The sequence below is a fragment of the Argiope bruennichi genome, chromosome 11 (assembly GCF_947563725.1).
Source record: "Argiope bruennichi chromosome 11, qqArgBrue1.1, whole genome shotgun sequence".
Classification (NCBI taxonomy): domain Eukaryota; kingdom Metazoa; phylum Arthropoda; class Arachnida; order Araneae; family Araneidae; genus Argiope; species Argiope bruennichi.
Window position 1 is genome coordinate 36,091,924 of NC_079161.1, and position 144,179 is coordinate 36,236,102.

The window sequence follows — 144,179 nt, forward strand, 5'->3', positions numbered from 1 at the left end:
ACACATACCAAAAGGCTGAAGGCGAGAGCAGCGTGCAAATCAATACTAGCTTTATTCAACATTCTTCAAATTCGCATTATTCCATGAGAGATTGATCACGGTTCAGCGTTTCTGGACTGTACTATTCTTCCCCGACCCGGCAGCAAATGCATCTTTCTTCTTTCCAGCCCAAAGATAGTTCACCGCCCTCTGCTACTAACATCCAACAAACGTTCCGCAAGAAATGAAGACAGCGGTGATTACAGCCAATCAGAAGAAGGATTTTTCCGAGATATAGCAATCTGGATTACCTCTTTACTCGAGTTTAGTGGCAATGATGTGGTTAGATTAAAGCCGGCGATCCTCAGAGGTTTTCTTATTATTGCTGATAGGTATTCTGAATATATATAAAGAAAAAGATGGAAAGAACATATAAAATTTTGGAATAGTGAGGTTCTGAGTTTGTATCTCATTGTTTTAGAATGTATTGTATTGCTCTAGAACTGAAAATTCCGAAAAAAATATTACTAGAAAGAATTCAGCATAAGTAGCTTTTCAAATAAATAAAGAATTTGTATTTTTTCTAACAGGAACTTATCATGAACGATCCATATATTATTTCCCATATATATATAGATATAGATATATTTCGAACTGAGCAAAATTAAATATCTTCAAACTATTTAAACTTCAATACCATAATTTTCAATAATGAAGAAATTAAATAGAGAAATGCATTGATCCAAGACGATAATTCATTTTTTTTCTTCTATTTTATAGATTAATATTGAATACATTTTATTAAAAATTGTACCAGATTTCTATAAAGTACACTTTTTTTAGTTTTTTTTTCAAGTTGAAATTATTATTTATTGATTTCAAGGGGGCTTCATTTAATTTTTTTCCTTTATAAAAACATAAATGTTTGCTTTCATAAAGCGCAAGAGAAATCATTTGCAATCAGTTTCCTATTAAATTGTGTTAAGGACAGACAGCGGTGTATCACTTGTGTGACAGTAGTTAAAAATTTTACATTTTATCAAATTTAAATGAGTTTAAAATATTAATTAATATACCAAACAGTTCCACTTATTTAGTTACTTCAATTCTACATTATATTACATGGTGAATGGTTTTGGTGCTCTTCTTATAGTTCATTCTTCTTGAATGAGGTTACATATTTAATATTGTTACGAATCTGTAATGCTGCTTCCCAGCATAGTTGGTTCCATCATTAGAAAGACCGTTTTAAAGTCATCTGCATTGGACGGAGTCCGGGTGTCGCGTCGGAGGTCCCAGAGCTTGGCTACAGACTTGGCGACCATTAGGCGACTTGGCGACGAATTTGGCTACTTTGGCGACAAAATAGATTATACAAGAAACATCGAGAATTTTCCTGATCCGTCCATTAGGAACCGAGATACGCCTCGAACGTTCCTGATTGGTTGCGAGGCTTCTAGCCCCGCCTCCTGATACCTATAAAAGGAAGCAGTCTACAGCTGCGAGAGTAGAGTAGTCGGAATCGACGGTAAAGAGCAAGTCTTCCAGATATTAGCAGAGCAGCGACGTGTTCAAGCGAGTGCTGAACTAAGCTGTGCGCTACTGTCTGCAGTAGAGTCTTGTTGTGTGCTGCTGTGTGCACGTGTCGCGGCTGAAGATAATTGTCTTCTCTGTGCTGTATATAGTTGTCGTCTTTGTGCTGTCCTGTGTGTCTTCGTGTAAATAAACGTCGTTGTTTCTTTTTCTACTGCCGCCTGCTGATTGAGCGTTCTCCACACCATATAACTTCCACTATCCAAACGAACCCGGAAATTTCGTAACAATATTTATGAATATGCATTGTTTTATTTATGTATATTATTTACGGTTAATATTATATACATAATTTATCTTTATTTTAAAATATATTGACAGCTTTATTTTACTTTTTTTGTGTATTTCTCATTCAAAATGAATGTAATATGAATGATTTCGATAATACACCAAGATGCATACATTTTCATATTCTTACCAGATTTCTTGGATACTACAGCCTCTTTAAGAACAGATGTGTCGATAATATTAAAATTTATATCGGCAATATTATTAAAAGTATTTAATTTTATAAAATATTCAACATATTTTCTGAAACACAAAGTATTGATATGCTCTTTAGTATTTTTAAAATGAAATGTTTCCAACCTTTATATTCTTAAAGTGTTTTTAAAATGCTTTAAAATCTATTCTATTCTTAATTTGTTTTACTGGGGTGTAATTTTTAAAGTTTTTAAAGTAGATTATAATTAACATTTAAATTTCTCTAAGGATTTTAACGTTTGTAAGCGTGAATTCTTAATGTTTGTAATGTTTTTAATCGTATTAAAATTCATAGTTTATAATTTTTAAATTCTTTACTCACTTTTTCCAGATTTTTAGATTAAATGATTACACATAATACATTTCTAATATGTATATATGTATGTTAATATTATATAGTTTATTGTAATTTTTATTTTTATTTTCTTTAATGCTCGTTTAGTAATTCATTCAGCAACTGAAATTATTTTGCAATGTTCTTTTTTTGTTTTGTTTTGTTTTTTCTGTAATGCTCACGCACTTCTCATTTGTGGGAAGATAAAAATAAAAATCAGAACACTTATGGTATTCAAGGGCATAGCTCAAAATTCTCAATTTCATACGGGGGGGGGGGTAATAACACCTTTATTAAATAATGTACGAAAAGTTTTTGGAGAGACTGTTCATATTGGATTGGACAGATGAACTTTAAGCTTAAATTAACTCAAAAAAGTTTAGTATCCAGTGCAAAAACGAATTATCCCGCATTGAATCAACACACATATTAAAAGAAAAAAAACCGAAGTTAATAAAGAAGTGACTCGATAAACATTGATTACTTGTATTTTTTGAAAATGTAAATTTAAAGTTGAATCTGCAAACAATAAAAATTTGAAAGTTGAAAGGAAAATTGCATTAATGGATCCATGTTTTTTTTTTTTTTTTTTTTGAAAAGAATTTTTTTTTTTACTTAAAAAGTTAAAATTTTAAAAATTCAGCTGAAATCTCATAGAGATTTCGCATGCTGCATTATATTAAAAAAAGTGAGAAGCCGTCGTTTCTTTTAAAAGTTTTATTTTTTTATGAAAATGCTTTTATTTTGAATAATTTATAATTTTAGCTTGGCAATAGTTTATTTCAAATGAAAAAAAAAATAATTATCTAACATTAATATTATTTATAAAAATAATATAAATTATTTTCAGACTAACAAAAAATCGTATAAAATTTCATGAAAATAAAACTCAAGTTAGTGAAATATTTCCGTTATCATTGTTAAAAATCCTGAATTGAGAAAGCTAACTGGAAACTAGAAGTTAAAAACTGTATTTGACATTAATATCTTGTGCTATAATAATTACATAGAATGTTAAACAGACTCAAATTCTGGAAAATATTATTATATTTTATATATATATATAAAATATATATAAATATATATAAAATATATATATATAATATATATAAATATATATAAAATATATATATATAATATATATAAATATATATAAAATATTAAGTAAGAAATATATATAAAAAAATATTAAGTACATTAAAATAAAAAATAGACCAAAGAGAGCAGATCGTATACAGTACAATATATTGAAAAAGGAAAATTTTCTGAGATCAGTCTGATACATATATGAATGTCTTTACTTTTACTTATTTAATCTGTATTTTTATAAATAAAAATATCAATATTCATTTTAGAAAATCTCCATACATTTCGCTATAAAATAAAGGAAATTAAAATCAGATAACAATTCTTTTTTACAAACGCATCAATTTAACTTAATGTATTCCAATTTAATATTCCTACCTACTTAATTTTTTTTTAAAAATACACCTTTCTTTATTTCATTTTCCCATTCACGAAGTTATTTCTTATTTCGCTCAATGGGCAGTCAGTCTTCTGTAGATGAAGCCCTTCTTTGGCGTCGAATCTTGAACCCAGCTGATAGAAAATAATAGTAAATTTTTTACTATTAGTAAAATTTTAGAGACAATATAAATACAGTTGATTCTTTTTAATTCATTAACTGTCTAATATATTGTTACGAATCTGTAATGCTGCTTCCCAGCATAGTGGGTTCCACCATCGGAAAGAATATTTTACAGTCATCTGTACTGGACAGAGTCCGGTGTCGCGTCTAGGTTCCGGAGCTTGGCGACGAATTTGGCGACTTTGGCGCCAAAATAGATTATACCCGAAACATCGAGAATTTTCTCGATCCGTCCAGTAGGAACCGAGATACGCCTCGAACTTTCCTGATTGGTTGAGAGGCTTCTAGCCCCGGCTCCTGAGACTTATGAAAGGAGGCGGCTGCAGCTGCTAGGGCAGAGTAGTCGGAATCGACAGTAAAAAAACTGGCCTTCCAGAAATAAGCGGAGCAGCGACGGAGTGAAGCTAATGCTGAACTAAGCTGTGCGCTACTGTCTGTCAGTCTTGTTATATGCTGCTGTGTATGCTGTTGTTGCTGCACGTCTCGGCTGACGATAATCGTCTTCTGTGCTGTATATAGTTTTCGTCTTTGTGCTGTCCTGTGTGCCTTCGTGTAAATAAACGTCGTTGTTTTATTTTCTACTGCCGCCTGGTGATTGAGCGTTCTTCACACCATATAACATCCACTATCCAAACGAACCCCGGAAATTTAATAACAATATTTTTAAAGTTCTGTCAGATTTAAAAAATATAATTTGATAAACTTCTCAACAAGGCGAGTTTTGCTTTATAACACTTTCAAGCCACCCCTTCCCGCTTTTTCGAATTTTTGCCAAACATCTTTGGTTTTAACTGGTATATTTTGATTTCACAGAAGATTTTTTTTAATCGTTCTAAGAAAATAATTCTAAAATATAACTATTTTACAGCGTTTTTCAAAAATTCATCTCGAACGCAGTCACATACTTTAATAAGAATAAAAGATCTATTATCTATCTTATCCTCCATGGCACACAGGTGGAGAAATAAATAATCGTTTCCCACCACCAACTCTTGAAAAATGAATTTAATTTCCTTAAGAACTCTACCTAGAAGAGCGAAGATTCTAGAAAGTGGAAGGGCTTATTCTTCTGATTAATCGTGAGTGTCTTGAATGCAATGATGGAGTCGAGTGATAACGATCTCTCACGAAACCCAAGACATCTCTGAATAGTCTATCGAGAGTGAAATGGGAAGGAAAAGACCTCGAAAAGAAGTCAATCTTTTTTTCTTCCTACTGTCACTGAAGGTAATTAATGTCCCTCTTCTCTTTTAGGGTTCTGGATCCATTCTGAAAATCCACTTCCAATATTCTGTACATTGTTCTGAGGCTCGTATTGCAAACTGTGAAGGATTTCACAAGCAATGAGAATAACGGAAAATTTATCTTTTCAAATAACAGTCATGTAAATAAAAGCTTATTTATTTTGTATTAATCCTTACATTCAATATTTCATTTTTTTTATTTCAATTAATTTTCTTCTATTCTTGACTTTTTCTCTTACTATAGCATTTCAGCGAAAATATGTATATTATTGTATAAGGATAAAATCTCTTCTTTACTTCTAACAATTTTATTACGTAGCATTTAATGTACATAAATGGAAATTGTGGTTCTATCAAAATATTTAAACAATAATTATTATCTAGTATGAAATTCATTAGACAAATATTCTATTTTATTTTTAACGAAATCTGTTTGTAGGGAATTCATTCTTCCGTGAATGCATATAAGAATGCGCAAGCTTAAAAACCCAATATCCGAAATTAATGAATTTTTTCGTATGTGTTATTAAATAGAATTGGGACATCAAAAATAGATTGACCGTTTCGCTTTATATACTTTGGTATGGAAGTATATTGTTTCAAGAACAGCAGTAGGAGAAAATGTGCATCGTGGATAATGAAATTCTATATCAAATTTCGGATTTAGTGAGTCTACGGGAAGAGTTCGGAAATGTATGCTGAATTAAAGTATATAAAATCCCTTTATATACTTTGGTATGGGAGTATATTGTTTCAAGAACAGCAGTAGGAAAAAATTTGCTTTGGGGATAATGAAATTCTATATCAAATTACGGATTTAGTGTTTCTCCCGGAAGAGTTCGGAAATGTATGCTAAATTAAAGTATATAAAATCGCATTATATACTTTGGTATGGGAGTATATTGTTTCAAGAGCAGCAGTAGAAGAAAATTTGCTATGTGGATAATGAAATTCTATATAAAATTTCGGATTTAGTCAGTCTACGGGAAGAGTTTGAAAATGTATGCTGAATTAAAGTATATAAAATCGCATTATATACTTTGGTATGGGAGTATATTGTTTCAAGAGCAGCAGTGGGAGAAAATTTGCTATGTGGATAATGAAATTCTATATCAAATTTCGGATTTAATGAGTCTAGAGGAAGAGTTGGAATATGTATGCTGAATTCGCCTTATATAAGCATTAGCAAACAGTTTAATACTGTCTACTTCTTGCTAATACTTGCATACTACTAAGGATTCCATGATTTCATTTTTAAATGTTTCGGCAATAACAATGAAGACATTATGCTTCCTATTTTGCTACAACAAAAATATTTATGTTAGATATGGATTGAATTTCTTCTGAATATTTAACTTCAGCCTGCAAAAAACAAAATTTATTAAACTTAAAAAACGCATTTTGTTTTCTTTCTTTCGTAAGCGTCTGGAAGATAAATTCCTTTCTCTTTTTGTTTCTATAATATTCCTTTCTCTTATTGTTTCTATAATAATCCTTTCTCTTATTCTTTTTATAATATTCCTTTCTCTTATTGTTAATATAATACTTAACAACATGGATACGATACATTTTAAGTCACCGGAAAAAAAGGTAAAATATAACCAGATTCATTTGCATGATATATGGATAATGAAATTATGTGAAAAATCAATGTTGTTGATTTTGCCAAATCCAATAACGAAATAACACATTTCTGGGAAACACACACCACTCACAAAGGAAAGATTTATATTTGTATTTCAAAGATAAACTCAATAGGGGAAGAACAGAAGGATAAAAAAAAATGTTACAGAATAAGATTTTATTGAATTTGAAAAGAAATTATATAAAATTGTCAATTTCCATACTTAACTACATTACTGCTTATAATTTTCAATCAAATCGAAATTTTCTATTCCAAAGAAAATAATTTATTAATTCCTGAATTTTAAGCGCGATATAAAGCTAAAAAATATTAAATTAACTCAGAATTTTTTGCGAGAAGACTAATTGGAAACAAAGTAAAATTACATAAATAATATCTACTTCTTCAATTTATTATATATGCAGCTAGACAAAACTTCTTCTTTCCTAGTCTGATATTTCGACATCTGTACATAAATATTTAAATCAATGTATACATTTCCAAAAGGGGTTCTTCAGATAGATTCTTTTTCAGGCAGTCACCGTTGAATTTCGAATGGTATATTTTTATTACCTCTTTTTTACGCTGAGAGTATTTTCTTTATGTAAAAATTTCTTTATTTTTTTAGATCAAAATTCATATTTCTACATTAATTTCAATACTTTCTATAAATGTGCTAAATGTTACGCATTTTTTTAACTGCTTATAGCTCAGGTTGATTTAAAATTTTATTTAAACATAATTTTATAAATTTCAATGTAAAATTTACCTAGATTTTGATTGCGTTGTTTTGGTTTATTGGGTCAATAGACCAAATATTATTAATTATTTTTTTAATATTATTTTTTATTTCAATATACCCACATTTTTACTTTCCCGTACAGGATGTATAAAAAAAGAAGTATTACAATAATCGAAAAAATTCGAACTTGAGATTTCGATTAATCCTTTTCAATGAGTCTGAATTATATCAATGAGTTTAAAAACCACAGTTTTGGAATTATGTCTATTTATCTCTGAACATAATAACTCAAAAAGGCTTTTCACTAGACGAATGAAATTTAGTTTAAGAACACTAAATTGTAGATTACTGTCAAATTTTGAAGAAAATATATTCAAAGGAAACCTGTCTGTCCAAGTGCAAAGTAACACGATAGATACCAAATGTAGGGAGTTAAATTTTGCATCTAAAATGTTGAAATTTAGAATCAAATTCATCTAGAAATTGAATGCTTCTACTTTTAGTTGAATAAAAGCGCAATAATTGAAACACAAAATGACTTAAATAAATGCAATTTTGTGTATAATATTGTCACTACACTCGTAATTCTATGGTTTATTTTCAGGTATCATTAATATATTTTAAATCTCTTAATTACACTAGAACTACATTCAAGTAATTAAGTATTTAAATAAAATTAATCAATAAAAAACACAATAAAAATGACGTGCATCTAAAAAATGTTATTAGTATTCATCTATTCGTTTTCTAGTTACAATTTATTGTCATTGTTTACTACGATATATATATATAGTTTTTTATTAAAATTTGTTTATAGATACAATGAAAAAATTCTTAACAATTATAAACATTTTTAAATTCTTATATTCATTTCTTTTTATTGAAGCTATTTATTGTGTATTTGTTTTTATATTATTTTATAAATATTGAAATCGTACTTTTAATAATATTAAATGATAATGAATAGTTCATAAAAAATTTTTACTCATGATCATACATAAAACCAATTTTTATAATTCAAATTTTTAGATAAGTGAAAGTCAAAATTTTAATAATATTTAATATTAATATAAAATATTTATTTTATTTTCCAGTTATAATTATTTTTAAACCCAATTTTTCTTCATTTGAATTTTTGCAGGAATCTAATTGTATTCATAGTCCTATTAGATTCGAATTAATTCTGTTGACATTTTTTCTGTTTTATTTTTGACAAAGAAACTTGTCAAATGAAGAATTGATCAAATACCGTGCATTGTTACGAATTATAAGGGGTTTTTTTATATATATAATTTAAGATTTCATCACAATTATAAATTCTACCTCATTTCATTTTGATAATTCTTAGATGCGAAACCAATTGTTTGTTCTTTACTTCGTAAGAGCAAATCGTTTTTCTTTTTTTACTAATGTTATGTAAGAGTAGCCTTTAATTAAGAGCTGATTATACAAAAATTTTGAAAATATTTAGTTTGAATTAAATATCTCATGCATGACTTTGAGATCACTATTCCTGTAACAAAGCCTGAGAGCATGATAGGGAATAATACACTGTATTTCAAACCGCCTAACACTTGTTTGACATATTATATAGATCACTATTCCGGTAACAAAGCATGAGAGCATGATAGGGAATAATACACTGTATTTCAAACCGGCTGTTTGACATATTATATAGATCACTATTCCCATAACAAAGCATGAGATTTTCAGCATGAGAGCATGATAGGGAATAATACACTGTATTTCAAACCGCCTAATACCTGTTTGACATATTATATAGATCACTATTCCCGTAACAAAGCATGAGACTTTTAGCATAAGAGCATGATAGGGAATAACGAAGTGTTATTTCAAACCGCCTAACATCAGTTTGACATATTATATAACTGAATCTTTCTAATGATTATGGAAATCCTGTACCGTAACAGATGCCAGTTATCTTTCAACGGAACGTTGATTTTCGGTGTATTGTATTTACATAACTATTACATGAGATCTCCCTTATAGCATTGTGGCGGATTGGAATGCGCAGGGATTGAACCTGGGACCTTGTGGTTCGCAGTCCAGTAACATTACCACAATACAAAAGCAATTGCTCGTGTAGCGTAGCAGTTAGCGGTGAGTGGTTGCTGATGCTGTGTCAGGTGAGTCTGAAGACTTTGGGTTGCTGCTGCCTTTTTGTGTTGCTGAGTCAAATGAATCAGACGACTTTGGTTTGATGTGGCTAGATGGCGCCACATCAGTTGTACGAAGGTTAAAGGATCATCTTCCGAGGTCACCAATGTGGCGGATTGGAATGCGCGGAGATAGAACCTGGGACCTTGGGGTTCGCAGCCCAGTAGCATGACCACAATACAAAAGCAATTGCTCGTGTAGTGCGGCTGTTAACTGGCTTATAAGCTATTCACTACAGCATACTCAATGATCGATAGTTCACAGCAATACTGGAAGATTCACAATCCAACTTCTGGAACGCCTCCCCCCCGGTGAGTTATTATAATATTCCTTCTTTTCATTTCTCATATAAACTGTACAATTAACAGACAGGATATTCTTCTTTTTCATCTCTCTGAAGCATTCTTGAATCATCAAAACATTTTGTGATCCACAATAGCTATGCAAAATCACAATTTTCCTTAATTATTTTAAACTGTACAGTAACTGACAAAGCAAAGTATCATTCTTATTCAGATAAAAAATAATAGATCTAGAGGAAATCTTTCTGAATCTTCCGATACATGGTGCATTGAATTTTTATTTCACTACATTATATCAGCTCAATTCTTTTGAATAGTATATTTATATTTTAGGCATGAAGGCTTGCGTTCGTGCTAAAGATAAAAACACCAACGTCTAAAAATAGAGATATATTATGACGGAATATAACACCGTTTATAACAGGTTGAAGTTAGAAAAGAAATATGTATAAATATATTTCATAATGAACTGCATCGGAAAAATATTTTTTTACCTATAACAGCTGAGAAAATTATATAAGTCGAAATTGCTTTAGAAAAAAATGTAAAATATAAATAAATTAGATCTTATCAATACAACATCAAAAAAAACTTTCCTTCTATTACAAATATGAATTGAAAGAAAGAATTTAATTTTTTATTTTACCATTTTTTTATATTACCATATAATTTAACCATATAACCATATAGTTACCATATAATAACCATATACCATATAATTACCATATAATTTTTTCAAATAGTTGAATTCTTTTAAATAGGATGATTTAAATTAAATATAACACATTTCTTTTCAAAGGCATTTTATTCTACTGCAGTACATACAACACCAAATAATTTCAAAACTTCTTGAAAATGCTGCTTTTTATGGTTTTCCAAAAACACAATACCAAACAAATACTTTGCATCGGTTGGCCTTTTATTTAAATTCAGAATTCTAATCCATAATATTTCCCATATAAAAAATAAAAACGAAAACAATTTAAGAAATATTTCCGGATTTACCTTCTGCAACTGAAAAGGGTGGTCTATAAAATGCTTGATTTATACTTTAATATGACCTTATCGAAATATTATTTATAGCATTTTTCTCAATATCGAACAAAGGAAACTTCTCACAATAAGCCAAAACTTTTTCTGAAGTTTTATAAGAAACTGGAAAAAAAGTAAGTTACAGAACTATTTTCTTCCTTTGTTGGCATGTCTGTAAAGCCTTGCAGAGTATTTAATCCAATAGCGTTGAAAACAACAAAATCAACAAAAAGAAAAATTAGCATTCCAAATTCATATAAAGAGTGTAAATTGTTGAGAAAGGGAAAATAAAAACAATAAATAAGAAAACTAAAAAGATTAGGAATAAAAATCTTCCCGTCAATCTGAAGACTACATAAAGAACTCTTTTTCTCCTGAATCTGAAGGAGTCGAAGAAAGAAGAGGCTTGGAAAATAAAGTTGCGGGACCTCGACAGAAAATCGAATTTGTTGCCACGTTGTCTGCCAAATTATTGTTTCCACTGCCTGCATCAGGGGTTGGAAAAAAGAAATTCGGATGTGCGTGATGTCGATTTGGAAGGTGAGACAACTAAATTTTTTTTGGAATGTAATGAGGCAGTTCTTCCGTCAGATTTATTTGTCTATTCCTTGTTCAAGTTTCCTCCGTAACGGGAACACGTTGTTATATCTATATATTGACTGTATTTTTTTCCCTTTGTTCTATATATTCAAAGGTAGGTAAATAGAATTTATTTGTTTCTGGCACTTTTTTTGAAGAAGAAGAAGAAGCTTTACAGCCTAACTCAGAAGAAAAGTTTGTATTTGTGATATTGAAATGCATTAGTCTTAATAGATTTGATCTTTGGTAGCAGTGAAATGTACAATTTCACATTTACTGCTTTTGTTAAACTTAGAATTTGTTTGTAACAGGCAATTAAAAATTTTATATTTTAGTATTCTTAAGTTGTCTATGATACAAAAGTGGTCTTTATTACGTGAGTGAAATTTGGAATATGTTTTATATAATGTTCACTATCCTTTCAATTAATTAGATTCAGTTAAGTAGATTGTCTCTATTTAAAGTTTAATTTCTTCCTAATTATGAGGTTCTACTTAGAATACAGATATTTTTATGTCGAAAAATAGATTTCTTTTCAAGATTTATTTTCATAAAATCTATTAATAAAATAGATTCTTTTGTTTCCATTTTATTGAAATTTCTTGTGCAGAAGAGTTTTTTACCATATCAGTTAAGCTGCTTGATGTTAGCAAATTGTTTCTTGAATCAGATGATTGTTCTCGGATGTTACTTTGCACTTAAAACAAATAAGCATATTCTATCTTCATGGCTTAGAATTATTCTTCAGATACATAAGATTAATGTCCATCTAAATAATTGAATCATGATGATGTTAGCAAACTGTTTCTTGAATCAGATGATTGTTCTCGGATGTTACTTTGCACTTAAAACAAATAAGCATATTCTATCTTCATGGCTTAGAATTATTCTTCAGATACATAAGATTAATGTCCATCTAAATAATTGAATCATGATGATGTTAGCAAACTGTTTCTTGAATCATATGATTGTTCTCGGATGTTACTTTGCACTTAAAACAAATAAGCATATTCTGTCTTCATGGATTAGAATTAAGCTTAAGATACTTAAGATTAATGCCTATCTAAAATAATTGAATCATATATCGAGTTATTTATAAGTGAATATAAACACTGATGAATTCTTTCATTCATACAATCAGTTTTCTACAATATGTTTCACAATCTCCTTGTTTGCTCAAATTCTTCATTAATTTGGCTTATTTTATTAGATATTATCTCGTTTTGCTGCATATTTATAAAACAAAAAATTAGTAAAATATTGCAATTTAAATATATTTTTCGGATATGAGGTAATAGAAATTGTAGAGTTCAGTTACATAATGTCCAAATAAAAAAATAGAATTAATAAAACAGGAAAAGATTCCCAAATATAAAAGCTTATCGGGTATTGCTAAAAGAGAACAGCATTACGAAAAAAATTACAAAATGAATTTTAAACAAAAACAAACAAAAAAACAGTTGTTGGTAGAGAAACGTAAGATGTTAATAAATATATTAGAAATGTAATATAGTTATTTATTCAATCTAAAAATTTGAAAAAAATAAAGAACATAAAAATTCGAAATTGTGAATTTGAACAAATTTAAAAACAGCATATAATCGGTATAGAATCAGAATAAATTCTCTCATATAAAAAGAAAACCCTTTTAAGAATTTAAATCTTAATTATAATGGAATTTAAGAAAATACGAATATAGGCACTCTTAAAAATCTTAAAAACATATTAGTAACTTAAAAGTTGTAGGCTTTAATGCCCCTTTATAAGTTTATTTCTAAAATACCAAAGGGTACATCAAATTCGGTATATTATTCGGAAAAAAACAATTGAATATTTTATAAAATTAAACATTTTTAATAATATTGGAAGAGTAAATTTTAATAATATTGGCAAACACATTCTTGAATAATTTGTGGATTCTAGACATTCTGACAAGCATATGAAAAAGTATGTCTCTTAGCGTATCATCCGAATCATTTATATTGCACTCATCTTGACTGGAAATAAACATATGGAAAATAAACATAAATACTGAAATAAACTAAGTCAATATAACTTAAAACAGATGTAAGATAAGTAAAGCATTATCTAGAAATAATGTACTTTAATAAAATATTACATATAATAAATAATATGCATAAGTACCAAATATGTAACCTCATTCAAGAGCAGTCAGTAATAAGTGCATATAAGACCATTCAAAACTTTAATATAATGTAAAATTGAAATAAGTAAATAGATTTATTTATTTTGTATATTAATTGCTGTGATAATTCTATAGTATATACAATTATTTATTTTAATTTTTTGAAATTTAAAATTTTCTCCTTCTTATATTGACATATCATTCACAAACCTCAGCTAAATTCTGTAGGAAAATCATTGCAAAAATTTTAAAATTTCGATTTTTCTATTTTAAAATAATGATTTATTTGTTTAAAATGCAAAGAATAAAATGAAAAAAAAATCCCATTTGAAATTAAAAAACAAAAAAAAAATTACAATATTTTAAGAAAATTAGATGAAACACTTCTTGTCTCAAATATAGTATAATCTTTAATAAAATATAACTCATATTTATCTAGAAATTTTTTTAAAAATGTGTCACCTACGTAATTTTGAGGCAGCGAACTTTACTATTTAATTTCTATTTTAAAAAAATTCTGTTAACGAAATTCATTTTCATCAGTTCGGTTAAAGAAGATATTTAATTTTTTTTTTTTTTTTTTTTTTGTATAAGAATGCATATGCAAATAATTTATATGCCATTCTTTAGAATTTTCTGTTTGTAAAATTTCAAATTCTTCTTCTACATGAAACACGCGTTATGCTAAACTCTTTTTAGTCATTTTTTATTAAAATTTTCCTTTCAATTCCATAGCGATCAAATATATTACAATAAGAAAAGAAACAAATTCAAGTCCCTACTCCTCTGAAATTTTTTCTTTTCTTACAATTTTTTTTCTTTATACACCCAGAATGCTTATCAGCGATGTTAGGAAGCTCTCAGAGGATCGCCGGCCGTAATCTAACCACATCATTGCCACTAAACCAAAGAGGGAATCCAGACTGCTATTTCACGGAAAAATCCTTCCTCTGATTGGCTATAATCACCTCTATCTTCTTTTCTTGTGGGGCGTCTGTTGGATGTTTTGTAGCTGAGGGCAGTAAACCATTTTTGGGCAAGAAAGAACAATGGTGGATTCGCTTCCGGGTCGGGAGAGAATCGTACAGTCCAGAAACGCTGGTAAATCTCTCATGGAATAATATGATTTAGAAGAATGTAAAATAAAGCTAATATTGATCTGCATACAGCTGTCGCCTTTAGCCTTTTGGCATGTGTTGTGGATAATGAAGGTAAATTAAAGTCTCCGTTCTGCAGCTAAGCTAGGGAGATGGAATCAGCTAAAGATGTATTAATTATATATTCATTGGACAAATATACTCAAATTTAATGTATTTTACTGATACTAATTCATTACTTAATTAACTTCGAATTCGAAGATAAAGCATGGTGAAATTTACTGTCTTAAAATAAATGGAATAGTTTATACATAATATATAGTTAGATGGAAAGTGCTTAAAAAATAAATATTTGTTCATAAAATCTAAATTAATATTTTTGAATATTTGTGCAAAATGTTCGTACAGCTGAAACAAATAATTAAGCAGAACAGTTTTCTGGGGGGGAAAGAATTTAAAAATATTATTATTCTGTTTAAAAAGTGAAATAATCAGTTTTGCAAGAAGTATCTATAAATATGAGGAGTTGAGTTTACCAACTATTTTCACTCCACTCTTTGATTTGACTGAAATTACTGCTACTCAAATATTATAAAATAAACGAGTAAATTATTTAAAAAATTGCAATTAATATTAAAAAAACTAATTTCACTTGAAATGATATTTATAATGCATTAGGGAAATTCTTTCAATAAAGTTGATTTTCTTAAAATAATTAGAGTTCGAAAAAAATTAGCAGCTGAAAATCATCACGATCTAATTTTGGTGGATAAATTTTGAGGTGGGAAAAAAGATTTTAAAAATTTAATAGCAAGTTCCATTTAAGTTTAAAAGTACTTATTGTAAAGAAATGTAATTTTAGACTTTCAAATTCAAGCTTTAAAATTCAGGAATATGGTTTATTCTAATTTGAAAATCTTTTTTGATTATTATTTTCAAAAACGACTGAGAAAAACTTCTGCTGCTAAACTCCTTTTACACGTAATATAAAAATATGTTCATTTCTTAGGAAAACACATTTGAAAATAATCTTCAATGATAAAATATAACTAAACATGTACATTAGACTCGAATACAAAGCAGAAACAATCGTTTTTCGAATCCTATTTTATAGCTGGAAATACAATATCACATATTCATTTTAGTATGATTTACAACTGCAAATATATACAAGAAGAAAATAAAAAATTATTTTCTATAAACAATATTTCATGTACAGTTTTTCCAACTAAAAAAATCCTAAATTTGCATTTCACCTTAAATTTCTGATTTTTATTTAGGAAAAAATGAGAAAATACAGATGCATTTTAAATTCTATAATAAAAATACATAAAGAGATGAATCGAGTCGTATTTATTTCATATCTACTGTGTATAACTGGAACTGATAAGTCATAGACTTTATACTATTTGCTAATATTGAAGAATGGTTTTAATTTTTTTGTCATAATATTGAGTATAATATTATATATTGAGTACTTTTTATAATCATAATATTGAGGAAATAATTGTTGAAAAAATATTTATATATCACTGTATAGTTCATAAAATTGTTAAAATAATAGTTGAAGGAATTGGAATCGATATGAATTGGTTAAAAAAAGGCCTAATCTTTACTTCTCTGAGATATGAGAATCATGAGGTATTTTCCTTGCCGTTTAATTCATTTTTTTCAACAACAGGTCATAATACATTCTTCTGAAGAATGAGAAACAAATGTGCCTTATGGGATATAATCATAAAACTGCGACTTATTCTATTTTGATATTCTCCAGATGTCACAGAAAGAACTTTCTATTACTCATCACAAATGATTTTAAACATTCTACTCTATCCCGGTTGCGATGCTCCGGAATTTTGGGGCATTTGACAGGTTTGACATGCCCTGTACTAGCCATAAAGAGTCAGACGCCAGTCACCCTTTTCTATAAAAGACGGCTGTCATGAGTGAACATCATAAAATGGAATCGGTGAAACTCTTTATCGAAGACAGTCAAGAGATGGTAAGAATATTAAAAAGGGCAAACGTTAGAAGGAAAGATCACTGGATTCAGACTAGTGAATTTTAGATAATCACTTTATGTACAGTTTTATATTGCATAAAGTCAATTTAAATTTGTCAAATTTTACATTCCAAGTGTTCACTCTTTATTGAACAATATGCTCTTTTAGCTATCAGTTGATTTTCCAGTTAGTATTGGTTATGAATATTTTTAATGAACCTTTTTCTTCTAACTTATTGCTCAAGATTTCTTCAACATAGAATTTTTAAGTATAAATTTCAGATAAAAATTAATCATTATTTCAGTATCCTTACACTTGTTATTTTTTTTGAATATATGATGCGTCAAAAGGAATTTAAGAACCTTTGTGCTATAATATCGTTAAACGTTTAACTCCAAGTAATATAACTTCTAATGGACTGTTGTCTTTCTTAACACTTAACTTCATTTTCTCATTCTTCCTGTAAACTGAGTAGGTAATAAGCAGAATTTTTCTTATTTAGCTTAAAAAATGTAATAACATTTATATATAACATTTTAACAATTAATTTATATATAACAATTTAACAATTAATTTATATATAACAATTTAACAATTAATTTATATATAACAATTTAACAATTAATTTATATATAACAATTTAACAATTAATTTATATATAACAATATAACAATTAAAAATACAAACATAAAATAAAAGCATCTAAATTTAAATCAGCAAAATAAACACGTATTAAAAATTTAAATTGATGCAAAAATCCTTTTTGTGTAGTAACATTTTCGGAAATTATCTTGGAAAGCACCAAAAATTTTAAAACTTTCAAAACTATTTTAAAATTAGCAGACACACATCTTTTGAAGAATATTTGTGACAAATAGTTCTTTAGATCAAAAATCTGTCCAAAATATAGCCAATAAAGATAATTTTTTTAATTTATTATCCGTCCTTGGTAGAGATAAGAAAATCAATTAATCTATCAAAATAATTTAACTAGCATTAAAATAATAAAAAGCAATGATTATTTATTTATTCCATAATCTTATTAAAACAGAAAATTCTTTTTCCTAGTTGCAGAACTGGCCTTCATGAAGTTCAATGCAATTGAATTCTGTTTTAAGGCTTTTGTTGCAGGACATGAAAAATTATTGCGATGAGGAATGGTAAATTATACCTTTTAGGCATTATTGTCTAGAACCGTTTTACTACATGACACATATTACCTACTTATTTTGGGAATACATTAAATGAGAGATTTCTATTTGATATTTTTTTTGTGAAGATATTCTCATCTTAATGACTGGAAACTTACTACATCGTTTCTCTGCATTAAGAATTGTTTTGCAAGAATACCAAAGTCTGCTTTGCGATGACTGCCGGCAAGTAATTTAAATTCGGCATTAACAATATAAAAAATTTTGAAATATATAGCATAGACTATGAGTTTTCTTGCGAACATGACTTATCTTTATGATGGAGATCTTATCTTTATGACGGACATATGCCTGAGTCCGCTAGTTTTGAAATGAGTTCCAGTAACCCATTTAAAGTTCTATCTAATAGTGCAATTTCAAGTCACAAGTTTTTCTGTGAATATAGAATGTCCTTATATTTCTTATGCGAAAGTTATTTGAAGTCATTTACTATTTTATTTATAGAGTCATTTATTATTTTATTTATGGCTATATAGAAGGTATAACAATCATATTAATCTTTAGATCCATGCATAAACTGCATGAATTCAATTATGCATGTTTTAAAATATTACATACTAAAATTTCTTTTAAATTTTAATTTCCGATTTAGATTCAATGAACACATGTATTTTCAATTCGTACAAAATATCAGATATCTTCCAAATTTTGATGAGTTCTTCATTTTAGATGAAATAGAATTTGAGAATGGCTCCTTCAATTGTTTTGTTTATGTGATTTTCAATAATAATAAATAAAATTTTTAAAAATGAAAGGATCCATTATATGTAAACTTATGAAGGAATTCATTTCATTTAAGCATATGAAAGGATTCATTTCATTCTGCTTGTTTTGTTATATACATATATCATTTCAAACCCTACATTTTCATGCAATTTCCTGTTGCCTGCTTGAGCTCTTTATTTTCAAATAAGTTTTTATGCTTTTATACATGTCATACCAGACATTGCCTGTATTCAACCATCTGAAATTCTTATGATAAAAATTTGAATGTAAATGAATTACAGATTAACACAATAAATTGTTCACATTATATTGCTTTAATATGAAGTATTAAAATAAACTAGCTTTGTTAGTCTTATGGATTTAAAATAGAAGTTCGTATAATATTATCATAAAATATGAAGTCATGTGTTGAAAGAGGTATCTTACACATTGTCATGGAGAAAATAATAATTTAAATTATAAAATATAAATTATAAAATTATTTTTGTCTAAAAATTAGGATTATATAGTATATTTTTTAAATGAAGTTTTATTAGATATATATTTGCTGATTGAATTTTTCTCTTTCAATTAACGAAACTATTCTAAGGTAGCAATCGCGACTTGAGAATCATAAGGATTTCTTTGAATATTAATTCTATCAAAACACAAAATGTTTCATGTTCATGATTTTTTTCTCTTCACGGAAATTTCTACTTCAAGAAGTTTGGATCTTCAAATATCACGTATAAAATAAATCAATAATTAATTTAGTGACTATTTTAAATAATCTTACATCTAAAATAAAGATTTCATGGTACTTGACAGTTCAATTAAAATTCATTTTTTCCGATAATCAAGCATATTCTTCATCTTAAGATTAATTTTTTAGGAATGTTCTCTTCAAAGAACTGAATTTATTTCTTACAAGAATGCTTCAACTTTTGGATTTGAGCAAAAATTTCGGCAGATTATTGACGAATTTCTTCTTAAATTTTTTCTTGGAAAAAAAAAGTTAATTTTGTGCTTATTTGAGATAAGATATTAAAAATATACACAGTAAATCACAAAGATAATATCATTGATTTTTATTTTCGAAAATCAAGTATTTAAAAATTAATTGTGAATATTTATTCGCTTTTTAAAAAGAAAAATTGAAATTGTCTATTTCTAAATAGCAAAATTCAAAAGTATTTCAACGTGCAAATGCTTTTTGAAGTAAATTACTGGCAGTACCAAATTTTGTAACTGTGTCCTTGTATAACGTTATTAGAAGCATAAAGAAAATAATCGTTTATTATTTAAATGCGTTTTTACCATTATTATTTTTTTTTTGGTTTGCAGGCAATTTCTCTAATATGTAATTTCTTGATGTAAAATAAAAATACTAATTTATTCATCCAATAAAAATAGAGAGTTAAAATATGGAAACGTAACTGTTTATTGCGTTATTAGCATTTAAATTATTTCATTTGATGTTGTTCAGCAAATGCGTTCGGATATCGCATTCCGGAAATGGCAAAAAATGTGTAGAACTAAACTGAAAAAATTGTTTAGATATGTACTAATAATGTTAAACAAGCACCTGATTGCCTTTTTTTGCAATAGTAATATTATATCGAGCATTTGTTTAGAAGCGAATTGTTTTTTTTTTCACTTAAAAATGGTGTCATGAATGACGATTTCTTTTTTTTTTTCGAGTAAGAAACACATTTATGATGTTTAGAGAAAAGCTATTAAGTATACTTATTCTAAGGAACTAACAGGATGTTGCTTGTAAGTATTATCAATCTGACAGAGTAATTTTTTAAAATCACTATTTAGATGCGATGTTTGCAAATAATTTCAAATATTTTTTGAAAGAAAGTTAAATGATACTTTATGTTACACGATAATAATATAATATAATAAGAACCTGTGATCGTAAAAATACTCTAAACTGCGAAAAACGTGGGATACAACAGAAAATGTACTGATTGCCAACCCGCGGAAGTCGCAGGATACATTCTTTTCTTTCCAGCAAGAGATTTTTCCTTCATAAGCAAAGTTAAAAATAAAGCCTAACGAATATGTTTGAAATGGGTCTTTGTTAATTATGAGACATCATAAAATATGTATTTTTAATTATTTCTTTGACCTTGTTATAAAAATATGATATTCTGAAGCATTGTTTTCATTGCACGCGTTCTAGATTACTTAAAGAAAAATTATTTTTTTCTAATTATTGATTGCAAGTATTACCTTAAATTCTTAATTGATGCTTCTAATCTTATTGTAAACAATAGCATTAATTTATTTATATATATGTGTCTGTGTGTGTGTGTGTGTGTGTGTGTGTGTGTGTGTGTGTGTGTGTGTGTGTGTGTGTGTGTGTGTGTGTGTGTGTGTGTGTGTGTGTGTGTGTGTGTGTGTGTGGTACAAACGTAAGTCAGTAAGTACCCAGTTGATAGTGAAAGAAATTTTAAATATAAAGGACACAGAAGCAAATGCAAAGAAAAATGGTTGAAACAAGAAATTACACAAATACAAATAATAAAAAAGCCAAATTGCTCACATACTAACGGAAACATACAATAAATGATTTTATACAATAGGAGAAGCATGGTCAAATTAAAATAAGAAGTTCAAAATACAAATACAAAAAGTATACAAGTATATATACAAAATACATGTAGACAAACACGCAGAAATAAAGTCTGGATAATACGGGGGAAATATTATTTATATATGTACAAAAAGAAATGGAAGATGATTTCTTCTGCCCAAAGATAGATAAATGAGGAGGTCAAGCTATATTATTCTTCTGAAAGAAATTCCTAAAAAACAGATTCCTTAAGTTCTTTTATGTAAATCTGCATCTTTATTAGAGCTGTCTCAATTCAGATGTTGCACTTAGTAAAATTCCTAATACAATTATAAACTCAGTATTTTTTTGTTTTCTCTATTTTAATTTTTCAAAATTAGAGAATAAATTGGGATAAACCATAATAGAGACATTTTAACTGCTTTCATTAAATGAATATGAAAGAAGTTGTGTGGTTTTGTCGGTATCAAATTAGACTGAAAGTATCAAAACGCATTACTTTATTTTACAGCTGTTGCCAACTGCGCAACAGAAATATTTTATATAATCTCGTTTCCTAAAATTCCCTGGTTCGTTCCTGGATTTCGGCACCAAAATGTGTGGTTTTGTCGGTATCAAATTAGACAGACAGTATCGAAACAGAAGTGATAGATATTTTGAATCCAATTCTCTAAAAGATTCGATTTCTAAAGCTATAATTTTTTTTAAATCATTATCTCATTGAAGGCGTCTATATTTTTTCTTATCATCCGAGTTCAATTATCTAGCTTAAGGTTTGATTCTTTTGATACATCCAGGTTTGAAGGTTTGATCCATTCTGGAGCAGAGACCTTCTTCATTGAAATGTATTTCCTTCAAAATGATGGAATCGTTTAGCTCAGTTAAATTAAAATGTAATTAGACTTTATTGAAAATCATGGCATTTATTCATATATATTTAATAAATACATGTTTCATCTGTCCTTATTTACAGAAATATATGTTTCGTCTGCCCTAACCTTTATTTAACCTTTATATAACCTTCGTCTGTCCTTGCTAATGTTGCCTTAATTCAGAAACAATGATACAGCTCAGCTATACGATTATTTAACGTCATCTCTAATTTGTTTGTAATAGTGTGATTTTTCAGGATTAGAATACAAACTCGTGAATATGTACTAGTAATAGCTGAATGTTTTACTAGTGATTCATAACCAAGACTCTTCATAATTTTTATCGCAATGAGTATGTAAGCAAAAAAAAGCTGTTATTTTAAAAACCAATTATTAAATTAATCTTTTTCTAAAACGACAATTTTTTAAATATCATTATCCACCGTCGAAAATAACCATCAGATTTTTCATACATCTAAAGTAAAAGTCTCTGGTCGGAGAATGTCGTTTAAAATTTGTCATATTACAGTGGCGTCCTCCATTCAATGGAATAACCTTGAATTTGGGATTTTTTTTATTTTCAGAGTTTAAAGCAGACAAAAGTATGATGCATATTGATAAAAGAATCCTTTATATAACTTCCTTTATATATTTTTTTATTTACTAGGGCATTTTGTAACAAAATACAATAAAGCCTTTTAACTCTTCTCCATAATTTATAGTTAAATTACAATACTTTACAAACCCACTATTGATTTATAATATATGCAGCAAAAGAACATAATATGTTCCATAAAATTCACTAAAATTATGAGAATTCATGGAAATAAGGTATCACTCATGCAAAATGTATTGCATAAAATATATTGCATGAGTGAAAAGTATATAATAGTGTTTACATTCACATATAAATGTATTTGAAAATGATTCATTTATAGTAAATGAATATTATTCTTATATATTTTAAACATGTAGGCATATTTTTTTATTCACGGATAATAAATATGCTTATGTGGTACGAGCGTAATAAATAACAGAGATTCATTATCTCATTCATGAAAAAATTTTCGACATTAAGCCTCTTAAATGATATGATAAAATCTTTGACATTAAGCCTCTTAAATGATGTGATAAAATCTTCGACATTAAGCCTCTTAAATGATGTGATAAAATCTTCGACATTAAGCCTCTTAAATGATGTGATAAAATCTTCGACATTAAGCCTCTTAAATGATGTGATAAAATCTTCGACATTAAGCCTCTTAAATGATGTGATAAAATCTTCGATATTAAGCCTCTTAAATGATGTGATAAAATCTTCGACATTAAGCCTCTTAAATGATATGATAAAATCTTCGACATTAAGCCTCTTAAATGATATAATAAACGCTTCACCGCATTAGAAAATTAAATAAATTTTAAACGAGAGATTCTATTCTATTAAAAGTTTTTACAAAAATTATTAAAATGAAACTTATTTTCTCAACGTAGCAATATATGCATTATCAAAAAAACCTCATTATTAGAAAAAAAATCTAAAGTTTTATTAAGGAATTTTTTTTTCTTTAACAAACTAAAAGTAGAATGAACTTTACATTAAAAAACACACCAAATAAAAAACTTCTTTGTATCATAAACTACTAAAAAATTATGAAATTTTAAAAAAATCAATTGCTTGTTGTAAATAACACTGAAGTTGAAATCTATTAAGGTAAATGCATTTCAATCTCACAAATGTTTACTTTCTTATAAGTAAGCTTTAAACCTTTTTAAGAAGTTTTAAAAAATCATAACTTTTGTTAATAGAAACAGAGGAAAAATTATTGAACCTCCTGTGGACAGAAAAAATTCTACTATGCAAAAAATACAGTCAATATTTCTATTTACATATTTATAACAACAGGTTCCCGTTACGGTGGAACACTTGAACAAGGAATAGACAAATAAAATAAATGTGAAGAGAGAACTGCCTCATTACATTCCAAAAAGAATTTAGTTGTCTCACCTTCCAAATCGTTTTCACAAACATCCGAATTTCTTTTTTCTACTATCTCATGTAGGCAGTGGAAACAATAATTTGGCAGACAACGTGGCAACAAATTCGATTTTCTGTCGAGGTCCCGCAACTTTATTTTCCAAACCTCCTTCTTTCTACGACTCCTTCAGATTCAGGAGAAAAAGAATTTTTTATGTAGTCTTCAGATTGACGGGGAAGATTTTTTTTCCACTTCTTTTTAGTTCTCCTATTTATTGTTTTTATTTTCATTTTCAAGCAATTCGCTTCTTATATGTATTTGAAATGCTTATTTTTCTTTTTGTTGCTTTCAACACTATTGCATTAAAAACTCTGCAAGGCTTTAGAGACACACAAAGAAAGAAAATTGTTCTGGAATTTGTTTTTGTTTTCGACTTCTTTTTAAAACTTGAGGTAAAGATTTGGTTTGTTGGGCCAGTTTTCATCTTTAATATTGCGGGAAAAAGTTGTAAAGAATATTTCGATAAGATTAGAAGATAAAATGTCAAGCGTTCTATGAGCTTTTCTTTTTATTAAAAAAGAATAACCCAAAAAACGATGCCTAAATTGCCTTTTTTTTAGTGATATAGAAAAATGTAATACATCAAAGAATACTGAATTTAAATGATGTCTTTATCTATGCGAAATATGTATTTTATCCCATATTTTGGGAAAACTAGAAACAACGAGATTTGGAAGAATTTGTGGTGAATATCATATAAGCCAGTTAACAACTACGCTACACGAGCATATGCTTTTGTATCGTGGTTAAGGTCCCAGGTTCTATCCTCGCTAATCCCCTAAATTGGTGACCTCGGACGATGAACTTTCAACCTTCGTACAGCTGTTGTGGCGCCATCTACCCACAGCAAACCAAAGTCATCAGACTCACTTGACGCAACAATCCAAAATCGTCTGTTCTGAATTTCTTTTGTGATGTAAGCAGTTACAGCTGAATTAAAGGCCTTCAAAACAGAATGTGTTATGTTTAACTTAAATCAACCTATTAAAAGAACACAATGTTTAAAAACTTCAAAAGTAAAATTTGAAAATTTAAAAAAAGATTCTACATTTTATTTGTTAGTTTACTGAATTATAAAATTAAAATGTACAATTCAGTATTTTATTCCATTTATTATTCATAATAGTAGGAAAGGTTCTTTTTAAAGATTGTATTAATAAGATCTAATTTATTTCTACTTTTGTTTTTTCTTCTAACAGAGTTTCGCACTATATAGTATTCTAAATGGATATTAGAGAAAAGAAATAACATTTTTCTGGCGAAGTTCCTATGAAATACAGTTATGAAATAATACATCATTTCAAATATTCAAAAATGATCATAATAGAAATTTCCCTTTCCATTCTCATGTACTTGATGATTTTATCATTAATTCATGTACAAACCTATACACATAAAATGAAAAAAAATTATTCTATGAATGAAATTAATATAACCTATTGAAATAAGGATTCAATATTCCATGTGTCTCACAACTTGGAAAGAGTTTCTCTGATACTATTCTTTTAGTTGAATCTGCTTAACATTTCACCTCTAATATTGGTACTATTTCTCAATGACTTTGAATGATGCTTTTCAAAGTCATTGAAAAGCATCAAAGTCATTGTCATTTAATACACGGTTTAAAATAATTAAAGAAAATAAGATTTTGTCTAGATATTTTAGCGACCAAATATTTTGTCAGTTCATATATGGAGAACTACTAGAAACAAATTCAGATATTGATGAAAAGAAAATCATTCTATTTAAGGCGTATGTTAGAAAAGAAGAAAAAAAATATAATTTAAAAATCTCTCACTTCTTAAATTTTTCACATCATTTCATTCAATGCACTTCCTCCCTCGATTCTTCTGTAGTGCCGTATGAATTTCTCCTTGTTCGAAGAAGCGCTTGAAATCCTTCACTGAAAATCTTTTCAGGAATCCTTCACTATTGTTTTCATTGAATCAACAGATTCAAAATCTATCTATCATGATTGATGAATTAGATCGGAATATAAGTCAACAGCTCCGATTTGGCTCCCAGTGACTATTTCCTTTTCCCGGCATTGAAAAAAAACTTATCGGAAACAAGGTTTATATCAGACGGTGATGTTTAGAAAGGTGCCGAGAACTGGCTCAATAGCCAGGGATCTGATTATTACCAAGACGGATTAAACAAATTGGTCCAGCGAAGTGGTAAATGCCTCAACAGGTTTGGTGATTATGTACAGAAGTGACCACCACATATGTCTCTTAACTATCATTGCCTATCGTTGATAAAGTGGTTTTCCTTTGCCTTGTAAAATTTTGTTGGATCATCCCACGTAGATAAAGGAATTTCCTTGGTAAAAAATAACCATGATTTCGTCTCCTCAGAAATGAAATCTTAGTATTTGTACCCATTCACACAGTACTTGTGTTATTTTGGATGACTTTTCACCAGTAGAATGACACACAGTATTTCTGATATTGGAAAAAAACTTGTGGAATTTGCTCAAGAATGATACGGCTCATCATTAATTTTTTTCAATTATCTTAAATTTTTTTAACCAATCGAAATCTTTTGTAAATGGCTACTCATTTCTGTACATTTGTTTCAACTGCGAATAAGATTTGTGTTTTTGCATATCTCCTTAATTTAAAGAGAAATTCATGGTAAAGCGATTCCTCCTGAACATTTAACTGTCAGGTTTTATTGATGAATTGTATACCAACATGTCATTTCTAACTAAATTTTCAGAAGAATGGTGCGATGCGAGGCAAAGCAAGCATAAACAAATGGTAAAGAAAAGGACACATAAATCTGCTGTGCGCAATTTCTTCTTGCCTTCTAGCTTAAATATTCCTTTTCATGTTTTAGCCACATATTGAATTGGAATTTCTTCCAGAATGGAGTGCAAAATTTCACAGTTAATGCATTTAAAGATATTGAACAGCATAAATTAATTCGAGCGAAAACGTTTTTCGAAGGGTGGAATAAACATATCGTTATCTAATGACAGTAAAGTTTCTGTATATTGTTACGGAAATTTTCCCGTTAACTCAATGGGTTCACTGTAATGAGAACATAGCGACATAGTTAACAGGCCTCTGTAGCAAATTATGACGTTTATTAACACGAAGACACAGACGACAAGTACACTGGCAAGACGTGCACAAGCAATAAATAGCAGCACTTTAAGCAAGTAGCACAACAATAATAAACAGCTATTAATAACAATAGTCTATTAACAGAGCTTTGTATCTCGTCTTGGAGACTGATAATTCCCAAATTTGGATCCTCACAGACAGAAAGAGCTCAATACAATACTTAACGTACTGGCCACACATTCTTGATAAATTGCTCCAAAGACATTATCTCCAAATTAACTACATTCGCATATAGTGGATCCCTTCTCATGTGGGCATCCACAGGAAGGAAATTGCAGAGGCTCTGGTCAAGGAAGGAAGCCTAAGTCCCAATCCTACCACTTTTAGACTGGGGCCCACAGAGATCCACGCCTTGTTTAAACAAAGAACTAAAACGAAACGGAAAATTCCCCCAGAGTATGATTCGTATGCCGGTAAGCGTCCTGGCTTGCGTCTGGCGTGCACCAGCCTAAGGAGTGTTCAAATGCTTTTATCCAGGCTAAGGTCTGGTCATATAAAAAGTCTTTTCTTCATCAGAGGCCAAAAGATGTATACCCCTTGCCACTGCTCGGCCCACGCTTATCCCCCTCATATTATTGACTGTATTGGTGCCTCCGTGAGGCATCTGGTAAATGATGAAGAGTCAGTCTTATCATGCGAATCGATCTCTTGGACTTGGTTTGAATTAGGTTTCAATCCAAGGGGAATAAGCAACAACAACACAGCTCGAAGAGCCCAGAGAGAAAACTCATTCAACTAATAACTTGAACTGAACTCAAATGACTCACTCCAGTTCACTCTCATTGCCTTTCATAGTTCCCGAGACACAGCAGAGAAGGTTCTCGAAATATTACTTTAAATTACTTTATAATGGACGTATCGCTAAAATTTTTAAACATTCTAGTATAATGTATTTCCTCAACAAAGTCGCCAAATGGTCGGCAAGTTTGTCGCCAAGACAGGGCGGGTTATTGATCCGACATATGATGAGCATCCAACAGAGCTGACGATCCAACAGCCCACGATGGATACGCAAACAAGCAATATTACGAATTCTTAACAATATAATCCTTTTCCATTGTTGGTTACTGCTATTTTTATTTCAAAATTAAGAGTTCGTCGCAAAATAACCCTATATTGCTTTAAAATGGGATTTTAATATAACTTATCTAATCTATTCTAACCTCACATTAAGTGAACAATTTAATAGGTAATCCATACTGAACCTGTGTCAAAAAGCACTAATGAACAATCCACGCATCACTAAATCATCAGACTGGGAAATGAAGGTCAACCAGAATAACTCTAGCTAATGCTATAATAATCTGGATCTTAAAACTAGCAAATAATTACGAGTAGAGTTCGCAGAATTCTATTCATACCAATTATATGGGTCATTTGTCATCGGCATGGGCTTTATTATCCCATATATAAGGTAATAAGCAAGCAGCTCCAAAGTAATCGTTAATATTTTATTAATAAAAGTGCATCTTTTACAAAAAATGAAGCTTCATTAATCAAAGGAAAGATTTTGGAAGGAATGTTACTTGCATAATAAACTAAGTTCAAAGCACTAGTACCAATAATGAATTTCTTTTTTCTTTCTTTTTTTTTTAGTGACCCTGGAATCTTTTGCTTAAAGAAATTTTTTCTGATTTATTTTTAAGCATTTCTTTATTCAAAGCATGAAGTGGGAGAAACCTACTGAAGAAACAAAGCTGTTTTATAATTCAATTTTAGTTGAAAATTGATGGTTTTAACTTCCTTAAGTGCGTGGAATTGTTTCCTCATAATAAACCCAATTACCAGCTTATCTGTGACATAATTTTTCACTTAAAAGCTTTTTCCGTAAAATTTAAGGTATATCTGGGAAAACATCCGGGAATTTTTAGGTCGGAGTAGGGGCTAATGTATTTTGAGCAAAACGGTATGCAACATTCCTTGAAAAATAAATGGAAGGTACTGTACCCCAAGATCATAAAAGGCATTTACTATTATATTGTAGTAAATTTTTAAATTAAATAAGTTCTTATTATATAAAATTATGAAACAGACGCTTTGCATTTAATACAAATATTGTAATTATTTATTTTAATACATTATTACATTATTTATTTTATTTTATACAAAATTTATTAGAATAAAATTTTGGATCTTGGATAAGGATGTAAAAGCTGCGATGACTTGGATTTTCCTTTTCCGACTCCACATATGAATTTTGTGCTTCATAACACTATTAAAGAAATAAAACGTAAAGTTTAGACTTTTTAATACATTGAAGCCAACTTTGATATATCATAGACAGACTACTCCTACCAGTCCAAAGACACACGGAAAAACTTGAATGACCAGACCGCAGCGACGGCAATACTGGCGGGAACAGTGGTTGAGTCCTAAGGAACATCACCGGTACACCCTATCCTTGAGAAGTACGATGGGAGGTAGCTACACCATCTTTCCGTATATCCACAGGGGCTGCGAACCAACCACCATGCCAGAAACTTCTCATCCTCAATTATGAAGTGACCTTCCTTGGGACGCCAAAATTTGATACAGAAATGCATTTTTAATAACAAATCTGAATACCAAATTTCATTTATTTCAGTCATCGCCTTCTTGAATTACGACGCTTATATGCCTACAAAAGTACAGATCAACACTATATGGCTTTGATTTAGATGCTAAATTTATACACTAATTTTTTTCCATCTAATTTTTTTAAGTATTTTAATGTTCACTTGAGAACAAGTAATAAAACAAATAAACTTTCTGTGAATGTATTTCATTCAATATGTGACAGAAATCAACATATTTGATGTTAAGGCGATATACCAAATTTCATCCTTTCAGCTCAAAATAGTCTTTAATTGCCATTTTCATTGACAGTCAGGTAGGCAAACGGATAGACAGGCCATTTGCCTACCAAATATACAATTTCTTTCGTACTATTGTAGATCTGAAACGTAGAGATTCGTTAAAATCAGTTCGTATTTCTTGATAATTACTTTCACTTTAAATATTTTGTATACGAGAAAGTATAAAAGAGTATGCTTTTTTTACGAGAAAGTATAAAGATTATGCATTTTTTTCGAGAAAGTATAAAAGAGTATGCTTTATTTACGAGAAAGTATAAAGGAATATGCATTTTTTACGAGAAAGTATAAAAGAATATGCATTTTTTACGAGAAAGTATAAAAGAATATGCATTTTTTACGGGAAAGTATAAAAAAGTATGCATTTTTTTTCCAATACATATGAAGACTTAAAATAATAAATTAAAACGCAGCATATAAAAAAAAAGTCTTCAGGTGAATTTGGAACAAAGATAAAGATAGAGAGAAAATTTAAATTAGGAAATAAGTGCATTCGGATGGGGAAAAAATAACAAAAAAAGTAAAATTTGCAATGCAAAATGCAAAATAAAAATTGGGGGAAAAAATGGCCTTTTAAAGTGCAATTTGCAGTATAGCCAACAAAAACAAATGGAAACTGCACTATAAAGTTTACATAAATATTTAAAAAATTAGCTCTGCACTATAATAAATATTCTAAAATGTCAAATTTTCTAAACCATAGCGTTTTTCCCAAGTAATAATTTTCCTGACAATTTGAATTTTCCTTACATTTTCATTGACTAATAAAACTACATACTCCATTACATGTATTACCTATCTATGCTCTCCTACACGAAATAATTAAGGCTTCATTATATTTACATATAATTGTGATAAAGTATTTCACTCTTATGATAAAAAACACACAATGATATTAACTGCTAGAACTAAAGGTACAGTAGAAATGTAATGAAATATTTGCTGAAAGGGCATTCTTTCCAAAAGCACATTTGGTATTCTTATAATGAAGACTTATAGCCGATCGGCGCTTACAATAATACCTTTTTGTCATAAACTGTTCTTTATACTCGGTATAGATGATAAGAATTCTACATTATGAGATAGTTTGTCTCGTCGAATCATAAAATATTAATATTCGGGCTTTTAGCCTGGATTTAAAATCTTCCAGAACTTAATTTCAAAATGGAGTGTGAAAAATAATTTCTATTAATCAAAATTATATCTGTAAATAGATAAATAATTAATAGAGCAGATAAAGCAAAAGTTGTATTTTGAAAAGAAAATATATAACACAGAAAATTCTATTTAGTAGCCTTAATCTTTTAAATAATTAGAATTTATGGATGTAAATTCCATTCAAATTTTGAGAAATGCTTTTTGAATTAATGGTGGGATAAAGGGTTTTACTTCTTTTACATCGTCAACTGGAAATAATTTTAAAAATTATTAGCATTTTAGCAGTTTGCCTTTCTACTACTTTGTTTATAATAAATCATTCATTTATTGCTTTAGGAAATTTATTCTGGTTTATATCTTCTTTCCCTATTATTCCTTCAAAATATTTACTCTTAAATTACTTATAATAATAATTTTAATCTATTATCTTATTTAATTTTCGGCAAAATAGATTTTCAAATGATATATTAAGTAAAATGAAGTGAAGTAGAAGGTTCAAATGACATATATATATATATGTGTGTGTGTGTGTGTGTGTGTGTGTGTGTGTGTGTGTGTGTGTGTAATGCGTTTCGAATCCTGTCGAATAAGTAATATATACTATATTTCGAATCCTGTCGGTTAAATAATATGTAACATATTTTTGGTTTAATTAGAATACAGGTTCGAAGCAGTGAAGATCCTTGGTATTTTTAATTCCGTTTTATTCTCTCTCGGGAAGTAAACATGATTATTTACAAGAAGGCGCAACGCGGCACAAAAGCGGAAGGAAAAAGGAACGAACAAATGATCACTAGTCTTATATAACATAGAATTTCTGGCCAAGTGCCAATTCAATGCACGTGGTGGTGACCTTTGACACCTTTTCAAGGGCAACCGAAGATATCACTTTCTCTTGATACGTAGTACGGATGGCGCATTATTTTTGAAGAGTAATTAATTAAACCGAAAGTGGAATTGGATCACGAAATAAGAGAATATTTTAGAATGAAGTTACAATGGGCTAAATTAAGATAAAATCTTGGAAATTAATTTGGATTAAATTAAAAGTGTAAAATATCATTACACACACACACTCACATACACACACATACACACGCATACAGTTTTATTTATTACCTGACTTTATTTTAATTTGCTAGAGTATCTATTTTTCTCTCATTTTACCTAATGAACTATAAATTTCAAATTTTATGAATTTGTGTTATTTACAATGATGCTATTCTATTGATTGGTTTATTAACATTTTCAAACAATGTTTGCAATAACTATTACTATAATAAATACGACGACTTTTAGTTTACAATTGTAGAACGTATTAAATTTTAAAATCTTAAAAACGCAGAATTAAGCGGATAATGTTTAGAATATTATCACCAAAAGCTATTATCCAGGATTAAAGATGTATTGGTAACCATAATCCAAAAAAAATGACAATTCGTCTCTTCCTTTATGAATTGAGAAGTTCCACTATAAACTAAATGTAATGAAGCAATAAAGCTTCCGCTATATTCCATTCACTTATGAGAGTATCGTGTCAAAATATCCATATGGATTAAGCTGAAACTAATGCATTCTTAAAGTCGAACATAGCAAACAAAACTGTTGAGATGGGAGGAAAACTGTTGCTGAATTGTTTTGATATATTCTTCGTTATACATTTTTATTTATTACTATTATCTTATTTGTATATTACAAACAAAAGATAGTTCTGTGAAAATATAACTTAGATAGTAGTTATTTTTAAGATAATAACTAAAATATTTCTTTCCTTTTGTAAACACTATCTACAATAAATAACATGCTTACACAATAAGAATATATTTATAAGGATCGTTTGATTTAATTTGAGAGACTTTTAAAAGGAAAGTATTTGAATATTTGATGTATGAGTTTATAAAAATAGTGGTGGAAAGAAAGTTATCAAAAATGCCACATGGTTTCTTTAAGTATAAATAATTTCAATAACATAATCATTCTGATAATGTCTATAATTTTACTTCGTAAACATCAAGTAAGTTTCAATGTGCAAGATAGTGGAAATTTCTTCTAAATAGAATATGTAGAATGTTTCTTAACTATTTTTCTAAAATCTTTCTTGCATAAAATATCCTAATTATTCTAAGTAAAATCTCTAATACTCTACTCATAAAAGAAGATGAGACGATTATGACCAACTGCTGCAATCTTATCCCTTTAGTTCAAACCGTATAATTTTTAGTAATTTGTAATATCTGGAAAAGATAAAAGTTTCTGATAATGAAGATAACATCACAAAGCAGCCAGATTAAAGGATTTTTCTTTGATCATGTCATATTTTTATTGCTAATAGATTTCGGGGAAGAAATCACAAAGAATTAAAATTGCGTGTTTTGCCGCGGTATACAGGAAAATATATTTCAGATTAGTGAAATGAATGCATAGATATAATTTATATTGTCACATGTTTTATGATCCTGGGGATCAAATGCATTTATAAACTGTATTCAAATAAATATATTTAGGTGAATGGAATTATTGCCTAAATTATGAATCTTTTAATGTTTTTTAATTCCAAATTTGATATTATTTTACTTTAAATCCAATCTTCTATGATTTAAAGTAAGATTTTTTTCTATTCAAGATAAATAAGAAATAAATGGAAAATAATAAAAATAGTTAATGACAAATGACCTTAAAATTAGATTAAAATCAGTTAAATGGAAAACTGGTTACCATTTGATTTAAATGTCCTTTTTAAATTCACTTTCTTTCGTTATGTCAAATCACAGTAGTTAATTTATTTTTGAACAGTCTTTTTAAGTAATGTAAAACAAAATAGGAAAGATAATATTTTAAATATGCATATAAAGTTTCATATGAATTCATATCCGATAAATTATTGTGCATTAAAAATTGAAAATTAAATTATGTATGTAAAGAAAGAAGGAGCAGTGGCAAAAAATTAAAATCTTATAAAATTTGACTTCATTTAAATTTGCTCTTTTATTATTCAGTAATATAAGCTAATTTAACATTTTTAAAAAGTGCAATTGTAACAGAAATTGTAGAAATCTTTATGATATAGCCCCACACATTTTTTTAAATTCCTGTTTAAGTCTCTGGTGCTTATTTTAAATATTTTTATTAATATTTCTTCTGAGTTACTTTCATTTGAATATTTTAAGTGAATCATTTTTAATGTACGAATTTACGAATCTGAAGTATTCCCTATCTACGTCAGGACAATAAAAATGATGTAAAACAGAATTTTGATCTATGGTATAATCTTTCTTTGGTAATGTCCCGAAAAATCACCATGAAGTCTTTTTAAAGTTAAAAACATATTTCATTTAAAAATATTTTAATAAAAAAATGGAGCCACTAAAATACGTTTTTGTCTTTTTGATATAATTTCATACCTTTTCTTCAAGCCATCAACCGGGGGAGGTACTTCAAATTTGGAAATTAGAAGCTTCCGGTATGGTGATTAGTTATCGCTGTTATGGTGGGTACAAAAATGATGTAAGGTCAGCTACCCCTACCTATGACGAGCTATGCCACCTATTGGATTGGTTCTATTGTGACCGGTGATGGTTCTTAAGACTCAATCATAATTTTCGCAATTGCTATCACGGCGTTCCGTTCATTCAGACTTTTCAGTGTGCTTCAGGGCAAGTTGGAGTATGTGTCATATTTTATTTCATTCTTTCTTAGGTAATGCCAAGGAAATTTTCCTGTTAGACATTTAATAAAAAGTTTAAATGTTTTATTAACTTTACGGCAGTATTTAGTTCATTTAATAATTATCTTTATTTGCGTTGGATTGATTGCAATAATGTAATAACACGAATCAAAACATTTAACCTTTTTATTAATATTGTTGCTTGTATTTAGATTCATATATTTTGGATTTTTTTTTAATATTACTAAAAATATTTTGAAAAAGTAAAAAGGCGTTTTAACATAAAATGATTTTTTTTGTGTGCATAGCAATTGTATTACAAATATATATATAAATGACAAAAAAAATCTAATTTTAGATTGATTATTTTTAATCCTAATATTCCTTGAAAAACAGTATTTATTAAAAAGGAAAAGAAAAGCAATACTAAAAATATTTTTAAATGAATTTTCGTATATATATTAACATGCCTGAATTGATGCTAATTTTGCTATCTGAAAATCGGATGTATTTTTCATTCTCATAAATACAGATCCAGTTTCCAGTATCATTTATTTTTTCTCCAGAAAAATAGGGATAAAAGTAATGAAAGTAATCGAAATTCTGTATTTATCTTTCGAGGGAATTTATCTATCATTCCTCTTCTTCTTTTCAATATTTATCAATAACTGAAGAACGATATTTTTTATGACCCCCGCCTATTTGGACACATGTCTTCTAACACAGTGATGACCTACACTTATTTTTTTTCCACGTCATCCTCTTCAACTTGATTGTCAGGATACAACGACACAAACCATTTCGCTATCACTCACATCCATAAACTGGACCACCTAACTGTCAGAAAAGACAGGACCGTCAATATCCCCTTTTTTGTCAAAGCAATCCTTCCATCCATTTCACAGCTACGGATCTTTGATATCGTGCGTTTATCACACAGATCCGGCAAAATGAACCATTAATGGTTTTCAGAATAAAATCACCTTACCCTAGATTTATTTTTTATATCATCGGTACAAGCATGGTCACGTGGTATATCTAGATAACGACAGTTGGCCATTTTTCCTATTAGTAAACTGATGTTGTAATGATTTTCTCTTGGATTATTTGATTTACTTTCGTGTGGCTAAAAGGAAAGAGGATAATGTCTGATGACGATATGAAGCAATCGAACGAGATTCTCGAATGATTACAATTTCTTCATCCTTTTTTGGTGAATGGAAAGACTTTTGACGAAAAAGAATTCTTTTAAATATGACCAATTGATGGAACAGAATGAAATACTTTTGCTTTTTTTAATATTTATTTAGTCTTTGTCTTGATACTGAATATTACTGTTATCATGCATTTCTTTAAAACCACTTTTTCAAAGATAATTTTATGAATAATGTTTAAATTTCTAATTAGGCGAATTTTTTTTATGCTCTGTTCAGTTATATCTTCAAAAATCACATTTTTTCGGATCATTAAACATGACTTATATTCTTTTTTTTCTTTCTTAAATATCCCATAATCGTTGCGATCAGAAAAATATTTCATTAAATTTTCAAACGGTTTCATTTATATATATATGCACACACGTGTGTGTGTGTGTGTGTGTGTGTGTGTGTGTGTGTGTGTGTGTGTGTGTGTGTGTGTGTGTGTGTGTGTGTGTGTGTGTACGATTGATAATCAATACACGTATGGCTAATACCCAGGTAATCGAAATTCAAATTTGGATGTCTTTTTTCAGACCAATTGAAACCAAAATTCGACACAGAATTAAAGTTGTAGTCAAGCGATGACATATCGAATTCATTGTATTTAAGATGTATTGCATTCATATTCATAGTGAAGTATAAACTTTTAGACTATCAACATTTTCATCGATTTACGCAAACTTAGCTTGTATTTATTTATTTATTTTTTAATTTTACATTTATATACTCGTACTCAAACAGCAAGATGGGCAGACTTCCTTTAAATGGATCCCACCCAACATTTGAAAAATATCTTCAAATTTGATCAGAAGTTCATCGACAGATGTTCATCCATCTTGCTCAAAGCGTTTTGCTGTTATCGCGTTCACAGACGGACAGACAGACATAATTTTAAAAATACCTTTCGAACACAGGGTGATCTCAAACACAAAGATTCGTCAAAATCTCGAGTTCGAATTTTTTTTGATGATTATAATACTCTCTTTATACGTCGTATGCTAGAAAATAAAAATGTCAAACACCTGTTGATCGATCCTCTTTTTTTTTGTTTTTTTTTTTTTTGTTCTTTATGTCTGTCTATTTACCCGTCGTCAGTCTGTAAATACCATAACTCAAAAACGGCCAGAGCTAGATGGATGAAATTTGGTATAGGTCTTTACACAACATCCGTAAGTTTTTATTAAATGTTGAGTAATCCAGTCTGATAAAGTCTACCTATCTTTCTGTCCGAATATAATTTAACAAGATAACAACAAAACAAAGATAGACAGATGACTAAAATTTGATACAAAGGCTTAACTTCTAAAATGTAGATACTCTCTCGTTTGAAATCCAATCCTTCCAGGGGTTGACGGTCTGTTATTCCATACTTTCGCAAACTTGTAAACATGTTGACTCTAAGACGTAATGATTTATATATATGAAATTTGATTTGTGATTTTGTAGCTACAATTAGATTTCTGAGAAAAATGTTGACTTCAATCTGTTGAAAGAAAAGCTTTTAAAATACAAAAGAGATTTTCATCTACTGTTTACCACGAACCAGGGATTAATCGCCAAAAAAAATTGCCACACAATAGATTCAGTAAACGGTAGATTCTCCCCAAAATTCGATATTTCTTAACATTTTTTTCGGCAAACAATGCAAGGGATTCATGGTTTTACACATGGTCCACAATTTTATGCGCGAGATCAAAAACATTTTCTTCTCTATCAGAAAATATGAGAGAAAATTTCGGAAACCACTTCTGTTGGTTATCTCTGTTACCAAAACAATAAAATCAAGCGTGTGAAATGGTATGGAAAATCCGAATTTACTGTTTCTCTTAGAAATCGACATAAAGATGTCCTTGAACATAAAGTAACGGTATAATATACCCTACGACTAAAAGAGTGTACTCTAGCAGTGGTTGGTTAAATTTATGTGCATTGTCTCTTGATATCACAAAGATAAAATATAGAGAAAATATTACTTCTCTATCTTTATCTTCTTACAGAAGAAATATCGAAGTAGTTGGAGAAAAATAAGATTCTTGAAATGTTATAAAAAGTATGGCAGCATAAACTTTTCAAAAAAATTTTAAAGAATAATCGTGTTTTTATAACATAATTCTAATCTAAAGTATAGAATCTGATTAAAATCCATTGAATGTGTTATTCAGCGCTTCAAAGGTATTGATTAAAGTAAACTTTCATAAAAAAACAATATTAAAAATGCCACAATGGATAGTTTTGAAAATTAAGGAATACCTGCTGATGATTGACAGATGATTCGATTAGCGTTAAATAACATTGAATTCGGTAAAATAGATTGCATACAGTTGAAAATTAAGGAATACCTGCTGATGATTGACAGATGATTCGATTAGCGTTAAATAACATTGAATTCGGTAAAATAGATTGCATACAGTTGAAAATTAAGGAATACCTGTTGTTGATTGACAGATGATTCGATTAGCGTTAAATAACTTTGAATTCGGTAAGATATATTGCATACAGTTGAAAATTAAGGAATACCTGCTGTTGATTGACAGATGATTCGATTAGCGTTAAATAACATTGAATTCGGTAAAATAGATTGCATACAGTTGAAAATTAAGGAATACCTGCTGTTGATTGACAGATAATTCGATTAGCGTTAAATAACATTGAATTCGGCAAAATAGATTGCATAGAGGAGTTGAAAATTAAGGAATACCTGCTGTTGATTGACAGATGATTCGATTAGCGTTAAATAACATTGAATTCGGTAAAATAGATTGCATAGAGTTGAAAATTAAGGAATACCTGCTGTTGATTGACAGATGATTCGATTAGCGTTAAATAACATTGAATTCGGCAAAATAGATTGTATAGAGAAATATCTCAGCATTATGATTTTTCAGAAATAGTTATAAGTAATAAAAAAAAGCTGAACTAAAAAAAAGCAAAATAAAAAATCCATGTAGAAATATTTCATGTATTTATATGTTAAATATATTGATTTTAAAAATGATTTCAAGCTTTTGCAGATGCACGTAAATTACAAAATCATTATTGTACAAGTACATTGAAACGATGCGAAATTGTTCATATGTTTGTACAGGCAATCGAAACAGAATTAGAAGACGACATATGTGGATACAAACTATACAAAATAGATGTCTTTGCTATAATGTGTATATACTTAGTCATTTTGCAAATATTCCCTTAACAGTCACAAGTATGTACTTAGTAATTTTGTAAGTATTCTCTTAACCGTCACATATATATACACTCATTTATTTTGTAAGTATTCCCTTAACCGTCACATATCTTTGGGATAGAGCAAACCACCAATGATCTAACCACATCTAACCATCAATGATGAATCCCAAAATCAAATACAAGGTAAATCTAAAATTTCGCCCAGTTGTATTAATTTAACTACACCAACAATTTTATAATAGTAAAAATATATAAATTAGATATCTATCATCCTTTGAATTTAATTTCAGCATCAGATCTATCTTTAGTGAGAGCATCTATTAAGAAGCAAGGCCTATTCTGCCTGAAATATAAATGACCATAAAATCACGATAGCATTTGTGGTAATGGTGGTTGAATCCAAAGTGGTGGTACAACAATTGGCTGTTGTACAATAGCAACTATAGTCGACACGTCCCAAATTCGGTAGGTAGTAACCGAAGATAAGGAGATAAGAATCTCTATAAAATTAAGCATTTCTGAATCTACACTTTTTAAAAGCATGAAATAAGTAATAACATAAATTAGTTTTATTTATTAAACTCACAAAATAGCAATACAATAGCACTTCGTAATGAGGATGAGATGCTTTCGTTATGGTGGTTGGATATCGCCACTCTGGTACATAAATAGGTGGGGGATCTGATTCCTCCCATCGATGACGGGACGTACTTCCTTCTTGAAAGGTTGTACCGTGGCCGGTGATGGCCCTTAGGATTCAACCACAATTCCGCCAATGTTGCTGCAGTGGAGGTCCGGTCATTCAGTATTCTTTATCTGTGTGCCTTCGGGCGGGTCGGAGAATCAGTGATATGACTTACTGACTATAGTATAATATGATACAATAGTATGATAACTATTATTTATCATACTATTGTATCTATCCGACTCAACACAAGACGACGAGCGAATAAGAACAGACTGGTCATAGAAAGACCTTTAATGAATATGACGAATTGTGTTTTTATTTTATAACCTTTTTTAGCTTATTTCTATTTAATAGCCGGACTCCAAATCTGTAAAATCTTTTATATTAATTAAATATCTACTCAATAATCTTGATTATTGCCATTCTCCACAAATATATTGTATAATTGAACTAATAATATTACAATTCATTAAAAATTCTCACCAATAATCAGTTTAAATCATTATCTAACTAAAATGTTTCTTTTTTTAATTGCTCAACACTTATCTAAAACTAAAATCAATAACGTATATCACATTTTATATAAAATGCTTTATATAAATGTTTTAATCTAATTAAAATTAATAATTTTTGTTGCAGCCTTCGCAAAACTACATTTATTTAAACAGAAAAGTAAATAAATTCCAGTAAAACTAAAGCTCAGGACTCCATATAAAATAATGGCAATTGATTTCCTCAATTTCACTGTCTGGTAAACTTCAAAGGAACTTTCGGAAACTCTGTTCTGTCAAATATTTACCGACTTTACAGTGTTGTATAATGCAAAAGTTTCACTGTGAGATTAAATAAAACTTTTTTTAAAAAAAGATAAACTCTTGTCATTTGTTTTAAAAGACAACTTTTCTCACAAATCAAACACTATTTCAAAAATCACAAAAATGACCAGATCATTCGGAATACACTTTTCTTTATACAAGAAACTTCCATGGAAAATAATGACATAAATTTTTTGAAGTGCATTAATAATGTATATGAAACCAGATTCCAAACATGTTCCAAAGAAAAACCTTGAACATATTTCATATATATATATTTTTTTTATTTCAACAGGTTTAACTTTCTGGAACTCAAATAAGAACCTTGGACTACCAAGAATATCTCTTTCTTCTTGGATAACTCTGTACATCATCTAAGGTTGCAAAAACTCCATAAGTCCCTCAATAACTTCAAAGAGAAAAGTTTTATCATTTATTTCACTAACTTTTGAAATTTGTCTCATTTCACTTAAGACCACATAGCGCATTGTAGTGATAGATTCGCCTGAGTAAAAGCTGTGCCATAAAACTATATTGCCTTTATCTGCAGATACAGTTCTAAAAATTAAAACTTCTAAATATGGCATAGAAATTGAATTACATCGACAATTTCTTTCTTGAGTCTTCGATTATTGAGTTATCTGAAATGTCAAATAGATATGAATCTTACAGTAAATGCAGATCTTGTAAAGTAAAGAAAAACATATAACATATATCTCTCAGGTTTATTAACGTAAATATTTGATCGTTTAATGTAAATATTAACGTAAATATTTGATCGTTTAATGTAAATACTAACGTAAATTTTTGATAACAGGTTTACTTAATACTCGGTAACAGGTTAATGTAATAATTGATACAGGTTAATATAAATACTTCATATTAACGTTTGATTCAATTACAACGTTTCGTATATGATTGAATAAATTAAAAATGAAATACGAAAATTATTGCACAGATGAGAACGATAGCATTTAAAAAACGAAAGATTAATTAAATATTAAATGGAATTTTTAAACCTTACTAACATGACAAATAATGAGGAAGTATTTTGTTTCAATTATTTTTAATCGCAAACTATGTAATCTAAGTTTAGACCAATGAATTAATCTGTTTTCAGAAAGATCAAAGAACTTAAGAGACCAATGAATTGGTCTCTTTTTAGAATGATCAACGAATAATAACAGACCAATGAATTGGTCTGTTCTTAGAATGTATTCAGATCTGTAGAAAAGATAATTTCTTTATTCTTTTTTGATCTTTTTATTATACATCTTTTATTTTTTATTAGCTTGAAAATAACCAGGCATTTCAAATGTATTTATCTTTTTTTTTTTTCATTTATTTTATTTTTTATTTGTTCATTCATTTATTTATTTATTTTCAATTTCCGCAGGTATATTTGATATATTGCCTTTCAATTTCGACTATATGTTACGAATTTCTATTCCTCCAGATGGCGCTGCTGAGCGTCGTCTTATATTTGATGTGAACCTTGCTTTACTTGTGTAACATAAGATTGGTAGACGCCGGAGTAGCCTAATAATTTACTCACAAAGCAAAATTGATGTGCATAATATATATAATTTCAAATAACTTTTAAAAATAAATTATTGAAAAAGCATTTTGAAATTCATATTCTATTGGATCACATATGCAATGCCATGCATCGTATACTCTCCAACTCATCATTTCAGTGAAAATTCGGTCACAATTATTAAATTATTGGTAATGCCCATCAAAGTTCAAAGGAAGTACAGGAATTTAAACCCTGTATTCTTGAACTTTAGCAGCATTTTTATGACCAATAACTCTATATAGTAACATTATTAACAATTTCGATGCTTCAAAAAATGCAATGCTAAATCAGATTTATGAAGCGTTCGCTGTCCTATCATAAAATACTATATGTCACAAATTTAAATTTAGTTTCAAATCATCGGTGCATTTAATTAAACATCCCGGCATTTTGTGCATGACGAAGTGCTGAATTATAAATACCTAGTATTGCAATTTTACTACTCGCGTTCAAATACACACCACAGTATGTAAAACAAAATTTTTACACATTTTTGTTGAACTTGATTGGTTGTACGTTCGTAACAATATCATGTTTTAATCGATGCCTCATTTCTAGAAATGTGTTATCGGAGGAAATAAGCCATTTTCATGTCATGGTTGTCAATTAATTGATTAACTCAACTTAAATTTTTATTCTTTTTGCGTGGTGCCATCTGGTATTCAATTTGTGAAAAATTTTATTTCAAAATTCCATAATATAGTAACGAATTATATACTAAATTCAAAAACATAAAATAATTAAAGTAAAACTTTTGGCCATCTAAACTACTCTAATAAAAATTTGCATATAGATTTTTTTTATTAAATTGTATGTTGCAATAAAACTCGGAGATTTGTCAAAATTCTTTATCAATTAATTGATTAAGTTGAGTTGTCAATTCATTAATTAACTCAACTTAATTTTTGATTCTTTTTGCGTGGTGCCATCTGGTATTGAATTTGTGAAAAATATTATTTCAAAATTCCATAATATAGTAACGAATTATATACTAAATTCAAAAACATAAAATAATTAAAGTAAAAACTTTTGGTCATCTAAACTACTCTAATGGAAATTTGCATATAGATTTTTTAATTAAATTTTATGTTGCAATAAATCTCGGAGATTTGCCAAAACTCTTTTGAGTTCCTTTTGGTCGATTACCTTATGAACACTATATATTTTTTTCGCATAAAGTGAGATAAAGAAATTTACTGAAAATCTTTCGTTTAGAAATCATAATGCAAGGCCAATAGAATTTTAAGGATGCGTCCCAATAAACCTTATGGCATTTGTTTTTCAATATTTTCGTCTCTTTTGTACGTTTATTTAAGCATTAGTAAATTTTTAAATGTTATAAGTGTTTCGAAATATATTTGATTTGCTTCCAAAATAGTAAATTTGTAGATTTATTTATTTGCATTCTAGCAACAACCTGATATTACTTTCCATCTAATGTAATGGAAACAATAAGATGCTAATCTTAATGTTTAACCAATAATTCCAATCGAAATAGCTTTCTAACTGATGTTGTAATACGTCACAAGAAACATGATCTGGATGAGAAAATGTTGAAAGGTGCTTTATTAGTCTAAAGCATCATTACCACTCCATTACCGATTATAAATATCAGTTAATACTGGCTTTCATGTTAAGTAATTGCGGCCATAACTATGTTTAACGATGTAACCTGCAACGGACCATTATCTAGCACCTTAAATATTATTTATAAAGATTGCTATCGTTCATTTTGTCCTTGTTAACTGGACACTAGGAGAATACTTTTAAACACTTGTGCCTTGTGAAAGTTTGGTAGGTGTTTCTTAATCCATCTTTGCTCGAAACAGTTGGACTTTAGTGACTTTTAATAAGAATTGACATATAAAAGGAAAGTTTGGCCATTAGTTTCGTGTGAAAGATCTCGTCAGAGATTAACATTTATAAGTGCTGCCTTTTTTAATCATATTTGATATTCCCATTGAATTTTTGATTTTATTATATGGGCTAGAACTTTAACATGCATCTTAAAATAAAATAACATTTAAAAATTTATACTGAACTAAAATGCGATTCAAATGTCATGTTTCCATGGATTTTTTTTAACATGTTTTAATATTTTACTCTTCAAATTGTTTCCATAATTTTTATTACTGGTTAAAAAATTTCCTACTAGTATAGTGAAAATCATTTTTCCAGTTTTTAGAAACTTATCATATAAAATCAAGTTAGCAGAAATTCATTTATAGAAAAACGTTCTTTTAACAGTTTTGTTTGATTTCTTATGGCTATACAAATTCCTGTAAAAAAAATAATTTATATCAATTGAAATATTGTTTAACATAATCAGAGAAAAAAAATTTCAAATATCAGTCTTCAGTTTATGAAGGATGACTGATAAAAATTATGACAATTTAATTAAAAGATCATGAGAATACATACACACACACACACACACACACACACACACACACACACACACACACACACACATATATATATATATATATATATATATATTAGCTTCACCTCTGCTCATTTTTCGGCTTTAAATTATTAAAAAAATCCTTCAAAGAAGCTCATTTTATGTGCATTTATAAGTATTCAAAGATGAGTAAAGAAATATGTATATAAATAAATATGTTCGAATACATTAATGCTCATTCCAGAAATAGTTTATAGTTACATACAATTCACATTACTCATTTTCACTTTGATTTCCCATTTTCATTTGTTAGTCTCACCTCTACTCAGCAACTCTTGGTATGCATTTTTATCCTCTTATTCTCACTGTAGTAGCTCTAATACATGGCATTAAGATGTGATTCTTCTAACCAACTGCAATAAGATTCAATAAAGTTTTTATTCTATGTGTTTATTATCACAAATTTCTCTAGCTCTCTGAAAAAAAAAATATTTCCTTTGGATGCTTTGGTTTTATGGTTTATTTGCTGAACGAAAGAAAAATATCATTCTGCAAGCATGTTCATTATCTAACTGTCTGTTCAATGTCGGGGTAAAATTCTTTAGTGAATGTGTTTGTTGTCTGAACGGAAGAATCCTCAGTAAATATTTTCATTCCCCGAACAACTGCTCGGTAACCAAACAAAAGAAAATTTTGCGAACGTATTCATTATGTGGAATAAAAATATTTTTTTCCGTCAACATGTTAGTTATCCGATTTGTTTTCTACCTAAAATGTTTGATAGTTTGACGGCATTTATATGTATTAGATGACTATGATATGTATTACTCTCTATAACTCAAATACGACATGTATACTCTCTATACTCTATCTCTCTTATCCTCAAATATGGATCTCGAGGCCAATGCATTTATAGTAAAGAAATGATTATGAAATGGAATCTTTTCAAACAGGGATCCATATTTCCCTTGTGTGATTTGATAAACAATGTAATTCGTTAATAAAACATTTAACTGAAAATAGATTCGGCAATTGAGATTCTCAGCCGATTTGGGTGATATTAATAATTAAATTGATAAAATTATAAAATAAATAATATTAATTGACAAAATGTCAATATGCAAATATGTTTATTAAAATTAAAGCCGAAATTCGTAAAGAAAGAAACTGTTATGGTAGGAAACGTTTACTTATGATAGCGAAATTTTCATAAAACTAAATACACTTGCTATATCTCAAACGGTATGACAATAAAATGTAAAGGACTACAGCTTATTGTTTAGATGAAGAAGTTTCAACCTTGTTAGTTTTAGCTTTTTTTGTTTGTTTGTTTGTTCATTAATCGCTTTAGGCGACCAGCTCATTCAACTTAAACTTTTTTTTTATATTTAATTTCGTAAATCGTTTGGATATTTCATATCATTGATTCCTTCAAATTGTCAGATATTAAAATAATGTTACTTTAGTTGTCATTCATATGCTCAGTTCTTTCTGTACATGCGTCATTTCAGCAGGGACGAGTTCCCATGACATCATAGTTCTATTAAAAGTTTAAATCCTCAGTTCATCTACCTTTTAAAGTTTCCGATATTAACAGTCTATCAATAGCGTTGGAACGATATATGTAGCACGAAAAACATCAGTGCTAGACAGACTAACTAGAAGAGTGAAAATAACCAATAACAGAATGGAAAAAACAGAAATAAAAACATTTTATTGTGTTTCACAAAATTTCTACTTGAACTACTTCACTCACAATGGTACTTTGCATGAATCAGATGGTGTCTATAACCAAAGCATATGCCATGCAAAAAAAGAATCTGTTGGATTTCACGTCTCTGTTAGGTTTACCAAAGTTGTTTTCTTTTTTCTTCTTACTGTACCTAGCGCTGGTGATTCTTGTGCTGCAGATACCGTTCCAACGCTAATTATTGTCTTTTTCTATGGAGAACACATTCCAATAAAAAAAAGCTGGCGTTGCCACTTGAAAATTTTGAAAATTTTTTACCATAACCATAACTGTTAGAGCTTAACCGTTCTTTTTCATGTGGTTCTTCACCGCATACCTTAAAATTTTGTTCTGATCCTGTGAACGGCATGATAATTATGGTTTCAGAAATCGGGATAGTTTTTTTATGATTACCCAATACATTACATTTTCTCTACCTTTTCAGATTTGAAATATACATATCTGCTTCTTATAATATCAGATTCTACATCAGCATCAGCTCATATATGAAATTTCAAAACTTATTGGAAAGATGCATGCTCACATGATACGAATCAAGATTGCATTTAAGAACCGGTATTCTTTATACAGTTAATTTAAAAATAAAGCTGAGCTATGGCTGAACTACATCATCGCGATATATCGTCCAAGAAAAATTCATATTTCTCGGTATATTGCGATTTTATTATTTATTTATTGCAGAAATAAATTATAAATAACATTTCTTAAAATGCATATTGACTTAACAGAACTTCTTTTAAAAAAGATGAATTTTCGATTACATTGTTAATTTTTATTCGTATGATGAAAATATTAGCGGTATATTGCGAAATTTCTAGGTATATTGCGATTTTATTATTTATTTGTTGCAGAAATAAATTATAAATAACATCTCTTAAAATACCTATTGATTTAAGCTTATTAGATAAATTTAATTTGATTAATTAATTAATTTGGTTAATTAATAATTAAGGTACAAATCAAAACACATCATTTTGTGTGAGATAAAGAACTGAAGAATTTAAGTTTCTGTCTTTCTAAAAAAATTTGTCAGAACTTATGCCAACCTACATAATTTCATACAAAGATTGATCAATTTGGTGGGAAGCATACCCCCCATGGCCTTAGAAAGGGTTAAAAAAGATGAATTTTCTTTACATTGTTAATTTTTATTCATATAATGAAAATATTAGCATTTTTTCCGCCAATAATTAGAATATAATGATATTAAAATCAATGCAATAGAGAGTGTTGCAATAACATTTCGTTTCAACTATATATGCATTTAACAATATATCATAATATTCCATATTATTATAATAAAGTAATTATTTTTGAAATGCTATCTTCTTAAATGCAAATGTAGAAAATGTCAGTCCCTTCCATCCTTCATACACAAACAAATATATTTTCTCTTTCACATGCTAAATTGAAAAGTTTTGATGAATCGTAATTTCGAAATCTGAAGTCCAATGCCATGACAAATAAATGTGGTATATGAATAACATAAACTTTTATTAAAAAGTATTTGTTGGAAATAATTTAAATATTCAACTATAATTTTAAGTAAGTTTATAAATAAAATGAATACAACCGAAGAAACTTCAATTTAATTTAAAATTTCAGAAATTAAAATTAGCAATTCCTAAATATCTATGAATAAAAATTATCAAATAATATAAACGAATCTAGGAAATAATATTGTAATATATTAGACGTTTTAGATAAGACTTTGGTTTTCTGATGCAATTAGAATGCATGGATAAATAAATACAATATTTCCATCTACATCATTCATATAAATTCATTAAAACCCTAACCAAGATCCAAACAAAAAGCTTCCGTTTCTGAATATTAATAACATTTTCAGTTATTCAATCAATATTTGAATGTATGCTACCTATAAACTACAGTCGATGAATTTTGAACTTTTCGGTTAGAAATTTGCTATCTATTGATCATTTTCTAGACGGATTTTCTTATTATAACACGCAAAATGACACGCAACACGTAAGTTCTGTAAAAAAGGGAAGATTTCGGACATCCGCCCGTGATAGGGTATGAGAAAAGCAAAGATCCTTAGGGTTAAATAACAAATTCTAATTAAGAAATTAAGAAATAAATGGATTGTCTTCTTTCCCATGAAAAATAGGAGTGGATTGAAAAGGAATTTTTTTTGTTCCTTAGGGAACACTGAGATTAAATTGGCCTTCTATGCCGAATGCTATTTTATCAATCTTTTCATCACTTTAAAAAATGTGAGAAATAGTGAATCAATATATATTTCTTAGGAAGGACATCTGGAGGCAGACTTAAAATGTTATTTATAGATACAAAAGAATATGTTTCAAAGTATTCATTAGAATCAATTTACAAAGTATTGATACCACTATTACTAAATATAAATAGTTAATTAAGTAGTAAATCCTGCAAATGTTTCATTCTATGATATGGCAGTAGTTAAGACTATACCTTTCCTATTCATACAACATTTAGAAACATGAATAATATTTTAAATATTTAATAAAATAAATTCATATGACTATCACTTAACAAACAAAATTGCTGATGATGATGCCGTGTCCGCGTTACCACGGGAAGGGGCTGCAGTAGCTTCTGAGGGTAAAGACCCCTGAGCACCCGATGGCAGAAGTCTGACTTCTAGCTCATATGAAGATGAAACTCACACATTCGCTTGCACAAACCCTTTTCACAGGGGGGGGCACATTCACACACCTCACAGATAGAGCACAGAAGAAGAACAACCCTGCCCGAACCCGCGACGCCCAGATTACGGGTACAAAGTTGTTAAACATAAAATAAAATCGTGCAATGGGCTTTTTCACTTTGTGCTTTAAGGCACATTTATTCAATAGATATTTTCTTCTTAATGTACCGCACAAGTTGGAATTTAATTCGCGAATAAACTTAGTCTTACGTACTAAAGGCTCCGCCTGATGTCTCTAAGAATATATGTTATGAGAGAGGGTAAAAGAGAAAATGGTTTCACTTAGAACACTTTTCAATGTACCTCCTGCATTATTATAATTTTCAGATCCCATTTTTATTATTAAAATGTGATGTTTATATAATGAAAATGCCTCACTATGCGAACAGAAACTGTCTTTAATATTTATAATTGTTGTCATAATAACGCACAAGAAATGACAGACACAATGCAATAATATAGAAAAGTAAATCACAAATAAATTTAAAGTTGTATAGAATATCTGCTTATTTATTATTTTTTCCTGAAACTCATATTCCAAAGATCATTATAGATATACTAAAACTAAAAATCTGGTTCTTTCAATTAATTGACAACAAAGTTTTTGAAAGCTTCTAAACAACAAAGTTTTTGAATAAAATTAATATCTACGTTTGTTTCAGAGTTTTTACTTTTCATATTTAATGTATTAGATAATTTCCATGTAATTTCAGCGTTTTCAAAGACATTTTTGCATCTTACATAATTATCCGTTGGAAGAAATAATTTTTCTCCTATAGCCAAATATAGATTTTTCATTCTGATTTTTTCACGTTTTTCTTTTTCTCAATATATTTTTAATGACATAATTTAAAATGTAATTATTTGTAATAAGAGAAAGTTTTCTGTCAAGAATTGATCTATATTTTATTCGACAAATATTTCCTGTATATTTTACAGAGTGTGGGGTATTTTTAAATTTTAAAAGTGCATTCAGTTACGTCTTATGAATATTTTTATTTAATTTAAAAGAATTTTATGAATAAGTCATTGTCTTTTCCATAATTTGTTTATTTCAACTCGTTTCTCAAAACTTTCTTTATCTTTGATATAAATCGTTCATTTTTATTCTAATCTATTTTGGAAAATTACTATTTTTCAAAAAAATTAATTACGATTATTTTATTATTAGCTTAAGTACTGTCTTGCCGCCAATCATAGATGAATTCATAATTAATATTAAAAAAAGAACTTCCAATAAAATAATTGAAGTTAACAGTCCTTTGTAGTGAATTATATAAGAAAAGTAATCTATACTTATAATAAAGCTTAATGTGTATGTGTGTTGGTACTCTTAAGGCCAGAATCTTCGACCTGCATCTATCCAAATTTGGCATGTGTATACCTTGGAAACCGGGAATGTGCACCTCGGAGTGTTGTTTTTTTTAGTTTTTAATTAGAATTTTAATTAATTAAAAATTAAGCGAAATTGTGGCGTTTTTCCGCTATAACTTCCGAAAATATTACAGTATAAAATTGATTTTTACATCGTATTGAAGTTCAAAAAACAATCCTTTCTATGGCACTAATGGTTTAACAAACAAATAAAATTTCTATTTTTAATGAATTTTTTAAACATAATTTAATCCTATTTTTCAACAATTTATTTCGTGCAAAATAAAAATAAAATTTGAGGTGCACGCGCATGTTAAAGGGAAAAAATTAACTTTTATCAAAGCGTTATATCATATGGACAAAAGCTCAAATTAAAAAAAATATATCATTGCGAATTAAGCTTTTAAAAAATGCGATTTTCGGCACATGTATATATAAAAGGAAATAAATATGACACATTATATTTTTTGAAAAATAAATGGAAGGAAACTTTTTCTATGATCTTTCACAATACCTATATTACTAATTCATTTAAACAGTTTTATTTAAAAACGAATATGGTTTCATATGTAAAAGCTATCTACTTCAATTCGAGCCCAACAGCTAATTTTAAATAAAAAGAGTTACACTCCAATCAACTAAATCACTAAATTTAACCGATTTATGAAAATTTCAACATCACTATCCTATAAAAACCGGTGATTATAGATCACCTCATCGATTCTTCTAAATAAGCCAAATCATCTCCCAGAGTTTCTCAAGAGTGATTGGCCTAGATTATGAAAATGTTGATTATTGTAACATTCAAAACTTAATCAATCGATCAGATTTGAACGCAGAAAATAGAAACGTTTATTTATTAATTTAAAAGTAAAAGAGTCAAGATTATTTTGCAAAATATGATTTCTTAGGACCAAAGGAGTGTTTAAGATTTAAACTTCATAATTTTTTGAAATATATTTATAAACAGAAAAAAAAAAAATATCATTATTGACAACGTTTATATCCTGTTAAAAATAAAACTAAAAACAGAATTTTTCATCGAATCCGTGAAATTTCTGTTGAATGATTATTTGAGATATTATAAATTATGGAAATTATTCTGTAGTGCGCAAAAAACTTCAATGCCGAACGATACTACTTTCAGTTCTCATATTTTTTTAAAGACTTGCTGGGATTCACTAAAATACGTCTTTATATTATTTGCAGTTTCATTACTTCCACTTTAATTCAAAATTGGATTTTACGGGCATTATATAAAATTAAAGAGAGACGCATAATACAACGAACAGAGGCTTAAGACCTACATAATAGCAAAAGCGAATAATATGATCATAAAAGTCTGAAGATTAAAACTATTTTGCTGAAAAATCTATTATTAAGAACAAGCTACATAAATTATTAATTCCAGCGGCGAGATGGTAGAATTATTTGAGCACCCGCCTTGCACAGCAAGGCTATCTCCATGGTCCTGGTTACGTACAAACCTGGCGTCGATTAATGCCCTTTACTTTGAGCATTACTGGTGATCCGACATTTTAGCGAGCATTAATACCGGCTATTCGCCAAAGGCGGCTGGTAGTTTCATAAAATGTAGTTTAAAGTATATAAAGTCTTTTTCGTCTTTAATTATTACCAGTATTTTTAATTTTTAATACTACATAAGAATGTGTGGATATAATGCTTTGCTGTTGGCAAGGTTTTATATTTGATAAATTGAGTTCTTGGGGAATGAAATTTCCTGGAACAGTTAATCAAAATAAAGAAAGAATATGTTGATTGGTAGGTGATTTATTCTCATTCAAATATGCAATAAGACGTATTCCGTTGCATCGAAGAATGTAGTCCTCCTGTATGGACAGGGTGGTAGTTATGACTTTAATACATTCGCAGTCCACCACCATTCCATTTTCAGCATATTTACATAGGAATATCAATCGTAGGCTCTTTAATGCTCTCAGAGAAAGTATTGTTAGTACATTGTTAATCCTCCATACACTGAGAACCTCCAAATAGAATTTAGAATAGAGATTCATCAACCCACAATCCAAAAAAAATTAGCAACAATAATCAATTTAGGATTCCTTCATTCTCAATAAATTATTCAACATTAAAAATATCTGATTTCGCATGTTTTAAACTAAATGAATTTTATGAAATGTAAAAATTTTGTGAGCTCTATTTTACATAGAAAATTCTGAAATTTACCTAGACGTAAAAAAAATGAGTGTTCTTTCTTTACTTTGTAATTGTTGAAAATTGATATTATGAGAATTTTCTGCTAAACAATACAATATTCATATGTAATTTTTAAACTTGGAATTTTCAATGGGTTTATTTTTCACAAATATTCGATTCAGGAATAAATAGGATCGAAACAATGTGCAATTAGCATTTAGGTTATAATTTCTTTGATCTTATTATCTTTGGTTAAATATTGTATTTATTCTTCAATTATTATTAATCAATGCAAGCAAATCGAATTCTATATTAATTTATATATGTTACCACAATTAATAACATATATATATTTCGAAATTTTAATGACGTTTAGTAGCGTGTTAAATCTAAATTAGTATTATGAAGACAACCAACTTTTAAAATCTTCTTCACTTTCCTAGGACAAAAGAATTAAAACATTTAAAAGTTATAACAAATAATATTTATTGTATAGTTCTTTATCCAAAATAAAAGTAATTTTTCCCACCCTACCAAGGTATATAGGGAAAATGAATAACATGACCACCATAATAGTATAGTCGTACTGTTATAAACACAAGATGGTCCCATTATGATGCTGCGTATACGTCCCCTAGGGCCGCGGTGGCCTGGTGGTAAGGTCTCGGCTTGTGAGCCGTAGGCTTTCAGGTTCGAGATCTGATTCCATCGAAGAACCGTCGTGTAAGAGGGCTTGTAGAGGCCATTTGAGTAGAGGTAGAGGCCATTTGCGTAGAGGTCATTTGCAATATTTGTTTTTCCATACATAATCTTATCCTGCGCCCTTCACGATTCAATAAAAATATGACAATTTTAAAAAGATAAAAACTGTTTTTTATATAATTCAAATTTTGAGTTAACGCTTTGTTATATCGTGTTACGCTCCATTTTTCCCAATCCTGAACTATCAGCTGTCAAATAGATTTTTAATAGGCTTAACCAAAACTTTATTGTACCTTTGGTGGCTAATTCAAATCTTGCGTAAATTTTGTGACAACTTTTAATTTAATATCAAAGGCATGCATAAAATCTTTTCCACGTAATTTATTGATTACCACTATTTGTAATATTTTTACAATATAAATAGACGTACATAATGTTAGTGCTATGTCGTAAAAGATGCATTTTCGCAATTAGTAGGTTCTTGAAAACGCATTTCAGGAATAGTGTGGTTAGAACTAAAGCAAAAGCACGTGTTGAATGATGTTTCAATTTACGTTGAAAGAGTATGGTATTGAGTTGTAACGACGATTGTAGCGTTCAGGAACAGGCTGATGGCTATCACTTTTAACTAAACTGGCAACACGATCACTCCACAACCATTTCATTTTCAACACATCCACTTAAGACAGCGTTTCTCAACCTTTCAGTATTTGCGGCCCAGTTTTACATCATAATTTTCATCGCGCCCCCCGCTTACAATAAAATGTATACAACAATAATGTATAATGAGTATTTTGGATTCTGTTTTCAAATTATTTTTAACTAACTGCCAAAACAAGAGTAAAAGCGAGCCAACGTTGGCGAGAAACTACATCTTGCATTTTGGACTAGCCTTCGGTAAACAGATGAAGCGAATGAAAGCGGGGAAAATTTAAATATTATATTTGAAATGAAAGTCAAACAGGGAGATAATGTTAAAAGAAAATAAAAATAAAAAAAATTCGTTAATGAAAGTTAACCTAGACGGAGTGAGCTAAATTTAGAAACTGGGAATACATTTTTTCGAATAATAAAAGAAATAAAACAGAAGCATGACTAAATAAAAGTGAAAAAATAAGCAATGTTTGTGGAAGGGAATCCACACGACCGATGCCGTCTCGAGCATGCGCGGAGCAAATTTTTTCTCATAGGAAGAAGGTAAATGTTTGATAACGCATTTTCAATTCCAGTCAGTCTCATTCGAGTCGATCCTTTTATCGCTATCGAATCTATAGTGAATGTGTATGTCATAATGTTTTCGTGTTAATTGCAATTCACCATTTTAAATATTCATAGCAGTAGATTTATGCAGACTCATGGATAAATTTTTAAGCGGAAGTAAGCAAGCATTAGACGACAGTCAAGCGTCAACAAGTACACCGACGAGCGTGGTTCCGAAAATAAAATCAAAAAAATATTCTAAAGAACACTTAAATTTTGGGTTTACCAGTGCTGAAGTAAACAAAGAAGACCAAATGTCAAAATCAAATGCTTTATCTTATGGAGTTCGCCATTTCTCCGTGTTGATATACACGTCTTACATGACTCACCCCTTGGCTTTTCAATTCTTTGAGAATTTCTTCTTCATCATCATTAAACATTTCTCCGCAGGAGAATTTAAAGAAACATGTGGAGAAACGGTGATTTCGATATCAGCAAATTCCTTCAAATTCATTATTTCGATTATGCGATTGTTTCCGGGATTCATTATGCGATTGTTTCCGGGACAGAACTTCCACTAGCAAGTCTCCATAACGAAATTTCTTGCATTTTATTTCTCCGATATTTCCAGTGATGCTTTTTTCAACTAAGAAAGGAGATACCGAATGAAAAGTCTCATTCGTTTTGGAAACTCTTTTCACGAGAAAAGAAGGTGGAAAGATAGCTGTCATTGAGTTGTTTGAAACAATTTGTTGCCCACCTAAGGGAACAGATTTCCATTTGCCCATACGACATTGGTACAAATTCAGGCCCGACGGCCCCGCCCACCACGGAGCCCAACAAGGAATGGCTGCCACTGGCTCTCGGCATTTCCAGCCTCAGTACTTACCATAGTGCTAATCGGTTATCTATACGCTCGGAGTTAACCCCGGGGACAGTGACCACCATTAACGCCAAGCCCAAGGAGTAACCCTTTCGCTTGATTCCTAGCAGGCAAGCCACTCAGGTGACTAGGTACCAACCGATGGATACACCAGGGACCACAGTGCACCACCCGTCTAATGGGTCGCCACGCATAGCAAACACGTGGGGGTATTTGCTGCCCATGAGAAGCAGGAAGCAAACAGAGCGGCGACAGCTTCTCAAGAGGGCTCCCTCGCTTACCCTCGAGGGAAGGAAGGATCAAGTAGACAGTAAAAGGCGTAGGGGAGAGTAAATATGAAGGGAGTAAAGATCCCTGGGTACCTCAGGATTGGGACACCCGCACTCACCTAAAGAAGGTGAGCCCCTGAGGGGTAAACGACATTTGGAAATGCTTCATAGTGAGTACGTCAACAAACCTAGAGAATTCTTCGAATTAAAATTAAAATCATATAAAAAGCAAAAATAAAATAAAAAAATAAAATAATATAATAAAATAAAATAAAAAGCAAGCATAAAAAAAAAAGAAATTTTGTCTATGAATAAAAAAGCCTTAATTGCATCTTACAAAGTTCATATAAAATAGCCAGATGTAAAAAACCTCACACCATTGGTGAAGAGCTTATTTTCTCAGCAACAGTTGAGATTGTAGAACCTATGTTTGGAGATAATTTTTCAGAACAATTGCAGCCCATACCTCTTTCAAATGATACTATTGCTCGTCGAATTCGCAATATAGCCGATGATGTACAGTGTCAGCTTTTCTCGAAGTTCCGTGACACTGAGAAGCTTTGGCTTCGAAAGCAATGAGTCCTTGTCTGAATATTGTGTTAACTACGGTTGTAACCGTAGTAATTTATATAAAAATGAGTAAATTATGTAAAATAAATGTAGTAAATTATATAAATATACTATCACGTGGGAAATTTTTTCTGCGTGTTTGTGAATAAAGAGAAGAAATCGCTAATTTCCTAGAAGAAGAAAACAGACTGGAGGCCGAGAATTTTCGCGATGGTTTATTTGCGATGGAATTGAGGTACTTGATCGACATATTCGAGAAATTAAATAACTTGAATTTTCAACTTCAAGGAGCAAATAGACATATGTTGGATACGAGTGATAAAGTTAATGCTTTTTGTAGAAAATTGGAATTGTAGAGCAGAAATTTAAAGCAAAAAACCTAACAATGTTTGCAAATGTGGATGATTGTACTAAAACTTACAAGGCTGAAGAAGAACATGTAAAAGTTGTTATGTGACCATTGAAAATCTTTTAGCCATGCTGGTAAAGAATTTTAAAAAGTATTTTCTTGCTGACGACAACTGATAGCAAGTTACGAGTGAATTAGGGATCCATTTCATGACTCCCGAAGGACTCTCAATTGATGAGGAAGAAAAATTCATAGACTTCACGATAAGTGGTGAAACTAAAAGACAATTTAGTAATAAATCGCTATTTGAATTTTGGACAGGAGTTTTTGAATTTTGGACAGGACATGATTTTTCTGCACTAAAAATAAGGGCATTTCACATTCTATTACCATTTTCAGCATCCAACTTTTGTGAAATTGGATTTTCTGCTGTGGCTTCTTTGAAGACAAAATATAGAAACAGAACTGAGAGTGACTATTTCTAATACTAAGCTTTCCTTCAAAAAATTTCGCTTTTCAAGATAGGCCCAAGAAAGTCACTAATAATTATTAAATTTGTTTTTAATTTAGTATGTTTTGATTAAGTAAGTTGTTTTACTTTAATAATATATTAAATATGTCGAAATGTATTTTGTTTTCTATGTGTATGTGTACTTTCCTTTCAGTCAGTTAATCAATTTTTTTAAATAATATTTTCTCTTGGATATTCTCGCGCCCCTCCTCTAGTGTGCTCGCGCCCCCCTAGGGGGGCGCGCCCCACAGGTTGAGAATCGCTGACTTAAGATGATTAATCTTCAGCCTTGTAATGCTCACAGAGAAAGTATTGTAAGTACAATGCAAATTCTCCATTTGATGAGAGCATTTCCAAATAGAATTTAGGATGGAGAATCATCTATATCCAATTTTAACCCTTTAAGTTTGTCAGAGAAGTATTTTTAGTACACTGCAAGCTGTCTATCACTGACAGCATATCCTTACAGAATTTAGGAGTGCGAATCATCTTCATCAAATTTTTTAAAAAAATTTAATCTTAACCACAATCAGTGTAGGATTCTTCCATTCTACTGCCAAACCGTAGTCGTCTTTCTTGTATTGCTTAATTCTGGAGCTCTGTTTCCATTTTCGATGTTATATCCCGCTATATTAACTATCTGTTCAGTTAATTATTCTACATTATAACTGTTAAATTTCACACGCATTAAACTGAATGAATTTTATGAAACGTAAAATATTTATGGGCTCTTTTTTCATACAGAAAAATCTTTAATTTACCAAGATGTAAAAAGTAAATCAGTGTTCTTTCTTTGTTTTGCAATTGTTGAAATTTTAAAATGATATTATAGTAATTTTTCTACTAAAAAATACATCATTCATTTGTACATTTTAAACTTATGCTTTTCGATGTGTTCATTTGCGCAAATATTCCATTCAGGAATAAATATGATCAAAATAATATGCAATCAGAGTAAGGTCATAATTTCTTTTATCTGAGCTTATGCTTAGTTTATGTATTATCTTCTATTAAATACTGTATTTATTCTTCAATTATGGTGTATCAATGCAAGCACATTCTCATCAGCAAAGAAACAGTGTGTGGTGTAGTTGTTCTGGGAGAAGTCAGTTGTAAAGATGGTATAAATTAGAAGGATAGAAGCGCTAAACCATTTCATTTCAGGCATTTAAATGAAGACGAAAAGTCATTTATTCACTTGTAAAAATCAAACAATTTTTTGTATTCTATTCGCAACTCTGTTTTCGATACGGACTACGGCGATACGCTTCTAAATTACGAAACTACAGAATTTTGCTCAATACAAAAGTGGAATGAACAGAAATTATAATAGGTTTTTCTTTTCTTCAAAAAAACACACACTTATTTTTGATCTAATCTGTAAAACAATGGCAAATTTTGTACTGTCCTTTTAATTCTGCACTTTTTGATGTTGTCATAGAATTGATTCTTTTTGTTTATAAAAGTAATCTAATCGTCATATATTTCTATAATTCCAACGTGAAAAAAAAATTTCATATTTTGTTCAATTATGCAAACATTGCCCTCAAAAAGATAATTAATTCAGCAAGATTTTGTATTAGATTCAGAATTTATATTTTGTATCAGAAATGTTTTGATTGAATATAAAAAAAATAATTAATAGAGCAAGATCAGTAAGAACAACATGACTTATCACCCAGACATAATAATAATTGATTAATTAAAATATATAAACATGCATTTAAATATCATGCACCAAAATGAAAGCATTACGTGTTGAGTTATCTTGCAAATTTGATCTTAAAAATTTTAAAATAATTTTATAAATTTGTAACAAAAGTCAATTGTTCAAAAAAGTTTTTGGCTAAATTCGATTGTCAATTAGATGAGTTCTTGGCTTTAAAAAATAACCATCAAAATTTAAAATTTAAAAGTCACTTACAATTTATTAAGTATTCTCTTCAAGAGATAGGTTTATAAAGGATCAATTTAAAAACAAATTGCATTCGAAATTTTGCGTACAGAATTTTCATAATTTCTTAAATATTTTTTTTAAGTATCGTATTTAAAAAGGTATTGTTATGATTTGGTCATGAAAGTCAACAGACGGTATTGATCGCCTCCATGCATATAATGGTACACTGAATGCAAGATAATGCATTGACACTATTCTAGAAGCAAAAATTATACTTTCCATCTAGGATCTTTTTTTCAACAAAGCATCATTTATTTTTCGGCTGGATTTTGCTCCTTGCCACATAGCGAAAATACCGAAAGAGTGGTTTAGTGCAAACAGCACGGAATTGGTATCATGGCCAGGAAACTTTCCTGGTCTCAATGCCGGTGAGAACTTGTGGCAATGTTTGAAATATCTTGTTTGAATAAGGCTCCCAACAAATAAAAGAGTACGAATTAAGGCTATAACTGTTTCCTAGAATCATGTAATAACGAAGGAAGAGCTTAAAACTCTCGTCAGCTCAATGTAACATATATTTGAGGCTGTAATAAAAAAAATGCTACCTTATTAAGTATTGATAAATGATTGTAATCATTAGTGTCTAATTTATTTCGATAAATTAACTTCGCTTAACTTATTTGTATTGGAACTATTCTAATTTTGTTTTTATGTATTTAAATCAGTTTCAAATTCTCATTAAAATGGTATATAAGAGTTTGAATTAGGTGAAACGAAAAATTTTCTATAAGCATAAGGGGTTAAAAACATAAACATTTTTAAGGGTATACAACTTGGACCCTCACAGTGTAAAATTATAAGTTTCTGATTAAATAGCTGTAAATATATTTTACACATGAAGTGAGTATTTCAAAGCCTTTAGGAAACAATGCATCAAATCTCATAACAAAAATATAGGAAACACAATATGAATGCCTTATTTTTCATAACTTAAATTCGGACATTCCTATCAGTTTTAAATAAAGACTTACAATACTGTATAAAAATATGTCTCTGAAAACATATAATTTAATAAAATTCTTTGTAAACTTTGTTCAATATACAGGGTGGTTATAATTACACTTATGGTTATAATCAAACGGATTTCAACCAAATTTAGTATATACACGATGCACGAGATGCGCTCACGTAATTTCGAAAGCAAAAATTTTAGTTCCAAAATGTCCACCAGAGGCCGTCTTTTTCGGAAAAACATTAATTTTAACACAATAAACGACCAAAACGGAATGCATAAACAATATTAACAGTAGTTCCTGATCACCTTGTCATCAAACCACATTAATTAAAGGTAAGGAAAAAATAACAGCATACTGTTTGAGAGGAAAAAAAACAGTTTAATTTGCAGAAACAAGAACAGATTAGGACGAAATTTCATAACAGGAGCAGTTGTTAATCGTGTCCAGAACGATGTAGGAAAAGGTGCTCCATGTGCCCACCCTCATTCACCTACAAAATTTCAAGTCGATGGACAGTGTGTTCAATAGGAGATCGTAACTGTTGTGATGCTTCGCACATGAAGTGTTAAGGAGTTCTTTAAGTCACTCAACGTCGCAAACAAGATACCGTTATCATTGCAGCCGGAAACACCGACATAAAACATGACAACGATTGTTAAGTTTCTTACCCTAACCTGTTTTGCGTAAAGCTTCCTCTTCTTCGCACGCATGCAAATCCCGCATTTTTTCCTGGAATTGACAGTTTTTCCCGGTTTTACCTTTTATTACTCATAATTTCCGTTCAGGATTGTTTATATTGTTACTATATTCCGCTTCGGTTGTTTATTGTGTTGAAATTAATGTTTTTCCAAAAGCGGCGCCCTCTAGTGGATATTTTGGAACTAATTCTTTTTTTTTTTTTTCGAAATTCCGTGTGCGCATCTCATGTATAGTCTATTTATCAAATTTCGTTGCAATCCATTCAACCATTTGCTTTGTATGATGCTGTTTATGAGGGATGTTTAATTATAACCACCCTGTATATTCATCTCTTAATGGGAATTTACTAAATGTGTTCAAATACATTACACAATGTCTAAAACAAAATTTTTTCACACTTTTGTTGAACTGGATTGCTTTTATGTTCGTAACAATGGCATATTCTAATCAATGTCTCAATAGTTTCGTGTTCTTGGAGGAAATAAACTATTTTGCCATTTTCATGTCATAGTTATCAATTAATTGGTTAATTTAACTTAATTTTTGATTTCAAGCGTGTGGTGCCATCTAGTATTGAGTTTGAGAAAAATATTATTTCAACATTCCATAATATAATAACGAATTATATACTAAATTCAAAAACATGAATTAATTAAAATAATAAACTTTTGTCCTTGGAACTATACGAATAATAATATGTATAAAACAATTTGTTTTAAATTTTATTTGGAAAGCATGTTGAATTAAAACTAACAGATTTATTAAAAAAATTTTGGTATGTTTGCTTTGAAATGTATGTTGCGTTGAAAATATATGTAAACTATATGTTTTCTTCGCATAAGACTGGGAAATGAAATTTACAAAAAAATCTTAATTTATTGACTTTTTTTTTTTTGGTCAGAATTCGCTTAGAAATCCTAATGCAAGGTTAATAGAATTTTATTATGAACGTCTCCTCAAAAACTTTTTCTGGCATTTATTTTTCAATATCTTTGTCTCTTTTGGGCGTTTATTTAAGAATTGAGAAACTTTTTTAAATGTTATAAGTGCTTCGAAATATATTCGATTTACTTCATAAATAAATATGTAGATTTATTTATTTGTATTGTCAAAACAACCTGATATTAATTTCCATCTAACACAGTGAGAAAAATACAAACTTAATAGCTTTCCAGAATTAAAGATAAATTTTACATTAGAATTAAATTACAAGTGCACTCAATAAAATTTGACTTAACAACGGCAAGATCACATCTTTACAAAAAAACACTCTTCGTTTTACTGTCGAATAACTTCATGAAATTTAAATTCAATTTACAGACAAAGATATGAGGAATAATCGCTCATACCTTTAAATAAATAACACGGTCTTTCATAATTTCACAATTTTTCTTATAAAACAACTGCTCTTTTCTTGTAAAAATATATCCAAGACCAAAAAGGTCTTAATTAACCCTAATATTTTTAACTATAATTCCATTAGAAATAGCTATCAAAATGATGTTGTAATTCGTCATAAGAAACACGATGTCTGAGTGGGAAACTGTTGAAAGATGCTTTATTAGTCTATCGCATCATTACCGCTCCATTATCGATTATAAATACCCCTTAATGTTGGCTTTCATGCCAAGTAATGCATCCATAAAAGCGTTTATCGATATAACCTGCAAAAGACCATTACCTAGCACCTTAAATATTATTTATAAAGATTGCTATCGTTCATTTTGTAGTTGTTAACTGGGTTCTAGGAGAACGCTTTTAAGCACTTGTGGCTTGAAAGTTTGGTAGATGTTTCGTAAACTGTCTTTACTTAAAATTGTTGGATTTAAATGTCTTTTAATAAAAGTTAACTTTATGAGTGGAAAGTTTGGCCATTAGAATAATGCAAAACATCTTGTCAGAAAGTGAAATTTATAAGTGCTGCATTTTTTTAATTATATTGGCGTACACTGGGAGATTTTGTTTTTTATTTTGTCCTGTAAAATCGTGTGTGATTTTTTTAGGAAATATTTAGATGCGAATCCCATACTTATTATACGTGAATATTTTTTCCATCTTACTTAATCTCTCATCCGTCATCACCATCTTACGAAGCTTTGACGTACCAGACGGTTACGTTAGGTAGGTCCTAAGGCAATAATACAAGTACCACAAACCTTTACGAGATGGCGCTATATGACATTGTGAGCGTGAGGACAGATAGAAAAAGGCCCTAATAGTTAGAGACAAAAAAAAGGGGGGGGTTGCATGTATGTGTGGTGAAAAGCTTATAAGCCAGTTAACAGCTAAGAAACACGAGCACTTGATTTTGTCTTCTGGTCTTGTTACTCGACTGCGCACCACAAGGTCCCAGGTTCTATCCTCGCTCAATGCAACTCGCCACATATGTAAAATAGCGTTTTTTTTCATACAAAATATTTAAATACAATTCAGATATTGATTACATACATAAGAATATTTTTAAATCTTACCTACATATAAACTGATCATTTAAATAAAAAAAATCATCAATGCGCTTGGTTTACTATGTTATTCGAAACATTCATTTAACAGTTTATCTATCATTACTTATATTTTTGAACTTGCACTCAGTGAAATCGGTCTTAGCCTAATACTTCCATACTATGGTGCGGGTATGTCGAGGATTTTCATTTGAAAGAAGTACTTTTAACGTAGTTGGTCGCTTAACTCTGGAAAATGCTACATACAACATGCCAAGCTTACAAATTGACTATCTTAAGTTCACACAAACGTATCCGAATTCGTATAATGCCATATGGCGCCATCTCACAAAATTTTCAGGTACTTATAATTTTTCATCCTATGGTAACAATGCAAGTGTCACAAAAATTTACGAGAAGCGTGTTATATGATATTATCAGACTGACCATGGATTGAAAAGGCTATAATTGTTGGTTATGCCTTTTTTGTGTAAAATCGCTTTTTTTAAAGGAAAGACTGCTATAAAGATAAACTCAAAAAGTAAATTTTAGATACCTTATCTAAACATAAAATTTGATCCAAATCGTTAGCCGTTTCCAAGATATACGAAATAAGTTTTTAGGTATACAAGAATTAATCGTATTCTGGTTGGATTTTTTGATTTTAATTTACATGACAGAACTTACACATACCATCATAAAATAAAATTTTATTAAATAAATTTTTAAATAAAATTTTTTTGAAAATTTAGAATTGAACTAAAAAGCTATTCAAATTTCCTGTTTCCTTTCATTTCTTTTTTTTATATATATTTTCCATTTCAAACTAATTGTTTCTATAATTATTTATTATTGTTTAACAAATATCCTACCAGTATAGTGCATTTTCTTACCAATTTTTAGAAACTTATCCCAAATCAGTTAGAAATTCAGAAATTCATTTATTGAAAAATATTATTTTAATAGTTTGATTTCTTTCAGCTAAACATTTTCAAAGAAATCAAAGTTTGATTTCTTACTGCTATAACCATTTCTGTAAGATTTTTTAAAAATTATAACTACTAAACAATTTATAAATATAATCAAAGAAGATTTTCAGATGTCAAACTTCAATTTATCAGAGATAATAAATTCAATTGATATCAATTATTGTTTTAATTTCAATTTAATTAATTTCCAAGATTTTATCTTAATTTAGCCCATAGTAACTTCCTTCTAAAAATATTCTCTTATTTCGTGATCCAATTCCACTTTCGGTTTAATTAATTCCTTTGTAAAAATGATGTGCCATCAGTACTACGTCTCAAATGAAAGTGATCCCTTTGGTACCCTTGAAAAGGTGTCACCATGTGTATTGAATTGGCGTGTGGCCGTAAATCCTATGTTATCTCTGCTCATTTTTTGAATTATAAACAGAATCTTCGTTAAAAGCTCATTTTACTCATTAAAAGTTTTTAATTATGGGAAAAGAAATATGCTTAAATAATTGTGTGAATGTATGTATTAAAGTTCATTCCTTAAATCAGTTGTAAATAAATACAATTCACATCACTCATTTTCAACTCAATTTGCGTTTTCATTTCTTAGCCTGGACTCCACTCAACAACCCTTGGTATGCGGTTTTTCTTATTTCCAGTGCGGCGACACTAATAGATGGCACTGAGATGTCTTTGTACTAACTTATTGCAATAAGATTCAATCAAGTTTTTATGTTAGGTATTTACTATCACAAACTGCGCCCGTTCTCTGGCAAAAAAAAGATCTCCTTTGAATGCTTTTGTTGTACGGTTTATTTTCTGAAGGAAAGAAAAAAATGTTGTTCCTGCAAGCGTGCTCATTATCTCAGTGTAGGGGTAAAATTCTTTAGTGTGTGAGGTTTTTGCTCGAACGGAAAAGTCTTTAGCAAATATTTTCATTTTCCCAACAACTGTCTTCAGTAACCAAGCAAAAGAAAAAGTTTGCAAATGTTTTCGTTGTCTGGGTAGAAAATATTTTTTCCATCAATATGTTAGTTGCCTGATTTGTTCGAAACCTAAAATGTTTGTTAATCAGCCATCATTTGTATTTATTAGATGTCTATGATGCTCTATACATCAAACATGGATTTTTATTAAAGCTTAATTATCAAATATGGAGATAAAATTTATTGTATTTATAATGAAGAAATAATTATGAAATGAAATTTTTCAAACAGGGATTTTTATTTCCTTTGAATAATTTGATAGATAATATAATTCGTTGATAAAACATTAACTGAAAATAGCTTTGTGGTTCTTAGATGAATTTGCCTTCACTTAAAATATTAAATGACAAAAATTCAAATTTGCAAGAAATTTTATTAATGTTGAAGCCGAAATTTGAATACAAACGAATTTGGAGATATTTACCTATGATAAGGAAATTTTCATAAAGCAATATATACTAGCTATACCCCATATGGTATGACAATAAAATGTAAAGGACCACCGTTTATTGTTTAGATGAAGAAAATTTAACTTGGTTAATGGTCACTTTTATTTATTTATTAATTACCTTAGGAGATCCAGCGATTCCAAAGATTTTGTGTATATTTAGTTTCGCAAATTGTTTAGGTATAAGTTCATATCACTGATTCCATCAAATTGTTTGATATTAAAGTCATGTTACTTTAGATGTCATTCATATGATCAGTTCTCTCTGCGCATGTATCTATCCTTTCATTAGGGACGAATCCCATGACATCATAGCATTATTAAAAATTCAAATGATCGTTTCATTTATTTTCTAAGTATTGTAATTTCGCTTTTATATTCATCTGGTAAATAAAACAAATCTGACAGAAAAATCTTCTTAATAATCATCTTAATCCCATCCATCTAAATAATCATCTAATATCAAAAAATAAATAAATCATCTAAATACATCTCCTAACATCATCATATCATTTTTTTAATAATGATGCCTGTTGTGTTTTTTAAATACTGTCCATTTCCAGATACGGAAATCTTCTCACTTTTGTGCATGTGCCAGTAAGTTTTGACGTAGCTAAAAATAAAGGTGAGATGACAGCTTATGTAGGGGATGTTCATATTTTACTGAAATTGAACATCAAACATTGTATAAGCATTATTCAAACAGTAGAATTAAAACATGCTAGAATGATAATAAAAAACTAAAATCAACAAGTGAAAAGCATAAGTGAAAGAAAAAGCATTTAACAAAGAATGATCAATCAATGTGGAGTAAAGACTTAGTGTGGGAATTTGAATGCAATAGTAGCTGGTGTTATTAATTTCTGTTTCTCTCCAATTTTAATCAAATCTCACTGTATTAAATCAAAAACAAATTTCGGGAGAAATGATAAGACTTTTTATCATCGCTTAGATTTTTTTTTACTCTGTTAATATGCATTGCAAAATGTTTGAATTATACATGAAATGATTTGTGCTTTCCATTAATCAAAAAACATGTTTATCTGATGGTTAATATTCTGATGTATTCTGGTGATGATTAGATATGTACCAAAAGATGCGTTACACCGGTAAAAGCTCATAAATAAAATAGAATTTAAATAGCTATCAAAGCACAAGCTATTCAAAAAAAATTTTTTCATAATCTTTTGTATTAGAAGCTAAAAACAGAAAAAGAAAAAAAAAACGGAACAAAAAAAAATGAAGCAGACATAAGAAGAAAAAGTGGAGAGGTCTAAATGGTCCACGTAGAAGAGCGTACATAATATTCCAACAGCATCATTGAAACATAATTCGTAAGTAATAAAATTTACTGAAGATAGGCAATTTAAATTTAGAAAACAGAAAAAAATAAAAAAAAGCAAAGAGAAAAATAAAAATAAAAAAAATACATAAGCAAAGAGAAAAATATAAATAAACAAAAAAGTATATAAGCAAACAGAAAAATATAAATAAACAAAAAATAAATAAACAAAAAAAAATACATAAGCAAAGAGAAAAATATAAATAAACAAATATAAAAAATAAAGAGAAAAATATAAATAAACAAATGAAAAAAATAAGTAAATAAATGAAAGAATAAATAAACAGAAAAATAAATATATACAATGGCTCAGTTTAAGGTAGAGTCCGTGATCAGGAACAAAAGGCCAGATAGAGTTCCTTTTGCATTTTTTTTTTCTTGTGATGGTCAATATATAGAACCCTCATTCCGCTGGTAACAAAGCTTCACTAGTAAAAAACGTCAGCTCATGCAGAAATTAGAAAAATTTTCATAGCTTTCTTTTTTTATCTTCATGTTTATTCTACATCGAACCTGATAATATGCCAATTGCTCATTGTTTCTATAAAAATGTCAAAATTCCATTGCAATCCACTAATAACAGTATTTTTTCTTGAGTTAGTCTTCGTTGTACATTTGCGCCAAATTTTGTTACATTCTGATTAATAAATAGCGCGTTAGAAATGTTTACATCTGTCCTGTCATTTTTTGTAACTCATAAATGTTATTTTAAGGTCTTGTTGGTAACTTAAAAAAAATTATTATTTAATTAGGATTTTTTCATCCTGAAATTATCTTGTGAGATACGAAATAATAAATCATAACTTTTGGAATTTTATATTATTTTTACATCTGAAATTGGCAGATATTAAATTCTCCAAAATTAATTTCTTCTCTTTCGTTACTGTAATTTTTTAAGGTTGGATAATGAGTTTAAAAAATTTAACTCATTTTACAAAGGTTGATATAAAAATAAGCGACAATTCGTGGAGAAAAATTAATCCATTTTTTTTATCAAATTAATTATTCTGTTTCTTTTTTACATCCATTGGATTTTATTAAAATTGCTTCTCTTTTTACCTTGTATTTCTGATGCTTCTATAATAAATTAAAACTAAAAGAGAGCAGCATCAATTTAATTAAAAATAATAATTTATAGTTCTAGAAGTTTATATATTGATTTTAATATTTTTAAATTACCATCGCTTTAAAGCAAACTATTCAGATTGATTGGATAAATATAATTTGTTTCGTTAAAAAATATTTCATCAAATTGGATTTTTTAAATAATTTAATTCTTTTTTGTCGTTGATGAAATTTTTTTTCATTTAAGGACATTTTAAGAACATTAAGGACATTTTAAGTATTTTTAATTTTCAAACTAGGTATAATAAAAAAGATACACTTCTAACTGAGAAATTAGATACCTGATTTAAGATTTAATTTTAATTAGAAAATTAGATGTACGGGTTTAAAATTTATTTTCGAATTGTAATATCTTTTATAAATGATCAAAACTATTTTAAAATGAAATTTATTAGGATAAAATTTAACTGTAAGAAAGTATTTTTATTGCTGTAGAGGTAAATGCAAATTTTCATCAATTTAAGCATTGATTTTAACTGTATAACATATAAAAAAATTCTACATATAAGAAAACAACCTAGAGGTTGATTTTAATGCATAAATAGCATTTCAGCTAAGTAATTAAAAAACCTTGAAAATAAATTTTTTGTAAACTGATGGTAAAATATGTAAAATAAAACAAAAGAAAGTTCTTTTAGACTAGGCTTTTTGAAAATATCTAGTTGTGTAAGCCATCTTGCTTAGTGAAACATTTAAAATAGAAACTCATGAAGTAATTTTGAAATCAAATAAATGTTTATTTGAAAAAAATCCTGAATTTTCTGCTAATCAAATATTTTAATTTCTTATTTACATTATATGAAACTATATTAACTTTATGAAATTTGTTAATACGTTACATAATGTATTATTTTTCTGTATATATAATTTTTTTGAATGTATGTTTTTGCTCCAGCACTTCTGTAGAAATTTTAGTCCAAATATACTATATTTGAAAGATAGTTAATGCCAATGTAGAAATCTACAAATATTTTTAATACCAATTTGTATACTTTAGAAGAATTATATAGATTTATGAATATTTCTTATACTTTCCATTGTTTTATTTGTCAACTTTATTATCAGACAATAACTACGCACTATGCCATAATATTTGATTATAGAAGTTCCTTTTGTATAGAAAAATGGTTTTTATACAGAAATTTAAAAAGAAAACTAATAATTACTTTTTCCGTTCTGCATTCTCGTCTACGAAGAATTTATACTTGCAAGAATTCTTTTTGAAGAGAAAAAATGGTTTTTATACAGAAATGTGATCTTTGGCGAATTTTTTGGCGATTAATCCCTCGTATGTTGTTAATAGTAGCCGAAAATCGAATATGTGTTTTAAATGTGTACTTCGAAACAAATTGAAACAGCAATTTGACAGAAATTAGAACTAGTAATCACAAAATTTCATACCATATTTGATATATTCAATTTACTGCATTTATGATTTACTGCTTTTACATGTTTTTGAAAATACAGAGCAGCAGACTATCACCCCTATTTGGATCTGGTACAAAATGTGCTAGATGTCTATAGTATAGATATTAAATCTGTGAACTGAATTTTACCCATCTAGCTCTCTTCGTATTGAAGTTACCGTGTTAACTTATAATCGAATAGCCGGACAGACAGACTTCCTCTGCGCAGATCTTGCCCAGAATTTGATAGAAATCTACAAATTTAGTATAAAATTTATATACTAAATTTCATTAATCCAGCTCAAAAGAATCTAATCTGTCACAGATAGATGTATTCAGATGGAAAAATGGAATTTTTGAATTCAGGTAGATCAAAAAAGTGGAGATGCGTCAAAATCTCGAGTTCGAATTTTTTCACGATTACTATACTTTTACTATACTGTGTATACGAGAGAGTAAAAGGTACGTATGTGAGAATGTAAACTGCTTTCTCCGACTGATTAAAGAAAAAAAAACTGCGTGCCTAATCAGAGAGGGTTCAGTACTCTGTACATGACCGAAAACCTATAGAAGAATTCCCTAAACAACTAGATATAGAAATAAAAAAAAAACAGCAATGAGTATAGTTTATATTATGTGGACCGTAAACGAAAAAAATTCTCCAGGCTAAATATTTTATTTTTGTTTTTTTCAATGTAAAAACATAAAAATAATAGATAAAAATATATTGATCCTTCTAATAACTTATATGAAAATAAGTTATAGCAAGATTTTTCAGAAACTTGTAATAACTTGAAAAACAAACGTAATGTAAAAATAATACTATGATTCCGAATGCAATATGATTTTTAAAAAATCACAGAAAAATGTACAAATTAACTTAAAAATAGAAAACAATAAAAGCCAATCCGTAATATATTTACAACAGATGAAAATCTTTTACCATTCTTCTAAAATAGCATTTCTTTCTCAATTTTATTCGCCCCTTACACGAATTCTTTCTCTAAAATCCAGAAACAAAGTTTTTATTTCATCTTGGTGAGACTCTGGAAGTTAGAAAAAAAAACAGAGGACTTTTTGTGAAAATTCATCTCGTTCCGCAAAACAAAAGATTAAAAAAAAAGAAAGAAAAAAAAAGAAAAACGAAATCTCAAACATTCGTTCCTGATAGAGTGCAAGAAAAGAAAGCGTTTTTCTATCCTTAGGACAAGTCCTCGGGGTTAAATAGCATATTCTGATTCTGCAATTGAACGAAACGGATTATATTCTTTTCTATGAAAGGCTGGCTCGAAAAAAAATTCCATTCCCAGTGGGACTTTAGGATTAAATTGGTTTTCTAAACCAAATGTTTTCTGTCATATTTTCATCTTGTTTGAAGAAGTGAAAAAAGAAAAATCAATACTTTTGGGGATAGTATGAATTGAATTGATACTGAGTAGGCTTTAATATATGGAAGGATTTTCATTAAGTATTTAATTGTAATATGTTTATTTTTAAGCCAACAATTGATTGTGGTTTTATAAATGTTTTGCTGAAGAAAGAATATATACTCTAGAGTTAATGAGAGGGTATGAATTTCATGCGGTTCATCTAATCAAAATGTGGTACAGAAATTCCAAAAGCCATGGAGTAAGTCATGTTTACGTGATATGCATCAATTGTTTTTTACTTTTTTAAATGTGAAATCTCCATGCTTCTTTTAAGATCATACTCTGAAACCAGCATCAATCCGTATATGAAATTGCAAAACTTGTTGGAAGAATTCATGTTCACTTGATATGCATCAAGACAGCGTTTAGGAAAAAAAATTATAAACTTAGGCCTGGTTGATACCCGAACAACGTTATCATGATATATCGTTTAAAAAATCGATATTTCTCGATGTATTGCAATTTTATCATTTATTTATCTAAAAAATAAACTATAAATAATGTCTGTTAACATATATACTGATTTATCAGAGCTTCTTCAAAAAGAAGAATTTTTCGATAACTTTGCTAATTCTCAGTAATATCACAAGAAAAATTCGTTTTTTTCTTCCATTAAAATAATTGAAATATAATGATATTAGCATGAATTCAGTAGAGAGTATTGCAATAGCATTTAATTCGAGGCTGAAATATTTGTAGAAGTAATGAATTGAATCGTTATAGAATTCAATTTCTTTAAATATTTTCAGAAATTTAATAGAAATTGCTAAAATTGCAAGGCAACAAAATTAGCATCATTAAAATGATAATATTTTTTAATTTGATGAAATATTTTTTAAAAATAATTTTGAAAATTACGGTGGGAAAGCTTCAAAATTTTAATTTATTTTTTACTGTTTAAAATTCTAATTAAAACTCCAAAAAATACTCTCCTATTATTCAAAGTATATCTATGCGAAATCAAGGAGTTTCAAATGTTAAGTTCTGTCCTGAGAGCGCCAACACACAGAGAAAAAAAAGCATTATTTTAATCTAAAAAGAGCCATTTTATTCTTTCCGTCCATTTTTCCTATAAAATAAAACTTTTATTTTCATTTTTAAAAAAATTGAGTGAAAGTTGAAAAACAGATGACGTTTCTCAAAAATTCATCTGCTCCTAGGAGGCAAAAGAATCAAACAAAAATGACAAATCCCAGACACCTCTCTATAATAGAGATTCGAGTTTTCAACTTCTCCGAACAGGTCCACAGGGTGAAATAACAAATTCTGATGTCGAAATTGAATGGAAGAGATTAGCGCATTCTTCCGTGAGCGACAGGTGCGAAAAAGAGACCTTTCGTCCCTGGTGGAATTTTTGGATTAAATTGAGACTCTACAGGGAATGTCGAGTGTTGAAACTTTTCATTATGTTGGCAGACATGAGATATAGGGAATAAATGGATTGCTTTATTGGAAAAGGCTATCAATAACGTATATTGTAAAGCAGATTTAGAAAGATGGAGGGATTTGTTTTAAGTCCTGAATTCAATTTAAATGCTTTTTTGAGGGGAAGGGAATTTATTAGGTATTTTCTTAACCCTTCAGCAAATACACCCAGTTTTTGAACATTGGCACATGCAAGTTATTTTGACCTGAGATTATCAAGTACCTACTCCTTATCTTGTTGGATATTTGTATAAAAATAAAATATGATCAGATTATGTGAAAATTTTTGCGTGCAAATATATTCTATTTCTTGTATAAAAGGAATTTTTAATAAGAAAAATTAAAATTGAATTTGGCCGTTTTTTCTATACCTTTTCTCATTTATTTTTTATTCTTCCTTTCCATTCATATAAAACATTATTTTTAAAGCAAATAGTTTTCTTCTGTATAAAAATATTGAAAGAGTAAGGAAATATATATGACGTATGGTTTACATTTTTTAGTTTTTAGAAAAAGAAGGTTAAACATATAACTTCGAAAATTCATAACTTATGTCTTCCATTTTTACACATTCATATTCAAAAAACAATTTTATTATTCCTCAATTAGAACGAAATGTTTTTTGATGTGAATTTCGGGACAATTTATTCATACTAAAAAGTATGCCCTTTGTAAAAAGATTTGCTTCCTTTTTCATTAGTCTGCAAACATTTTAATCAGATTTCCTATGCCATTCACAATTTGTTTTGTTCAGATTCTGTACCATCATAATTTTCCAAAATTTGATCACTATCAAACGAATATCAGCTATCATCATTTTTTCTATCAATAGGAGTATTTCTGAATCTATCGCCATAATGTAATCTATGAGACACAGAATACTAAAAAAGGCATTGACACTATTCTAGAACCAAAACTTTTACCTTCCATCAAGGAACTCTTTACGAACAATGCTTCATATATTTTTCAGCATGATTCTGCTCTTTACTACACTGCAAAACTTTTTGAAAGAGTGGCTTAGTACTAAGAGCAATGATTTATTGTCAATCGATTAGCAATAAATCAATAAGCAATTGATTTATTGAATTTGGTCAGGAAACATGAACAAACTGACCTCGATCCTATTGAGAAATTCCAGCACTTTTTGAAAACTCTTGTGTGAATGCCATGTCCCATTATATAAAAGAGAACTGAGGCTTGAGGCTATAATCTTTTCCGGGCATCATGCAATAACGAAAGAAGAGCTTAAAATTCTTGCAGCTCAATGAAATATTGATTGGAAGCGGTAATGAAAAATAATAGCTACTGAGATATTAGTACCTTGATATTAGTACCCACTGCAATCAATATACATACATTATCTCAACAAATTAATCCCGATTTACTTTTTCTGAATTTGAACTATTGGATTTTTTTTGTATTGAAATTAATATCAAATTCTCATGAAAATAGTATATATGAGTTTGCATTTGGTGAAACGTAACATTTTCTATAAGCATCCGAAGTTAAAAACATAAAAGTATTCAAGTATCCACAACTTGGGAAACCACAATATTAAGTTATAAGTTTCTGATTAAAAGGCTGTGAAAATATTGTTTATTCGAAGAGAGTAATAAATTAGTCTTGATGCAACGCGTTGAGAAAACAATCCATCAAATCTTATAACCGAAAATGCATGAAGCGCTATTTAAATGCATTATTTTCAGTAGTTTTAATTCAGAAATTCCTAACGATTTTGAAGTAGTACTATACTGTATAAAAATAAGTCCATGAAAACAAATAATTTCAAAAACGTTGCTCATTATTTTTTTAACAAAGGTAAATGTCTACCATTAAAAATTACATTTCAATCTGTGTTTTTAATTCGAAGAAAACCCGGTGAAAGTTGAAAAACAGATAACATTTCGCAAAACTACATCTTCTTCCGCGAGACAAATATATATATATATATATATATATATATATATAAAGTGCAAATCTTAGACATCCGTCCATGATAGGGTATGAGAAAGGTAAAGATTTTTCTGCCCCAGGGGTAAAACCTCAGGGTTAAATAACAAATTCTAATTCTGGAATTGAAAGAAACGGATTATCCACTTCTTTCCTGTGAAAGATAGGAATGTTGGGAAAAGGAATTTTGTTTGTTCCTCAGGCACAGCGGAGATAAAATCGGTTTTTTATACCAATTTGTTGTTTGACAATTTATTCACTTCTTTAAAAAATGTGTGAAATAGATCATGGATGGACATTTCTTAGAATGGACGTCTGTAGACTGACTTTAAACTTCCTTTAGAGATACAAAAGAATATTTTTCAAACTGTTTATTGGAATCAATTTATAAAGTCTTGATATTACTATTACTGATCAAATGTAAATAATTTCTTAAGCAGTTGAATATGTGGCCAATATTTCATTCTGTGCGGTGGCAGTACTTAAGTCTGTACCTTTCCCATTCATGCACCATATAGAAATATAAAATTATATTTTAAAATATTTAATGAGATAAATTTATATATCTATCACTTAACAAACACAATTGCTAAACATAACATAAATTCTTGCAAAGTACTTTTTCCATTTGTTCTTCAAAGCGCGTTTTTCCAATGCATGTGTTTTCCTCTTTATTCATACCACAGATTGGTCGCAAGAGGGGCGGGAGCACCTCGTAACTGGAGATGAGAAAACTCCGGTATGGTGGTTGCTTCTTGCCAACCCTGTGGTGGGGTGTCTAACTCCTCCCATCGATGGCGGGACGTACTTCCTTAGGGAAGGGTTGTACCAAGGTCCGTGATGATCCTTAGGATTGAACTACAGTTCCCGTCATTGTTCCTATAGCTGCGGTCCGATCATTCAAGTTCTTGTATATTAAACAGAGTGTGCAGTGTTTTTAAATTTTAAAGCCCATTGATTTATATTTTATGAAGATTTTTATTTAAGTTATAGGAGCTTTATGAATAAGTCTTTATCTTTTCCATATTTATTTCAAGTCCTTTCTCAAGATAATCTTTTTCTTTAGTATTAATTTGTCCTTTTGTACAGATCTATTTATTTCAAGTCCTTTCTCAAGATAATCTTTTTCTTTAGTATTAATTTGTCCTTTTGTACAGATCTATTTATTTCAAGTCCTTTCTCAAGATAATCTTTTTCTTTAGTATTAATTTGTCCTTTTTAAACAGATCTATTTTGACAAATTCCAATTTTTAAAAAAATAAGATTATTTTATTAGTTAATTAACAAGCATCTTGTCATCAATTATAGAATAATTGATAATTAATTTTTACAAAAATTCACATAAAATCATTGCAGTTATCAACTCTTTCTAGTGAATAATACAATAATGGTAATATTTTCATAAAATTGTAGTTAAACGTGCGTCTAATTTATTTTTCAATATCTTTTATAATTAAACTATTTCCAATTATTAATACTATTAATGAAAATGTAGAAATGGCCGACATTAAGACTTTGAGGAAATATTCTCTTTTAAGTGAGTCATTGGAAACGAAATTACTAGAGCAGCGTAAATAGAGCTATAGGAAAATAATGCAGTGAATGTTAAACGACAGCTGACAGTTTCGGATAAAGTAAAAATGGAATGTTACACGTTAGAACAGCGTGTTTTTATTGTAGAACAATGTTTCAAAAATAATGAAGATCTGGTAGCCACCGTTAAATTATCGGCAAAATAGGTCATATGGTTTAACCCCATTGGGTTTCTTTTTATGATTTATTTGAAGTCTAAAACCCGCCTGCACTGAATGAGAAAATTCAACGCTGCATCAATGAAATTCAGCCACATTTATGCAAAATGGTCATAGAAAATTTCAACGAAAGAATACATATGTGCCAGCACAGCCGTGAAGGCCATTTGCCCTATGTGTTATTACATACATGACCCTATCCTGTGTACAGGGTGTCCCACAATGCAAGCCGTGTCTAATATTTACAAATTCAGATAGAATACGTCAAGACGTGTATTTTGAAACATAACATGCTGTGGCCTCGAATCTAATCATAGTCTAATCACACGAAAAAAGTAAGTTATGAATCCGAAAGTTTCTATTCCAAATTACCAGGCATAAGACGATTGCACAACTTCAAAGCTTTCTTAGATTACTATGCAAATTTGTAGCAACTAATGAGAGGAAAATCGCGTTTGATAATGAATTTACAAATTCCGGCCGCGGTGTATAAGGCTAGAAAACAAGTTTGATGAGAATGAGTCGTTCGTTACTCGCTAAGAAATTACTGTGTAGAGTACAAAATCGTTGTGGTTCTGAAATGAGCAAATATTCGATTCAGAATCGTGTTTTCATGGTGCTGACTTATGAATTGCGATCAACATCGGCTATAGTGAAATTATTCACGATAAAATTTGGCATTGACCATGTGGCGGATTGTGATGCGCGATGATAGAACCTTGGACCTTGTGGTTCGCAGTCCAGTAACATGACCACGATGCAAAAGCAATTGTTTTTGTATCGTGGTCATGTTACTGAGCTGCGAACCACAAGGTCCCAGGTTCTATCCTCGCACATACTAATCCGCCACATTGATTGCTCGTCTAGCGTAGCTGTTAACTGGCTTAGAAGCTTTTCACTACAACCACAACATAAAAGGCACGACGATCAAAAGAATTTCCGAAAGACTTTAAAGAGGCGGCTCTGTGTTGGACAATGTGCTAGAGATGGGGAAAATAGGGAGGCGTGCAAGAACGGTAGCTGATATTCTGAAATTGAATAAGTACGCGAAGCAAGATCATCAATTTCAGTACTACAGGTAGCACGAAAACGCGACATATCCAAAAGCACCATACATCGGATAATGAGGAGGAATGAGGTTGTGTTCCCTCAAAAAATTCAAATCAATTAACCACTAACCGATTTGGATGGTTTAAGAAGGTTTGATTCAGCAAACATGAAGGTTGAATGTGGCAAAATTGATATTAATCGACTTTGGTTCAGTGATCAGACGCACTTCCACCTTCCAAGGATATGTTAACAAACAGAAGAGAAGGTTCTGGATCTCTGAAAATACTCATATGCCATAGTTCGTCCCCTGCAGCCACTTAGGCTCACAGTTTGATGTGCTCAAAGTTTTAATGTGCCGAAGGTCTGATTCGGTTAATTTTTTTTTATCTAAAATGTCCCCGGTGAAGTTTATTTTGAAGTGTTGAATGACAGTTTCGTCCCATTCTTGCATGGCATAGACAAGCTGAGCGATTATTGGTTTATGCAAGATGGTGCTAGACCTCACTGCACTCAGTGAATCTTCTTCAGTACTTCGGTACTTAGCGGAACATTTTCCCGCTAGATTTATCCGGTTGGATTCCATTACGAAAACAAGCAATGGTACAGAGTGGCCATCTTATTTCCCGGATCATAACCCGTGCGACTTTTTTTTATGGGAACAATGTATATCTCACATAACCCTCAACATTGGACGACTTGAGAACTACAACTGAAATTGAGATCAAGGAAATTGGAACAGATGCTTTGCAGAGAATAATTGCGAACTTCGATTCCAGAGTTCACCGATTCGTTAGATTTGTTCGAACGGCCGACTTTTCAAAAATCTGTTGTATTGAACGATCTCAATAAACACTGATTTTCACTTGCGATTTTTTCTCATTTCTTGGAAGTTTTCATAACACAAGCTTTAAACCTTAATTAGATTAAGACGCTATATTTGGGGACATCACATGTTGTACATCAAAATATTCGTCTTGATGTAGTCTATCTCAGTCTGTAAATATTATATACTGCATACCATGTGGGACACCCTTTATTTTATTATTCGATAAATATATAAAAAAAATATATTATAAATATATAAAAGAGTTTTTTTATTTAATTCAAATTTTGAATACGTTGTTCCATCGTGTAACGCTCCATTTTTACTAACCCTAAACCATCAGCTGTCATATAAATTTTTTAATAGGGTTAATCAACGAATCGCACGAATGATGACTAATCCAAATCTTTAGTAAATTTCGGGACACCCTTTATTTTAATATTAAAGGTATGCATAAAGTCTTCAAACTTCATTTAATGATTGCCACTATTTTTAATGTCTTATACTATATAAGTATGTGTAGATAATGAATTCTTAGTGCTGTAAAAGATGCATTTTCTCAATTAGCAAGTTCTTGGAAAAATCATTTCAGGAGCGTTGTAGGTAGAACTAAAGCAAAAACATGTTTTTAATGATGTATGTTGTACTCTTATTTCAATTTACGGTTAAGAGTATTGTTTTGTTACAAAGATTGTAGCGCTCGCATAAAGGCAAGATGGTGACTATGACTTTAAATAAAACTTGCGATTACGATCACTCCAAATCATTCCATTTTCAACACATCCACATAAGATGATTAATCATCATCCCTGTACAGAAAGTATTGATAGCACACTGCAAGTTCTCCATTCACTGAGAGCATTTCCTAATAGAATTCAGGATAGAGAATCATCTATATCCAATTTTAAAAAATTAGCAACCACAGTCAGTTTAGAATTCCCTCATTATACTGCTTTATATACATTTTGCTTGTCTACCTCAATTCAGGTGCTCTATTTCCATTTTCGGTTGCATATTCTGTTATATTAATTATGTTTAGTAAAATATTCAACATTAAAATTGTCAGTTTTTTAAATTGTGGTTTCTTTCTTGGAATTTTATACTTTTATACTTATGGAAAACGAAGTCTACTTAATAGCAAATAATTATATAGAGATATATGATTTCATTTTATGGACAAAAGTAATGGTGTCTGAAAGTAGATATTTAGTCTACCCGCTTTTGTCTAGATCTCGTTGGCAAGTTTAATTAGTTGACAATTTATAAGTCATTTTAAATTTGCATTGTTTTAACATGAAAAACTATACTATATTACTTTACTGCTTTAAAACTATTCAGTATTACTACATTACTTTGCTACTATAAAACTTTATTGTATTATTAAATTACTTACAAGCAACTTTAACATTACATTTAATATGAAAAAACTATTTTGTATTACTATATTACCCTACAGCTTTAAAATTATACTGTATTACTAAATTACTTTACTACAGTAAAACTATATTGTATTATTAAATTACTTTTACTGTAAAAATACTGATTCTTTCAGCGAAAAAAAATATTTCTATTGTAATTGTTGTTTAAAATGGAAAACAGAGTTAAAATAAACTTAAAATCATAGGGTTTGTTTTTAAAAAAATTAATAAAATAAAAAGCATTTTTTAATTATTTTATTGATATGAATATAATGTTTTGAGATTAATATCATACTGAGAAGGAAATATGATTTTCTATAATTTAGATTGCAGTTTTTTTATATCTATCAGTTTAGAGTGTTTTTATTACCATTGCTTATGATCTGTTTATGGAAACACTGAATTTAAAGTCAACCAAATGATTTTAGACATTTAAATAAAGACGAGAAATATTTTATCTACTATTAAAAATAAAACTATTTTTTGTTGCCTGTTTGCAACTTAAAGCTCGATACAAAAGCTTTCATAATGCGAAATGAAACTACAAATGTTAAATATTTGCTCACTACAAAAATGGAATGAAAATTACAGAAAAGTTAATGATTTTTCCTTTTCTTCTCCAAAAATTTATTTTCTCTTTAGGCTTTGTAAAACAATGTCAACTTTTGTACTGTCTTCACTTTTTAATTTTTAGATCTTGACAAAGAATTAATTGTCTTTGTTGACAAAAGTCATCGAATCGTCATATATTTCAATAATTCCAATGAGAATAGAAATTTCCAAAATTTATATAACTATTGAAATAAATTGCCTTCAAAAACCTTATAAATCACATGCGATTTTGCATTAGACTCTGAAGCAGTATTTTCTATTAGAAATGTTTTGATTGAACATAAGAAATTAATTGAGTAAGATCGGTAAAAACAACACTATTTATTACCCACACACAGTAATAAATAAAATAATTAATGGATGTAAACTGCATTTAAATATCATGCACAAAAACGAAAACAATATTTAAAAGTTTAAGAAAATGTGTTGAGTTTTCGTGTAAATTCGATCTTAAAAGTTTTAATATAATTTCATAATTCCTGACAAAAGCTATTTTTAAGTAAATTTTTGGTAAATTTAAACTTGATTGTCAATTTAAATGAGTCCTAAGCCTTAAAAAATAAACATCATACTTTTAAAATTTACTAAGAATTCTCATCAAGAGATAGGTTTATAAAGGACCAATTTTAAAAAGAACTGCATTGTGTAGAAACTTTTCATAAAGTATTTTTAAATGCATTCAAAAATCATGTTTTAAAAGTTAGTGTTATGATTTGGTCATGATAGTCAAAAGACACTATTGATTGCCTTCATGCAAACGATGGAACACTGAATGCAAGAAAATGCAATGACACTATTCTAGAAACAAAAATTATACCTTCCATCAAGGATGTTTTTTTTAACAATGCTTCATTTATTTTTCAGCAGGATTCTGCTCCTTGCCACACAGCAAAAATACCGAAGGAGTAGTTTAGTGCGAAAAACATGGAATTTTTGTGTTGGTCAGGAAAGAGGCTTGACATCAATGATATTGAGAACTTGTGGCATCGTTTGAAAACTCTGAGGTGAAAAGCTTATAAGCCAAATAACAGCTACGAAACACGGGCAATTACGTTTGTCTTGTCACAAAGTCACAGGTTCTGTCCTTGCTCAATTCAATCCGCTACATTGGTAACGTCGAACGATGAACCTTCAACATTCGTACAGCTGTTGCGGCGCCATCTACCCACAGCACCCATAAGTCGTCACACTCTCTTGGCGCCACAGCATCAGCAACCACTCGCCATAAGGCTTGGCGCTATTAAAATGGGTACAGGCACATTAGACTTAACAGCTAAATGCATCACCATTCAACAGCCATATTGTTCGTCTCAGGTACGAAACACGGGCAGTTGCTTTTGTCTTGTTGCTCGGCTTAGAACCACAAGGTCCCAGGTTCTGTCCTTGCTCAATTCAATCCGCTACATTGGTAACGTCGAACGATGAACCTTCAACATTCGTACAGCTGTTGCGGCGCCATCTACCCACAGCACCCATAAGTCGTCACACTCTCTTGGCGCCACAGCATCAGCAACCACTCGCCATAAGGCTTGGCGCTATTCAAATGGGTACAGGCACATTAGACTTAACAGCTAAATGCATCACCATTCAACAGCCATATTGTTCGTCTCAGGTACGAAACACGGGCAGTTGCTTTTGTCTTGTTGCTCGGCTTAGAACCACAAGGTCCCAGGTTCTATCCTTGCTCAATTCAATCCGCTACATTGGTAACGTTGAACGATGAACCTTCAACATTCGTACAGCTGTTGCGGCGCCATCTACCCACAGCACCCATAAGTCGTCACACTCTCTTGGCGCCACAGCATCAGCAACCACTCGCCATAAGGCTTGGCGCTATTCAAATGGGTACAGGCACATTAGACTTAACAGCTAAATGCATCACCATTCAACAGCCATATTGTTCGTCTCAGGTACGAAACACGGGCAGTTGCTTTTGTCTTGTTGCTCGGCTTAGAACCACAAGGTCCCAGGTTCTATCCTTGCTCAATTCAATCCGCTACATTGGTAACGTCGAACGATGAACCTTCAACATTCGTACAGCTGTTGCGGCGCCATCTACCCACAGCACCCATAAGTCGTCACACTCTCTTGGCGCCACAGCATCAGCAACCACTCGCCATAAGGCTTGGCGCTATTCAAATGGGTACAGGCACATTAGACTTAACAGCTAAATGCATCACCATTCAACAGCCATATTGTTCGTCTCAGGTACGAAACACGGGCAGTTGCTTTTGTCTTGTTGCTCGGCTTAGAACCACAAGGTCCCAGGTTCTATCCTTGCTCAATTCAATCCGCTACATTGGTAACGTCGAACGATGAACCTTCAACATTCGTACAGCTGTTGCGGCGCCATCTACCCACAGCACCCATAAGTCGTCACACTCTCTTGGCGCCACAGCATCAGCAACCACTCGCCATAAGGCTTGGCGCTATTCAAATGGGTACAGGCACATTAGACTTAACAGCTAAATGCATCACCATTCAACAGCCATATTGTTCGTCTCAGGTACGAAACACGGGCAGTTGCTTTTGTCTTGTTGCTCGGCTTAGAACCACAAGGTCCCAGGTTCTATCCTTGCTCAATTCAATCCGCTACATTGGTAACGTCGAACGATGAACCTTCAACATTCGTACAGCTGTTGCGGCGCCATCTACCCACAGCACCCATAAGTCGTCACACTCTCTTGGCACCACAGCATCAGCAACCACTCGCCATAAGGCTTGGCGCTATTCAAATGGGTACAGGCACATTAGACTTAACAGCTAAATGCATCACCATTCAACAGCCATATTGTTCGTCTCAGGTACGAAACACGGGCAGTTGCTTTTGTCTTGTTGCTCGGCTTAGAACCACAAGGTCCCAGGTTCTATCCTTGCTCAATTCAATCCGCTACATTGGTAACGTCGAACGATGAACCTTCAACATTCGTACAGCTGTTGCGGCGCCATCTACCCACAGCACCCATAAGTCGTCACACTCTCTTGGCGCCACAGCATCAGCAACCACTCGCCATAAGGCTTGGCGCTATTCAAATGGGTACAGGCACATTAGACTTAACAGCTAAATGCATCACCATTCAACAGCCATATTGTTCGTCTCAGGTACGAAACACGGGCAGTTGCTTTTGTCTTGTTGCTCGGCTTAGAACCACAAGGTCCCAGGTTCTATCCTTGCTCAATTATATCCGCTACAACTCTTATATGAATGAGACTCCCAACAAATAAAAGGGAATGAATTAAGACTATAATTATTTCCTAGCTTCATGTAATAACGAAGGTAAAGCTAAAAACTCTCGTCAACTCAATGAAATTTCAATTTGAAACTGTAATAAAAAAATAAAGGCTATCCTATTGATATAATACTAAACTGCTGACTCACTGCAATCGTTAGTATACATAATGTATCTCAAAAAGTTAATGCCACTTAACTTTTTGTATAGTGAAATTATTCGAATTTTGTTTTTTGTATTAAAAGCAGTATCGAATTCTCATTTAAATGTTATACAAGAGTTTGTATTTGGAGAAAAGTAACATTTTCTATAAGCATAAGGAGTTATAAAACATAAAAAAAAAATTGTTTACATTTTGGACCACCACTATATAAATTCATAAGTATATAATTAAATAGATGTGAAATTATTCATACGTGAATTGTTTAAAACCTTCATATACATTCTGGGGACACAATTCATCAAATTTTATAACAAAAAAATGTGAAGTACAACGTAAATACATTTTTTTTTCGTAATTGGAATCCAGAAATTCCTAACAATTTTGAATTAAGCTGTACAATATTGTACAAAAATAAATATCTAAAAATAAATAATTTCAAAAACTTTGTTCAATATATTTTTAACAAAGCGAAATGTCTACCTTTCCAAAATTACATTTCATACTCCATTCTATTTCTTTTTCAACGGATTCTTTCTTTGCAACCCAGCACAAAACAAACCTATGTTTTTATTTCGATGAAAACCCGGTGAAAGTTAAATAACAGATGGCTTTTCTCAAAAATTCATCTTCTTTTGAGAGACAAAATAAAATCAAACTAAAAGGGTAAATCTTAGACATCCGTCCATGATAGGGTATGAGGAAGAGAAAGAAAGATTTCTCTCCCTCAGGGGTAAATCTTCAGGGTTAAATAACAAATTATAATTCTGGAATTGAAAGAAACGGATTATCTTCTCCTTTCCAGTGAAGGATAGGAGTGGGAGAATAGGAATTTTTTTTGTCCCTCGGGGAATGCTGAGATTAAATTGGTTTTCTATACTGAACATTATTTGACACTCTGTTCATCGCTTTAAAAAATGTGAGAAATTGAGAATGAATAGACATTTCTTAGAAAGGATGTCTGTAGACTGACTTTAAACTTCCTTTAGAGATACAAAAGAAAAATTTTCAATCTGTGCATTGAAATGAATTTGCAAAGTCTTGGTACCATTATTACTGATCAAATATAAATAGTTTCTTAAACATTTCGGTACATTTGACGTACCAGAACGTTCCGTTTGTGTTTGAATTTATGTTTCCATTTTCATTTGTATTTTTTTTTGTAATTCTAATTAGCTTATCTATATATCTTGCAGCAGTATATATTCTGAATAATAAGAAATAAAGGGATTCTTACGTAAAAGCTACTACCTTCACATGTTCAAAAAATTAAATGCATTTCAAATACAAAAGTTATTTCAAATAAATGTGTAATTCAAGGAGTTAAGCAATTGAATATGTAGCCAATATTTCGTTCTGTGCAATGGCAGTACTTAAGTCTGTATCTTTCCTATTCATACACCATTTAGAAATTTAAAATCATATTTTTTAAATATTTAATGAGGAAATTTATATGGCTATCAATTAGCAAACGCAGTTGCTAAACATAACATGAAATCCTGCTTTGTGGTATAAAAACATTTTTACAGTACGTATTTACCTCTTTCAGCATATCAGTGATTGTATTTTAATTTATAATAAATTTTAACTGAGTTACCTACTAAAGGCTCCACCAGATGTCTCTACAAATATGATATGAGAGAGGGTAAAAGAGAAAATGATTTCACTTTGAATTTTTTTCAATATACCTACTAAATTATTATAATCAGCAGATTCTATTTTTATTATTAAAATTTGATGTTTATATATTGAAATTACTACACTATCCTAACAAAAGCGGTGTTTAATATTTAATTCTGTCATTGCAGTCATAATAACGCATAAGAAATAATGGAAACATCTGCAATAATATAGAAAAGGAAATCACAAGTAAGTTCAAAGTAATATAGAAAATCTGCTTATTTATAATTTTTTCCTAAAACTCATATACCAAAGATGGTCATAGATTTATTTTAACTGAAAATTTGGTTCTTTCAGTTAGTTGAAATTCTTTTTCTAAACAACAGTCTACCCCAATAAAATTAATATCTAGTTTTGTTTTAGAATTTTTGCTTTTCTTCTTAAATGTATTAGATAATTTCAATGCAATTTCATTGTTTTCCAAATAGTTTTTGAAATTTATATAAATATCCATGATTTTTCGAAAAAATACATTTTTTCACCTATAGTGAAATATCGATTTTTCATTCTGATTTTTTCGACCGTTAATTCTGATTCTTCTTTTTTCAGTGCATTTTTGTTCACTGAATATAAAATTTATTAATTTTTAATCAAATATTTTTTTCGTGAATTGATCTATATTTTATTCTTTAAGCACTTGTATATTAAACAGAAAGTGGTTTGTTTTTAAATTTTAAAAGTACATTCATTTATGTCTTATGAAGATTTTTATTTAATTCATAAGAGCTTTATGAATAAGTGTTTATCTTTTCCATAACTTATTTTTTTCAACTCTTTTATCAATATTGTCTTTTTCTTTGATATTAATTTGCCCTTTTCATACAAATCTATGCTAGCAAATTCCTATTCTTTTTTTAAAAATTAATTGCTATTATTTTATTCATAAATTAATAAGTATCTTACCTCCAATCATTGAAGAATTGGTTATTAATTTTAAAAAAAAATTCTAAATTAAATTATTGCAGTTAACAGCCCTTTGTTATGAATTATATAATCAAGTACTATTTTCTTTAAACGTAGTTGAAAGTGTGTCTAAAGTCTTTTCCATCATCATTTATAATTACCACTATTTCTCATTTTTAATACTATTTATAAAAATGTAGAAAAGAAAGCTTGTAGTGAATCTACTTTTTCTGCTTTGTTTAAGGAGCTTTTGAAAACAAGATTTTCAGAAGCAGTATGAGTAGAGCAAAAGGAAAAAAAATTTCTCATTCCAGTGTGCAATATCGTGTATTGAAAAAAACCGACGATTTTCGCACTTCGTTGGGTCGAGACTGGTATCTTACAGGGAGAGTCAAAAGAAAGTAACACCCATGATATTTTACTTCAAATTTATGATTGACTTTATATTATAAGTTTGTATATACAATTATTAACTTATTCTTGTAGGATGCAACAACTTAATTAAATTAAAATGCAAAAAGAAATAATTCAACTAAGACAGAAATGCATCAGAATTCATGTTTCAAAAAGAAGTAAACAGGAAGCACTGATACAGACAAAAATAACGAATGCTTACTGTTAATATTTTGTCTGCAGTCCTTTAGATTTTTAATACTGCATTTAATCGTCTAGGCATGGATGTGACCAGTATTTTTTTGTTTGTTCAGGATGGATTTTTTGCCATTTTTCTGTGACAATTTGCTTTAACTCTTCCTTATTAGAAATAGTACTTTGGCGGGCATTTTTCTCAAGATATGCTCATAAATTTTTTATTGGGATTTAGATCTGATGACTGTGGAAGATGGTTACACGATACAGTAACGATTCTTTCACAATCTTTGATGTGTACTTGGAATCGTTATTATGTTGTAAAATCCAATGGCGTGAAAATTCCAAATTCACTATACTAGAGGTAACATTGTCTTTTAAAATATTTAAGTTCATTGTAGATTCGACAAATACTAAATTACTGACTCCTGCTACTGCCATACATTAACCCTTAACTGGGGACGGGCGGTTTGTGAGACCTCTAGAGATGGATTTTCTCTCACCCCTACTCTATTTTTAGCTCCATTGAATGGATTGACCCTGTAGCTTCCTGCTTTGTGACCTTCAATACACGTGCACTTTTTCAACCGATTTCAGCAGATGCTTTTTAAAATAATTCAGTTATTTCTTCGAGCGCGGTCTCTAAGACCGCATCTCCCTGTTAGTGCCCCAGTGATAAATAAGGCTTAGCAGATGGAGCTAAAATTTGGGGCCGAAATATCATCCAGTTTACTGGTCCTATTATGAAGCAATGCTCCAGACACTTTTAAATGAAGCATAAAGTGATTTTAGTGATAAGGATAATTGTACAGAAGAGTTTTTCGATGAAAGTTCACATTCAACTGATTTTGATATGTATTTTCAAACATCATTAATTTTTCTAGTGATAATGTATTTTCAAAAATTTATAAAATATATTAATATATCAAGATATATATATATATATATATACAGAATTTATAGGTTGATTTTTATACTAGTTCTTAACCTGTATGTTTAAAATGCCCTAGAAAACCGTGCTATGAAAGTCACACAAGCCGATAAAAAAAAAGGGCCCATTTTACCCATTGTCATTTTTTTTTCATATAATTGTTGAATTTTTCATTATATTGTCTTCCATATACCTTCATATATTCTAAAAATTTGTTTTAAAAAGTAAATATGTTATATAATATTATATATATATATATATATATATATATATATATATATATATATATATATATATATATATATATATATATATATATATATATATATATATATATATATATATATATATATATATATATATATATATATATATATATATGTTATGTTATATAATATAATATGTTTTAAAAAGTAAAAAGTAATATGCTTTTTCAAGAATATTATTTATTGTAACAAGTAATTTGAGAAGAAAATGTATGTTCCAACGCATTTACTTTTTTCAATGACAATTTATTTTGAAAAATTTCTAAAACATATCTATATATCAAGAAAAATATCTGCAAAATATATTGGCAGTTTTTCATATTAATACATTCATTAGAAAATTTAGTTTGAGTCTAAATGAAATGCGGTCTCGTAGACCGCACCTCCCCAGTTAAGTCCTAAATTTTCACCCCCCCCCAGTTAAGGGTTTAAAAAAAACAGCCGACAGACAGCGCTGGTACAAAAGACTTAGCTGGATGTGTGCAAATGTGACAGGCGATTACAAATGCTAACGCTCTTGATCCAGAACCAGTTCTCCATTGCATGCCATGTATGTGAAAAAGGATGCTAAGTGGAAAAGATAAAGCTTTGTTGGTGAAACTATTTTATATGAATCAGGAACTGTTACGCTGTGTAAACTCTTACTTCAGAAAAATGTGAAGACTGGAAGAGGGCAGTAGCAGGGACTCAAAAAGTTTGTTCAGTGATTTGAGGAAACTGGTTTGCTAGAGGATCGCGTAAGCTCCGGATGACCATGTCTAAGGCAGACTCGTTCAGCGTGCGTTGCAGCCGTAATGGAAACATTAGCGTCAGAATCAAAACGTGGAACACACATTATAATAAATGATTTATTGCATTATTTTTGTTATTTACCTGTCTTCTATTTCACTTATGGGCTAAACGCTTCTTATCGGCCGTTTTTGAATTATTTTTTTCTCACCTTAAAAAGATCCGGTGACTTATTGATGCTAAACCTGCAAATCGTTTTTTTTATAATGGTTATTTTCTAGGTTTTATAAATTTTTAAAGCTTTTGCGTTCTTCTTGACCAACTGTCAACCTTTGATCAGTTTAGAGTATCTATGTTACCATTGCTAATGATTTATGTTTATGAATATACTGAATGAAAAGCTGAGGCATTTTATTTTAGACATTTAAATGAAGAACAGAAGTCCTCCATTCACTAGAGAAAATAAATAAATTTTTTGTGTCCTATTCGCAACTTTGTGCTCGATACAAAAGCTTTCATAATGCGACATGTTTCTAAATAGGAAACTACAAATTCAGAATATTTGCTGACTCCAAAAAAGTTGAATGAAAATTACAGAGATGATAGGTTTTTCTTTTCTTCTCAAAAACTGATTTTCTATTCTAGCCTTTGCCAACTAATGGCAAGCTTTGTGCAGTTCTTACTTTTCATTTCTGTACTTTTCAGATCTTGTCATATAATTAAATCTTTTTTGTATATAAAAGTCATCGAATCGTCATGCATTTCAAACATTCCAATGTGAATAGAAATTTTCCTATTTTGTAAAACTATGCAAAAAGAATCTTTTCAAAAAGCTTATTAATCGTGTAGTGATCGTAGCGCCATCTTTAATCATGTCATTCTAAAGCGCTACCTATCTACTTTCCCTAATACAATCTATGTATATACTTCTCCCGGGGAATCCCCGTTCTGTGTATACGTGCGCTAAGCAGCGATGTTCGATAGTAGTTAGTGTAATAAAGAGTTTATTTTTCTAATAGCGATGAAATGCTTTACACTACACTCTACATGAACATCACCACAAATGGTGACCCGGATAAGAAATCACGCATCTCTTTTGATTTAATTGGATTAATATTATCTTACTAAGTTTCGTTTTGAAACGAAAGCGCACTTCATGATGGAGGAAATCTCAGCTGTGAAGATGCCTAACTTCATTCCGTCCGACCCTTTCCTCTGGTTTACGATGGTGGAGTCAACATTTGAATTGGCTATTCCAAAGCCAATTACAGCTTCTCGCACTAAATTCAACTACTGCGTGAGCACCTTACCTCCAGAAATCGCAATAACTGTGCGCGATATCATTCTTTCGCCAGATGCAACTGACCCTTACAGCCAACTTAAATCTGAGATAATTTCCCGATGCGGAGAATCAAAATCTCAGGAAATTCGTAAGTTATTGGCTGGAGAGCAGTTGCATGATAGAAAGCCGTCCGAGCTGTTAAGAATTATGCAAAGACGTGCCGAAAGTCACAATATTGCCGATTCTCTCTTACTGGAATTATTTCTTCAGCAACTACCATCTAATGTGCAATCGATTCTTGCCTCAATACAACCTTTGACACCTCAAAAAGCCTCTGAAATAGCCGACAAAATACTGGATATAACACCAAACCAGGTAAGTGCTGTTTCAAATGCAACTGCTACAGCTGATTCTGAACTGTTATCAGAAATTAAAATGTTGCGTAAAGAAATTGCACAGATGCGTCGCCATTCCAGAAGTCATTCACGGAATCGCCAACCTCGTTTTCGACGGAAAAGCCCTGCCAGTAATGATGATGATATCTGTTGGTATCATCGGAAGTACGACTCCAAAGCGCAAAAATGCATTCTGCCTTGCAATTATCAGCCAAACCACAACGGCAAGGAGTAGCGGCGACATACGCCTCGCCCAGTAGTTCTCGTCGCCTTTTTGTTCGCGATAGAAAATCAAATGTAAATTTTCTTGTTGACACTGGCAGTGATTGTAGTTTGATTCCTGCGACTAGAAATGATAAACTGTGTATTCCTATTCAAAAATTCTTTGCAGCAAATGGTTCCATCATAAATGTTTATAAACAAAAGTTATTATCTTTAGATTTAGGTTTAAGAAAACAATTTGTTTATCCTTTTTATGTTTGTGATATTAAAACTGCAATTATTGGTGCAGATTTTTTACATCATTTTAATTTGCAACCTAATTTAAGAAATCGTCGTTTAAATGATATGTATACACATATAAATGCTCATGCTATTCTTAATAATACTGATGTTCATTCTGTAAAATCTGTATTTTGTAATGATGATTTTTCAAAGTTATTGAATGATTTTCCTAATATTGTTAAAGCTCCATGTGCAAACCAAACTGTAAAACATTCTGTTATGCATCATATTGAAACTTTTGGTTCTCCTGTTTATGCAAAACCTCGTAGGCTAGCACCCGATCGCTTAAAAATCGCTAAAATGGAATTTCAGCATATGTTGGATTTAGGCCATATGCGGCCATCTAACAGCAATTATGCCTCTCCTCTACATATGGTTCCGAAAAAAGGAAGTGACGATTGGCGTCCTGTTGGTGATTTTAGAGCTCTTAATGCTCAGACCAAAAAGGACAAATATCCGATTCCCAGTGTTTTGGATTTTACTAGCGAACTACATGGAACCACAATTTTTTCTCATATTGATTTAGTAAAAGCTTTTCATCAAATTCCGATTGCTCCCGAGGACGTTCATAAAACAGCTATTTGTACTCCGTTCGGACTCTTCGAGAGCACTCGGATGCAATTTGGTTTGTGCAATGCATCAAGTACCTTTCAGAGATTTATTGATGAAGTTACTAGAGATTTAGATGGTGTGTATGCTTTTATTGACGATTTATTAATTGCTTCAAAATCAATCGAAGAGCATAGACAACATCTCAGAGCTCTCTTTTCAAAATTAGACCATTATGGACTTACAATTAAATCTTCTAAGTGTACATTTGGTGTTCCTACCCTAGATTTTTTAGGATTTAAAGTTTCCAAAGAAGGTATTTCTCCAATTCCTGATCGAGTTAGTGCAATTCAAGAATTCCCACGACCCACTACCCTTACTCAACTTCGTAGATTTTTAGGTATGTTTAATTTTTACCGCAGATTTCTTCCCAAGGCAGCTCACATATTATCACCTTTGATTAAGTTTCTTGAAGGCCATACTAACAAAAAGAAATCACCACGGCCAGCAAAAAAATCTGAAACTACTCTGCAATGGTCTGAGGAAGCTGACAAGGCATTTTCTAATGCTAAGAAAGCTCTTGCCGAAGCTACCCTACTCAAACATCCGATTCCTGGAGCTCCTTTAAGTCTGTGGACTGATGCATCCTTATTTGCTATCGGAAGCTCTTTAAATCAACTTTCAAATGGAATTTGGGAACCCATTGCATTCTTCTCAATGAAACTTTCTAAAAGTCAAACTAATTGGTCAACATACGACAGAGAACTTCTTGCTATTTATGCTTCCATAAAAAAATTTCGACACATGCTTGAAGGTAGGGAATTTTCAATCTATACTGATCAAAGACCCCTTACTGAAGCCTTTAAACAAAAGCCGGATAAATGCTCACCTCGTCAACTGAGACATTTAGACTTCATATCCCAATTTTCTACCGATATTCGTTATGTCAAGGGTACAGAAAACATTGTTGCAGATGCATTGTCTCGCATTGAAATCAATTCAATTTCAAAGAAAAATTTAAATTTTAATGACATCTCACTTGCACAGTTAAATGATTCTGAACTTAAAGAATATCTGAAGTCTTCAAATTGTAAAATAGAAAAGCAATATTTTCCCTTAGAGGATGTAACCTTGTATTGTGACTTATCTACTAATTCACCTCGTCCGTACATTCCAAATTCTTTTCGTTCAATAGTTTTTGAAAATATTCACAATCTTTCTCATCCTGGCATTCGAGCAACAAGAAAGCTGATTACTAAACGTTATTTTTGGCCAAACATGAATTCATTTATTAAAAATTCTGTTCAATCTTGTCATAATTGCCAACGTTCTAAAATTCAAAAACATACAAAATCTCCTATAGGCACTTTCGCTTTGCCAGATGCTCGATTTGCCCATATAAACATTGATTTCATAGGACCACTCCCACTATCTGATGGTTATAAATATTGTATGACAATAGTTGACCGATTTACCAGATGGCCGGAAGCTATTCCTACTTCAGATATAACTGCTGAAACAACATGTAAAGCCCTAATTCATAATTGGATATCTCGTTTCGGTTGTCCAGTAACTATAACTACAGATCAAGGTAAAAATTTTGATTCACATCTATTTAGACATTTGAATAATATTTTGGGCACAAATCGAATCCGCACAACGTCCTACCATCCCCAATCCAATGGACTTGTAGAACGTTTCCACAGGGATCTTAAGAGTTCTATTATAGCCCATTGTCAACCAAACTGGACTGAAACTATTCCCATAGTTTTACTCGGAATTCGATCTGCAATTAAACCGGACATTAATGCCACATGTGCTGAATTAGTCTTTGGTACAACTCTCAGATTGCCTTCTGACATTTTAACCTCAAAAGTAGATCTATCAGTACCAACAGATACTTATGTATCAAAATTCAAAGCACTAATGCAATCTATAAATCCTATCTCTACGTCTAGACACTCGGTTAAACCTATTTATATTCATCCATCCTTAAGTACTTGCTCTCATGTATTTTTGAGAGTGGACAGTGTTAAACCTCCTCTTTCACCTCCTTACACTGGTCCACACCTTGTAATCAGCAGGAAAGATAAAACTTTTGTATTAAAAGTTAATAATAAAAATGTCACAGTTTCCATAGACCGTGTCAAACCTGCATATGTGTTGACAGGATCTAATGACTCGTTACCTTCTATACCTGCAACTATTCATAAAACTCAAGGTGAACTTTCTTCTAAAAATGAACAATTACCGACAAAACCAACTACCACTCGTAGTGGACGTCATGTCCATTTTCCAACGAGATTAATTACTGAGATATAAATTGTTATGTATATATATATATATATTGTAACTGTAATTTTATGTATTTCATATATTATTGCATCTATTTACTTCAATTTCTATTTACCATTGAAACCATTATCCTATATTATACTTATTGTATTATGTGATGTTTTATTTTTATGCGCGTATAATTATCTTGTATTATTACATTTGTCGTTCTCCTTGTTCACTAGGGGGATACTCATGTAGTGATCGTAGCGCCATCTTTAATCATGTCATTCTAAAGCGCTACCTATCTACTTTCCCTAATACAATCTATGTATATACTTCTCCCGGGGAATCCCCGTTCTGTGTATACGTGCGCTAAGCAGCGATGTTCGATAGTAGTTAGTGTAATAAAGAGTTTATTTTTCTAATAGCGATGAAATGCTTTACACTACACTCTACATGAACATCACCACAATCGAATCTAATTTTGTATTAGATCCAGAATTAGTATTTTGTATTAGAAATGTTTTGATTGAATATAAAAAATTAATTGAATAAGATTGGTAAAAAACAGAACAATTTATTACCCAGACATAATAAGGAATAACTTAATTAAAATATATAAACTTGCATTTAAATATTATGCACCAAAATGAAAGCATTTTTTTTTAAAGTATAAGAAAATGTGTTGAGTTATCTTGTCAAATCAGTCTTAAAAATTTGTCAATAATTTCATAAGTCCGTAACAAAAATTAATTTTTTGAGTAAATTTTTAACTAAACTCGACTGTTAATTTAAATGAAATAATAGGCCTTAAAAAATAAAAATGTAAATTTTTAAAGTCTCTTAAAATTTACTAAGAATTTTCTTCAAAAGATTAATTTATGAAGAATCAATTTAAAAACGGATTGCGTTCGCAATTTTGTATAAAATGTTTTCATAAAATATTTTTTAAATGCATTCATAAATCATATTAAAAAAATTAGCATCACTTATTTCAACAGACGGGATTGGTCGATTTCATGCAAACGATGGAGCTCTCGATGCAAGAAAATGCATTGACACTATTCTAGAACCAAAAATCATACCTTCCATCAAGGATCTCTTTTTCAGCAATGTTTCGTTCATTTTTCAGTAAGATTCTGCCTCTTGCCACACAGCAAAAATACCAAAAGAGTGGTTTAGTGCAAAGAGCACTGAATTGTTGTCATGGCTAGGAAACAGTCCTTACCTCAGTGCTATTGAGCACTTGTGGTACAGTTTGAAAGCTCTTGTATGAATGATTATACCATCAAATAAAAGATAACTAATTGGAGCTATAATTGTGTCCTGGCTCCATGGAATAATAAAGGCAGAGCTTTAAACACTTGCAGCTTAATGAAATATGGATGTCAAGCTGTAATAAAAAAAAATAAGGCTACACTACTCAGCACTGATAAATCTCTGCAATCATCAGTACCTAGCGTATCTCGATAATTATTGACACTTAACTCTTTTGTATTGCCAATATTTGAGATTTATCTTTTGTATTGAAACCAATATTAAATTCTCTTTAACATTATATATAGGAGATTGTATTTGGTGAAACTTTACAATTTGTATAAGCATAGGGTGTTAAAAAACAAAACAAAAATTGTGTCCACAGTTTGGACCACCACTATGCAAAGTTTTAAGTTTTTCATTAAACAGCTGTCCCCATATTCTTCGTTCCGAAGTGAACAAATCGAAGCCCTGAGTAAACAATGTATCTGATCTTATTAAATAAAATGTAAAACACAGCAAGAATGCATAGTTTTTCGTGACTTAAATTCGGGTATTCCTAACACTTTTTAATAAACTTGTACAATGCTGTATAAAAGTATGTCTCTGGAAATAAATAATTTCAAAAGCTTCATTTTATATATTTTTAACAAACGGGAGTGTCTTCCATTCCCAAATTGTATTTCATTCTCAATTCTATTCCCTTTTCAACGGCTTCTCTCTTTGTAACCAGCAAAAATCCTATGTTCTTATTACGACGAAAACCCAATGAATGTTGAATAACAGATGATTTTTCTGAAAAATTCATCTTCTTCCACGAGACAAAAAAAAAATCAAACTAAAAGGGCAAATTTCAAACATCCGTCTGTGATAGGACATGAGAAAAATAAAGATTTTTTTGCTTCAGGAGTAGATCCTCAGGGTTAACTAACAAATTCTAATTCTCGAATTGGAAGAAACGAATTATCTACTCCTTTCCCGTGAAGGATAGGAGTGGAGTTAAAAGGAATTTTTTTTCCCTCGGGGAACGCTGAGATTAAATCGGATTTCTATACCGAATGCTGTTTGTCAATCTATTTACCATCCTTAAAAAACTGAGAAAAAGAGAATGAATAGATATTTCTTAGAAAAGATGTCCGGAGACAGACTTTGAATGTCATTTAGAGATACAAAAGAATAATTTTCGAGGTATTAATTGGAATCAATTTACGAAGTCTTGATATCATTATTACTGATCAAAAGTAAAAAATTTCTTAAGCAGTTGAATATGTGGCGAACATTTTATACTACGCATTGGTAGTTCTTTAGTTTTTACGTTTCCAAATCATACACTATTTAGAAATTTAAAATAATATTTTATTAATTGCAGAAAATAATACTAAAAAAATATTTAACGTGATAAACTTTTATGGATATCACTTAACAAAATAATTGCTAAATATAACATAAAATTTTGCAAAGTGCTTTAAGCCTCGTTTTTTCAATACGTATTTTCTTCTGTGTGCGGAAGAGATTGGATTTTAAATCATGAATAAACTTAGACTGAGATACTTACTAAAGACACCACCAGATGTCTGTACAGAAATATGTTATAAGAGATGGTAAAAGAGCAAAAGGTTTCTCTTTGAATTTTTTTCACCATCTAAATTATTATAATAAGCAGATTCTATTTTTTATTATTACAATTTTTTTTGAAAGTACTATACTATTCTAACAAAAGCTATCTTCAATATTTAACTCTCTCATTATAGTCATAATAACACACAAGAAATCATGGAAGCAACTGCAATATAACAGAGAAGTAAATCATCGATAAACTCAAAGTAATATAGAAAATCTGCTTATTTATTATTTTTTCTTAGAACTCATATTTCAAAGACCATTAAAGATTTAATAAAATTGAAATTCAAGTTTTTTTTCTCAATTGATTGATTGATTGAATTTCCTTGAAAAGTAGCTGTATTTTTAAGTAAAGTTAATATCTTCTTTTGTTTTAGAGTTTTTACTTTTTATTTTAAATATATTTGGTAACTTCCATGTAATTTCAACGTTTGTCAAGTAGATTTTAGTATTTATAAAAATTTCCATGATATTTGGAAAAAGTTAATTTTTTTTTCCCTGTAACCAAATATTGATTTTTCATTCTGAATTTTTTCCCCGTTCTTTCACCTTCTTTTTCTTTTTTTATACATATTTTTATTGACTGAGTTTAAAATTTATTAATTTATAATAAAACTAAATTTTTGTCAAGATTTGATCTATATTTTATTCGTGAAACCCTTCTTGTATATTAAAAAGTGGAAATTCTTGTATTTTAAAAACAAATTCAGTTATGTTCAATGAAAATTTTTATTTAAGTTATAAGAGCTTTATGAATAAGTCCTTATCTTTTCCATAACTTATTTATTTCAACTCCTTTATCAAAACTTTCTCTATCTTTCTTTTTATTCTAATCTATTCTGGCAAATTCCTGTTTTATAAAAAAAATAATTGTGATTATAATATTATTACATTAGCAATAGCCCTTTTAATAGCCCTTTCTAGTGAATTATATAACAAAAGTAATAGTTCCATAAAATGTAAAGTTTATAAAATCTTTTTCGAATTGTTTTATTTATTACCACTATTTCTAATTTTTAATACTGGATAAGAGCGTCTGGATATACGTCAAATTGTACTTCAGGGCACATTCGCAGGCAAGGCTTCATGCTGCTAGGAAGGAGATAGCCCGGCTACGCAGGGCGGGTGCTCCATAATCGCCCAAATCTCGTCAAATTGTACTTGTATCTAAACTTTTTTTCTTATATAAATTGAGTTCTTGGGAAGAACAAATTTCGAAGAACGGAACAAGTGAATTAAAGGCAGAGGATGTGTTGAATGTTAGAAAACCTATTCGTATTCAAATAGGGATTATTGTGTTGCTGCCAAGAATGTAGCTCGCCTTTATGGACAGGATGGTGGTTATGGCTTGAAAGTGAACATGCGCTCGCAGTCCCTCCACAACCATTCCATTTTCAGCGTGCCTACATAGGAAGATCAATCGTCAGCCTTGTAATACTCTCAGAGAAATTATTGTTAATATCCTGTAAGCCCTCCATACATAGGGAACCTCCTAATTAATTCTATATTAATTTAGGATTCTACATTTATCTAGGATAGAGAATTATCAATCCTCCAATTTTAAAAATAAAAAATACTATAGATAGTGAACATGCTTTATAGTAGCAACTTTGTATTGAAACGATTTTTGTACTAAAAAGAAGATTTATGTGAATGGCAACAGTATGAATAAAAAAAAAAAAGAATTGAATGCCAAGTTGTGTGTGGTTGCGATTTATTTTAACTATATTGTTTTATTATAACTAAACCAAACTAAAACCAAAATTTAAACAACCTGAACTAAAACGTAAGACAAATATATTGCCTAAAAGCTCTAAACCTTAAAAAATACCAATCAAAATTTAGAAGCCAGTTGTAATTTATTAAGAATTCTTTTCTTCAAATGATATATTTACAAATGATCAATTTAAAAGTGAATTGCATTCGAAATATTATGCAGAATTTCTTTTCGAAACATATTTTTGAATATATTAAAAAATCATATTTTAAAAATAAATTACCAGGAAATGTTGCGCATCTCAATATTTACATGCTTTAAAGTTTATTATTTTCAGGTATTATTTATCCTGTTTTTGTATACCACTATAAGAGTAAAATTTTAAAAAAATATTGTAATTTATAACTAGCTAATGAGCGCATTGAGAGTTTATTTTATTTGTGTTTGGTATCAAAACAAGATTTTTCTTGCATCCGATATTATTGAATTTGTAAGAAAAGAAACTCATCAAGTTTGCTCATTGAAATTTATTCCGTACATGATTAGGTGCAATTTAATGAACAAAAAATCTGATTTTTTTTTACCCTTTCTAGGGCCGTGGGAAGTATGCTTCCCACTAAATTTAGCAATCTTTGTATGAAATTATGTAGGTTGGCATAAGTTTTGACAAATTTTTTAGTAAGTCAGAAACTTAGATGCTTCAGTTCTTTATCTCAGACAAAATGATGTGTCTTTATTTGTTACTTAATTATTTATTAACCAAATTAATTGATTAATCAAATTAAGTTTATCTAATAAGCTAAATAAATCCCTTTTCTTATTCTAATTTCAAGCCTAAAAATATTTTTACATAATATGACTAGAAAAATATGACCCTTTAAAGGGTTAAGAAAGTCATGTAGTTTGAGCACTTATAACAAACATCAAGTGCTATAGAAAATCAAATACGACACTTTTTGATTAAAAATATATGAAATTTTATATGTTGTAGTTAAAATAATTGTATTGTAAGAAAAAAAGTAGCCTCTAAATTTAAGTTTAGATTAACAGTAAAGCGTATAGATATTACTACTTTGGAACTTATAATACTACTATTGCATTGGAAAGATATTACTACTTTGATTCTCATGGTATGAAAATGCTTCGAAGGTTTTTTTGCATGATGAAACTTAAAAAATTTCAGAAATAATGTTTTATCAAGATGCATTTCAAAAACAAAGGAAAATATTTTAAAATTTGAAATGTTCCCCTAATTGTATTATTTTGGAAGGAATTAAAAATTTCAATATTATGGAAAAGGTATATTAAGACTTTCTCTAATAAAACGTTATTCAACATTTCTTTTTATCAAAATTTAGAAAGAAACAAAAGTTTCAAAGTATTAATTTTGATAAATTATATCATAATATTTCATTGTGATATTTAATTTCTTATTTTTAATTATGAATTATATCCCACTGATTAGCTGTGTATTAATGAAGGTAAAAAATTAATATAAATTTCTAAGATAAAACTTTGTACAGGAAATGAATAAAATACATTATGCTCATATAATTAAAATATTGCCATTATTTACTAAGACATGTTAAAAGTCCGTAATTTTTTTTAATATTAAATAGTTATTTTATTTCTTAAATCATGTTAAAAGTCCATAATCTTATTTTAGCATTAAAAAATTGTAATTTGTAAAATCTAACAAATAATCTTAGAATAATTAAATTTGATTTTCGGAAGTAACTTTTAATGTAATTTCATTTTTATTTTTTAATTTCTTGGGATGAAATTCCTTAAATTTATGTAAATTCTTTTTTAATAATATATTTAACACGCCCATGCGATGAACAAAGTTTGAATATTGTTGAAGAGGTCCTTAATTTTTTCCCTGCGATCTTAATTTTTTCGATGTTATATCCTTTATAAAACATCGAAACTAAATAATGGTTAATTTAACGATTATTTCGAAAAATAACTTAAATTTAAACAGATTAAAGGAATAGCATTTTATTGAAAAATGGTGTTTCCTAAAACTAATCTGCGTTTTGGAGCAATGAACAAATTTTATTCAAATAGATAGAATTTTTATAAACAACCAAACCTTGAAACTAACTAAAAATATGTCTTACCAAATCTAACAATCCATAAATCACTGTCTTGAAATGAAAGTAATCTTTATCCTTACTTAATATATTCTTAAAAATATACCCTAAACAAATGTTTTGATCCTAAAGTAACATTTTAAAACCAAAAGATAAATTAGTTAAATTAAGATACAGACAAACATGGCTTCTCGTACTATCTTCCTCCAATTTAACAAACTTTCGTCTGAATGTTCAGGAATTCATCTTTTAAAACTCTTTCTGATATTTAAGTAAACTGAAAAATGTGTTAATTAACTTCTGTGAAAGTATTAAATACCGCTGTTAGCTTATATGTACTGTATACTTCGGCTGCGTTTAAATTTTAAAAACATTCAGATATAATAATTTACTTTAAAAATTCTTGTGAAAGAAGTAAGCGGATAATTGAAATTAATTTCCTATATTTTAAACGCAACATTTAGAAAGGGTGGTTCATAATTATTCATTGTGTTTGTTTATTCTTAAGTTGACAGTTGCATTATAATGCAGATAGCAGTATTAGTACGAACATGGACTGTCATTTAATATTGATATCATCGTTCTAGGACAATTTTGTCTTTTTTTATCCGAAAAGTTGTTACATTAGGCACTTTAAATAAGATTTCAATATATACAAGTCATTTTATAAAAAATAGACAAGTCTATATTTCCTCAGTTTATTCTGTTTTCGCCGTTTACCACTGCATTCAAAAGAAAATTATTAGTTCTAATAACTGACACTAGTGACGCTGCGATCAAAACTAATGGATAGCAGTTGCATAAATTTCAATAAGTGAATAGAAATGACAGCAAATGAAGGTAGCTTTAATGAAATGTTCAAGCTCATCAACTGAGATAAATCTCAGCTCTTTTATTTAAATATTTCCCAAAAATATTAGATTTAAAACCATTAATTATATCATATAATTACGTTGCAGGGTGCTCTGTTATACTAATTCGATTATCTGTAATTTTATAGTTAATTTGTTGTTGTTGTTGTTATTTCAGTAAGTAACTCATTTATTATTTGAGTGATTGGATGCATTACAATAATAACAAAACTTATAACGTAATCGTTTTTATTAAAAGAATATGTATACAAAAAGCATACAATTAGGATGATTCAATGTATTTTATACGGATATAAACACAATTACATTTTACCAAGATAATCTGTAAAATTATGTGCTTGTTATTGGACTCTAAAATTTTATCAATATTCTAAACATTATTATTGTTATATAACAAATTATACTAAATATATACTGATTGAAAAACAGGTGACTTTTTAGAATTTTTTTTTCAATACAATTGAAGAATTCGTAAATTTCTATGAACATCTTATATATTTTTATGACAAAACATCTTAGTTATTTTTATAGTGTATAAGTAGACGGATATTCATGAAATGATTTATAAGAAAAACATGAAGTAGGAATTATCCCATTATTAAACTGAGTAAAAAAAATCATTTCAAAAATGAAGAAAATTAAAAGCAGCTTAAGATTTAAACTTAATATAATAATTAATCCTTAAATATTTTGGAACATTTCTATATTTATAATATAAAAGCTCGGATTATTCCTATACTAGCCGTTTCAAGCGGCCAGATGTTCCCGCCGGGAATATTGATTATATTCGATTTCAGATGTATCGCATTTTTATTGCTTCATGTTCATAACTCCACCAAAGCATTATTATACGCATGAACCTCTCTAATGGCAACAATCCTATAATAACATAACACTATTAAAAACATCAATATGTGGTTCATCTTTTTTCTAAATTTCAAGACATTTTAACAAATTCAATGTATTATTCATCTGGTAAATTGTGCAGTAGATAAAAAAAATCCGTTTATGTTGCTTTCAACAATGGAAGAAAATGACAAAATTTGATGAAACAATGAAATTGTCTGAATTTTAGATCAACAATGTTTAATGTTCAGGAAATAAGACAAAAAATTATTTAAAAAAAAACTACAAAATTTGTACAGCTGTTAATGGTAGCAAATTTGTCAATAAAAAAACAGTTATTTAAATTTTGAAATGGTGTAAAATTTGTTTTTATGCAATAAAATATCCGGGTGTTATAAAGGAAAAAAACCAAGATTAGCCTAATTTTTGATTAAATTCTAATTAAAATTTCAAAACATTGCTCCAGAGTACACATTTGCACACTCCAAGGCATATATGTCAAGTTTAATGCATGTAGGTCAAACGGTTTGGCCTTAAAGCGCTAAAAAACACACACATTCATGTTTATTATTTGTAATTATTTGAAATGGCGTAAAATTTTTTCTTGTGCAATATATTATTCTGGTGTTATCAAGGAAAAAACACCAGGATTAACTTAATTTTTAATTAAATTCTAATTAAAATTTCAAAACATTGCTCCAGAGTACATACACATTTGCACACTCCAAGGCATATATGTCAAGTTTAATGCATGTAGGTCAAACGGTTTGGCCTTAAAGCGCTAACAAACACACACATTCATGTTTATTATTTGTAATTCTTTGAAATGGCGTAAAAATTTTTCTTGTGCAATATATTATTCTGGTGTTATCAAGGAAAAAACACCAGGAATAACTTAATTTTTAATTAAATTCTAATTAAAATTTCAAAACATTGCTCCAGAGTACACATTTGCACACTCCAAGGCATATATGTCAAGTTTAATGCATGTAGGTCAAACGGTTTGGCCTTAAAGCGCTAACAAACACACACATTCATGTTTATTATTTGTAATTCTTTGAAATGGCGTAAAATTTTTTCTTGTGCAATATATTATTCTGTTGTTATCAAGGAAAAAACACCAGGATTAACTTAATTTTTAATTAAATTCTAATTAAAATTTCAAAACATTGCTCCATTTGCACCCTCCAACGTATATATATGAGTCAATTTTAATAGATGTAGGTCAAACGGTTTGACGAATAAAGCGCTAACAGACGCACACATTCATTACTATTGAAACCAATATTAAATTCTCTTTAACATTATATATAGGAGATTGCATTTGGTGAAACTTTACAATTTCTATATGCATAGGGTGTTAAAAAACAAAAAAAAATTGTGTCCACAGTTTGGACCACCACTATGCAAAGTTTTAAGTTTTTCATTAAACAGTTGTCCACATATTCTTCGCTCCGGTGTAAACAATTCGAAGCCTTGAGTAAACAATGTATCTGATCTTATTAAATAAAATGTAAAATGCTGCAAGAATGCATTGTTTTTCGTGACTTAAACTCAGGTATTCCTAGCATTTTTTTTAATAAATTTGTACAATGCTGTATAAAAATATGTAATATATGTAAATATGTATGTAATGCTGTATAAAAATAAATAATTTCAAAAGCTATATTTTTAACAAAGGAAAGTGTCTACCATTCCAAAATTACTTTTCATACTCCATTCTTTTCCATTTACAACGAATTCTTTCTTTGTAACTTAGCAAAAAAGCCTATGTTTCTATTTCAATGAAAACCCGGTGAACGTTGAATAACAGATGACTTTTCCCAAAAATTCATCTTCTTTCTGAGACACACACACACAAAAAAATGCATATCTCAGACTTGCGTCCATGATAGGACATGAGAAAGGTACAGATTTTTCTGCCTCAGGGGTAAATCCTCAGGGTTAAATAAAAATTCTAATTCTGGAATTGAAAGAAATGGATAATCTTCTTTTTCTCCTTGAAGGATAGGAATAGGAGGTTAAGGAAATTTGTTTCTCCTCAGTAAACGCCGAGAATAAATTGGTTTTCTATACCTATGTTTTTTGTCAATCGTTTCAGCACTTTAAAAAATGTAAGAAATAGAGAATGAATAGATATTTCTTAGAAAGAAAATCAAGAGAGAGACTTTAAATGTCCTTTACAGATACAATAGAATATTTTTAAAGTATTCATTGGAATCAATTTACAAAGTCCTGATATTACTATTACTGATCAAATGATAATAATTTTTTAAGTATTTGAATATGTGGCCAATATTTCATACTGTACGGTGGCAGTACTTAAGTTTGTAACTTTCTCATTCACAAACCGTTTAGAAATTTAATATATATATATATATATATATATATATATATATATATATATATATATATATATATATATTTAATGAGATAAATTTATAAGGCTATCACTTAACAAACACAATTGCTAAACATAACATAAAATCAGCAAATTGCTTTTTCCCTTAGTACGTATTTTCCTCTTTATGCATGCCACAAACTAGATTTTTATTCACGAATATACTTAGATTGACATACTTACTAAAGATTCCACCAGATGTCCCTAAGAAAATATATTATAAGAGAGAGTGTAAAAGGAAAATGGTTATGAACTTTGAACTCTTTTCAATACACCTTTTAAATTATTATAATCAGCAGATCTTAATTTTAACATTAACATATTACATATTGTTACGAAAGTTCCGGGGTTCGTTTTTATAGTGAGGATTATATGGTGTGAAGAACGCTCAATCACCAGGCGGCAGTAGAAAATAAAACAATGACGTTTATTTACACGAAGACACCCAGGACAGCACAAAGACGACAACTATATACAGCACAGAAGACGATTATCTTCAGCCGAGACGTGCAGCATACAACAGCATACACAGCAGCATACGACAGACTCTACTGCAGACAGTAGCACACAGCTTAGTTCAGCACTAGCTTCACTCCGTCGCTGCTCCGCTTTTCTCTGGAAGACTCGTTCTTCCCCGACGATCCCGACGACTCTCGACTACTACTCAATTCACGACTATTCTCTTATTCACCACGACTTTCGCTTCCGACTACTCTTCGACTCCACTAGACCACGACTCGACTCAATTCACGACGACTGCGGCAGCTGCAGGCTACTCCTTTTATAGGTCTCAGGAGGCGGGGCTAGAAGCCTCTCAACCAATCAGGAACGTTCGAGGCGTAACTCGGTTCCTACTGAACGGATCAGGAAAATTCTCGATGTTTCGGGTATAATCTATTTTGATGCCAAATTCGTCGCCAAGTCGCCAAATGGTCGCCAAGTTTGTCGCCAAGCTCTGGGACCTCCTATGGAACCCACTATGCTGGGAAGCCGCATCACAGATTCGTAACAATATTGTAAAATATCTCACTATCGTAACAAACGTTGTCTTCAATATTTAACTTTGTTATTGTAGACATAATAACGTACAAGATAAAATGGAAACAACTGCAATTATATAGAAAAGTAAATAGCAGATACGTTCAAAGCAATATAGAAAACCTGCTTATTTATTTTCTATGCCTGAAATTCGTATTCCAACGATCATCATAGATTTACTATAACTGAAAATCTGGTTCTTTCTGGTTAATTGAAATTTCTGTTATAAATAATAGTATTTTGAAATAAAGTTAATATCTGCTTTAGTTTTCGAGTTATTTGTTTTAATCTAAATGTATTAGATAATTTCCATGCAATTTCAGCGTTTTCTATTAGCGTCTATCTAGCGTCTATTTCAGCCTCTATCTAGTTTATGCAAATTAAATAAATATCCTTGACTTTCGGAAAATAAAAATATTTTTTTCTATAGCCAAATATTTTTTGTTCCGATTCTTTTCCCTGTAAATTCAGGTTTTCCGTTTTTAAAAGTCCTTTTGTTGACTGAATATAAAGTTTAATAATTTTTAATAAAACAAAGATTTTGTCCAAAATTATTCTATATTTCATTCTTCAAAGACTTCTTGTTTATTAAAAAATGTGTGGGTGTGTGGGGTGTTTTGAAATTTTAAAAACGCATTCATTTAGGTCCGATAATTTTTTTTATTTTTTTTATAAGAGATGTATGAATAAGTCTTTATCTCTTCAATAATTCATTTATTTCAACTCCTTTCTCAAAATTATCTTTTTCTTGGATATTACTTTGTCCTTTTCATACACGTCTATTTTGCTAAATTCCTATTTTTTAAAAAAAATTAATTAAGATTTTTTTATTAGTGAATTAACAAGTATCTTGTCGCCAATCATTGACGAACTGATAATTAATTAAACAAAACAATTCCAAATAAAATCAATGCAGTTAACAGCCCATTCTTGTAAATTATATAATGGCAGTAATATTTTTATTAAACGTAATTAAATGTTATGTCTAAATTACTTTTCAACATGTTTTATAATGACCACTATTTTTAAATACTAATATTAAATATGAAATTGTAAAATTTCTCCTCATACAGAGTTCAATAGATATCCAGGCAATTAAATATTCATGTTAAAATCATAAATGCTAGTAAATTATTATAAGGTTTCGGAGATTAAGGACCTACGAGTCCAGGTGCTCCGTCGAAATACCCATCACGTCGTCGTGTTTATACTTTGATTATTTTTATGTGTGAAGTGAGCTCTTGGAAATGGAATTTTCAGGAGCAGGTCAAGCAAGACTGAAAGGAACGAATATGTTTAATGGTAAATTATTTATTTTCATTCCAATATGCAAAAGCGAGTATCATATTGAACTAAGGATTGTACCGCTAGTTTTCCTACAGGGTGGCAGTTGTGGTTTTAAATAGAACTGGCAGCTCATTTTCAACATATCTGCATAGGATGATCAATCAACAGGCCTGTAATACTCTCAGAGAAAGTATTGTTAGTACACTGCAAGTTCTCCATTCACGGAGAGCATATTCTAATCGAATTTCGGATGGAGTATCATCTACATTAAAAAAATTAGCAACCACATTTAATTTAGGATTCCTGAATTCTACTACCGTACAGTAGCCAGCTTTCTTGGCTGACTTAATTCCGGAGCTCTGATTCCATTTCCGATTATATATTAACTGTCAATTCAGTAAATTACTCAACAACACAACTGTTAAATTTCACACGTTTTAAACGAAATTAATTTTGTGGAATGTAAAAATTTTTTGCTCTCTATTTCATATAGAAAATGAGTATATTTTTTGTGTTTTTAAATATTCTAACGTTTAAAACTTTCTTTTGATGCCATAAATAAACTTCCCAAGGAAATATAAAATGGGAAATGACATCTGTTTTATATAAAGCGTGTCCCAAAATTAACGAAAGATTTCAATTTGCCACCACCGGGCAGTAACCCCCTTGGACATTGCATTGGACACCCTTTAAAAAAACAATTTACTGCTGATCGTGTCGGGTTAGTAAAAATGGAATTGTTACGCGATGGAGCAGAGTACTTTCCTTGTCGAATATTTCAAAAATAATGAAAATCTGGTAGCCACAGTTAAAAAATTTGAGAATTGGCCCAATAGATGGCGTTATTTAAGACCATTGGAGTTCTTTTTATGTGTTTATGCCAGCAACGCCGTGGAGGCCATTTGTTATTTCTTTCACAACCTTATCCTGGGTACTTTTCTATTCAATTAAAATATAACAATTTTAAAAAGATGAAAACTTTTTTTAATTTAATCAAATTTTGAGTTGACACGTCGTTCTATCATGTGCCTCTCCATTTTTACTAACCCTAAACTATCAGCTGTCAATAATTACCAACAATTTACTGCAATCTGATTACCATTATAGCATATTCGTACACTGAGATGAATCCAAGATACCTTATGTTGCTCATGCGTCTTCCACCAAATGGAAGGGAACGTCCTGCCATCGGTATGGGAGCTACTCAACTTCACATCATTATTATAACTACTGGGGAAAAAGGAACCTGCTTAATTATAAGGAAACGTCCCATCCCTAAATCTAATATACCCACCAGTGCTTAGAAAGCAATTTTATAAATTATTGATTCTTTCCTGGAGTTTTTTCTTATTTATTATTTTGATAGCGTTTGTACTAATTCATTTTTAATCAAAATCAAAATACTCCTAGTCATATGCTCTTGTCCCTATGATACTGATTTATTGTTATTGATTTTAAATTTTATAGTTTTGCAGTCATTAATAATTCTTGCTGATGTTCAGATGCAGAAAGAGAAAAAAATAACTAGCATAATTTTGATATCATTTGAGGTATATCAGAAATGAAAACGCCATTTTCAAGAAAAATAATGTTTATTGAAAATTAATAAATGTATCCGGAAATTTCATAGTCCTTATTAGTTTAACTTTAACTTTTAACTTTTTAAAGCTACTAAAAGGTTAATAATTTCATTCGATGTCATACATAAATTTCTAGATGTAATATAAAAAGGGAAACGAAATCTATTTAATATATAATAATTATATAGAGAAATATGATTTCATTTTATTGACAAAAAGAATCGTGTCTTGATCTATATATTCGAGCTATCTGCTTTTACCTAGAGACGTTAGCAAAATCTCTTTATTTATTGGACAATTTAAAAGCATCGTTAAAGTCATAATCTGCAGATTATCTTCCAGTAAGCATGAAAAAAACTTTGCTAGATGACCTTTTCTACACCACTATTTCTATTTTCTATAGCGTTAGAGGTCTCACCAAAACTTTCTCGAATGTTTTCTAATAAAGGTGTTATACCAAAGAATGCTTCGAATCGCATTAGCGTACAATAGCTAGGAAATAAAAACCTGGTGAATTTAGCATTTTTACTGTATCTATCATTTGATCCATCTTTCGTGAATTATTTGATATTAAACACTGGAATGCGGTTAATAACATCTAAAAATCGTATTTGTATTTTAACTGCATTTTTCTCCATTGATTGAAACAAAAATTTCTTAAAAACCTAATCTTGTAGTCACAAAATCCAGTATTAGATTTAATATATTTAACTCCTTCCATTTTCCGGTTATCGTCTCTATATGCTATTGAAAGCACAGATCGATAGATGGTCAACCTTTCTTTGAATTTGGCTCAAAGTTTTATAGATGTGTTGTGAAAGCTTATAAGCCAGTTAACAACTACGCTGCCCGGGCAATTGCTTTTGTATCGTGGTCATGTTACTGAACTGCGAACCACAAGGTCCCAGGTTCTATCCTCGCTCATACCAATTGGCTACATACTCAGACAATGAACCTTCAACCTTTATACAGCTGCTGTGGCGCCATCTACCCGCAACCAAAGTCATCAGACTCACTTGACGCAGCAACAACATCAGCAACCACTCACCCACACACGCTTGGCGTTACTCAACGCAAGGCGCATTAGAATCAACAGCTCAACAACCATTAGAGCATCACCACTCAACAGCCATATCGTTAGTCTCACCTCCGACTCACTGGTCTGTAACGAAAGCTTATAAGCCAGTTAACGACTACGCTACCCGGGCAATTCCTTTTGTATCGTGGTCATGTTACTGGACTGCAAACCGCAAGGTCCCAAGTTCTATCTTCACTCAATTCAATCCACCACAGATGTTTGCTCTATACATATTTACTCTACATTCTATTCATGTTTATTAGTAGTATTGTCAATTTCCATGCAGCTAACTGATGAATTAAAAAAATCTAAAAAGTATCCTCTTGTCTAATATTTGAAAATTGCCAAAAAAATTCATTTCAATGTAACGATTCTCGTAAATATGTCTTTTGTCCAAAATTTGCGGTTGCACAAAAGTGACATGCCAATAATATTTTTAATATGATGCCAATACTAGCCAACAATAATGCGATGTGTAAATATGTTCACCATAATTTCATACTTTGTCAAAAAAATCCATTCAAAATATTGCTTTGAGATTAAGAGGATTATATATTAAAATTTCTAAACAACCATTTTCATTAACAATATTCATTTTTTATAGAAGGAGACATGGACGGCTTTACTGAAATTTGCAAAAGAAATAAAATTATGCCTGAGCTTTTATAACTTAGCTGTGCTATTATGTAAAAATAAATTTCTGAATAACGAGTTTTTCTAGAGAATATCACTAAGATGAACCATAAAATGAACTTGTGATAAAGACAATATCACATATTTTTTTACTGTTTGCTCGAAATTCTACTTTCTATTAAAAACGCTCTCGAATAAAATGAAAAGCTTCAGTGCACAGTATTTTGTAATAAATGGTAAAATAATTGTTTCTATTACTACGTTTAAAATATTATATTTTTCATTGCTATTAGTGAAATAAAATAGATGGAATATTTGAGATTCCAATGCGAGGAAAATGAAATATAAACATCTTTCGATTGCAAAGATAAATTTTATTAATAATAAATTCCTTTTTATCGAGTGATATTTCAGATTTTTTGAAGTAAATGTAATGAAATCTGGTTCAATTTAATTAAATATTGCATATTTGAATAGGTAGAAAAAATTCATTTGAACTCTTTGTTAGTATAATAGTGTGATCATTACAGAAATATTTTTTTATTACCGTTGCTGTATAAAATTTTTTTTAGATTAAAAGTAATATTTCTGTTGAAAAATACGAAACTGATTGAGTAACAAAATTTTTAAAATGTTTGAATAAATATTAAAAAAACAAATTACAGTCATTTTTTACTTTAATAAGATAAGATTCTCTATATAAAAATTGAATGTACAGAGTTACTGTTGAATTAAAGATATGTGATGAATTCATAAATTAAATTGTTGCGATAAATATAATATGGTTGAAAGAAGCTTGAATCTATTTCATTATCTTCAATCACAGGAAAATATAAAAATGCTTAGCGATTATAATTACAAAAACAATTTGGTTCCTAATTCACATCTTTGGATGATAAAAAATAAGAAACAAAATAGTTTTTACCCACCTAAATCAGACCAATCTTACAAAAATCATCGTATGTGACGTATCTAAATTACTACATTTGGCAAGATATCGTCATAAAAAATTCAACTTTCACAGCAGCACCTTATTCCTAAATAAAGTGCTTTGGATCTAATTGGCTCTTATCAAATGAAATCTTAATTTTAATTATTTCCTGATAAACAAAATAGATATCTGAATAGAAATTTTAATTGAAACTACAGTAAACGAGTATCCATATGTCTGTAATCATTAAACGATATTAATGACAAAATAATTTTCATCTCTTCTATCATCAATTTCTCTTCAAAAGCCTATAGAATCTTTTTTTTAAAGTTGCGATTTCGTTTCATCAGAATTTAAAATAAGAACCAAAGTAGAATTTATTTGTTAATTAAGAAAAACATAAAATATATTAAAACATCGAAAAAGTTTAATAAAAATTATTTCAATGTACAAAACGACAATATATCTTCCTCTTGATAAGTTTGAGCTATACTAATAACTCTTTTATTCATTTATTCACGCTTTAAGCGAATATTTATTAAATGCTATTCCTTTTTTTCTTACATTTTTAAATTAATGTTGATATTCTGCTAATGTCAAGCTTATTTTCTTAACAATAGGAATACTGTAATCTCGGTGCAAGTCCACTTAACCTAAAAAAATATCTGTTACATTTGTGGCCTAGTAAATCATGACTTTATGCTTTTTTAATCATTTATTTCTAAAAGGTATCTGAAACTATATACATTAATTTTGTTTTGGCAGTAAATTATTAGTCTACTCCAGCGCCTTCCTAACTATACGTTCAGTTGCCTGTCACAGAAGTAAAGCAAAGCTTATATCAATCATAAGATGACGCTCAACAGCGCCATCTTGCAGAAATCTATAACAATATCTATATAGTAACATGGTATTTTGATGTCAACGATTTTAAGAATATATATTTATTTTATACAGCATGCGTATAGATAAATTTTAGTAACTTAATAAGAAGAGTAAACATTGAAAAAACATAAACAGTATGTTTTTCCCATGTAAGGAATTTTAGAGGAAAAAAATTATTCATAACTTAAGGAGTAAAATGAAATGATATACTTAATAGCACAAATCACAGCTGCAAATTCAAAATATTATCTACACATCTCAGTAGTCGAATTGTCAGAAGATGAAGCATTTTTTCGACATCTAAATAGTTACCTGCTATAAGGCTATTCTTCAGCAAGAAAGGAAAGAAATTCCACATTCCCCAATGAATTTGTGGTGGTATCTTCATAAGCCAGATAACAACCCCCGGAAAGGAGTGTACACTTTTGTCTAGTGGTTTTGTTACTCGGCTATGAACCCTAACATTGTGAGTTCGAACCCCAAACTCGCACATTGGTGACCTTGGTTCTGAACAACCGCATCTTTCGTTCAGCTGTCGGGGCTCCATCTACCGGCAGCAACCACTCACACACGCTCGTCTTCGCCTGCCATAATGCTTGGCGCGATAATCACGTTCGTGGCTCGACATAACTGGTGCTATAAACTCCACCGACTCACTGGTGGGGGAGTATAGTGGTGGTAACTTCATAAGCCAGATAACAACCTCCGGAAAGGAGTGTTCACTTTGGTCTAGTGGCTTTGTTACTCGGCTATGAACCCTAACGTTGCGAGTTCGAACCTCAAACTTGCACACATTAAAGCATTTTAAATGATTTTTAAGAATTTTTTAACTAAAAACGATATTAGATCAAGAAGGGTATGAAAAAAATGCAGTGAGAAGGGAGTAATTATAAAATATAGTTATCCAAGAAAATATCTAAAGGTTCTCAAGTATTCAAAAATATCTAGAAACATAAAATTAAGTTTAGATTTTTAGAGAAAAACATGCTCTTTGAATGAAACAGTGTCACATAATCCAATTTCTAGAACACAAAGATTTATTTTCCAAAATTATATTTATCGGATAGCTTTTCTGTTAAATTAATTTTCAGAAGAAATTATTTCTCGTTCCTTCCTTTATGGGTGTAATACAGTAAACAATGCATTTTATGAATAAAACTGTCTTGGTAATATGTTAGCTTCATCGTCAAACAAATCACCTCAATTTTTCTTTACCCATGAAAAGGCAGGGGATTGAAGTGTTTTAGTTCTATACTTTGTTCGTCCTTTCAGGCGAAATTCCATTATCACCCTTTCCTGGGGGGTGCAGCTGCCACTCCTTTGTGTAACTTGTTGCATTAATTTGAAGTATTTAATTATTGAGAAACATTTCATTCATTTTAATGGATTCCCGTACTAACGGTCATGAATATAGCCTCAAGAGACAGCATATATTTCTAGAAAATGGTGTAAATTTTACTATCAGGAAGAAAATGCCACATTCAATGAGTAAAGAATAAGCAGATTTGATGTATTCGTATTTCTTATTTTTCTGGCACGTATGTCACAAATTAAGGATTTATAAATTTCTGATATGAAAAATCGCTTATTCTTTTGGCACTGTAAATTTGGATTGGATCTCGATTTGTAGTTGGAGTTTAATGACACAAAAACGAAACATGTCCATGCTGCGCCAAACGTATGGTGAAAATATGAATATATGGTAATATAAAATTACGGTGAAAAAGCTCTAAATTACCACTAATTCATTTTAAAAATTGGTTAAGTATTTAAAAGCTAGTGGCACTCGCTGAAAGCCATGATATATAATGTAAAAAGTCAATCGACTACAAAAAATGAAGACATTAGAGTGAGGATTTTCTCCCACTAGATATTTGTTAAATCGTATTAAAAATGATCCACGCAGGAAATGAAAAACTGGACTTTGGCACGTAATACAAATGGGTGCAGTTTCACCAAAAAGCAAATACTTATGCTTAAAACGTGTATGCCGAAAATGAGTTAGTATATTGTCCTCTCTTCTAACTGAGACACTAGATCATTTGCTAAGTGTGGGTTTTAAAGAATGCAATTTGTTATTTTCCTCCAAATCCCATTTTTGTTGCCACATTTTGTATGTATGTTTCTTTATGTAACATTTAATATCAGCTAAAGGAACGAATCTGTTAAAGAGAGATTGATGCAGATTTAGCGGCAGAATCTGCCAACTCATTGCCTTTAATGTCCACGTGATTGAGAACCCAACAAATGTTTATGTGAAATCCTCTGCTTTTTAGATCCTCCAAAAGAAGAAAAATATCCCAAATAATTGGATTATAAATAAAAAAACAATTAGTTGTGACTGCTGCAAAACACTCATGCTATCTATATATATGCCGAAGAACGGGTGCTTCCATTCGATATGCGTTGTAAAGCAGAAAAGAGTGGCATAGTCTTAGCAGTAAACGGACAACTTTTGTCACTGTGAGTGAGATATTGCGAAATGTTCCTCTTTTAGTTTCAAAACGGAATTTAATCTTCAAAAAATAAACTTTATAATAATGTAAGAAAGATCTTAATAATTATTCAAAATTATAAGCAAAATTTAATTTATAATATGCAGAAAAGAAGCAGTCTTTAAAGAGCCAAAATTTATTTTATTTTTGGTATCCCATGACTTTGCTCTGCGTTACATGATAGTAAATTTAGATATTAGATGTAATGATAGGCAGTATGTATTTTTTGATTTTTTGTGAAAGCCTAATCATTTAACAGAATACCTCAGAATTTCTTTAATTACACGTTAGATATCTAGGATCATATAAGACTCTTAAAATTCATATGGTGTGCCTCAAACTTTATTTAGAAAGTGAGTAAGTGAGCGAATACCTAATGGCAAAATGCAGGCTTTGGAACAATAGCAAAATATACTTTCTGCAACTTCAAAACTGAACGTTAATCTTGAAAGAATAAACTTTGGAATATTATGAGAAAGCCCTTAAGAGTTATTCAAAATTATAAATATGGTTCACTTTATAATATAGAGAAAGGAAACAGTCTTTAAAGAGCAAAAAATTACTTTTGAAATCACATAACTCAGCTCCATATTTAGAAATTCGGTAGAATGTGAAGTAGCCTGTATCTTTTCCATTTTACCTAAGAATCTATTTAAAAGTATTATTTAGGATAGTGTTCATTAGGATCGTATAAAACTCTTAAAATTAATATTATGTATAAGCACTTAATTTAACTGCTTAAGTAAACCTTAATCAGCTACTCTGACCCACCCGAAGGCACGCGGGTAAATCTGATTGGCCTTACCGCCGTGATAGCAAACACTGGTGGGAACTACGGTTGGGTCATAAGGGTCATCACCGGGTGGAAGCACATTACATCATCGATATGAGGTAGTCGATCCCCACCATTTCAGTACCCACCAGGATGGCGAGATCCAACCACCGTACCGGAAGCATCTCATTCTCATTTCTGAGGTACCCCCTGGTGGGAGGAGAAAGTAAGTAAAATATTGCTTCAAAGAATCTGGGTATCGTCTATGTGGTTGTAAAATAGCTTGATATTTCATAAACATTAATTAGAAAGTGACTTGATAAATTTTGAATAGATTAAGCATATTAAAGTAAATCAGATTTACTTAGAACTTTTATTGTGCTTTTTAGAGATACCCTTTAATTAAAAGTGAACTAGGCAAAGCAAATGGCCAATATTATAGCCAAAACTAAAAGGATAGATTAATATTTATGAACGAATTTCACAAAAATTCTAAGATGGTTAATATATATTTTGATCAATAATTCTTAATTTTTTTTCTAAATTCGTGGCACCTTTTATAGTTTTATAGTTAATTTTTTAAAACAATATTCAAAAACCAGGGGAGTGGTTTCGCCAAAACTTTCTCGCATACATTCTAATAAAGATGTTATACCAGAGAACGCCTTTCATACGTCTTCGACAACGCTTTTCGACATGCAATAGTTACGAGGTATTAACCTTTGGGTGAATTTAGCATTTTTTACTGAGTCTATCGTGTCCTTCTTTGGAAGTCATTTGGTGACTAATCCTAATAACAACCGCAAATAGAATTTGTGTTTCAGAGGCGTTTTTTCCAATCAATTAAAGGAAAAAATTTATTAAAAAGCTACACTTGTAGCCACAAAATCCCATACCATATTTGATATATTTAACATTGCGTTTTTGAGTTTATATATTTCTAAAAATAGAAACAAACAGATGTTCAACTCCTCATTGTATTTGGCTCAAAGTTTTATAACATTCACACTAAAGATGTTAAACGTGTGTGAAGAATTTTATCCATCTAGCTCTCTTCGTTTTGTAGTTATCGAATTAATTTATATTCGACGTTATACATACAGACAGACTTCCGCTTAACGGATTTTGCTCAAGATTTGATATAAATCTACAAATTTAGGATGAAGACCGTATACCAAATTTCATCCATCCAGCTCAAAGCCGTTGTGAATTATCTTTGTCACAGACAGACAAACAGACGGACATTTTCCAAAAATGTGTTTCTCAAATTCATGGAGGTCTAAAATGTAGATTCGTCAAAATCACGCGTTTAAATTTTTTGACGATGACTATACTTTAATATATGTATACACAAAAGTAAGTAGGTTAAGCTTGTGCAAAAATAAAATATATGTTATATCACACAAAACTAGCTTAACCAGACTTCAAGAAATATATAATCATCTGAATCGCTATATAACTTCGCTATAATCGCTATACCGCTATATAATCTTTATATAACTTCAATTCCTCTAAGCCCGTAAAGTAATCGGGTTCACTTGTAGTGGATGCATGGTGTGAGAACAAGCAGAATACCACAATAACGAACGACGGCGACGTTTATTAAACACGAAGACAGTATTACAAGATGACAAATTCACAGCCGAGACGAACACAGGACAACACACTGCAGCAACCGACCACAGCACACAAAGTGGCCAGACCAGCAGGAGGAGGGACTTCACGCAGCTTCACTCTAGGCCTCTCCAAACGTCTGTAATTTTCCTCTGTCTCCTTTCTTTTGCTGTTTACAACTGCCGACTCACTGCTACACTACTGGCTACTCCACACACGACACGATGCTGCTTCTACAATAAACATCAAGACTTGGCACACAACTCAGTTCAGCAATTGCTTGAGCTCCACATTACACTAGACTATCCCACCGTTGTTTCGTTATCCTCTCAACGAATCTTTTCACGACTCTAACTCTGACTACGATGAATGACTGATGACCTCTTATAGTTGTAGGGAGGCAGACCGAGAAGGTTCTGGACTAATCAGGTGCATCTTGGTTCCTATTGGCTGGATCACTAAAATTCTCGAAATTTCCGGTAATATCTATTTTGTCGCGAAAGTCGCCAAATGGTCGCCAAGCTCTGAGATGACTGATTCGGCATCCGATCAGCATACAACAAAGCTGATCATAAAACGATCTTTCCAGTGATTGATTTAACCGTTCTGGGAAACAACATTTCAGTTTTGTGACAATATATTTTGGAGCCGTAGAATTAAACTTTCCATAGCAATCATTATTTCTTTTCCTAGTGGATTTTTACTCACCTTGATTATATGGCAGCAACTGCCAACAATTGAAATTTTCGTAAGTAAGAAATATCAAATGGAATTATAATTATTTTAGTTTACGAGTATAAGAGAGCCGAAGCAGCAATTGATTTTTTTTTCTTGAGAAGAGCATGCTTTATATAAAAATATTTGAGAGATTGCAATTATAATAATGCAACAGACTGATCAGGATAGGAATTTATCAATCTCCAGTTCGTCCTCTTCTTAATTCTTTCTTCCTATTATCATTCATAAAAGGCTTTTGACGAAGACGTCTTAACTATAATTATTGAGTCAGAAGGTCTTGAATGGATGGAAGCATATTATTTCACCATTCAATACTGCAAAGCTTATTAGTTGACTTGGATTAATACCGAGCTTAACTCGGCCAATCTTATACGACCAGAAGGCAGCGCATGCGCGAAGGCTGAAAAATGCTTTTCGGTTGATGGCAAGTAATTGTCCCGATGGGACAACAACATACTACTGCATTGTATTCTTTTCTCATTGCACATGCGTTTGTAAAATTTGGTGGGTTTTTTTTTTTTGGAGTGAGCAAACTGATCACTTATCATAGATTAATTCCAACATTTTTTGCTCTTTGTTCTTTCTGATGCGAGATTATGTTTTTTTTTAAATTGAGGTATGTTGACCTTTTTTTTTACCAGGTTTTTTTGAATAAATATCCATCATTTTAATATGACATGCAGTGAAACCTTTAGGGACGTCAAAACGGCAATTTCAATCTCACCAATACCAGAAGACAAAGTTTTTATACCGAAACTACAGTTATAATACATATTGTCTCAATTTTTATTGAGTACCTCCATTTATCTCAATGTGAACGAGGCCGCGGCCTGGTGAATCATAGAAGTAGTTGCCGATGACGTGTCGAGTTAAAATAGAAAGCCCTGTACTCGTAGTTTATATATTTTATATACTGCAATGCACGTTTCAAGAATTTATTAGAGAAAAAGTAAGTTAAAGGATATAAACTGCTCATATTTTAACATAAATTCTGTAATGCCTAACTTGAATGCAGGAAACATAAACAAAATTTAATGTAAATCTTAGACCTAGTTCATAAGATAATTGACTCAAGCTAATTTTATTTTTCACTGATAAATGATTATACTGATACGAAAAGGTAACCTGTATATAAGAGTAAAAACTTACAGTTTTTAGGTTTTGGAAAAGTCCCCTATACATGACTTAATAGACGCCTTGCCTTCCTCATTTAATTATGATAAAAAAAAAATAACTAGGTCGCATAATCACAAACCGGATACTCGGGAGTATACTGTATTGATATATTGTAAGCGTCTTTAAATAGCCAACTAGTAGTCTCAGGGGGATAATAAATAGAATAGAACAGAAATATGAGATGAATGAAAATTTTATCTTCCAGTTCCAACTATGGCACTCATTTCAATGATTCCCTTAAGTGTTAAGTAAATAATAATGAATTCGCGAGACAAATATAATAAACAAAAATAAAGTATTTCGGAAATAGATACAAGACGACTACGAGAAAAACAATACAAGTAAAACTATTCAGAAAGAGGAAAAATAATGTACCCAAGAGTACTAAATAACGAAGCAAATATATACTAACTCCAAAGAGTTGCATTTATTGAACAAATAGAAGCAATATAATATCCACATTTTGTAAGAAAGAATATTTATTACGCAAAGAACACAATATATATACAAATGACCGTAAAAATATCAAAAATAAGAAAAAAGTAATAAATAAATATAACTGCCAAAAATAAACAGGAAGATGAACAAAAAAGAGACTTGTTAACAACAATAAATAGAAAGTTAGGAAAAAGAAAAGAGAAACAAACGAGGAACAAGTAAACCAAAAATAAACAATTTTCATTAAAAGCTCGTGTTTACTAAATACAAAAAATAAATAAATAAAAACGTTTCGAAACCGAAGTAAATAGATCACTAACAATAAAAAATAAATTATAAATAGTAACAAATGTATATAATATAATAGAAGATAATTCAAACAGAATAACAATGGAAACCAAAAAGACAAAAGAAAAATTCAATAAATAAAAAAATACGTAGAAACAGACATAACAAAACATTCTCAATATACGCAATGAATATAAAGTTGTCAGCACAAAAACAAAACAAAAAACACAATTGCTGTTGAAAACAAAAAACAATGTAGTAAATTTGTAACAAAACTTTAGCATAATAAAGACAATTACAACAATAATAATTAAAAACATTTCTACAATGTTTCCCGAAACGATATTCAGTAAACAATTCAGATTTTTACTGAATATTGTTCTTTCAATACATGATTGAGATCTTTTTCATACATGATTGTCCATTCTATATAGATTCAGTGCAAAATAACAAAAGAAAGAAAAGAAATACAAGAATATTGTCTGGAATTTCATAATGGTAGCAGGTGATTACGAAATAATCTAAACAGGCAGAGCTATGTATAACTTAAATATTTAAAACAAAAACAAATTTTTTCTAACACTTATAAAATAAAAAAGGAAGAAAAATGGAAGATTTAAAGTAAAAGAGGGGAAAAGCCACCATGAAAAAAAGTTCTATATAAGCATGAAAATACATGCCCCGCCCCTCCAAAATAAAACAAACTCTGATACTGAATTCCAAGTTCTTGCAGAAAATAAAAAGCAAAATTTTTTTATGCAAAAGAGGAAAAAAGATAGAAATGAAAACAAACTTCTTATAATAATGACTAACCTAACCCACTGGTGGGAAGGGATTGAACGTATTTCCTTTAATTATTATAAATCCTATTAAAAATCTAACTCTATTTAAAAATCCTACATTCTTAAGGGTTAAAAATCTATTAAAATATTCTACATTTTTAAGACTTAAAAATCTATTTAAATATCCTGCATTCTTAAAGTTTAAAAATCTACTTTAAAAAATCTATTTAAGAATCCTACATTTTTAAGATTTAAAAATCCTACATTTTTAAGGTTTAAAAATCTTACATTCTTAATATATTTTAAAATCCTACATTCTTAATATATTTTAAAATCCTACATTCTTAATATATTTTAAAATCCTACATTCTTAAAGCTTAAAAATATATCTAAAACTCCTACATTCTTAAGGTTTAAAAATCTAACTCTATTTAAAAATTATACATTTTTAAAATTATAAGGTCTTAACTGACACTATTGAAAAATTAATAGGTTGTTGTGCATTTTAACAATGAATTTCGTGCCTCTCCGTCATTGTGTAGTTTTCTGTGAAGTGAAACAAATATACCATTTAACTTACTATGAAGGTTCCCAGGAAGCTGAATTACACATCCCCACATATGTGGAAGGTATTACAGACTTAGGCCTCATGGAATATGTTAGATGTTTCTAGGTCACTTCGATTAAGAGAAAACATGAATAACCTGTATATTTTGAGTCATTGACTAGTGAACTTTTCTTTATATGTTTTAGGAGTAGGTCTGCATTAGTCTGAATCTCCTCTAAAGCTTTTTTAAGTTTTTGAAACCCTTTTCAATAACTCTTTAGTTATAATGCACGAAAAAAAAACTATTTACAATCAATAATTAATTTAGTCCAATGCAATTCTCATTCCATTGTTTAAGAAGACAGAAATCCTATAAGCAAATTACAAGTTTAAATAAAGCGTTTTGATAATAAAATAACGTTTAGATAAAACGCCACCTCTAACAAAACAAGAAAAAATTATTGATTAATTGAAAAAGTAGAGCGACGAAGTATAGACGTTTGTCACCAAATCTAAGAAATTGTTATAGTTTTAATTTTCTTCTACCATCCTTCCTAGCGTTGGTCCTTTGTATGCTGGCATCCAATCTAGAGGTGGTAACTTGTCTAGACTATTCTTTGATATAAGTTACCACTTGCCAAAGCAGTGACCTTTATTTGGATTATAGTTTATATATAAATAATCACCTACCCGCCTCAACTATATTATATATGCAGTGTTATACTTGAATTGCTGTGCTGCGTATCATAGTGATGGTAATCACATTGTTATAAAATGTATTGTATTAAATAAAAATTAATTTTTATAATTACCGATGATTATGGGCTCAACAATAACCATCCCCATTACATAATTAGGTTCATATGATCATTAGCACAAGAATATAAAATTGATGAGAGTTTGAGGGGCTGAGAGAACTTTTTTAGTTCCATTCTTTCTGGAAGAGAATTATAGTTTAGCTTTTGTGGTGCTAGTAACTTAAATTTACAATGCTTGGTTACTAAAATTATTAAAATATAAATGAATTTATTCGTTTCCATCATTAAGGCTAGAGTGATTGTGTTTTTTCGATGGATAACATAAGGCTTCAGAAAATAGTTAGGAAGTATCAGAATTAATTATTTGATTCATCTTCAGTTAGAATGGGTACATTATTGAGCAAATAATAATAATGCACTTTAATGAACATTATACAATAAGTACTTTTCCTTACAATCAGGAAAATATCATGCATTGTAAGTAAAGAAAAATTACACAGCAAGCCTGGTACTTAATATTTCTACAGTATAAGAATATTTCATTTTACATTCCAAGTGTTTATATTTATGATCCTTGACATCTAAACACCTTACAAAGTAGCAAAGTAATTACCAACAACTTGTGCATTTTAGGTTACAGAGCACAATTCCATAAATTGAAACAGCTATGTTGTAACTATGTGTTTCTAAAATAAATGCTTGAATGTGTAAAAGCCCATATAATAATACCACAGAAGAATCAAAATAATGCATAATATCATACATTCCAACACGATCCTAGTATAAATTACAGTTTACAAAACTATGAAGATTTAATCTTCCAATTCTGAACGTAGATAGACTGAGAACATCAAATAAGCATGCCATTTGGCCGAACAAATCTGGTTTAGCAGATAATCGTAGTACTAATTTGGTAAATGCAATGGAAACCATTGCAAATGATTAAATTAACTTGGGGATAGGATCTATTATGCAGCATGGATTCTGGTAATGTAAGTGTCAGAGCTACAGTTTATTACTTCACTTCACTTCTAGAAATTAGTACTTTTGGTCAAATTATCTTTGTTAATGATATATTTGAAATACTTCATTTAAATTATTGGATTTTAATAAATTAATCTCACAAATAATTTATCAAAAATTACACAACTTAATAAAAAAACTCACAAAATAATCAACAAAAAAATTTGTATAATTATTGTATTATGTCTTAAAATGTTCGTGATACAGCACATTTAAAAAATACTGTACAATGTCTGTGTCTGAAGTATATTTGTTGAAAATGTTCTTAAATAATTTGCCACTGAATTAATAAACACTCATAAAAAATGAACATAAAATAATTTTGAATAATGTCTTACAATATTCACGATTTCTGTGCTTTTTGAAAATATTGCATAATGGCACTTATACAATGATTGTATAATGTCTTAAAATTTTCATGATTCAGCGCATTTTAAAAATACTGTACATTGTCTGGTTCTGAAGTATATTTGTTAAAAAGATAAATAATTTGAAAAGCAATAACTTATTGAGAAACTACCTGAACTCATAAACTCTAAAATAATTTTGTATAATGTTTTACAATATTCACGATTTCTGTGCTTTATAAAAAAAATTGCAAAATGGAATTTATACAATGATTGTATAATGTTTTAAAATCTTCATGATTCAGCGCATTTAAAAATGTTGTACCAAGTCTGGTTCTGAAATATATTTGTTTAAAAATATTAATAATTTGTAAAGGAATAAATTATTTAGAAACTAACTAAATTCATAAACACTCACAAAAAATAAACATAAAATAATTTTGTATAATGTCTTACAATATTCATGATTCTTGCATTATAAAGTCATTGTTGAATGAATTTTAGTATAAATTATTTCTTTGGTATATATTCCTGAAATATACATTGTTTATTTCAAGATAATAAGCAATATTTTTTTTATTTCAGGATATATTATATCATTCAAGATGCAGTGCGTCTTCTCAAAATATCGAAATGATGCTGAACAATATTGTAATAGAGATGGGACCGGAATTTCTTTAAATGCTAGATCATGTCGTATCTTGTTTCAATACATGAGACGATAGTAATCATCTTTAGCATGTAATATCACATATCATGGTTTATTTGTAAGAAATAATTTTAAAATGAGATATAATTTCGGATCTTCATATACTATAAGGTTAATCATTTCCATGAAACGATCTAATCGTCCGTTTTTCGGAACTGGAAATATAAATCAAAAAAGGATCATCTTCATTTTACAAAGTTGTAGTTTTGTCATTGCCATATCAAATAAAAAAAGTTATTAATTTGTTTCTTTAAGTTTTTGGTTCTGGTGTTGGTTGTTAAAGTACAAGGGGTGTTCAAATGAAAAGGTACGAAACGAAATTGTCGATATAAATGAAGACTTTATTCAAAGTATACACCATAAGCCTCAGCATAACGATCCCATTGATTAAAGAGCCGAAGGATTCCTTGCTCCCAGAATTCCTGCGGCCGTGACGAGACCCAGTACTTCACACCGTCCTTGAGTTCGCCATATGAGTGGAAGCGCTTTCCTTTCAGATGTTTTTTTCAGGGGACCAAACACATGAAAATCGCAGTGTGACATGTCCAGGCTGAAGGGCGGATGGTCGAGCTGCTCCCAGTTGAACTTGGGAGTTCCGTGTGTGTGACCCTGGGGACGTATGGACGCGCATTATCATGGAGCAGAACCACACCCTCCGTGAGTAACCCCAGTTTTTTGTTCTTGATGGATCTGCGTAGTCTTCGGAGTGTCTCACAGTACACATTGGAGTTAATGTTTCTTCTGTGCTCGAGGAATTAAACAAGTAGTGGACTTTGAGAAAGCAAGGACGGTGCGAAGGACTGGATCTCTCGTCACGCCCACAGGAATTCTCAAAACAAGGAATTCTTCGGTTCGTTAATCAATGCGATCGTTGTGCTCAGGGCTATAGTGTATACTTTGTATAAAGTCTTCATTTATACCCCCAGTGTCGTTTCGTACCTTTTCATTTTAACACCCCTTGTATGTTAAGATTATTGAACTGAATGTGAGGATATATATATTTTTTATTTTAGTTAAATTCGGATATTTTTTGACAAAACATTGTTCGAAATATCATGTCCCTCTTCATAAAGCTTATATCCAATAGATGTAAGAGAAAAAAATATTTTCAATAAATTTATTATTGTAAATATTTAATCATGAAACAGAGGGATTTATTTTTATTTTCTTATAATTTTCAGATTCAAATAAATATAAAATATAAGAATTTTGAAAAGAAAACAATTCATGCACTTTCTAAGAATTTTTAGTACAGTAAACCTTTGATACATTAATTTCAGATTTAAAGAATAAAATTCGTAAGCCTTTCTTCACTTTTCAATAACATTAATATAAACAAATTCTTTTAAACTCAGATAAATGGAGAAATAATACAGTCATCATACAAAACCATAATGGAAAAGGGCTGTATTTTAACAATTATAGCGCTTCAAATAAATTATAGTGGAACGAAACAAAAATCTTTTTTTTTGTAATAAATTTACATTCTTAGACATAGTTTATAACATTTATTCTGGAATTCATAAACTGATGATTGATCCATGATTGCACAACACTGTGTTTCATATATATTTGTTCTATCAATAGCCTAATATAAAGAAGCCTTATTTGACGATAAAAGAAATTTATAGTTGTTTAATTGAAATAAAAGTTATGAAAACAACATTGCCAAATCTTATAAACAAGAAAAATGATAATTCTAAATTATTCAAAGCTTTATCAAAAACTTTTTCCACCCGAATATAATTCTAAAAATATAAACCTTTGCATGTAAAGCTCTCCCTAGATAGTTTGAAATGTTTACTCTAATCTCAAAATCCTAAAACCTAACGACTCTTCAGAACAAACGAAAAGTAAAAAAAAGGAATTCTAGCGAGAAGAAAATCTACTACAGCATCTAAAACTCCTTTCCGAAAGTTTTCTGCAAACTAATAATTCAAAATAACTAGCCGATTAACTCAGAGAAGAAACTTCCACTTTCTCTACTTCTTAAAAACTCATTTCTCCATTACTGGGAATTCGATAGTCATGTTCACATTCGTTCCACGAAGAAATGTCGGAAATCTTTCACAACCATTGCTGCCAAACTTTTTTTCAGTTTTATTGATTAATTTTTAGCAACGACTGTTTTGCCATCATTTATTAATGGAAAGTTGTGTTCTCTTTCTTTTTTTATAGTCTTGACAAGAGCATCTTTAAACGTTCAGGAGTTAAAACTAAAAATAAAATTTTCTGTCTGCTCGTTATACAAGAAAAAACATATTATGTGGTACTTTCCAATATCTTCTGTTTATTTTACAACATTTAACGCAAAGCTATTTTTATTTTAAAATTCATCAGAAATTTTGCTCTTCGTATTTCAGTCTTAAATGGTATTTAAAGCGAACTTTTAATAATATACATCGGTTGTATTATTAAAAGTTAAATAGGTTGATTAAAATAAATCCGACAGAAATTATGATTTTGCTATCATTTTCTTACCCTTGAAAAGAAACTTTAATAGAGTAAGTTATAATAGAGTAAGAAAAATTTCTTATTTAATATTTTTCGGCTAGTTTTAATTTTATTTTAGTTTTGTATTTTCGGAAATTAATTCTCGTTTATTGAAGCATATCATAAATCTATACTTATAATAAAGCTCAATGTGTGTGTGTGTGTGTGTGTGTTGGCGCTCTACAGGCCAGACCGTTTGACCTACAGCTACCAAATTTGGTACATGTACACCTTGGAGGTTCGGAATTTGCACCTGGGGTTCCTTTTTTCGAATTTTTAATTAGAATTTTAATTATTAATTAAAAACTAACTTTTCCGCCAAAAAAATCTTCCATTTTCCCCACCGCCAACTTTTCCGCCAAATGAGTAAGGCTTCAGTTTTTTTTCTCCCAACAGTAATGAGGCTAGGGTTAATATTTTTCGGCGGATTATTTCAAACGATTCTGTTTATTTTCTTAATGTTTTATGCATTTAAAATTAAACATTGTTAATTAATCCATGTTTCAGATTCATTCTGAAGTACTTTTGAATTAAAATAACACAGAATAAAGGAAATGAAAAATGTATAATCTGCATAGCGTTACCCCAACTGGCGTAGAAAAATTCACGCATTTGCGTTACCGGAGCTGGCGAAGAAAATTCACGCATGCGCATTCTGATTGTTGCCATGACAACCGTTATCAAAGGACGATTTAAATTATTTTTAGGTTAGTTGCATTCTTTTGTAAGTAAATTGTATTTATGTTAGTTATATATTTTTTGTATATGCTTATAGTTTTAAGTACATCGTTTTTTTAAGTAGATTTTTTTAACCTGTTTTCAATTATTTAAATTATTTTTAGGTTAGTTGCATGCTTTTGTAATTAAATTGTATTTATGTTAGTTATATATTTTTTTGTATATGCTTATAGTTTTAAGTACATCGTTTTTTAAGTAGATTTTTTTAACCTGTTTTCAATTATTTAAATTATTTTTAGGTTAGTTGCATGCTTTTGTAATTAAATAGTATTTATGTTAGTTATATATATTTTTTGTATATGCTTATAGTTTTAAGTACATCGTTTTTTAAGTAGATTTTTTTAACCTGTTTTCAATTATTTAAATTATTTTTAGGTTAGTTGCATGCTTTTGTAATTAAATTGTATTTATGTTAGTTATATATTTTTTTGTATATGCTTATAGTTTTAAGTACATCGTTTTTTAAGTAGATTTTTTTAACCTGTTTTCAATTATTTAAATTATTTTTAGGTTAGTTGCATGCTTTTGTAATTAAATTGTATTTATGTTAGTTATATATTTTTTTGTATATGCTTATAGTTTTAAGTACATCGTTTTTTAAGTAGTTTTTTAAACCTGTTTTCGACCGATTATTTTAAACGATTCATTTTATTTTCTTAGTGTTTGACGCATTTAAAATTAAACATTGTTAATGAATCGATCTGTTCATGATGAATCTGAGAAAATTTTGTTGACAAATTCTTGAGATATTACATAACTTAAGAAAGATATTCTTTAGTGCCCATAAAGTTTAAACGCTCAGTGACTCTATTATCAGTAATCATATTATTAAAAAAATGCTTTGTTTCAGTAAAAAATATTATTATATTAATTGCAGTTTAGTCATTTCCATTTTAATTTTAAGCATAAATTCTACCGGAACTAACAGAAAATGAGAGAGATACATATTATTTTATGGCTTATATTATTATGAGTGAATTACATGACTATCAAAATTTGAAGCATTAAAATATTTGATGAAGAAGCTATTAAAGTAGGAATTTCATAAAATATTTAATTATTAAAATTTTAACGAGCATTAAGATTGACGAACCGGCTGGTCGCCAAAGGCGGCTAGTAAATAATAAAATGCCTTAAATAAGTTATGCGTGTTGTAAAAGGATCATTATTGAAAATAATAAATTATATTTCTTTTTACAAATAAGTACCTTCCATTATTTTAATAATTATTTTTTGAAATGTACCCAGACAAAAATTATTATTAATTTTTGTAAAATAATATTCTTATTATTTTTTCGAAAATGACAATTAACTGAAAAAAAGCTATCTTTACGATACATATATTTGTATGGACTTCATCTTCTTATTGCGAAATATGTACAAAGAAATCACATTACTCTAAAATTCAAGATATTATAATCCGAAAATATTTAATTTCGGTATATTAATGAAATTAAATTTTTTTATCCTCTATCAAAAAACGATTTTTTAAAATTATGCCTATTTGGTTGTTTTTCTTTATATCTGTTAAACTGATCAAGTGCATTTAGCAAACATATACTTAAATAAATGAGTATGTATTAAATCCCCAAAAAGGAAAAATACACTTTTTTTTATCTTAAAGCTGATGTGGCCTCAATACCAACCTTAAAATTGAATGGACTTTTCAGATAAACTATTATAAAACAAATATTAAGGAGGCTTATTTTATAAATTAATCATAATTGGGTAAATGTTACTAAGTAAAATTATTTTAATTACTTTTTATTTAAAAAGAAATGGGAACAACGTAATCATAATATACAAAAAAACATATAACAAGCATGGAATTAACTAAATGACATGAAAATAAAATAAATGAAATTACCAATATTCCAAATGAAATATTCATATTTGAAATACAAAACTTCAGAAACGGTATAGAAATGAAAAAGCCAGTAGCATTTAGATATAAAAAAAGAAGTCAGCTTCATATTCACTTCATTCCATTGTTGCAGACCAGGAAATAAGTTTAGAATAATCTAAATATATCATAAATTTAATAATTTAAAGTAGAGAATATTTTATTTAAAATTTCTTCAGTCATTATTTATTAATTATATTAACTTTATTTTTTCATAACTATACGATCACATAAGCAAATAATAATCCGAGCATTCTACTGATATGAAATTACCATGTGATTTACAGTTTCGAAAAGGGAACGATGGACAAAGATGGAGTCTCAAAAACTGTGATTCCATTTTACTGGGACTTCTTATTTCCAATTACTTAACATTCGCTAGCCGTGTTAATAAAGAAAACTATCTTTGCTTGTAATATTTTCTACAACTTTTTAAGGAACCATAATTTAATTGTAATTACTTAAATAAATTTTACTACATTTTAATCCACTAACATTCCCTTTTGTTAATTAAATTAAGATTAGAATAGCAACAAGCCTATTTTAACAGATATGGATTCATTAAAGATTTTTCAACCTAAAAGTAGATCTCATGCTTAAAACTACTACAAGGCTCCAGTTTAAAACATTTTAGGATTTAAATAAATCTATAGACTCAAATACAAACAATTAGTATTAACAAAAAATTTGATTTCATTGAATTCATTTTCTTTTTATGGTTTGCGCCGATAATATAAAAAATAGCTCATCAATTACTGAAAATGTGTTTTTCATTTACATAAGAGATCGAAGAAAAATCAAATCCCTTATCGTTCTATTCGAACGGAATGAACGTGTTTGCAATTCGTAACGTAAAATATGCAATAAATAAATAACATAAAAAGATTCCATCTACATTTTTTTATCCCTGTTTACAAGGGTTTTTTTTTCTTTCGACTTTATTCAACGTTTTTATAACCTTTCAATCTTTTACTTTTGAACCAGATTCCACTCAGGAAGTTCTATTTTTAAATTCGGTATTTGCGGTTGTATCATTTTCTAAAAGTCGATTAGTAAAAAAAGGTTAATTTTTTTAAAACTATTGCATAATGAATTCATGCCGTTCTTCTTTGTTTAAAAATAAAATTGGGTTCTTTAAATATTTAGCAAAATGACGTAAGAAACGAAATTTTTTAAAGAATAATATATGTATAAAGACCTGAATATTATTTTCTTTTGAATACTTTACTATCCCAGTAGAACCTATATTATACAACCTGAGTGGAACTGTTAGTTCTTTTGAGTAATTGAAAACTATGTTAATAGATCTTCAATATTCCAAAAATAACTTCATTTTTTCCACAAGAATTTCCAAAACTCTTTAATAAAATTTATGAAATTAAAACCGTAAGTGAAACCACATATTTACATCTTGGCAAACTTTTTTATTATCAAATTTCTTGCGTGCATTTTTTTAAAACATTGATTGGTTTTAGTCAGAGAATTCTCGAATTTTAATGATTTTGGTTATTTTATTTTCTCAATGATTATTTAAAGATTAGTTATCAAAGCATTCTTTAACTTCAAATCATTCGATGGAAGTATGGTGAGCTCGATAATAAATGTTTTCTTTTATAATAAAACTCGGACACTAATAAAAAAACGCAAGGAAGCGCTTGTAAAAATTATCAACATGTAGATAAACGACAGAAAGAAAGAATTCTCTAGACTGATAGAAAACCTCCGCTTAAATAGTCTCCGGAGCAGAACATCGAAACTTCTATAAGAATCGCTAGATCCCAAGCCCTAATAGAAATAAGAGCATGATTCCTGTAACTTCTAGAACTTTCTATTTTCTGGCTAATATCGCCAAATGGTCGCCAAGATCGGAGTCATTGACCTGATACCCATTAAAATAACTGTTAAATTCATTTCTTTACTTTGAGTCTGACTGAGCAAGTAAGAAAATTATGGATATGTAACAATATTTTCTTTTAATCAGCAATGCGAAATATTTCGTTGCTTTCGTTACGGTTTACCATATACTATATATTAAAAAATATATTTTAGTATTGTCATTAAATTCAATCTCAAGAATGTTTGTGATAATGTTCTTTTATATTGTATAGAATTTCACAATTTCGATAATGAAAGTACTAAAATCATCTTTAATGCAAAAGCTAATAAAAACTAAATTCGGTGTAAAATGTATCTTTATTTAACACAATTAAAAAGTTATTTTGCTAAAATTATAGCAATGATTTTTAAATGTGTAATTTCAAACATTTATATTTGTTATAATAAAGACAATACTATATCGATTGGCCAGATAAATTATAATTCTTGATACTACAACAAATTCCTTCCATTTTCCCCCTCTTAAATCACTTTATCTATTATCTACCAAAACATTTCGTTAATGATTATAGATAAATGAACATAGAAGAGCCATTGTCATTTTAACTGCTGTTGCCTTAATGCTTTAGAACAGGTTGTAATAGTTTGATGTCACCTCTTGCTTTCGTCTTGCAAGATGTTCAGTATCTCGTTATTATCATATTTGTTTGTTTGTTTTTTAGATTATCTGAGATGTGTTATAATGTCAAAATGTTCTTGCCTCCTCAAAAAGCATAATGTAATGTTGTGTCCACAAGTATCTTTATAAGTTGTTTCACATAGATTATAGTGTCATGTCTTTCTGTCTCCTGCAGGATACCCACCTTCAGAGCGTTGCAGCAATCTTATCTCTGTTTCACATCTGTTATAAGGCCACATCTTTCTGCTTCCTGCAGGATGCGTAAGGTCAGAGTGTTGCCATAATAGCCTAATCAGGTTATTTTACATTTGCCATAGTGTTATTTCTTTCTACTCCCTGCAGGATGCAGAACGGCAGAATGTTACCATAGTAGTCATATTAACTTATTTTAGATTTGTGATAAGTCATGTTTTCTGCTTCATGCTGTATGCACAACCGTCAGAATGTTGCAACAATTGTCTTCTCAGGTTATTTTATACCTTTCATAATTGCAGGATACATAAAGTCAGAGTGTTGCCATAAAAGTCTTATCAGATTTCTTTGCATCTATCATAATGCCACTTCTTTCTGCTTCCTATAAGATGCATAGCATCAGATTGTTTTCACAATTGCCTTGTCAAGTTGCTTTACAATTGTTATAATATCATGTCTTTTTGCTTCCCGCGGAATGCACAACTAGTTCTAAAATCAAGTGCTGACGCATATTTGCCATTATTTGCGAGAATGAAACTTCATCGTATTCATTGAACCTATACATTTAGTATTATATTCATATAACTATCATAAAAGTCTTATTCTTCCCTCAGAACTCGGGATTTATGACCTACTAATCATATGAACAATGTACTAAACTTCAAGTGAATTCTTATTAGGTGTCACAAATTCCTCTCTCGAAGGTATTGTAGCGGATTGGCTTGAGTGAGGATAGAAGGTATCGTAGCTGTTAGCTAGCTTATAAGCTTTCACCACAGTACTCTCCTTCCAGTGAGTCGCAAGTGAGACGAACGATATGGCTGTTGAGTGGTGATGTATTTAGCTGTTGAGTGTAATGCCCCTGTACCCATTTGAGCAGTGCCAAGCGTGAGTGGTTGCTGTTGCGTCAAGTGAGTCTGACGACTTTGTGTTGCTGCGTCAAGTGAATCTGACGACTTTGGTTTGCTGTGGTTAGATAGTGCCACAGCAGCTGTACGAAAGTTGAAGGTTCATCAACCAAGGTCACTAATGTGGCTGATTGTGATGAGCGAAAATAGAACCTGGGACCTTGTGGTTCGCACCCGAGTAACAAGACCACAAGACAAAAGCAATTGCCTGTGTTTAGTAGCTATTAACTGGCATATAAGCTTTCACCTCAGTATCTTGCATCTTAGGAATGAAAATAATTCATAACTGTACAATTCCTGTACTTACCGAGGCAACAGAGACCTGTTTAATCTTTTCGCAACAGCTTAGCCACAGATTCATTGTACAATGTGACGTATAATGTACGTACAAGGATGTGTACTGATTTGGTAAGACAGTGCAATGAAAGTTACTAGTTTACCTTGTTTATTATTCAATAATAAAAACTATTATTGAATTTCTTAAATTGTTAAAGCAATAATGGAAGAATTTTAACTTTTATTTCTAAAATCATTGACAAGAAATTTTATTTATAAAGTTTTCAGCAGATAAATATTAAAATAAATAAATGTAATGAAGACATAGTCTCAAAAATTAATTAATTAGTATTTAATATTGAAATATAAGTTTGCTTGTTCTTTAAAAATTAAAATGGGACATATTATTTTATATCATTACACTATGAAAAGATATCGTAAAATTCTGTACACATTTACTCACTTTTAATTTCATTTCATAGAATATAAAATGTCGAAGAACTTTATCTTCGTGTCAGTTGCAGAAAAGAGTTGTCGAATTGCTGCTTTCACTGCCTTTTTATTGAATTTTTCTCATTTGACAAATGGAAAAAATATTGTGTGAAAAATAATATCTGCTTTTCCAGGTCCCTTGGTTAAAAATAGCTTAAGAAATGCAATGATTTTCCTTTCGAATTCGAACGTTCCACTGAAAATCCAGATAAATACTAAAGCATTTCTTACTTCACTATTTATCGTTTGGTCGGTTTCAAACTTTTTCACTTTATGACGTGTTGCCAATAAATGGTCCAGAAAGATGAATAATGGAAGTTGAATTTAATAAAATTGGGAATTCTATTTGGAGTCAGTGAATGATTGATAAGATGTCGATTACACCTCAATTTATTTTAGATTTCTTCAAATCTTTTGGGATGTTTTTGAATATAGGCGCGAAGTTTGTAGTATCTATGTATTAAAGTATCTGTTGCAAGTTCCATAAATTTTGAAATATCGTGCTTTTTTAGAGAATGGAAGATGTAATTTTTGTCATAAAATAAGATAAAAGAACTACGTATTTGAAATAAACTGCCTTTTTTTTACGAATGGAAAAAGAAATATATTTTTCTTACTTATTTTAGTCATTTAATATTACATTTTACAGCAGTTGAAAAAATTCCTTTTTCATACATTTTTTAATATTTATGCAAAAATCATATTTTTAAAATTCAATTTTTTCTATCGGATAATTACAAATGAAGGTTATCCCAGGTAGCACAGTCTGTAGCACAATATTGTTATTATTATTATTGGATTATATTGTTATTATTATTCAATGTCAAACAATATTATACAACATTGCGAATATTGTTTTATATCATAAAATATTGTAAAGTATATGTGTGCTACTAGGGACTCTTTTTATACTTTTACGTCAAAGTATAAAAATCCCAGTAAAATAAAATGTTAATAAAAGAATTTCTGAACATAATTTTAAATATTTTTTTTATGACCTAATAAATATAGCCACTTGATTACTATTTATTTTTGTCGCTTTATTTATTTAACGATCCTTTGAATACGATATCTTTTGATAAGTTTGCTTATTTTATGTTCTTAATTCATAAAATTTTATATTTATTTAATTTTTGAAACAAATAATGTTTTTAATTCATGTTTATACGCGCTAATAATAAAGAATTATTATTAACTAGTACAGCAACATGAAAATGACACCCACTTTTATCAATTATTTGTTTGTATTGTTACATAAAACTATTAAATAAAATATATATAAATATCAAAAATATTTTTTTATACTACAAAAACCATTTTCTACAGTGAACCTTGTTAAACCCTTTATTTCAGTGCGAGGATATCATTCTAATTTGTAATTCACTAATTAATTTTAAGCATATTAGAAAGATAAATGAATTAATATTTAGTTATTTTCGATTTGAAGTTTATCTTATTATATATTAGCTTCCTTGGGCAATCAGATGGTTGGCAAGGATTAACGCTCAATAAAATTTCAAATTATGCATTATAAGCATCTCGATCTTTCAATGCCTTCTTCAGAAAATACTTTTGAGCTTCAAATTTTGATAAACATTTTGATAGAAAAACTCATATTATTACAGAAACCTTATGATATTCTGTTCATTATACTATGTATCTCTTTGATTTTCTATCAAGTCAGCAAAATTTGAAATAAAAATCTTAGCGGAAGTGATTAAACTTCTTTAAAACAAAAACATTGTTGCTGAAACCAAGTTTATTTATTTTTTTAAATTATGAGAAACAGAATCGTTCTGTGTTGAAATCTTACGAACACTACAGAATATTTTTTTTATAATTTATGTGATATCTCAAATTCCAAAAATATTTATCTGATTTATCATAAAATTCAGTGTTTAATATTTCATTTTTTTTCAGTCAAAAAATATATTTCTGAAAACAATTATGAAGTCTAAATTTTATACAATCCTTAAGCCTAAAGAATCATATTCAGCGAAATATTCGAGACTATCCATTTTTTAAATAAAATAGACCGTTCCTTCCTTCTAGGACCAAATCTGATCGATTTATGAAATTATGAATATATAGATTATGAATCTTTTAATCACAATTCAGCATAATCATTTAAGATAACTGTGAATTGTTTATTCTTGCTTAATGAAAATTTACTTGTGAAAAAATAAACAAATGTAACTTGATTTGATTGCTCGAAAATCAACTATACAGCATTTTATATAATTTCATAAATGATATTGTTTCGAAATTTCTGGGGTTCGTTTGGATAGTGAGGGTTATATGGTGTGAAGAACGCTCAATTACCAGGCGGCAGTAGAAAATAAAACAACGACGTTTATTTACACGAATACACACAGGACAGCACAAAGACGACAACTATATACAGCACAACAGACGATTATCTTCAGCCGAGACGTGCAGCAACAACAGCATACACAGCAGCATATAACAAGACAGTAGAGCACAGCTTAGTTCAGCACTGACTTCACTCGGTCGCTGCTCCGCTTATTTCTGGAAGGCCAGTTCTTTACCGTCGATTTCGACTACTCTCGAGCTACTCTTCTCTGTCGCTTCTGACCACGACGACTCAATTCACCACTACTCCCCGGCAGCTGCAGCTCCTTTTATAGGTCTCAGGAGGCGGGGCTAGAAACCTCTCAACCAATCAGGAACGTTCGAGGCGTATCTCGGCTCCTAATGGACGGATCGGGAAAATTCTCATGTTTCGGGTATAATCTATTTTTGGCGCCAAAGTCGCCAAATTTGTCGCCAAGCTCTGGGACCTCCTATGGAACCAACTATGCTGGGAAATCGCATCACAGATTCGTAACAATATATTATGTATAATATCAACAAAATTATAAAGCACATATATAAATTTATTAACAGTTATTTTATTACCCTGAAATTGGATTCTGAATTTTATAAAAATATTCATCAAATTTGTTTAAGTTTTTATTCGTGCTTTATCTAAATTTGCTTGTGAAAAAATAAACAAATGCACAAAAATCAACTATACAGAATTATATATATTTCGTGTATAAGAAATACACTATGTATAGTATCAGAAAAATTATAAAGAGCATACGTAAAATTAGTAGATAGTTATGACATGTTTGTAAAATAATTCATTTTTTTTTTTTATCTAGAAAATAATTTTTTCTATTCATCCACCTTTCCAAGAAACATAATTTAATCGCTTTGAAATAAAGAAATGAAATTTCTTTACTTCTCCTTCATTCGACATCATGCCTAAAGCTATTTATATTAATGATAAATCCGATTAGACTCTTGAACATCTTTTTTTTTCCTCTCAAAATTTAATTTAAAGTTTCCTTTTTGTTGAAAAGCACATAATTTGTTACAAGTACACAATAGCGTGTAATGCGATCAAAAGATATGCTTTTAAATTTCTTTCAGGATCAGTGCCTAATCAATGTGTCAAAATAATGCAATTTCTTTTCCTTTATTTTTAAATTCGTTTTTCAAATCTCCAGGACATTAAAAGTTCTTAAAAATGAGAGTTTAATTGAAATATTCTTGAGAAATTATGTTGCTTGATTTTTCCAAGTGGTTAGACAATCTTCTGAAAATGTTTCTTTTTCTTCTTCATTTAATCCTTTTGTTTTAGATTAAATTAAAACCTGTCAAAGAAGTATTTCATAAATTTAATCTTATGGAAATTAAAAAAAGACTTTTCTAATGTTCTGAAGAACCTTATTGTAAAATCCACCGTGAACAACATTTATTTGTTTTTGTTTTTTTTGTTTTGTTTTTTTTCAATTGTTAATGTGTTTACTGAAGTGAATGACGAAAATCATTTAAATTTAGACAATGACTGTTAAATATTTACTCTGAAAAAACAAAGTGCTCTCATAATGATTATCCTAATTTCAAAAGATTCTTATTTTTTCAGTAATTACATTGATTTTAGTTATCTTTTGCGAAATTTTTCGTTCTGCTCGTTTTATTTTTCATGCGCTAATCGACGTCTTATTTCACTTCAAGGGATGTTGCTTCCATTGAATTAGATAATAGGGCATCTATGTAAAGATTACGACATTTTAGTTTCTGAGGTATTGAAATTTCAAACAGTTTCAAAGGTGCTCAGATACACTAATAACATTTACGAAATAGGAAAAGAAATTTTAAAATCATTTGTTTAAAAAAATATTTGAAACTGAAAACGGTATTATTGCTGTGTAACCAATACCAATGATCAAACCATTTGCGTTACCATTAATTAATGCATAGAGCACGAATGCACAAGACCAAACCGAATTTTCCACATCTTGTTTCACAGGAAAATAGATAAATTAAATTGCTCAGTGCGACTGTAAGTGGTACAGCATGTATGGAAAGAATTACATAGGTTACATATATATTCTTGGTGTAATATAAAAACAAACATAGAACTTTTTAAATAAATCGTACCCATTCAATAGTTTGGAAAATAAAATGGTAATACATAAAGCACTTTGTAATTGCATGAATGTTAATTTCCAAGTTAGCAGGGGAAAAAATAGAATCAAAGTTAAACCAAATAAAATAAGAATCCGGCCTGAAGACTTTCTCAAGAGTCACCATCAGACAGGGATTTTTGAATACATTTAATTAATTAATTATTTTAATTTTGATTCTCTTTTTTTTTCTTTTAACCTGGTTTTTATTACTAATTAGTCTAGATTTTTCTGTGTTTTAGAAGTATATGTTTGGTGCATTTGCGCTCTCTAAATACAATGGTGCTTTTTCCACTTTTATTACTTTTTTTTTTAGTTTCGTTTCCGAAATAAATTATAGTTTTTCAGAAATAGGTATTAATTTCATATTGCTTATATTTTTGATTACTTATATATATATATATATACAGAGAGAGAGAGAGTGAGAGAGAGAAACAAAGAAATGTGGGTTGCTGTGCCAAATAAAAGCAACTTCCCCAGAAATTTTCAGATGATATACTATTCCGTAAAGAGAATTTTCCAACCAGTTTTTTTTTTTCAGTAGGTAACCTTTTATGAATTGTTTTGCCTATATATGGCTAGTATTAATCGTCGCTGAGCTACGTAAAAAGAGGTAAACGATTTTACAGCAAGCAAGTACGCTTCTTCATGAATATTTAGCCTGCGGGATGCATTTGTTTCAGTGCTAAAATAAAACGATCAAGATAATATGTTATCATACTAAGATGTTTAGAATTAGAAGTTCATGACTGGAAATTTTAAAGACATATAAACATTAATGACTAAATGCCAATACATGCAAAATATGCGATGATTGAAATCAATACAAACAAAAATAAAAAAAATCTGATATATTTGTTTTAAGCACAAAAAAAATCGAATTTCATTTTTTACTAATATTGTAACTATATAATGAATCAATGTGAAGAAAAGTTTCTTTAAAAAACAATAATGCAGAATCAATAATCCAGCAGGAATTGATTATTAATGCCTTTTAATTATAAAACTAATCCCTTCCTAAGCTTTCATAATGTTGAATGCTTTGGAAACTTTCAAATAATTTTGGCACTTAGTAATGGTTTATTCACTTCAATCGATATCAAATTGCCATCTTTCATCGATACTTTGCTAACATTAATTTTCCTCTATCAATATCAGTTACTGACAATGCCCAACTCTTCCAAATATTTTCAATATCAAAGTAAAATGGAAGAGTAATTTAGATTTATGAAAGACTTGTATTTTCCATTGGTATTAGAATTCAGATGGATTATTCATTGATTATTTTATCAGAAAATGCTTAATTATCATTCTGTCGTAATGGATGCTAGAAGTTCTTTCTGAAAAAAAAAGATGGAAAGAACATTTCCATCTGAAAATTAGAAAGTGTAGTGGTTACATGGTTACATAACACTACTACCTTCTCTTTTGATACAACAGATGGCGTCACGATATTAATATCAAGATATATTTCCCATGATCCTTCTTGGGGGGGGGGTCATTATTATATTGTATTCTGTTGTGTTTTTTTCGTGATCGTGTTTGCTTTGTCTTGTGAAATGTGGAAATTAGAAAATAATTAAATACATATTTTTGAAACTCATTTTTTTTTTCATAAGGAAGTTATAAAGAGTCTCTTCCCACTACTAAAGTCGTTTTAACTTTCTTATGTATTCTGTAACCATAGAAAAAGTTAATAAATACTCATAGCATTTGAATTCGAGATAAGTCACAAGTATGGATCATATATTCTTTGATTTGCTAAGAGAAACAGAATTTGCCTTTTCTTAAAATGCTATTATGATATGGTGTTTCGGTAGTTAAAAAGGTGTTTATTTGAGAATGAATTCTAAGTATATGCATAAGAATCAAATAAATCAATATTGAAAGTCATGAAAATTTCAGTTACATGATAAAGTTATTAATATAAAGCGAGATTAAATTTCTTAATAATAGAGTTAAATCAAAATAAATAACAAAGATAATGAAAATCAAAATGAATTGACAATACAGTATGCTTCCGAATATCCTGCCTACGAACTGGTAGTCCGGATAACAAAAAAGCTGGATATGCCGGATTTCCTTGAACTGATTTCTTTTCTACCAATACGACAAAGTGTTTTTATACCAAAACTCACTGTTACAATACGTATTTTCTCACTTCTTATTGAGTACTAAGCTGTCCATTGATCTCAAGTCACGCAGAAATTGAACGCGGCCGAGACCCGGAGGAACAAAGAAGTACTTGCCGGTAACGTATTGAGTTAATATAAATGGCTTTGTACTGGTAGTTTATATTCAAGAATTTATTAGAGAAAAAGTAAGTTAAAAGATATAAACTGTTCACATTTTAACATAAATTCTGTAATGTCTAACTTAAATGCAGAAAACATAAGCAAAACATCAACGTAAATTGTATGCCTGGTTCTTAAGAAAATTGGCTCAAACTGATTTTATTTTTCACTGATAAATAATTACACAGATATTAAAAGGTAACCCTAAGATATGAATCAAAACTTTCAACTTTTAGTTTTTGGAAAAGTCCTTAATGGATGACAGTTTTTGCATTTCAGCTCCTTCCATTGTCTTGGCAATGTTTCCAATGTAAAGCCTTGTCTTCTTGCTTTAATTACGATTAAAGAAAACTGTCCCTGATAGTAGGAAGCCGGATGGTCGCGAACCGCATACTCGAGAGTATACTGTATTTTATTCGATAATACGTTTCTATATACGTATTTATAAGAATTTTTATTCTATATACGTATTTTATTCTATAATAAATACGTATTATCTATATTAAAAATTATATAGTATATTCTATATAAAAGTTCTATATTAAAAATAGAACGTATTTTCATATAAAATATGGAGGTCAAAATAAAATCATAAAAGAATTAAATGCTGATATAAATATTCTCAATTAATTAGAATTTTATTCAAATTTATATTATATTTTTGGTTTTTATCGAATGTTTAAAATTTTCGTTCTCGTAATAATCATTATGGCTTAAATATCTTAAAGCATTTTTTTTTCATTGTACACACTTTTTACAATTTTATTTCCGTTTGCATATTTTTGATAGAAACTTTAGTACCTTTTTTTAGCTGCTTATCTTGTTTGTGAATTATTTTTATTTTCCAATTTATAATCTACTAAAAAAAATCTCTTCCTTATCAAAAGTGCAATCGATGATATCGACCACAGCAAATGCTTAAAAACGAAACGTCTCTGTTTCAGACAAGATTTCCTTTCAGAGAACCTCAATAATTTATAAATATTGGACATGTCTCAGATTACTTCCATGCATTTTTCAGCGATTAAAAATTCACATTAATTTTCAGAAAGATATGTCTTACAAGTATCAATAAAGAACCCAACACCGCAGAACACAAAACCCTATTCTTCGATGTCAGTTACACTTGATAGTAGTGTCATTTTATCTCTTCACTCAATATACTCAGCAAGGAAACGCGGGCAGTTCGTGTCGATTTTAAACACTCTCCAATGAAAGCTATCGATTTTCGGTCGAAAACGAGAAGTTGAAACTAATTATTCATTATTAACTTCATTTGCATGTGGATGTCCTCAGGGACATGAGAGTTGATTAGGAAGGAGCTGTGGAAATGAAATACTTGGAAAGTTTTAGGGATTTAAACTAGAGTGTGAAGTAGAATCGATAAAAAAGTTCAAACTCTCGCCTCAAATGCCATTGAGTAAGAGTCCTGATACATAAGAAAGTTGATAACGTTAATTTTTATATGAATTAAAAGATAAGAAGAATGCTTCAAATAAAAAGTAAGTGTTTATCAAAGAAAATCGTATTTTTTCTGTCATTCTTCTGCTGCTGCTTTAATTTTTTTTAATTAATATACAATATATTGTTTTTTGGTAAATATAATATTGAGAAATCTCTGATTGTTGAATCAAATGTCGTTGAGTAAGAGTCTTGATTAGGGATTGCAATACCGGACCAAAATTTCAATACCGGTATTCGGTATTTTTCAGATCTTAATACTGGGATACCAGTTTTAATATCGGTATTAGAAATTTTAGAAAAATAAAGAAAACACGGGGGTTTCTTTGTTTTATTTGCCAGTTTCATTAGAGAGCGTAAATGTTACAAAAAATAATTTGTAACTTATAAAATATAACAGTATATAAAGAGTCGCAAAAAAGTGAAGGAACATCTTATTTATTTAAATCATAAAAAAAAGTGTAAATATCACTATTCAGGCTGTGATACTATTAAATTTTTTTGAAATTTGATAATAAAAAACATAATGCATCAATTGTACTATCATTAAGCCTGAAAAGTAATTTTGTGCAAAAATTACCAGCTGTCAAAAACGCTGTTTCGGCATCTACGCTAGTTGGTGGTACTGTTAGGAATGAGCGATATACTTTTTCCAAGTATTTACCTATATATCCCTCATCTTCAACTAAATCGATTTCTCGTCGGGTGGTTTTTGATATAGCTGATTTCTGTATTGTAGTTTGGTTCTTTGAAATTTTTTTTATCTATCGCTAATTCTAATTTTTGTTCAAGAGACCATTCATTTTCACTATCGACATTGATGTCGTCATAATCTTCGATAAGTGAACCGTATTCTTCTGAATGCGTATAGGTTTGTAGGTAAAAACATTTAAGAAAATTTACTATAAACTTAATCAGATTTGAATTGGTTATTTTCTTTTCTTCTTTTTCATTTTCATTTTTAAAATCATTATAATTAAGTAAATACCATAAGACATTTTCTATTTCGGTATGCCTTTCAACTGTGTGATTTTTCAATGTAATATATAATTCTTCAGATAGTGATGTGTGCTGTTCTTTCAGTGACTGCAACATGAAATTTATTGTTGCATTAGCTGTTAATAAATTAGAATCTGACATAATGCCTCAACAGTCAGTTTTATTGGAAGTAGAGCTGATACAGTTCTGGATATTGAGTCGAATTCACTATCTGAAAAATTAATTTACGAGTTGAAGTCGATTATTGCTTTTTGAATTGGATTTCTCAGTTTCGTTCCATCATTAGGAGTAAACTGTTCCAACGTGTTTTAGAATCTAATATTAACATATATTCTGTTTTATTTTCAGTTAGTTTATATTTTAGTAATATATCTTTTTTATAGGGGAACGTTTAAATATCTTAACAATTTTTTGAACTTTATAAACTATAGGAAGCAATTCGTGATTGGTTAATATTTCATCCTCATTAGAAATATCTTCTTCAGCAATGAGATTGTCATTATTTTCATTGTCAATATCACTCCCTCTCATTCTTACTCTCTTCAAAGTTGGAATCCGAAGTTTCTATATCCACAGTATTTGGATTCTTCTGTTATTTATTTTTTGATATCTATTACTCCTAATTGAATTCCATCAGCATAACACAATTGCTGATTTGCACCAATCAACTTTCTAACTTTGTTCATAACTGTTGCTCCATCAGTCGTTATGGATACAATATCTTCTTTCAGGGATAATCCATGTTTCGCTAATTTAGATTTAAGCAATTAATTAAGCCATTAATTTCGTTCATTAGGGAGATATAAAAGCAAAAACGTATACTATTTTGCTATGTTGTCGATTCCTGAACATTTAGTGGAGACAATTTTAAAAATTTCTAGTAAATACCGAAAAACCGGTATTTAAACTTGTGAATACCGGTATTACAAAATTGTACAAATAGCTCAAAATACCGGTATTCGGTATCCCGGTATACCGGTATTGCAATCCCTAGTCTTGATACATGATAAAGTTGATAACATTGATTCTTATATTATGCATTAAAAGATGAGGTGAATGTTTGCAAACAAAAGTTAAGTGTTTATCAAAGTTAATCCTACTTTTTCTGTCATTCTTCAAATGCTATCGTTTAGTTTTTTAAATTCATATACAAATATACTGTTTCTTGGTAAATATAATATTGGGAAATCTCAAATTCTTGAATCAAATGTCATTGAGTAAGAGTCCTGATACATGATAAAGTTGATAACGTTAATTCTTACATTATGAATTAAAAGATAAGAAGAATGCTTCAAATAAAAAGTAAGTATTTATCAAAGAAAATCGTTTTTTTTCTGTGATTCTTCAAATGCTATCGTTTAATTTTTTAAATTCATATACACATATACTGCTTCTTGGTAAATATAATATAGGAAATCTCAAATTCTTGAATCAAATGTCGTTGAGTAAGAGTCTTGATACATAACAAAGTTGATAACATTAATTCTTATATTATGCATTAAAAGATAAGGAAAATGTTTGCAAATAAAAGTTAAGTATTTATCAAAGTTAATCCTACTTTTTCTGTCATTTCTGAACTGCCATCTTTTAATTTTTGAATTAATATATACATATATGCGGTAAATAGAATATTGGGAAACAAATTGTATTC